Genomic DNA, 113,474 nt, shown 5'->3' with positions numbered 1-113,474 from the left:
TTTTCTAGGTAGGGTTACTGACATTTTATTTCTTTGTAATCAAAAGGATGTTAGGCAACAAGTTAAAAACCCCCTTTATTTCAAATATTTACACTGTGGGGGGAACATGGGACCTCTTGGCCTATGAAGTAATTAGCCTCCCTGTTGCTGGTACCAAGGCACTGGTGCATTCTGCAATGTGGATGTTCACTGTTAGATGCTGCTTCAGACCAAGTACCAGCCACAGCTATAAACGGCAAACAGCTCCCTAACACACCTCTGGTCCTTGGAATCATCTCAGCCACATCTTGACAAAGCCCTTGAGCTCGAAGCATTACTTTTCTTTATAAAAATACAAAAAATGACCAAAGGTAGGCAAAGGCCTCTATCCTGCCTCTTACTTTCCCTGTAGGAGCTGCACAGACAAAACCTTGCTCCTGAAACCTTATCTGCACAGGCGATGTTATTTACTCATCCCAGGGATCAGCTGGAGACGTTTTTCATTTCCTTGATGCTGTCATGTGACTTAAACGTCAGGAGGCTTCAGGGTACGGCGCTGCCAATTACGCCCTATTATAACCTTCCTGCCCTTCCTTGGCATTCAATAACGCAGCGAAACGAGCCCCATCCCAGCAGCCTGGCGGTTCCTTCCCTCCCCACACACACGTGACGCGCTGCCTTTGCTCTGACGTCACGGCCAAATGGCCGGGGCCGCGTGAGCGGGTACTGTGACAGGATTCCTCTGCCTGTGTGTGTACCGGCGCCACGCGGTCATTAAAGGAGCACGGTCAAAGCACAAGTATTTTAAAGAGCCCTAACGTTTAACAACTTCTTAGTAACATCTTATTAAAACAACAATACAATTTCAGAAATGTAATTGCCTTCTTTTTTTCCCCCCCTTAATGATGCTTAAAATAGCACAGTCGTCGTAATGTCCTGATCTGGGGCTGACAGGGTGATTTTGTGTCCAGCAAAGCAAGGGGGTATTAGGAAGAAAAAAAAGAGTCCTTTTAAACTAGGAGTGCTGAAAATCAGGCTCCTCATAATAGCTCTCATAAATCTTCCCCTTCTCTTCCTCCTCTGCAGAAAAAGAAAACAAACCCAAACCAAACCAATTTCAAAAGCTGTTGGTTGTTTGGGTTTTTTTTTAATCAGGAAATGAGTGAGGCAGGCTGCTGTGGCTTGGAGGGACAGCACTGACATTTAATACATGGCGTTGGCTGGCTTCAAAAGACATCTTCTTCAGTGGCAAAGGCAGTACTGAAGGTACAGGGTTCCTGACAAACCAAACAAACCAGAAAGATGCTGAGAATCTTTGTGGAAACAGGACAAGAGAGGAACTTGGTGTTTTTGCGCTCGGTGGACAGTTGCTATGGAGAATGAATTAACCTGAGGGACACAGAGAGCATCCAGGGGAAGCATCTGCGGTCTTTGTTCCTTTTGAAAATGGGTGATAAATTAAACGTTCCAATGTATTACTGAGAAGACCCAATTCCAGCATGGAATGTGACTCCCTGATGAGATTTTTCTCAGGAATTCTCTAAGACCAAGACAAACAGGACATCTCATAGGCCAGGCACGCTGCCTCTGCTGCAAAAGAGACTGCACTTTGTTCACCAAGATGATCTCTCCCTCCCTCGTCTGCTTGGCTGAGAGAGCCTGGAAGCGCCACTCTTGGTATCCTTTCCACTTGTTTGGACTTTACTCCAATCTAAAGCTGCCTTAGGTGTGGACAGCAAGAGACCTTTGCTCAAGATGATACCCCTGGACCTTAATGTGCATGACCTTAACGGGTGCCTGCAGGGATGTTTTTCGCTTTTCCTCAGAACTAGCACCTTGTCTGATTTAACCTTGAGCACAGAGCTGTGTGTGCTGGTAGCTGGTGCCCTTTAAACTCGTATGGTGGTACTGTGAGAAACACACAGCCACCCTGACACGCTTCCCCCTGCACAGCTGCTTTATGGGGGCCTCCCCAGGCCAAGTGACCCCTCCAACCCCAAAGCACATGCACTTGGTTTTTCTTCAGTGCTTTGTTTTGTTTGCAGGACACAAAGCCCTGCGGTGCCAGGTGAAGGCCCTCACCTTGCAAGTGCAGGTAGCTGAGGCTCAGCCTCTGTGGGTGCAGGTGACCCGAACAGGCGCTTAGGTGGCCCCGGGGACGATCATCTCCGCGGCTGTCCTTTCCCAGGGCTAACGGCGCAGCCATCGCCTTGTGTAACGGGTGTCCTGGCCGCCACGGCGGGCCAGCCCGGGCCCGGGCCCGGACGGCCCGAGGTCGCCGTGGCGACTACAAGTCCCGGCACCGCTGCGCCGGGCCCCGGCCCCGCCCCCTCGCGCACACCCCCGCCAGCTCACTGGCTGCGGCAGCGCACCAATCCGAAGGCGCCGCCGGGCCCGCCAGCCAATGGGATGGCTGTTGCTAACACGCCGCAGTTATTTTTAGCACAGCCGCCGCTCGCGCACCTTGCGGGTTCCTCGTTTCTTCCGCGGTGGGGCCGGCCCTCTGCTGAGGGCGGAGGTGCACAGACGTGCGTTACAAAGTAGTCCGTGGGTTGTACGCCACGGGGCGGGGAGCGCCGTGACGGTAGAGCTGGGACGCCCTTCCTGTCTGCAAGTGCTAGGGCGCGGGGCCGTACGGGCGGGTGCGCCTGCTCCTGCTCCTGCCCTTCCCGGGGCGGCACTGGCGGGTCTGGCTCGGCCTCGCTCCGTTGTCCCCTGCGGAGACGGACCGGCAGTTTCCGGACTCCCCGCCCGTGCCCGTGCCCCCGTTTCGCCCCGCGTCACACACAGGGCCGGGAAGGCCCGAGGGGTTCGAGCCTGCGTTGCCCGTTTTCCTCGCATCCTTCTGAGTGTCTCTCCCCCCACAGTCTCCCGTCCGCGCCGCCAGCGGGGTTGGGGGTCCGGCACAGGAGTTTTAGGAGACTTCGCTCGCGTTGTGCGGGGGCCGTGCCCCTCGGGAGCCCGAATTTCCCAGTCCCCCCTCCCCCTATTACTCCGGGGCCGGGCTCTGACAGCACCGGCCCCCCCGGCCTGTGGTGCCGGCCGCTTGTAAGCAGCCGTCATCCGTGGAGACGAGGCAAATTTCGGACGGCTCCTGGCCTCCCCGCTCCCGTTCCATCACCCCACTACTCCCCTCCCCCGTCCCGCCTCAGGCTAAGCCGCTTGGGGAAATCCTCAGGTCAATCCTCATCCCCGCTAAACTGCCCGTTCCCTCCCCTGATGCTCAGCGCCGGAGCGGCCCTCGGCGCCGCCCGGCTGGCAGCGTTCCCCGGCAGCGGCCGTGGGGCGACGGGCAGAAACGGGGACTTAAACCTCCCTGTGTCCCCGGGGCGCTGCGGGCGGGGAGGGGAGGGGGAAGTAGTTCCGGCCCGCCCTCCGTGCCTCATCACGCTGGGCGGCAGCGCGGATCCCTGCGCGGGGTTGCTAAGGGTGAAAGTTTGCCGTGAGTTGGCTCACTTAGGGCCAGGGCGCGGGCGGCTCCGGGCTGGCGGGGCGAGCGTAGCAGAGGCGGCGGCGACGACGACACGGGCACCCGCACACCCACCAGCCCCGCACCACTGCCTCCGCCGGGCCCGCCCCGCGGAAGAACCGCACCGCCGCGGATAAGGCGAGGGACACAAACGGGACGGGGCAGACTCGCACGCACCGCCCGAGCTCCACCGGCAGCGCCCACGGCCCCCGCCAGCCGCCGGCCCTGGAGCCGAGAACGAAGTAAGTGGGGCCGGGGTTCCTTTCCTCCCCACCCGCTTCTCGGGGCGGTCCCCCCCGCCTACATCCCCTTTGTCGCCTCGGCCTGAAGGGGCTCATGGTCTCCCTCATCACCCGGGGAAGGTAATTTATCCGGCCGTGGAGCAGCCGTGCGGCTGCCGGCGTCCCCGGGGGGGATTAATGGGGCTTTGAGGGAGGGGTGTGAAAGTCATTGGGTCGGCGACGCTTTGCAGTGCCCCAGTTCACCATTTTGTTCGGGTCCCGTTCCCCCCCCCCCCCCCCCCCCCCGCCCAAATCTGACGGGAAGACACGGGTCAGGGGTGCGGCTCAGCCCCAGCAGCCCCGACAAGGACAGGCTGGGCCCGAGGGCGGCGGCGGGCACCCTGCGATGCCGGGGGAGCGGGGTGTCGCCGGGCTGTCTCCCTTCCCGCACGGCGGATCCAGCGCCCCTGGGCTCCGGCGGGGGAGAAGCCCGGCGACAACAAAGAGGCTGCCGGGGCTGGGCTGGGCTGCACCCCCCGCCCCACCCGCCGGTCCTGCAGGCCTCGGGGGCCGCCGCGGTGCCCTGCCGAGCGTGTGGAGCCAGGAGCCTTCCCCGGAGCGGGGACAGTTTCCCCCTTCCGTCGAAGGGCTCTTTTAGGGACGTTGTTTGCGACCCCCGCGTACGCCAGCGGGGGGTGGGGGAGTGTGCGGGAGACACGGGGCTTGCGGCCTCCCGAGCTCCGTCCCGCAGCCTCGGGGGCGGGGGAAAGGGCTGCTGTGGGGTGGGGACGCGTCGTCTAGTCCGTGCCGAGAGGGAGGGGAAGGGAAAGGAAGAAAAGGGCGGCCGCGCGGCCGTCCCGAGCGCCGGGCCGCGGGGCGTGTTCCCCGCCGTGGGCAGCGCCGGGCGGGCGGTTCGCCAGGGCGCATGTGCCGTGGAAAATTTTGTGCCCTGCCCCGCGGAGCGAAGCGCCGGGCCGGGCGCGGGGCGCCGCGGGAGCCGTAGTCCGCGGGCCAAGTAGGTCGCGGGGCGGGGAGGGGGGGCGAGGACTACAGCTCCCAGAGTGTCCCGCGGCACCGGGGGTGCGGGGGCAGGAGGGCGGCCGGCCGGCGGGGTCACTAGAAACGGTGGCTGTCCTGGGCAGGGGGCGGCTGGCGGCCTGCTGGCCCGTCTGCACACCTCGGCTGCGTGCCCGCGGCGCCTCGATGGGTAGAACCCAGCGCCCGCGGGTGGGACGGGGGCTGACTGGAAACGGGAGCTCTTGCTCCGGGCGGGTGTGAGCCGCTGTGGGACCGCTATGGGCAGTGGCGGCGGGGCCCGGAGGCCGGAGCGCTGTCGGGAGCTTGGAGGGATACCGGCAAGGTCACCCGCCGTGTTTGCTTAGCGAGAAGGAGAGGGCAGCCTTCTCGTGTTTGCTCTCCTCTGATGCAAGCGGTTATTTGGCCTCTCTCTCCTTCAGCAGGCCGATGTGCTGATACCCGGGGGGGGGGGGGGGGCGACGGCTGAGGGGCTCCCGCGTTCCTGCCGCAGGGCAGAGGAGCCCTTTGTTCCCTCCCGCAGCCGAGGTGTTCTGCTCGTGGTACGGGAAGCCTTTAGTTTGGGCATGCTGGAAAGGTGGGCAAGCCTCTCTTTGCGGAAGGCTTGTCAGGATACCTTTTACAATTGGTATTTTGTTCTTTCTTGCCTTGGAAGTTGTACTGCTTCAGTCATACGGTTTGATGTTTGGTGTGGGGCTTTTTACTTGTTTTTTAATGACCATATTGCCATGTTTTGATGCAGTAGAAAGAGACTGAGGTCTCTTTGGAGCACACAGTACTGTGGCAATGACCTGAAGAGTCAGTGGTATCTGACTTTTTGTGACTTCTGCGGGTATCAGCTATGTCCAGCTAGATACCTTGGCAGCTCTTGGTATTATTGGGCTAATTAACTCATCTTTCTCATAGTCAAAGGACAGAGTAGTCCCCTTTTAGGAAGGGGAAGTGCTTCTTAAAGAAAAAAGGAGACAGTCATTTATATATGTACCTGCTCCCTGTCTTCAGCAGAAGGGTGATGAGGATGTGGGCTCCTCAAACTATATGCAGCATTTTGTGTTGCAAGTAGATTGGTAACAAATGTTGGCCTTTGCTCCTTTCCCAATCTGTAACTTCTGATTTCTTAATAGATTTTTTTGATCTGGCTTAGAAGTTACCGGGTGAGATTAAAAGATTTACAGACTGGCTGTTCTCTTCCTGTGTAATTTGCCGGGATCCCAAACTCTCTTCACCCTCAGTGCCTCAAAGCCAAAGGAGCAAGAGTGCTCCATGTAAATCCCCCCGTTCAGGTAGTATGGGCCATGGAAGCTCTCGTTAACATTTAAGTGGGCTCTCTCAGAGCTTTTCTTTGTGCTGTTTCCTCTGGAAAAGGCTCCATCTCTGTGCTGAGACTCTTGCCTGCTGAAAATGGCTTCTCCTTGCAAAACTGCTTGCTTGTTTCTTCGGTGCTCAGCTGTTCTTATTTGAACTTGGTCAGGTCTGAGTGACCTACCAGAAGCTGTTTCACCACGGTAATTCCTTCAAAGTGGATTTTAAGTGCGAGACTGCTCTTTTCTATCCTCTTGTTCCTGTCTCTTTGTTTCGTCTTCGTTGCTGAGTCAGGCCCAAAAGGGATTCCTTCCAGAGCTGACCACCTTTTTGCTGGACTTGAGGAGTGGGATCTGCTTCTGGTTCCCATCATCCTGAAGCCAAGCCTCTAGACCAAGCAAACGAGTCTGGTCAGTTTTTTCCTTCCTGCTGACCTAGGCCAGCGTGGGTACCTGGTTGTGCTGCTGGGATTCCCATCCATTTGTGCTCCATCCCTACCCCCAAATAACTGGCACAAATGGTAAACATTGGCTTGGGTGCTGCGTAGGAGCATCCCCGAAGCCCATTTTAGGAAGACGATGGAACACATCGTGTCTGTTTGAGCAAGGTGAGGGCAACTGAAGACAGAGCAGCCTCTGACTAAGCTGCCAATTAAAAACTGGATATTCTGCTTGCCCCTGGAGGGGTGTGGAGGCTGCTGGAAACGTGCTTCCTCTTCAGATATCTGTGGGATTCATTTTCTTTGGACGGGTGACAGCACGCGGTGCCGTCCTACCTGGGGTGGGGTTTTTTGTGCCCAGGCGAACATTGTTTGCAAATCTGTGTATAATGGAAGAGGCAAGTGTTGTGGTTTTTGCATTGTGGGTTCTCTCCATTTCAGAGACTTCCTCGGGAGGGAGGGAAGGAAGGAAAGAGGGAGGATGGCTTCGGTCTGTGGTGAGCAGTTTTTGTTGAGCAGGAGGTAGCTGATGCTGGCAGAGCCCATCTTCCCTCTATGTGGGGATGAGCGATGCGAGCTGCATTGGGCAGGCTGTTGGCACCCGTATGCTTTCTGACCCCGAACGTGTCTCCTGTCCTCCTCTCACCCCCAGCCAAATTAAACTGGGATTTTAGGCTGGCAGCTCGGGAGAGCCTCGACTGGGTACACTTGATAAGATATGTGCCTGCCAGTCAAGAGGATAGTAACCATGAGCTGGCAGCTGGTGCCTTGTCACCCTCCCTCTCTTCCCTCCTTGTCCCTTCACCCAGAGGGGAGGCTGGGGCCTCCACGTGAGCTGCCCGGCGAGTCAGAATGTGGTGAGTTTGACTCCTGGTGCAGGTGAGCCATGCTGGGAGCAGCTGAGTGCCGGGGCAGAGAGAGAGGGGCGTGTTAGCTGTGCTGAAATAGCTCTGCCAGAGCAGACAGTTGGCCTGCTGGGTTTCAGCATCGGCACTTGGCAGCGAGAGAAGTATAACGTACGTGCCTTGTGTGTGTGCCCATAGTAGCTACACCTTTTTTTTTCCTCTCTCTCCTGTAGAGGAGCAGGGAGGCTCCTCCCTACCAGCATCTCTCTGTTTTGAGGGCCAGCAGATTTAGGGTGAGCCTCCTAAGAAACATCCCTGCTTGTCAGTGTTTGCGCAAACTGCTCATTCCACTTTTGTCAACGAAAAAGAGCAGCTGTTCATCTCAACAGGTGGAGAATTGTGTTCTCTTGTCTTCATCTGTCCTTTTTTGTCTCTTTTCCCCAGGTCTGTTTGGAGCCAAATCTTGTCTATGTGCGTGTCGCCGTGTCTCTTTTAACACACTGCCCTGACTTGCTTGCCGCGAAGGGAGTATGCATCTGGAGATCAAAGTTGCTCTTAACTTCATCATCTCATACCTGTACAACAAGCTCCCTCGGAGGCGGGCAGACCTGTTTGGTGAGGAGCTAGAGCGCCTGCTGAAGAAGAAATATGAGGGTCACTGGTACCCGGAGAAGCCTCTGAAAGGTTCTGGCTACCGCTGCGTCCATATAGGGGAGACGGTGGACCCGGTGGTGGAGCTGGCGGCCAAGCGGAGCGGGCTGGCGGTGGAGGACGTGCGCGCCAACGTGCCCGAAGAGCTGAGCGTCTGGATCGATCCCTTCGAGGTTTCCTACCAGATCGGTGAGAAGGGCTCCGTTAAGGTCCTCTACCTGGACGACAGCGAGGGCTGCAGCGCCGCCGAGCTGGACAAAGAGATCAAGAGCAGCTTCAACCCTGATGCCCAGGTGTTCGTCCCCATCGGCAGCCAGGACAACTCGCTCTCCAACTCTCCGTCCCCCTCCTTCGGCCAGTCACCCAGCCCCACCTTCATCCCTCGCTCAGCCCAGCCCATCACCTTCACCACTGCCACCTTTGCTGCCACAAAATTTGGCTCTACCAAGATGAAGAAGGGCGGCGGAGCCGGCGGAGGGGGCGGCGGAGCAGGGGCCGTGCAGCAGCCGAGGATGGTCAGGTCTCCCACCACCAACCTGCTGAAGCACAAGGGCCTCTCCCTCTCTATGCACTCTCTGAACTTCGTCGGGAGCGCCGGGAGTCAGGCCCCGCAGTCGCAGCTCTCCCCCAACGCCAAGGAGTTCGTTTACAGCGGCGGCTCGCCGGGAGCCGGCAGCCTCTTCTTCGACGGCGTTGCCAGCGAGAGCCAGGCCGGCAGCGTCCCGCCGGCCTCGCAGTTCGGCGCCAGCTCGGCGGGTACCTTCGACGTGGCTCAGGTCTTTGGTGGCAGCACCAACAGCCTCTTCTTGGAGAAGTCTCCCTTTGTGGAAGGACTCAGCTACAACCTGAATGCCATGCAGTATCCCAGCCAGTCCTTCCAGCCCGTCGTCCTGGCCAACTGAACGTGAGGAAGGAGAGTATTTTGGGGTGGGGAGGGAGGGGAGGGGGAACCAAGAACAAAACAAAACAACGAGAGAAAAGCGAAATAGAAATACACAGAAAAATATTCAAATGTTATAAATATAGCTTCTTGAGAAAAGAGAGAGAGCCCGGTGTTGTTGCGCTGTGCTGGCAACGCTCCTGAAGCACTGACTTGTTTTTTAACTCAGTCCCTGTGCTTTTTTTTCCTACTCAACGTTTTTCTACTCCTTAAACGAGCCTCGGGATGTGTTCGGTTTGTCTTCCCCCAGCCCAGGACTGGACACAGCGTCCTTCCGCTTGGGTGTAGGGTTGTCTCCTCCGTACCACCTCGCCGGAGGAGGGCCGGGGCGAGGATGAGTCAGTGTTGGTGGAGCTGCAGGCGCTCTCGGTGTGTGCTAGCCAGCAGTGGGTGGGTGAGCTTGCATCTTGGGTTTTTTCCCCGTTAAGGCTCTGCCTGTAGATGGAGAGCATCTACTGCGCCCACGGGCGTAGACCGTTCTGCTGCTGTTGCTCCAGCCTGGGCTGACGTTGGCTCTTCTGTCTGTGTGCCCAAAAGCCCTGACTCTTCTCCTTGACCAGCTCCCAGCACGTAGCGGGAGGGCAGAGCATTACTGTGAAATGGCTTCTTCCACCTCCCTCCCTCATCTGTGCTCCCAGCTGCGGCAGGACAGCACTTGGAACTGAGTGACTCTGGTTATTGTCACCTTCCAGGCGGGAGAAAGGGACTCTTCTGTCAGTGATGGGAGCTTTTCTGTGCCCTCTTGGAGCTGGTGGCTTGCTCTGAATGATGACCCCTGGAGGGTACAAATCCTTTCTTGCCTAGCCCAGCGAATAGGGAAGGTGGTGCCCGGCCAAGCGGTCCGGCTTGGATCCTGCCCATGCTCCCAGGGCCTTCTCCTCTGGGCTGAGTTCTCATTCCTGCTGTGAATTCATCTTCTTTTCTCAGAAAGGGAATTCATCCTATTTTGGCTGGAGAGGGAGCACGACTTTTGAGAAAGGGAAAGGGCTGTGTTCACAAAGCTGTTCTCTTCAGTGGCAGCGTTAAAGGTTTGGTTTGTGCTTTCCGCCAGCTATGCACCTGCCTAAGTCCCCTCTGCTGCCCTTCTTGGAGGAGGAGATGGCTGCTCTGGTGTGGAAGGGAAGCTCCTGGCCACACTCATAGTTCCAGACTGATCACATCAAGGGGGTGGATGTGTGGTGCTGCAGAGCCAAGCTCTGGCAACGCCGCTGCAACCCTCCTGGGGATGAGGGGCTGCCGTGGCTTTTGAGCCAGGTCAGGAGCTCCATGCCCCACCTTCAGAGGAAGCTGAAGGAGGACTGCTGCTTGCCGAGACAGGGTAGAGGCTTTCTAGGTGGGAAGGAGGTCTCCTCGGAGGCTGCTGTGGGAGTATGGAAGTGTGCAAAGAGGAGGGAGATGGAGATGATGAGACTCCAGTCTTTGAAGTTCTCAGTTTAAAAAGAAATACAAGCTTTTTTGCTGCCTCCCAAACTTGAGGCTTGGTTTTCTTTTAATGATGTCTCTGGAGCACCTTCTGAAACCCACTTCTCCTGAAGCTCAGTGAGCTCTTCCAAAGCGTCCCAGTTTTGGGGGGAGATGGCCTTGAACTCGTGCTTTTCCCACTCCCTTCCCTTGAGCCGAGATGAAGGCGCTCCAGCCCCCTTGTAGTTGTGTTGCCAATGAGCCTTTGCAGAGGTAAGGAGATGTCCCAGGGAGACCCTCGCTGCCCACAGCAGCTTGACAAGAGTTCCCAGCACCCCTTTGCCCCCGCTGGGTCCGAGCCTCATGCCCAGCATGGTGTCCTGAGCAGGCTGCTCACTGTTGAGCCATGACCATCCCCGTGGCAGGTGGGTGAGGAGAGCAAAGACCCTGGGGAGCTTCCCCCAAAACCCTTGCCTGCAGCCTGCAGGTTTCCAGCCTGGGACAAGCTGCTGAGGAGCAGCTGATCTTGTTTGCCTTCCATTATGTTTTTCCCTCATGGTTTGAGCCACCCCCCCTCACAGTTACAGATGTTATCACTGCCACCCCGACCCTCTCCCATTGCCACGCTGGACCGTGAGGGGTGCTGTCGGCAGCACCCCATCCAGCTGTTCCCTCACACATCTGGCAAAGCCACCCATGCTCCCCTCTGGCACAGGGAGCAGGGGGTCAGGTGGGGCTGCCCCCTCCTCGGCCACCCGCTTTATCCGTGTGAAGCTTTGATGCCGCTTTGCCCTGCCACGCATGCCGCTTGGAGACCAGCGGCACGAGTGGAAGGAAGGGAGGAAAAAGAGGAGGGACCAACCTCTTTGTGTCTTCAAAGGCAAAAAAGCGTGCTTCAGAAGCGTTCCTCCAGCGCGAGGCAGCGATGGAAGCGAACGGCCTCTGCGGGGCTTGCCGAGGCTCGGCCGGAGGCCTTCGGCTGCAGTTCTATATTTTTAAATAAAAACCCTAAAAGAGAAAAAAAAAAAACCACAACAAAAAAAATACAAACCTGCACTAATTTACCTGGTTTCTTAGGAAGAGAAGAGAGGCAGACTTTTGTTTCCTTTTTTTTTTAACTTTTGTTTTGTATGGGTTCGTGTTCTTTTTGTTGACGTCTGTTTGTATTGAATAATTTGCTACGTTTGTAAAATGGAAGAAGTCTATATAATATATGTATATTTCTAACGGGGGGGGAGGGTGGAAAAAAGAGGAGAGGAAAAAAAGAGCAACCTGTAATTTTTTTTCTTTTCAAGATTTTTTCTTAACAAGAGGAGAGAAAAAAAAGAGAAAAAATATTTTTTCAGGAAAAAGAACTTTAAAAAACAAAAAAAGCAGTGAAGGTCCCTTTCTCCACGCTCAGCCTCCCTCCTGCCCCTCCACAGCCCACCCTCTCCTCTTCCTGGAGCCAGCCCACAGTTGCCTTGGAGGAGAGGAGGAGGAGTGAGGGGACAGAAGCCTCCCAGCGGAGGGATTCCGTGTGTGCTCTGCTTGGGTTTCTTTCTGAGAAGGGAGGGGGCTACTGAGAGAGGGAACCAGGGGGTTGCTGTCTTTATTTTTTTGGTCTTTTGTTTGTCTGTTTGGTCTTTTTTCTTCTTCTTTCTTTTTGTTTTCCTTTAGCGAAGGAGGAATACAATCAAGAGTTTTGTATTCAGAATGTTGTGCAATATTTTGGAATGGGACATTGGTGTGTCTAGAGATTTAGTTAAAAACAAAACAGAAAAAAAACCCACAAAAAGGTTGATCAAATCTGTACAGTTTCTATTGTTCCAGATTTTTTTAAGTTTGTATTAAAAGCATGATATAATAACTGAGTGTCCTGTGTGTGTTTGGGGGGCCTGGGTGCAGCCCACCCAGGCTTTGGTGGTTTTGGCTGAGAGGTTGGACTAGATGGTTGAGGGGGGGTTGAACTAGATGATCTCTAAAGGTCCCTTCCAACCCCTACCATTCTATGAAAGATTCTATGAAAGGCTATGATTGGGGGATGGTTTCTTCTCTCTCTGTGCACCCCCAGTTTGGGTTTATCGAGGGGGTGCTTGGGAAGCAAAGGAAGCCTCAAGGTGCTTGTGCAGGCCGTGGCCTCCCTGCTCTGAGTGTTGATGCAAGGTGGCTTCTCGGAGCAGGGTGGGCATGAGAACATGCAGTGATGATGAGCCTCTGGTTTTGTTTCTCTGTCTAACCTCCCGTTGCTCAGCTTTAATCAGGGTTTCTGGCAGAGGGAGCTGCTCCCTTTTACCCAAATGAGCCAGCCCCTCGGTGCTGGGGAGGTGCTGAAGTGTCCCACCTGCTGCTGTGTGTACCATGGGCCATGACCCAACCTCACCTGCCCCAGGGCGGCTGGCAGCTCCCCCTCCCCGTGCTGCTGCCTCACAGAGCTGTCACAGAGGTGTCAGAGGGAGCAGCGGCTCCCAGCATACTCCAGGAAAGCAAACACGGCGCCAGCACTGACCCCTGGCTCCCTGTAGTGTCCTTACCTGTGCCCCCTCAGCCCCTCTAGTCTGGATTTGTTCCTGGAAGAGCTGCGTTGCCCTTGGCTTTGCGAGCCCCGGCGCTGGGCTCTGCTCGTGCCCGCCACGTGACTGTCACACTCTGCTAAGCAACACAACTATTTTTTTCCCCTTTGTGTCTCAAAGCCCTTGTAATCATTTATCTAAAGCATGCACAAACTCTTGCCCTTAGACACGTTTCTGGAAATGGAAAATCGAGGGCGAGTGTGCGCCTTCCTGATCCTTACCCTGCATTTGCTGGGCTCTGACGCAGGAGGACACGGAGCCTTTCCCCTTTTGGGCACAGGTACGCTGAGTGGTAGGGCCTGGAGTCAGTTTACAGCTGATAGCTACACTGCCTGGGCAGGGAGTAGGGACAAGGCTTAGGACAACCTTGTTCCTGACTATGTATTTGTCCCTTTGCAGTCTCAGGGAGCCCAAAGGGTGTGGGGAGGTGAAACACCCATCTGGAAGCAGTGTGCAAGGTCAAGATCTGCCCTCTGCCAGCCTTCTGAGAGGCAAGGAGGTGCCGGAGCCCCGCGGTGTGGGGTGGCACGGGGTGGTGCCTGGGTGTGGGAGCATTTGCTGGTGTTGGGGCAGTGACAGTCGGTGCCCAGATAGGGTGCTCCAGCAAAGCACGGCAACAAGATGGGACTCGTCTCCCGAAACCTCCGAAGCGAGGGGCGTGGGGGTGGTGTTTAGACACTCGTCACTGGGGACTCCGTTATTAAGAAGGGAGCTTGCAACTTGAGTCACCGAGCAGGCGGGCTCCCACTTGGAAGGAGGAGACAGCTCGGGTGGAAAATGCCACACTTCAGCCTCGGGCTTTTCAGTCTGTGACAGCAGCAGTTTCTGACACGCATGGGGCTGTTCTGGGAGAGGGAGGGAGCTGGCTTGCCCTTATGCAAGCATGACAAGCCGTCTGTCAGGCAGCCGTGCCTTGGACTGTGTTTTAAATCAGGCCTAGCAAAGCAAAGCAGCCCGCGTTTGAGTGTCCACTGCTGCCCCAGAGCCTCCCGCAGACTTGTGGATTAACGGGGTGGAATAACACACAGCTCAGATGCCTCCGACAGCGGGTGCCTCCCCATACCTGGGCGCTTGCCGGCATGCCAGGGCCAGGAGGTGGACAACCGTGGCCGGCCGGTGTGGGGAGGCTGGGGCCCGGCAAGGCCCCGGTGTCCCTGGGAGGCGCGGGCCCACGCCACCTGCTCCCTGCTCACGCAGCCGGCGGGCGCCAGGGCCAGGGCTGAGGCCGAGGCTGTGGCTGGGGACGGACGGCTCTTCCCGGGCCGGAGCATGGGCACCAGCCACGAGCAAGCTGTGGCCAAGGTCAGCTGCCTCCCAAACCTCCTGCTTTTTCCTTGGGTTTCTGTGGCCGGGCTCCAATGCAAACAAGGCCAGGAACGCGCTCGCCCCGGCTCTTGCAGAGCTGTTCTTTCACTGCTGCCCCCCACTGCTGCGTTTGTTGATGACTCCAAAACCTGGTCTGTGTTTTACAAAGCTGCTTAAAGAAAAGCTGAAGCTTTCTCCTCCCACCCCAAGATGCCCCGTTGAAGGTTAAACTCAACTGGCACACATCGTACTGCTCAGGGAAGGGCCAGTTTGCCTGGTGGCCAATTTGCATGTGCCTGTTGCCAGCAGTAAAAGTGACTCCAGCATGTGCATGTGCTGGGGAGAGACATGTGATTTGGGTTTTTTTTCCCCCAAGAAGCCCTCAGAGGCACAGCAGCTGGTTGGGAACATTTCTGCCAAGAAGGTTCAGAGTCAAATTTTGCCACTTTGCCTTGAGGAGGGGCAGGGAACGGTGCAGGTGGAGGTGTGGGGGAGCTCATTCCCTCTGTGCTTAACACCGAGGAGGTGAGTGTGGTCCCTGCAGTCGCTGAGACTAAGTTGAGGGGCATTTTTCCTGCTTATTGTTGTTGGCACTGCCAGCACAGCCTGAGTGCTGAAGGAAGCAGATCCTGGGGAGGGAGCGTGTCCCTCCCACTCGGCAGGGTGTTTCCACCAAGGACAAAGTTTTCCTTCGAGTGAATAAGCCAGAAACTGCTTGCAGAAGGTGCAGCTGAGGTTTTCATAAGGAAAAAAAAACCCAAACCAAAACCAACCCCAAAATGACCCACACAAGGTGATGTGTAGGGAGGGCAATGACTGATGTTGCTGCATCAGGAAATGCTTCTTTCATGGGCCTCAGTTGCAGAGCTCAGCAAATTCATGCAGGGGCCAAGTGCAGCTTCCCTCAGCAACAGGCCCTTTTGCCTTTCCTGATCTTTGGGCGGTCAGGTTAGGTGTCAACATGTGCTGCTCCAGGCTCCTGCAGAGGCCTGAGTGGTGTTGCAGCAGGCCTCAGGCACCTTTCCAAAATCTCCTGAGGTTGCCTTCTGTCCATGCCTGTGCCCAGCATGGCTCTGCAGTGTCTGGCTTCACTAGGAGGATGTACCCTTGTCACCCATGGAGCCTGATGCTTGCGTGACGCTCAGGGTGAAAGGGGGGCTGTAGGCATGCAGGAGAACAAGGAGGCAACCTAGGAGAAGACCTCATCTGCCAGAGGAGCACTGGGGTTTGCATCCTTGGGGGACAGCCTGGCAGCACGGTGGAGAACACAGGGGAAAGGAGCAGCAGAGGTGTCTGGAAGACCATCAGCACAATCCAGAGAAGGCCTGAGGAGCAGAGGGAAGGAGGACAGCCCCCTGGGGACACCAGAGGTGTTACATGCTGATCCCTCCAGGAGCCGCTCCGAACGGGACAGGAGATGATGCAGAGATGAAGACACCCTGCAGGGAGGACAGTTTATCCCTCACAGCCACACCACCGCCAGCCATCCAGGGAGGAAGGAAGGGAAAGGGCTCGACACGCTCAGCCGAAAATAGGATCTGAGAAAATAAGGGTGCAGGTGGGCTGTGGTGCTCCGAGGCAGAGCTGAAGCTGCCCAGTGCTGCTGAGGAGAACAATCTCGCTGCATAAGCAGTCGCCGTTGGACACGGTGTCCAACGCTGTAACCTACAGCCTAAGTGCTAACACAGCAGCACAGGGAAGCTACAAATTGCTGGTTAGGTTTTTTTTCCTTAAGTAAAAGCAAATAAACTTTGCCATATTCCAGACTATAAATCACAGCACAGATCAAGGGTCTGAAAACAGGCAAGAGAGACTTCACTTGGTCCTTCAAGCTGGAAACCTGGCCACGGAGGCTAAGTAGTTGATGCAAAGACAGTTAAGAAGGATCGTTTCATGCTTGTAAGACTTTATCTTTCATCTCGGAGTTATTCCCTTCTCCAGAGGCACGGTGCTCTTGGAAAAAATTGTTCTTTTCCTCCATGGAGATACTCTGGGAACGTGTTGAGACCAAGCAGTGCACGTGAGTAAAAACCTTCCCAAAGTCAACAGTAACAGAGGTGGTAGTGAGGACCACAATAGCAAGTGGAGAAGAATACAGCCTCTAACCAGCACGCACTCCTTCAAAGCCATATTTACACCAGGATTCTCTGCTGAAGCCACTGACCACACCTCAGACAGATGTTCAGCACACAGACAACATCACAGCTGAGGAGATTTTCCTACTTCATATTTTTAAGAGAAAAACTTCAGGCTTCCCGATGTCCACCTAAAAATGCTACTAAAGGACCTGAGTCCATCCAGCTCTGGCCTCAGTGTTTTACACCATGGGATGGTGCCTGAGACTGAAGTTTTGACTCTTCTGAGAGCATGGAGTGGTTGCAAAGACCTGCTGCAGAGACCCGGGATGAGTCTTCCAGCCGCAGCTGACCGCTCCCTGCCCCCCATCACTGGACTCCACTGGAAAGCAGGACAAACTAGTCCAACGAGGTCTTCCAAAGATTGAAACAGTAACCTGCAAAGCATCCCTGGGAAGCAGAGGTCTGTGTTAGTAACCATGCTGACCCTTCCCTTGCCTGGCCAGTACAGCTTCATAATCCAGAACCGGCCAGGGCTTCCTTTAAACACGCCTGGAGCGTCCCACAAAGTTGCACAAGTGTCCTCCCTAGGGCTGCAAGAGCTGGTGGGGACTGCCTGTTACCATGGGGAAACCACAGAAGTGAGCCCACAGCTCTCCACTGGACAACACCAGCAAAGCTTCCCACGAATGGACAAAGGTGCCTTTTGGCTTCCACAGCCTGGGAGGGGAAAGTGGGGGTTGCTGTGTTTGCCTGGTTGAACAGCCCCACTGATTTTATGTTGACCTCGATGGAATTGGGCACAGGGAGCTGGCCATGATTTCGCCAAGAAAAAAAACCCATCCTTGCCAGGTATTTTTCTGTGACACAACTGTGTTGAGGAAGGTACAATTAGCAAAGGGCACCCCATAAACTTCATTGTCTTTAATTTTGCCCCCCTCTCCCTGCAAGGTCTGTAGCCAGGAAAGAGTCTCCATCGCAGGCTGGGCTCCTGTCCTGCCAGGCGAATGCACAGAGCTCTTCCTCTCCTCCTGTGCCTGGTGAGGCTGTTGGCCACCCTCTCCTTCACCAGAAGGTATTTGGCGGGGGGAATTAGTAACTCTTGCTCCCGGAGGTAATTGTCACTTGGCAGGATCTTACTCATCTTGTGGCGGTGGCAGTGGCTGGCTTTCCAGGCTGCAGGGCCGTGGCTCACCACCTCGCAGCCGCTCAAGAGCCTCCTGCCCAGGGCCACAGCTGGATTCACTCCTGCCTGGAGCCTGCCCTGCCAAAGTACGGGTGAATGCTGGCTTCTTCACACCTTGCCAAGCCAAGCAGCTTGGGCCTCAAGGAGCTGAAGGCTCTTGGCTGCACACTGGCACATGTCTGGGCAGTTGGCTGGCAGAGGCCTCCCAGTTCTGCTGGTGCTGCTGCAAGAGCCCAATTAGTAGCTCAGGTGTTGCCACAGCCTTTGGCTACGGCCCAGGAGCTAATGACAGAGCAGGTGGCAGATGGGAGGATTGCAGCAGCGTGGCTGGAGACGGGGTCGGCTGCTTCTAAACAGCTGGTCGAGACCGGTCGCTGCTGAGCCGCTGGGACCGTGGGTTTTGCAAGGTGGCTTCTTGCTTTGTGGAAGTCTCCAAAACACCCTTTAGCCTTTAAAGGATGCTGCAGCCATGTTTGGCTCCTCCACTCCTCCCAGGATGCCCAAAATTATCTTTGGGGTTACTGGAGTGACCATACCCATGACCACTGCTTTACAGCCAGGGCAAAGCTCATTAAACCCCGCAGGTGTTTAATCAGATGCAAAGCAGTGGTGGGGCATTGACACACCGTGCCTGTTGATGCAGCGTGATGACAGAAGGGCAGAAATGTCACTGTCTGATGAAAGATGGGTCCCTCTCACCAAATTCCTGCGCTGCCTGCCTACTGCAAACAGCCTGAGGCACTTGGGGACTTCTGCCACAAACAACCCGAGGCACTTGGGAACTCCTGACCCCAAAGCAGAGCTTGCAGAGGGAAGCTGGGAGGGAGGAGAGGAAGGGCTCTGGAAACTCGAAGTGGACGGGCAGTGAGGCAAAGAACGTGCGACTTGACACGCAGTGAGAGCTCGGGGAGATTTTTCCTAAGCAGGTTGAAGAACTGGTTAAAAAGAGGCTTAGAGCTACAACCAGAGAAGCTGTTGATGCAGTTTGACTCCTGCTGTGCTTACAGAAGCAGGAGTCCGTGTATTCTTTGTAGGCAAACAGGATTATGTCAAACTGCCGAACGCCATCATTCATTCCGCTTACTAATGGAAACGTTGAGCCCGGGCTAATTGCTCAAGCCCCGAGGGGAGGCAGGTTTTGGTGATCACCACGCTGCGTTATCTCTGGGTACAAACTGCCCCTGCAGTGCCTTGCATAGAGCAGGAGTACACACGCGGCTCTGCTTGTGTATGAGCACAGAGCAGTCGGGGTGCACAGACCCTCTGAGTCTTTTCCATCCCAAGCCCTGGTCCTTGCTGTCCTTCCCCAGGGCCTAATTCCACTTCTACTGCCTTCAGTGTCAGGGTTGACTTCAGTGTAGGTGTCAGCCGCTAAGTGAGCTTCAAAGAAAAGGGGTCGAAAGGTCTGCTCTTGGGTCTGTGTCCCCTATGTTGATGTGTTGGGTTTTTTTTTTCCCCTCCCAATGGGTGCCAAAAGCACCTTCAAGACCACGGATTGGTGGTGGAATACAGCCCCATCTTGAAAAGAAGCGTTTGACAGTGGGCGTCAGGGCAGCCATTTTGCACTAATAACCATAATTTTGTGCTAATACCGTGTGGTGGGGAGGGAAGGCAGAAATGACTAATTAAAATGTTGGGGAGATAGTCAAGTCATGAGAGCATTACTCAAGTGCAATTTAGCTGGGAAGCTGCAATTCGCAGCTCTGCTATTACAAAAATACCACAGGACTTAATTCACCAGACGCGGTCGTCAAGGTGTCAGGTTGTCATCCCACCTGAGAGCAGCTCCAGGCGACCCACTGCCCAGCCTGGCCATGGCTTCAGAGCCACCCCCAGAGCACGGCCCTGGCTCCCAAGGGGCTGCTGCCCTTTCTAGCAGCTGTCCTATTCTCTGGCTGGATGGATTCCAGGCAGGCCCGTCATGCCCTCAGCTTGCAAAGAGGCTCACAGCTCAGCGTTGCATTGCTCGAGACCAGAGTAATGCTGTCGTCAATGCGAACCAGAATCCCATAGCCCTTTTACTCCTCGTGGAAAGAGACAGGGAACCTCTAGGGAGAGCCCAGAGCAGGGCTACCAAGATGATCAGGGGACTGGAACATCTTTCTTATGGGGAAAGGCTGTGGGAACTGGGGCTGTTTAGTCTAGAAAAGAGATGGCTGGGGGGAGACTTAAGTACAACTCAACACTTAACAAGTATTTAAAGGGTGGGTGTCAGGAGCATGGGGCAACACTTTTTTCTGTCATGTCCAGTAACAAGACACAGGGTAATGGACAAAAGCTGGAACACAAAAAGTTGCGCTCTAACATGAGGAGAAACTTCTCTGCTGTTCAGGCGAGGGAGCCCTGGCCCAGGCTGCCCAGGGAGGGTGTGGAGTCTCCTGCTCTGGAGGTTTCCAAACCCACCCAGACACATTCTTGTGTGACCTGATCAAGGTGAATCTGCTTTATCAGAGGACTGGACTGCATGATCTCTAGAGCTCCCTTCCAACCCCTGCCATTCTGTGATTCTGTGATTCTAAATACTTCTCCGTGCCCTATATAATTTTGCAACTGTTGCCTTCCATCCTCAGCCCTCTCCTGATTCTCTAATGAATAAGATGATGAAGAAACTGATTCATAGTGAAGGGGGAGACCCAAGAGAACAGCCTGGTGCTTTTTAGCTGGGAGTCAGGCTGGGCTCAAAATGGTCTATGCATGGCCCTTGAGTGTGTCCTATCACTGCGGTGAAGATCCCAAGATCCCAAGGCACATGGACTTCAGGCAGTGAAGACAGGCAATAAACATCAGCCCCTGTGGGCTTGATGTACATTAGCTGGAGAGCTGGTGCACAAAGCACATGTTTTAGCAGCTACAATCCCTCCCCTGCTGTGTGAGTCCCTGCTTTTACAGCTGTAGCAACAAGTAGCGGAGGTCTAGTCTAGTGGAGCTGTGTAGGAGGAGGGCTTAGCTGGGAGAAGTGTGAGCTGCAGATGGGCTTGGAGCCCACGGTCTCCGAGAGAAATGGTGTTTGAGGCTGCAATAAGGTTTGTAAGAGTTGGAGGGCTCTTCTATTGACAACTGCGGCACTGCTTTGGCTAGAGGCCACCACTGACCGGTTAATGAAGGGAGGAGAGAGATGGGGCAGTGAGGGGGCAGGGGAAGTGGCAAGGAAGAGAACAGAGTGGAAGAAAAATGAAGATCAAAGCCTAGCCAAGAGAAAAATTAAGCATAGAAAGCAAAGGAGATGGAAGGAGGGGAAATCAAGGAGTAACACAAAGGGAGAGATGGAAGAGCCAGCAACCCTCCCAACAGGCCAGAAGAGGAAAGCAGGCAGGAGCTGGGCGTGGAGAGAATGACAGATCCCATACCTGGCATGTTTCTCTCCTGCTGTTGCTGCCTTGGAAAAGATGAGCCTGGCTTTCTCTGGAAATGCTTAATGAGCAATTAGCAACGCAAATACCTTCCCTGATACCTTTTGTGATGCGCTGAAGATAAAAGACATATAGTACAAGAGAGAAAAGCAATGTTGTGAGGGCTCAAGGAGACATGGCATCCCTGTGAAAAGCCCCTCTCAGCTTGGTGCCAGTGACAGCAGCCCTGTGCTCTCACTGTCCCACATCGGGAGATCACAGGCACCTCCCCTGCTCTGGACCAAAGAAAATCACTTTTGCAAGGAGACACAGCTGAGATCTTCTGTCTGGTTGGTCCACATGTGGTCCCAAAGCAAAACTCTGCTCTCCCAGCCCCACGCCGCCGTGGACGTCACCTCCTCCGTGATGCCGCCTTTTCCATACCCCAGAAACACCCAGTCTCGCCTCAGCTTGGCCCGCAGCAGTCCCTCACACCTCCTGCCAGGCCATGAGGCAAAGGGCTGGCGGTTGTCACTCTTCAGCGGGGCAGGACGAGGCTCATCCTAAGCACGGCGTGTGCCCAGGACCTCGGCGGGTGCCAGCGGGAGGAGGAGCTCCCCTGAGCCTGGGCTCATTCACAGGCCTCGCAGCAGGTCTGGCTGAGTGATGCAGAGCCAGAGGAGGATGTATGCTGGGACTTACTCACTGCTCTGGGATGTCAGTCCTAATGGAAAACAGCAGGGAATGGTTAGAATGTGCCATAAATATTTACTAGCTAAGACATCCGTTTCCCCAGCGGTTATTAGAGGTCTGTAGCTGCCTGAAGTTTCAGGGTTGGACTCTGGCTCCTGCTCCAGCAGCAGGAAAGCTCAAAGATCGTTGAAGCACCAGATTTGAGACATAGGATCGTAGAATGGTAGGGGTTGGAAGGGAGATCTAGAGATCATCCAGTCCAACCCCCCAACTAAAGCAGCTTTCCTTTGACCAGGTCACTCAAAAATGCATCCAGGCATTTTGGAAACCAGAGCAGGAGACTCCACACCATCCCTGGGCAGCCCGTGCCAGGACTCCCTCACCTGAACACTAAATAAGTTTTTCCTTGTGTTTAAGTAGAATATTTATGTGTTCCAGCTTATGTCCATTACCCCTTGTCCTGCCACTGGAGCAAGTAGAAAAAAAAATGCAGCCCCCAGCCTCTTGACATCCACCTTTCAAATGCTTCTAAGCATTAGTGAGGTCCCCCCTCAGTCTTCTCTTTTCTAGGCTGAACAGCCCCAGGTTCCTCAGCCTTTGCTAAGGGTCATGCCCTCCCGTGCAGTGGGTGGCTTCCAAGCAGCCCCGGGCTTGCCGAGCCCCCAGGGTGACAACACAGCTTCGGGTGCTTTGTGGTTACGGAAATAGCTCGGCATTGTTTGAGACCAGGATGAGCTGCATCATTCTTCCCACCGAGGGAAACCCTGAGGTTTGCCTTTGCTCCAGGAGAAGCCCAGGGGGCCTCAGGCTGGGTTTTGGCGGGTGTCCCTCTCTCCCTTCCTCCTTGGGCGTGCGCGCTCAGGGGCTGGCCGGCGCGCTGCTGCGCGGCGCAGGCACGTGGCTCGTGCTCCGAGGACACGCTTTAAATAACCGCAGCGCGGTGACTCATGCCGTAGCCGAGGCTGCCTGGCTGCTGCTGGCGGATGAAGCGTGAAAGCCGGCGATCTTTGGAAGGAGAGAGGATCCTACAGCGAGCAGACATATGGCTCAGTTCCTGGCCAGAAGGCGGGAGGGGCGGGAGCGCTTCTAGACGAGGGAGGCTGTGAGGCTGAGGCTCCCAGGTACGGAGTGGCGGCCTCCCTGCTGTTGCCCAGCTCTGCCCTCCTGACCTGTCGCTGCACTCGAGGCCCCTCGCCTCTGGAATTTCCCCACGTCAGCAGCTTTTGGAGGCTCAGGGAGGTAGGGGAGAGGTCTGTGGGAGCAGCGTCCAAGCCCAGCATGGCTGACGTGGGTGGACACGGAGAGCTCTTTGGCCCTTTGCAGCATTTGGCCCGTAGCACCGGGGAGGCAGGCGAGGACAGTCAGTCCTCATGGCTCTGATGGACCTTCACCGTTCCCTCAGGCACCTGAATCACCTCTCCATTCCCCCAGCTCATGCTGCCTTCTTCTCAAAACTCTCCCCATCCAGTCAGCCCCCTCCTCACATCAGCTCCCATCAGCACTGTCCCTCCCTGCACCACCTGTCCTTCTCCTCCCTGAGAGGCATCCTCCCACATCTCCCACTCTCCCTTTCCTTGTTTCTAATCCTCCTGGACAGACACTCCTCAACTCCTGTCCTCCATTTCCCTGTGCTGTCTGTATCCCTTCTCTTCCACAGCCTGCAGCCACATCTTCCTTACAGTGGCCCCTCAGGACCTACTGTGGCATTTCCCCACAGCCCACAGTCCTTTTCCATTGCCATTTTCCCCAGCAGCACCACAGGACCTCAGCAGCTCCTGTCTGTTTTCAGCCAGCAAATCACGCGGAAGCCTTCACCTTCAGGCTGCACCCTCCTCCCCAGCCCGTGGCTGCAGCTGGGTTGCCCCTGCCAGCCATGTGAGCTGCTTTCCCCAGCCCAGAGGCTGTTTCCAGGGCCCAGGGAGCTGCTCATCGGCCTTGGCAGAGCACCGTAAATGTCATGTCCCTGCCTGTTGCCGGCCCGAAGCGATGCCCGCCTGTCTCCCATTATGTAAGGCGCAGTGTGTACAGGAGCTGGGAGGCCTCGGGCTCACTTACGCACTGTGAATGACAGCTGCAAAAATGACACAGGGACTATTTTTAAATCTCTCCCCTCCCTCCTTCTCCAGCTCTTCCCCACAGCCTCAGTCAGGCTGTGTGGATGTCCAGGACCCTACTCTGTGGGGTTAACCGGTAGGGCTGGGCTGTACCAAAGCAGTCCTGAGCAGTGCTTCGTACTGCTGTATAGCACCTCGGCACTGGGGCTGGTGGTATGTGGAGGGTGCATCCTCTTCCAGCCCTCCTTGCCCACCTCATCCCCTGACATCCTCTCCTTCACCTCTCATGCCCTCCTCGCTGGCAGACCCGCGGTGCCCTTTTCCTTCCCCTAGCCTCTCCCTGTAATTCTAGAAAGGTCGTTCCCTCCTCCTTGAGCCATGGAGTTATCAAAATTCCTCAGAGCAGAGCGGAAGGGATCTCGAGGATGGAAAAAACCCCCCTACCTTCTCACATGGAAATGTGATAGCCCAGCACCACTCTGTCCCTCAGAGTGAGGGCAAGAGATGGAGCAGGGGACTGCGTAACATCTCATGTTCCCCCAAATGCTGCCGGCACAGAGACTGGTGGGGAAGATGCAAAAGGTGAGGAGCTGGCAGAGAGGTGGGTGACATTGGTCATAGAGAAAGGAGAGTCTTCAAATCGGCGGCATTTTGCCCCAGAGTGCTGTAAGACGGGCACTCCTCAAGCCAGAACAATAGAAGGGGACAGGCAGTGGGTGAACGCTACTTTGGATCCAAAGAAAGATGCTCAGTTTAAGACACATCCTCAAAGAATTGTCTGGAGAGACCGACAAGTGCGAGGTATCACATCACCTGGCATTGTGGATACTGCTCGAGACATCTCAGGAGGGATGGAGCTGACCTGAAGCAGATACAGAGCAGGCTTGGAAGGAGCCATCATTGGGTGTGCAGTTTGCTTCATCTAAAATAAGATCTAAACGAGGAGGGGGGCACAGGATCATCATAAACACATGCTAAGGCACAAGTCTAAGTTGTTCTCCCAGAAGCTCATCTGGATAGCAAATATATTTAGGCTTAAAATTAGAAAGAAGTTCCTAGCCAGCCATGGTACAAACTTCTGCAAGAGCCTGTCAGGCTGGAAGGTGGGCAGAAGAAGCCTAATTTGGTAAGGGATCCAGTTGGCTGGTAGTCAGTCACTACATGGCAGGAGAGGAGGCAGCCCAGAGTGAGCCATAGGCACGTCTGAAATCAAGCTTGCAATCATGTCCCCAGGCCAGTCGCCCAAGGGATGGAGCTGAAACGTCAGTGTGTTGCATCCTCATTAAGTTACACATTATTAATCTTCTGCTTCAGGGTCCTTCTGGACATCTGAAGAGGCAAGAAAGAGGTCAACCTCTTTTCCTGCTGGGTTCTCAGTAAATTCAGTTTCCTTGGCTCTCTAACCTCTCTGGACAGGGCTGTAGTGAGGCAGGGAGGAGGAACGGGGCCATCCCTGCAGCCCCAGTCACGCTTTGGATGTGTTGGTTGCTTGATCAAGCCCAAGCCAGCTCTAGGGTCAGGAAGGTATCTTGGGCTTGGTGCGCTGGGGCAACCTGGGGAGCCTGAGCTGCTGTTCCCTGCGGTAGGCAGTGCCCTTCTGGAACTCCCGGGGTGCATTGTCCCTGTTACAGGAGCTCGGGGATACTAGACACACACATTCTCTCTCCCTCTTGCTCCCCCTGCAGTGACGGTGTCTTTGGGCTTTTGCGGAGCTTCCCTGTGGCCGTGAGAGCGGCTGCTGGCCGAGGGGGCCGGGTCGTTCCCCTGCTGTCCCTGGGTGTCCCGACTCCAGCACTGCCTCACAGCGTGTGCGGGTCAGAGGGCACAAGTCAAAAGCCCCAGGCCTACGTTTCAGCGTGGCACGCAGCCCGGATTACCACGGTACCACAGCAAGATCCCCAGCCTTGTGACCAGCTATTTTTGCCTGCTCCAAGCCCTCCTCGGTGCCAGGGGCAGCTGGGCAGAGCTCCAGGCTGAGTCCGTGCTTAAGCAGGAACCTCGGCCAGAGGGCTGCGGTGGGGGCAGGCCGGGGGGCCGCCAAGAGCTGCCCCGCCTGCCTCCCAAACCGCACTCCTGTGGGGTGCCGGCCCCGGGGCTGCTGAGGGGCGGGGGAGGGGTGGCAGCCCCGGGAGGGCGATGGGGGCCGGGGCAGAGGTAGCTCCCCGGGGGCCCCTCAGGCCGGCGGCGCAGGACGCTGGCGCTGCCGGGCCGGGTGAGGGCAAGGCGCTGCCGCAGCGCCACCTCGCGCCGGCTGGGGGAAAGGCGCGGCGGGCGCCATGGAGCCCGGCGGCTGGCGGGGCGGCGAGCGGCGCTCGGTGGCTGCTCGCCACCAGCTCCCCAGCTTGCCCCGGCACACCAGAAAGCCCCAGGTGGCTGTGAGGCCACCGCGCTTTTGTTCACAAGTGGGTGCAGACGCTGAGGTGAGGACTTAGTGAGGAGATCTTCCCGCTCCGATGCCTCAGGGTGAGCAATGCGACCGTTCCCTGGTGCCTCGCGGTGGGGCAATGCTGGGTGAGGAGCGAGATGTCGCGCCAGGAGCTGCAGCACGCACCTGCACAACCCTGACGTGGCTGTGAGGACAGGAGAAGCCCTTCACAGCTCCCACTTTTCTCCCAGCCTGAGTCAGTGTTAGCCCCCAAGGCTCAAAGTCAGCATAAACAAAAGCAGGTGCCCTGTGGGCACTTTACAGAGCCCTCCTCTCCCAGGCACCAGCACCCAGGGGCTGACCCCAGGCCTAGTCTCTGATGGAGACTTCTTCCTGCCCCACTATGGTCTGCCTCTCCCCACAAACGGTGGCACACCACAACAAGGTGATGTTCATCCCTTCTCAAGAGCCATTTCGAGTCAGCACGCCCAGGTAGTGCAAAGAGTTGCGATACCTTGTGGTGAAGCTACTCGCAGGTCCTTTCTCCTCAGCTCTGCAAACGTCCCTGATCTCAGAGATTCTAGTAGGCCTTGTGCTGCACAAGGCACTGAGCACACATGACAGCTTCTAGCTGCAGAGAAGGGATGTGCAGCAAGTCCCTAAACCTTGTGTTTCTTTGTGTTGAAATCAACTTTACCTTCACAATGAGGAGGATTTGGAAATGGGCTGCAGCAGTGTCCCAAGCAGGAGCAAGTCACTGGAACACCCATTGCTTGCTGGATTGAGAAAGTACTTGAATCCAAGAGAATGTGAAGGAGCTACTTCTCAAATTATGCATTTTACATTTACAGATGGCATAATAAAGCCTTAGGAGCAAACAAGCAGCAAGCAGGATAAAATTAATGCTTTGGCTGTGTGATGACAATGCCTGAGGCTGGTAGAAGCAGCTGCAGTTTGGGAGCCACAGGCAACCTTCCAAGCACGAGTGGGTTGAGCAGCACTGCAGCAAGGGGTGCATCCCAGCACGAAGTCTGGAGGAGGTCAGTGCAAGCCCTATTGCCACCACAGAACACATGCAGAGAGATCTGGCTCAAAGGCTAGCTGCTCCAGGGCTCAACCAGAGCTGGGGCAGTGGACACACTTTAGGATTAAAGTATTCAAGAGACAGTTTTGACCATGAACTTGCAATCAAGCATAAGAGGGAAAAGGTACCTGAACTCACCTCTTGCCACATCTGGAATACTGCCAGTACCTTTCCTCTCTATTCTGCCTGGCTACCTCCCAACCCTGTCTCTTCTGCCTCCTCCCCTTTCAGTGGGAAGGCTGGTCCCATGTTGCCCTTTTGCAATGACCTAAACCACCAGCTTCTGGCTAGACTTCCTCACGGTCAGGTTGCTCCTAGTTTCCTTTTACTGCTCTCTCATTCCTCAGAAGCCTGTTTAGATCTCACAGGGGACACTGATCTCCCTATCTCCCCTCCCAGCATCATAGGCTAGACATCTGGGGCAGGTAAGAAGACACTCTCTTACTCCAAGGCCTCAAACACAATTGTACCTCTAACCTTTTTGTGTCTGTTCCCCTCCCATCCTTTTCCAGGGCAGGAGAGGGGCTGCAGTGTCATGCTGCAGGCAGAGGCTACGCTGGTCACCCACATTTGTGAGCTGAGGATCCCAGCCTGCTGCAGGTCTTGCTGCTTCCCCAGGCACAGAGTAGGCTTGCCTCCCAGTTTTGCACGTCAGAAGATGTTAGCCTGCTTTCAAGTCGCCTCCATTCCTTCTTGCTTGACCAGTCACACGGGGCCAAGATGCCACAGAATACCTGAAGGGGAATTCAGAGGCAAGTGGAAATTGAAACCACTTTTGCAACCTGCTCACCCCACAGATTCAGCCTCTCAAAGCCCAACAGCCTCCCCAGCTCTAAGAGAATCATATAATTTGAAAGGCATGAGACACTTATTTTCTTAATGGCCAAGACTTGCCAACAACCACAACTAACAACAGGCAAAAACACACAAGAGCTTGGTGGATGCAGCTCTTGCATGTTTCTCAACAAAGGCATCTCAGCTGCCACTAAAGAGCACCGCAAATCAGACAGAAGCCATATCCTTTCCTCACTCCTTTGCAGATCTGGTATAGCCAGGAGGAAAAAACTTGAGTACAAATGCACTTAAGTCCTGAAGTCAGCAGATCCCAACACACAACAGGAAGGAAGTTGAGTAAGAAGTTGTCTTTTTTTCTTTCCCATTGCCATCTTTCAGATCATTAATGGCTGCAAAGAGGAGAATTTCCTGAAGGGCACTACCAACACAATGTGCAGAGTTAGCATTATAAACTCGTTCCCCACCCACCCAAGAGAATACGCAATCTCCCTGAAAAGAAGGCACTGTATCACAAACATCTGTGCTGCTGCCAGCTGCCAGCATGACAGGGAAAAGATACCAAGTATCCTCCACTGACTCTTTGTTAACACCAGAAGGATATATCCAACAACGCCCTTGTATCCACTCAGTTCCTACCACAATCCCTTGTTTCGGACACCTCTCCCGCTAAACGGGTTGGCTTTTATCTTTCATACACAAATTGCCACATTGTGGCACATTGACACATAGTGTCTTTCACACACTACTCATGCCATGGCTCTGGATGACAGTCAATCGTCTGTTTTTCTCTGGCTAATTGACTGACAACTAATTTCTTCCTTCTGCAAAGCCACAAGAATTTCTTTCCTAACCCACTAGGGTAGGTTGCAGGTAGCCATCTTCACACTTGTGTTGCACAATTATACTGCTGAATGACCACATGAGATGTCAGCTCAGTCTTCCTAGACCTTTTAACACCTGGACTAGAAATTTCTTCCTTAAATGTCAGGAAATCATCATTGAGTGTCTGTGTAGATGAAAGCTCTGCCTGGACACAGTTGGATCAAAACCAAAAGAATCCTTTCTCCTGTTCAGAATTTTATTCCCTTCCTACTATTCCCACTACTAATGATACATTTTACAAAAGCAAAGAATTAACAAACTGTACCTTAGAACAGTTTCCAGGTATGCCAAAATATTCCAGTTAAACTAAAGTACCCATAATCTCATTTTCCTTGAGGGCATGCATCGCTGGTAGAAACACCATCAACTACGAGACACCAAGGAAAGCAAACACATCCTTTCCTGGAAGCTGATCTTTCTGGTTAGAAGCAGTCAATGTACAGAACACAAATATTTTTTACCAGGTGGATTTTCACCTTGCAGCCCTTGGAAAACAAACAAACAAGCAAACAAAAATCAAACCCTTCACCACAAAACGCCCCAACAAAATCCAAAACATCACAACAAAAAACACCCCAAATCGAACAATCACGGTTTAAGTCAACAAATAGAAAGGAATGGAGAAAGTTGTCCCCTGGACAAAACTTATTTAATGTAGTCTCTGCTTCTTCCCATTAAAGAAAAAAAGAATAGATTCTGATTATTTTGTGGTGGCTGTCAGGCCCAGAGTAACAGACAAAGCCAGGTCTGAGCTGTCTGTGGCTGACTACTACTTCTCAGGATTTCTCCCCTTACCTGAAAAATCTCAACCCAGAGTCACTACAGGACAAATGCAAACCCTTGGCAAGTTACTTAAAAATCAATTAAACCAGAAAGTACAAGTGGGGACTCGTACACCTGTTCCCAGCACCTAACAGTTAACACATAGGATATGCACAGAAAGAACTTAATCCTAAAAGGCGATCAGCTGATCAATCTTCAAACTTCAACGAACTTCAACGCAAACTGCAGGTGTAATGCTGGCAGTTGAGCTGTTACAGCTCATGGCATGCTACCTAGAGAACAAAATTACTGGATCTCAGCATAGTGGAATATACATTTTATTTCTTAAAAATGGAGGGTACTAACAGAATTTAATACAGTCAAAATTTTACATTTTAAACAAAAGCTTTTCTTTTTCTTAAAAACCAGTTACGAGCAGAGAGGTGAGAGGATTTAAACTACTCACAAAATCCAAGCTGAAGACTTTGAGAATTCAAATCTGTAGTTTATACATTTTAAAAAGTGTAATAAATGGAAATATAAAATAATACCAACTCTGCAACAGTGAAATGCCCTTTCCTCATTAGATTGCTGTATAAGCACCTTTATTTTTCACCCATCAGCTGCCAGGAGTGTGTAGGTTTATGTACAAAATAAGCAGTTTGGGACAAAAGATTAATATATAAATTAAAACCATTTATGGCAATACAGTTTTACCCAGCTCTTTAATCTTTATTATTTCTTTTCATTTCTATAGAATCTTTCAGTCAGGATGATCTCAAATGCACTTGATGGACTGCCTCAAAAAGCAGTTACATTTACAGGAATTATATAGACAACCTCAAGGAGTAGATATCCCAGAGATTAAACAACTTAACACACAGTAAAACTAACATCAGAATTATATCTTATATAAATACTGTGCAGATTTATCATCCATCCCACCGAGTGAACGGGACAGATCAGTGTCACATCTGAAGCCAAAAAAACCCCACTTTTATCCAAGAGGCAACAGAACTTCAGGTCAAATGTAGCAGATAGGAGTTTCCTCAAACTATTTAGTTACGAATCGTATGTGTCTGAAAAAGCTTTACAGGAACAGAGTTTTCTGAGTCACTTGCACATATACTTTGCTGTTTCATAGCTATTTTACAGCCCAGAGACACTGAGAGGGGAGGAAAAAAAAGAAGAAGAAAAGAGATGCCACCATCTCTGCCCATTACAAAAGATGCTGTGACACTGTAATTTATGGAACACTGCAGACACAGCTGTTACCAGAGAGGAAACTGCTCCAGTACAGCATGAAAGACAAAGAAGTTACCTCATGGCTGGAGAAAGTGTCATCACAAGCTAATCTCTTTAGATGAAGGCTGATGGATTCATCTCCTCTCCTCAAAACCCAAGAGTTTCTGTTTCCTAGCAGACTGCTCATGACTCTCACTCCACTGTTTTATATTTTCCTTTTGACATGAGATAGAAAAGGTCATGAAAGCTGATCAAAGTTCCAGCTGTGCAGCACCCAATGAACATACACTCAGCAAAACCTCAAGTCATTAACCACTTTCTCTCCTCCCCACAATGGGATACCTGTGTCATCTATGCACCTAAGAGAATAGAGATGTAGACTATCTAGGTTACCAATGAGCTCTGGTAACAGTCACTCACTGTTTCATGGCAACTTGCTGCAGTCTGGCTGGAGGGTAGAGAACGGTCTGTTTGAGCTAAAAAGAGAGAACAGTTTAAAAAAAACCAAACCAATAACCCAAACCTGAAAACTTTAGTTTCCCTCAAACACTAAGCTTCATGAAGAATTTAATATCGTCACTTTCCAAACGCTACTTGCAAACCACAAATCAACTGTCCAGCTAATGGGATGGGAAGAGTTACGAATGGAACTGGTGACTGTCATTAAAGAAAGACTGGAAGAGAATCGATTCCCTCAAATTCTCAGTTTCTCTGCTTAAGTAGCTCGTTATTATTTTTAAAACATCTTTGTTGATAGAAAGCATCACAACTAGACTAGAATTCCACAACATCAATCTTTGTTTTGATTTCTGTAGTTCTCTAGGAAAAAATAACCCCAAATCAAGCTACATGAAGCATTAACAATATTCAGATATTACAATGGAAGCACTTATTTATTACTTCATAGAACAGATTAGTTTTAAAAGTGTATTTACACGTTCTAAGTTATACAAAATACAGTATTCCAATAGTCATGTTAATCACCATATTTCAGACAACTTCAGGCAAAAGTGCAGAGGACGCGTCCACCCACGATCCCGGCCCGTAGCAAGCGGTCGGTCACCCGCGGCGGGACGGACGACAGCTGCTACTGTGCCCCCTCAGGAAAACAAATCCCACCAGACCTTCTCACCGAGACATAGCTGCAGATCTAAGAAAACATTCAGGCAGGTAGGTACACGAGCAAAGTTTGTTGAGACCCACAGACCAAAAATCACATGCCTTAATTTACTAGACGTATGTCAAGTACTTTTTTTTTTCTTTTTTTACTATTTTTTTTTTCTTAATTACAGATGTTGTACAGCAAAGGGCTTCTGCTCATGCCTTAGTTGTCAAAAAGAAGTAACGAGGGTTTTGGCTATGTAACAGGCACCCAAATTACACTTGATATCAACAGCCTTGTAACTACAACCGATGGTGCGTTAAGGACGCAATTCTGCAGCTGACTGCCTGGGCAGAGCTTCACGTTCAAGTAGAGATCCTGTGAAGCCCACGTGGCTGTCTATGGATACAGGGCTCACCCCACGCAGAAATGACGGCAGAATTGAGGCCTTCAAATATTGGGGCCTCAGATAGTAAATTCCTCATGATGGAGCACCATCAGCAAGTCAGGTTCCAAGCACACTTAAGTTAAAGAAACTGCTATTTTGTCATGCGCCTTCCTGCAGTAACTCTCCTCCCTTATCTATATGTTCCTTTCAGTTTCCTCTGGACTGTGGAAATGAGATCAAGGAGATTCCCAAAACCTAAATGACTATATTACCTTCCATATGATGCTATACTGTGGGGATCCAAATTGGCCTGAAATTGTAAACAGTGAGGCTTGAGTTTTAGCAATCTCGCTCAAGTCAGACTATCATGTTACTCTTCTGTTCCTGCTTTCCTTGTCCAGTATCTACATCTATCTACACATGTGACTTCCTCAAAGGATTCCCCCTCCCTTGTAGCTGTTTAAACTTTAGGAAGGTTACATTCCAAAAGTGACTTGCTAGGGGACAGCGTTCTATCAGACTAATAAATTACACCCCATATGACAAATCTGAATTATCAAGAATTAAATCACTGCAATTTCTCAATTAGCATTATGTTAGCACCTCCACAGAACTTTAGTTAAGCCTATTCTTTCTACCTTTCCCCCAGTCTTTCATTGTGAGTTTATCTATCTTCACCGTGCCACAGTGGCAGACAGACAGACCAGAGTAATGCTCTGAACATCTAGAAAGCCAGCTAGTGTCTTGTAGCGCTGCTCGGGCAAAACAATAGTATTAACAAATGTTATTTGCTGTTTATAGATTTCAATGTAGGTTGCCAAAACCAGGAGATTTATGCATTAAGATAAATGTGCATTTCTTATCTTGTGCTTAGCAGCTAAAAGCCTAAGAGTGAACAAAAGCCTATGTGGATTTTGCAAAGGTCTGAGATACCTCGACTCTTGCTAAAATGGAAGGCATCTGATCACAAGGAACAGGGCCCTCTCACGCTGAGGAGGCTTACAAGGCTGAAGCAGCAGTATATTCTTCTGTGCAAGTCCACTGTTTCTGCTGTCTACACAAAAAACATTTCTCCACACAAGTGGTTTTATTACAGTATTCCCAAAGCTGCTGGCTTTCCACTGCACCTCCCAACTTGAAATGAATTAGGTGCAAGTACTAGCAGTCCTGCAGATAACGCTGAAAGCAATTTCTACAGCTAGGATGCCTTGGGCTTTCAAACAGCGCAGCAGAGATACGAAGACTTGTCAGGAAAGATATAAAACGTTACTAGAAGAACTGCAAAAAGCCACATTCACCTTTTTAAAAACAAAAAATCCAAAACAACACCACATTTCTTCTCCCAGCACAAGTTTAGAGTACACTATCTTGTTCACCCTGTCCATGCAGGGCAGGGGATAAAAAAAAAAGAAAGCAGAATTCATCTTAGTTGAATAGCAAAACTACCACTAACTGTGTAAATGAAGAAGTGATAGGACCAGTCTACCAATATTGCACCTGCAATCTGAGATACACCCACCTGATCCCAGCATAGAATGCTCCAGAGTAAAGCAAAGATAACCGTGTCCCCAGTGCTTGCTCAAACTTTACCATAACCATGTGACAGTAAAGACTTTTTCCTGTGGGAGTTAATGAGATCTTTGTTCCTGGCTTCAGTGGGAGCAGATCTTGGCAACAGGTGAAAGATTAAGCTTCTAGGGAATTTTAAAATACAAACCCATATTATCGTTAAGGAGATAGAACTATGTGTAGATTAAAAGGCCATGTATTAAAGCAATGCTGTGTGAAATGTTTCACCTCATTTATTCAGAGTGTTTCCTCTGTAGAATAAGACAACACTTGTTGCCCATAGATCTCACCAACAGTTTATATATGTTCGAAGTTAGTACTGTGAAATGGCCGTTTAGTTTCAATCCACTTTCTAACGAATGTACAGCTGTGTCAAAACCAGCTCCCTTTACTGGCAATTCCCACAGCGATGCCAAAGATGTGAGCTCCCTTTATTTTCTCCCCATGGAGATGGTCCCTTTATGGCTGGAATGGGGTATGTTGGCATCAGGCACACTTATGGCCTCTACAGAGCCCGTTCCAATGGTAGAGAACTTCTGACTCCAACAGTGTCAATTCGGCATATTCAAATTGAGCCAACAGAATATTGGCTGCCTTAGGACTGCTATGAAAACGTACCCAAGTTGTCACTCATGGACAAGATTGTCATCCTAATAAACAAGAGCATACAGTTAATCGTTCTGAGAGGAGCAGAGAGCTCCAAAGCAAGGAGCTTAACTTCCTGAGACTGCAAAAACTGAGAAAGGAACTTGACATTGCACACGATTATTTTTTGCCTGGCAATACCTACATGCCTTTAAATAGCTACTATCTTATCTTTAAAGATGTTGCTCCTTGATAAAAAAGAAGAAAGAAATCTCTCCAACTATAAAAGCAAAGCTGCACTAACCCTAAAGTGCAATTTTCCAGTTTTGCAACCTGTAGACACATGAATCACAGAGTGTGCAAATTTGCACTGTCCTACAGGGAAGCACAAGAGTTTGCTAACAGTCTTCTCTGAAAGAAAGATCTAATGAACATTCACTCTTACGTTTGCACTGTGTAAGCTTTTAATACAACAGAAAGAGTCAATAAAATTGCAGATACTGATCTCACTCGCTGAATATTTTGCTGTTAAAATAGAGTAACATACTGCAAGATCAAATCCTGTATACAACACCTAAGTATCTAAAAGATATTCCTAAAGCAGTAAGACAGAAACACTCCAACGAAGGACTCCTTCCTCAGAGCTAATACCCTTTAGCTTTGTGGTTTAAACAGAACTCTCAAGAATAGCCATTCACAGCTAACTGAAAATTAAGAAGTGATAAATGCAAAGATTTGCTGCATTTACATGCTCTCGGGGTTGTTTGTTTTGTTGTTGTTTTTTGGTTTTAAAAAAATAATAAATCCATGGTTTGGCCTTTATCACTCAAATAAAACAATAAGACACAGCACATACCAGAAGGATCAGTCCAAATCAGCAATACTTGATAGAGATATATGCTGACATTTCAGCAACGTGGAGCTATTAATCTCTTTAAAGAGAATACCTCAAGATTATCTCAGAGCTTTAGAACCTCAAATTACAATAATAGATTAGTGAGTATACTGTTCTCACCAGCAAAAGTTCAAAGCTTTTCCTTGACATCAGAAGACTAAAAATGGTAAGTCAATAACTGCACTTAATGCATGTGCTCTTTACAAAGGTTATGCCTTCAAAAAAACAGTTTAGTTTTGAGATTTTTATCACGTTTTTAAATGAAGTTTACAACATTAGCTGCTTCTTTGCACCTTTTTTTTGGTCTTTCTGCTCAAATTTAGGGTGGAATCTCTTGGGTAAATGCCAAGTCAAAATAAAACACTTGTTCAATACGATAGGGTTGAGCTTTGCTGGTGACTAGCTATGCCTCAGTTTCAGCACTTGTGCTTCTGAAAGCTTGCAAGATTCTTTTTCTTGAGGTGTATTCTGTTTATCAACATCTAGGCATGAATACACTCCTGTTTTACAAGCTCCATTTTGGCTACAAGCATGGCCCTGTACTACTTTTCCAGAAATTTAGTACTCTTCTCCTCCCCACGCAAACCCAGCTCTTAAGCTTCCTTAATATAAAAGCAGATTCCGATTCTTGTTATGCTGATGAAACTCCTACAAAAGAACTTCCACCTACTTCCTCCCTCTTCTACACAAAATAAACATCCCTGCAATCTGTCCAAGCTTTCCTCTGCTCTCCCACACCAGCACATGGGTCTCAATATTTAAGCTGCACGTTGTGGGAAACCATTGGCTGTTTGAGTTTTATAAGACAGATGAACAAAGCAACCTTTTGCACCACCACAGCTCTCACGTAGGCAAAGAGACACAAAACTGTAATATGGCAGCTAATAGCCACTGTTTTGCTGGAGCTAATATTGTTCATTTGGTCGTTTGAGACTGATAAAAGACATGAGGGTCAGCAGCTCAGACTAGCACCTTTTCCACAACTGCTAAATTGTTAAGAGAAGAACAGATCTTGTTTCAGCAAGATACCGTAAAAGGAAGCAAGCCTCATAAAAGAAACAGAAGAAAAAGGCAGGTTACAGCAGTGCAGCTGTGAGGCAGGAAAGCAAAGTGTTTTACATGGGTCGTTTGCTACTGCTCTTTGTATGGCACACTGTGGTGCTCTCTGAATTGTTTCACTACATCTGCTCTATTCTCCTGCGCTGGAAGTCTCACACATCAGACTGCTGTTTTCCTGGTGTCTTTAATTCTGCACTCACAGTACTCCACAAGATGCTACACTGTTCCAGAAGTGAGCTGCAGTATTAAATAAAATTCATTCTACTGCAGTGAACAGCCTTAAAATACAGCAGTTCTTAATATACACACACACACACACACACACATACACACTTTCATTTAAAGCTCCCTATTTTCTCCACTCGAGTGCCAAAACAGTCACTATTCACACAGGCTGTCAACAGACTTTGAGACACAAACTTTGAGTGTCTTGACAAAACCCCAATAAGTAAGCTTATTGTAGTTCATAGTTACAGTGAGAAAGACAGATAAGAAAGCCATATACAGAATTAAGGAGACTTTGCACTTTTCATCATGCCCAGCCCTGGGTAGTTCAGATGGGGTACTTGCAGGCAAGCAGGCAGGCAGGGTCATCGTCAGTTGTTTGTGTTGGGACACCTCATAGATTTCACTGCTCACTCTGAAGACTGGCGATTCATGTGTGCTTTTTAGTTTCTTTGTTTTTAAAAGTCTTTAAAGTTGCATCACTCGGAATCAGATAAGTCACTTTAAACAAAGCAAAGTGTTAAGTGTGACAATTTATTTGTAACATAACTTCCCACCATCACCACCACACACCACCCTGTGAAAGAAAAACCCCTGCTGAAAGGGTGACAGTTTGAAAGAAGCTAGACCAACACTGCATCCAGAACCACTTTAGTCAAATTAAGAGTGTAACAGAGGGAGGAGGGGGGATAGTTTAAAGCACACAATTCCTTTAAGCGTTCTGGACTAGCCTGCTTATCTACTTTCCCTAGGAAGTCAGCACACAAGTGGTCTAAACTCACAGCAATTTCCACTTTAAGTTTAAAAGATAAGCTAGGCAAGAAGTCTTTAGTATAGAAAAGAAATCCCTGTGCTTTTTTTTTTTAATATACTTTTCAGATTTCAATAGAGGGGCTGGAAACTAGCCTAAGCATCTTCTATCCCACATTTAGTCCCTAACATAAATATTAGCCCAGGAAGTGTAGCCTAAGAGTTCTGACACAGCCACTATCTTAAGAGAGCTTCTCTTACGTTAAGAGGACTTCTAGATGTATACTTCTGTTTAAAGCTTCTGGTTTCTTGCAGCTGTAAGTCGTGTAGAAGGTCCCAATATCACACACAACACAATTTTTCTCTTAACACCACATACTGTTGAAGCAGTGCTTGGTGCTGAGAATGGATAATTTCCAAGAGGGCAAGCCTTGTGTGCTAATTTTGTAACAGGAAACATGCTGGAGAGAGAACCAGCAGGCATGGAGAGACCAGATACGCTGCTACACAGGAGACAGTGAGGTAAACTGTTCGTGTTTAAAGTGGGTGTAGCTTGTTCCATAGAGCGTTCACGAGGCAAAGGACCAAAGCTCTTTCTCAAGCTCTTGTACAAGAGGTAAGGTGCAGTAAAGCAACAGTGGCTTGTTTACTTCTTGAAAAAACCACAACAAAAAAAAAAACCCTTCTTCCAAAGCGTAAGGTACTGGAAATTCCTTAACTGGACTCAAGGTTCAGCCTCACCTCTTTTCCTAAATCTCCTTTAATTCTCAGTTAAGTGTAACATGCTGCTTTATCAGCAGTTCAAGAGGGAAGTCCTGCTAAGGAAAGAAAAGGAAGGGTGGTGTCTAAACACACAGCAAGTTATTTCATCCACACCTGTAAAAGGAGAGATCCCCTACTATTCCCTCTCCTTGGTTTCTGAAAGTTACCCAGGATTAGAACCTACCAAGACGTTTGAGCAGTATTTTAATCAACACTGCGCTGACTCTGGTCTGCGTAACACTCGTGCATTAACCTCGAGACACCTTAGTTTTTATAAGAGACTGAATATTTTCCTGCCTTCCTGTTCTAAATGCTCCCCTATTCCTCTTCAACAGGAACAGAGTTCTATACAACAGGTACTTTCTAGTGCCCCTGAATGGGAAAGGAAACAATTTCATGATGCTGCCCAGCAACATCTAAATGTTTCTTAAAACTATGTTGCAAAAGTTGACTGCTGGGGGTGGGCAGGATGGTCAGCGAGAAAAAGAGCAGGAGTTTCAACAGGGGGAAAAAATTAAAAGCATGGAGAGTCTCCTAGGCTCTTTCTCTACTTAAAATACAGATTAGAACAGACAGCAAAAGCCCCGTCCAGTCAGGAGAGATCCACATCTATTCCTCTGGACGGGTAAATCTGTTCTATTGCATGATATCAGAAAATGCTCTATCAGTGTTAAAAACAAAGTTGTAAATACAGACACTAAGATTCTGGGCAACATAATGATCAGGAAAGAGCCCAAACAAGTTGTGTCAACAGAAACAGGGTTGGGTTGTTTGGTTGGGTTTTTTTTTTTTGTAGATGCAAAATGGCAAAGCCTCCACAAACTTTCCTTCCTGTGAGTCTCTACAGAAGGTAGAGAAGTCTAAGAGGCTAAAACAAGGAGCCCTAACAAGGAAAAGGGGTGTGCTTACAAGGGTCCGTATCTGGTCTCGTATTTAGAAACTATGTTCTTGCATCGTCCCACTTCCTTGCGCAGCTCTGCGACCTCCGTCCTCAGGGCTGTGTTCTCTTTCTCAAGAAAGGCTGCCCGGATGGTGATCTGGTTCTCCTTTAGCCGCCGAGCATCACGGGAGCGCTTGGCTGCCACGTTGTTCTTCTTTCGCCTTGTCCAGTACTTTTCATCCTGTAGCAAAAAGGAAAAGAAAAGAAAACCCCAAACAAAAGATGCCAACTTGACAACTGGATCAAACAGACCCCTCTTTGTTCTATAACAACGTTCTCGCTGACTGCTATATTGAAGAATTTCTCTCATTGGTTTGCAAGGCCCCGACACCAAAAGGCAGGCAACACAGTAATGTAACACTGCATCCCTACACAAGCCTTTAGGACAAACCAAGCGCACTGATAGAAATAGGGAGATTAAGAGACTTTGCTACTATGAAGCAGCATGACCATAATGCTACCTTTACTTAGTTTCAATTTGGGAATGAACTTCCACAGAAAACTACCTTTTCCCCTTGTTTTGGCTACTTAAAGCCCGATCCCACACAATGCTGCGCAAATCAGAAACAATGTTGTCAGCAGGAGCAGGGAGGTGACCATTCCCCTGTGCTTGGTTTTGGTGAGGTCTTAAATACTGTGTCCAGTTTTGGGCCTCTCTCTACATGAAGGACATTGAGGTGCTGGAGAGGTTACAGAAGCAGGCTACCAAGCTAGCAAAGGATTTGGAGCCCGTCTCATATGAGGAACAGCTGAGGGATGTGGGGCTGTTTAGCCTGGAGAAAAGGCAGCTCAGGGGAGACCTTCTCGCTCTCTACAACTACTTGAAAGGGAGCTGTAGTGAGGTGGAGGTTGATCTGTTCTCCCTAGTAACAAGCAATAGAACAAGAGGAAACAGCCTCAAGTTGTGCCAGGGGAGGTTCAGGCTGGATATGAGAAGAAATTTATTTACTGCAAGGGTTGTCAGGCTTTGGAACGGGCTGCCCAGGGAGGTGGTAGAGTCACCATCCCTGGAGGTGTCTAAGCAACAGGTGGATGTTACACTTAGGGAAATGGTCTGGTGGCTGATAGGGCTGGGACAAAGGCTGGACTTGATGATCTCAAAGGTCTCTTCCAGCCAAAATGATTCTATGATTCTAAATATATACAATGGCCATGAAGAGAGGAGTTGATGTGGGTGTGACTTGATAGTTCTTCTAATTTCTGTGTACAGTATCTTAAGTTGCTCCTGCCCAGTAATTATCTCATGACACCAAACCAGCAAAATAGCAAGAACAGCAGTTGACTTGACAGTTCTATTCCTGGTAGTGCTTCTGCCCAACCACATAGGTATAAGCACATTATAGGTCAAAATGTTTGGACAGAGTCAGAAACTTTGATCAAGGCCTAGAGAAGTTTTCAGCAATAAATCTGTTACCTTTTGCTCATCTGGGACAAAAACCTTCTTGGCTTTTTTAATCATTGGCTGTGGTTTCAGGTCCTCTTCAGTAAACTTGTGTTTGCGAGGATTGAAGAGCTCACCACCAGGCACACTGGACAGCACTAAATCAGCAGGGTCAGGGTTAAAATTCACCTCAACTTCTACGCAGTCAGGATCAATGGGGCTGGGAGTATTTCTCTCATTTTGTGGTGGGGACTCTGGCAACAACAGGAGAAGTTACAATACATTCAGCAGGACGAAGAGAATTAACTAAGAAGCCAACTTGGGTACATCTATTTGGGTAGAGCCAACCTTAGGCATCTCTTTCACAGTTCTGCCCACTGTGAGTGGGATCAATAGCAGTATTTGGTATTTCCCTAAGGTGCTTGGTTCTGCACAGCTGCTGGTACAGAGAGAAGCTACATGGCCCAGTTCGTAATACAAACTGGGAACATATGTCAGGCTAATGGACATGAGTAGAGAGAGGTGAGACAAAAGCTAATACTTCCTCAGCAAAACTTACACGCTTTGTGCACTTAAGAAGCACCTTCCACAGCAGTAAGACGTGAGAAACTTGTGCCAGTCTGAACTTTGTACCATGAAGAGCCTTATGGAAACAAGCCTGCCCTAAGACCCTGGTTCCTGGGCCCTTCAATAGTCTGACAATTTTATTTCCTAACAAAAGGAAATAAAGGTGGGTTTGTTACAAATGCAACAGCACTCTATTTCTTTGCCACATGGAAACAAATGCCCCTACAGTCTGATGCTACAGGAACTTTGCCATGTTTACCTACTGCTTACAAACTTCATACACACGAATTACAAACAACAGTGCAAATTGAAGTAGTGATCAATGAATAACTTTTTCATATACTGCCTAGAAAAAAGCCACCCCCTATGTCTTATCAAAGGAGTTCCACATTTTGCCATTCTCTCACAGACTCCCTGAAGAGGCCCTCAACAAAATGCTATGTGTAAAGCCTGCTCACAAACTAGTACTGTGAAGGTTTAGTGGCTATCATATTTAAACTCCAAATATAGGGCAAGCCAAGCTGATTAATCCTCTAATAGAGAGGATCTCTATACTACAAATGAAGAGCAGAAGTTTCCTGGTACCATTTAAGCACAGTTTTGTTTCTTTCTTCCTCCATTCCCACTTCAAAGTAATACAGAACTTCAAACTGCATCATTAACACGCCTTTTCCAAGTGTCTGTTCTCACATTTCACAGGCTGGCATGAAAATGCTGCTTCATTGTTTTTCTATTAAGCACTGTTATTTGAGGTACGTTAAGTTAGCATAAGCCAACTCAAGCAGACCAAGCCATCAAGGTGGCATAAATCACTTGTCATAAACCATCAACTCTGTTGTAAAATAACCTCAGAAACTATTTCCTCAGGATGTTCAGCTTCTCACTAAATTGGCAACACCAAGAAACCAAATACTTTATCTTGGTGTGTCAAGCTTCTCTAATTTCAAAAAAGAAACAGACTGCACACTGTGAGACACTCATTTTTTTCCAGGATGGGGAAAAGAGGAAGAAGAGGAGGGGCAGCATCTTCCTGAATTGACACATGGGCTAAGGCTCTAACATTGAATATGTTTGTGCTACTTAACCTGCCACAGCTAACCCTGACAGGTTAGCTAACATCTCCTCTTTGATATAAAGAGGCACCTTTCAATATGAGAACAGAAATCCCTCAGAGTCCCACATTATTGCATCTACCTGTGCTGGAAGCTGCTTCAGATTGCTGGTAAACAGCAGTGGAAGAAGACGATGCAGGAGAACCAGTAGAAGCACTGGCAGACTCCTTTCCTTCCAACTCAGCTACAGGCAAGAGTGGATTCTGGTTCAAATCCAGGTGAGTAGGGCTGGAAGGAATTCCATTCTCCAGCAGGAACTCATCCAGATCCATGTACTCCAGGTGGAAAGACTCGCCATCGTAAGGAATAGTTTTGTCCCAAATGGGTGGCATGAGGGAGGCCGAGACTGCCATAGTGCTGGCAGCTGCTGTCTCATCTTCCTCAAGCTTTATCTTCTCCTTCTCTTTATCTGAAAGATACAAGTAGGTCACTGTACAAGCTGCAATACAGGAAAGACTCGAGGTTTGAGAGTCTAACAAAATCCCCATGAAAGGAAATTCAGTGAGCTATAGCTCTGCCTCACAACATGATCTGAAAAACCAGACGTTGAAAGGCAATGTTCATTGTAACTCAGCATGGAACGCTCCAGCTCCCTGTGATGAACGGACCAGAGACATTTGAGTAGCCCTGAAGACCAGCATCTTTGCTGGGAAAACTTACCAGTGTGTGATACAATACTGCATCCAGCTTATTGTTAACTAGTCACTGCAAAATAGCCTGGCTTTCACAGGCTCATCTTGGAAGACAGAGAAAGAGAGTTCCCCATGAGTAGGGCTGCACGTGAAGCCATTAAGAAAACTCTAAGGAAGGAGAATAGATTACTCCATGCACAAAGAAAGACGACACAGAAGAAAACTAATCTAAATACAAACAAGAAAGGAATGTGGGTTTCCAGACTACGTTTGAAAATTAGTCCACAGGATGCCAGAGACCTGGATGTACCTACTTTAGAAGCACTTCTTTCTGAAATGACTCAGCATGTCCACAGTAAGCAATGGCTCCAAATGCTGTTCACTATAGATAGCTCAGAGTACCTGCATACAATTTTCACACTTTGAGGAGAAAATCTAATAAGGCACACTCCCACATTCCACCCCTAACACACAAAAGACTGATGACATTTTCTCCATGTAGTGTGCTATAGTGCACATATTACAGAAAAAAAATGGCTGTTCCTATCTTCCTCATAGCTACCAAATGTTAACAATCGTCTAGGACAGAATCCAAGCGGAAAACTCAAGCTATGGAATAATTACATAATTTAAAAGATAAAAATAAGCTGTCGGGGGGGGAAAAAAAGAGAGAGAGAAGAAAATCCAAGTCATTTTCCTGATCCAGTTCTGCATGTAGACATGCAGCTCTACCAGCACTGAAGGAGGCATTGCAGAAGCACTGTTAGCATTGCCAGTATTGTGCCAGCACTGCTGGCAAAAATAACCATTGCCAATCATACCCTAACCAGCTGCAAACTGGGTCTTACCAAGGAAGCTGAGAAATATTCCCTCCCATGGAACAAGGACTCGAGGGACAGACACACTGGACCAGTTTGGATCTCAAGTATTCACCCAGGTTAGCTGGACAAAACGTACTAATCTTTGGTATTAGGGTTTTCTAGACTGGCTACAAAATATGCTAAAGGAGCATTTTTCTGTATCGGGGGTGGGAGTGGGAGTGAAACTTGCTTCTAAATCAGAAAAGCCTATTTATATAAAACCTAATCTGATAGAACTGGCACTCCTTCCGCTGTTGCCTTAGCTGGTGTGGAACTGGGACTGAAAGAGCTTTTTATGGCTTAAAGAACAGAGCTGCCATATAAAGTAAATTATCATTTTAATCTACCATGCTCTGAACATCTTATACAAAAGGAGACACCTATTTTAAACTCAACAGCTGAGAAAACACTTCCCAGTCGAAGATTTAGCTCTGACAGCAAGTACCTAAAGAACATGGTAAATCCAGACCAGTGGGTTTGGGATCTGAGCTTTATTAACACAAGCTTGTAGTTCTGGCCTTCTCCCTTGCCACTTCACGCTGCTGCCTCTGAACCGCCATCTCCAAACTGCTATCCCTGCCATCAACTCCTTTTTGCAGAGTGTTTTGCAACTTTCCTACCCTTTGCTTGGGCAAAGCAACCATGTAGGTTAACAGTCAAACTGCAAATAAACTGTGTGCTTCTAAACAGCTCCTGCTTGAAGCTAGTAAAATAAAAAAGGCATCTACTCAGTTTTACATGAGGATGATTTCACTTACTATTGAAGCACACTCCTCCAGAATGGGGACCCCCGATTCACCAGTTGAATGTTTTCCCACAAGGTTTACACAGTGCTCAGCACAACTGAACTCAGATTTGCAATGGGGATCCAAGTAAAGACATCACCAAAACAAATGCAAGCGACGATAACAAATTCTTTGTAAATCACTTCATTTTTATAACCAACGTGATACAAAAAAAATTCCCCTTGTGACTATCAAGTCAAATATGAGGAGTGGAAAAAAAAAAAAGAGTATCTATTCTTGAAAACAGCTGCATTCCATTGTAAGTTTTACCAGTTTTAATGCAGGCCAGCAATGCCTTTGATTTGCAACACCTAATACAACAGCTCCAACAGAATAGAAAAGAAAACTTAAGTGACTAGTAGACCAAATAAGGCTTAAAAATATTTTTCAGGAGGTAGATGCCAAAAAGACTATACTGTTGGAGTATGTGGCTCTTCTCAGGCCTTTTAATGCCTTTCAGATGTGCACCATCACCCTGCTGTACTTCAGTAACCCAAAAAGTCTGTGGTCCCTCCAACTTCCTCTTGCTATCATCCCTGGCTCACACCAGCTTAGATCCTTCTTTACATGAAAAGACCATCTGATTTTTTTTGTCCTTTTGCTACGTGTTGGCAACTGGACAAGCACTGCATCTCCAGTGATGTCTTTGTTTAGCTATGCTGTCTCTTTCCCTTCACTTCTAACAGCAATACCTGAAACAAATCAAAATAGCAGAAGTTAACACACGTTTAAAGCACATGGGCACCCAGCAGGTAACGCAGAAAAAGAGAAAACCTTTGTGTGATCATTTTTGCATTGACATTTTCCCACTGGCTTCCTTTCAATTCATTTAATCTTTATTTCTACTGCCCAGCATCCTGCTGGGCACACAATAGCTAATGAAGCACTAATTAACTTCTTGAATCTTGAAGGGAAAGTTTCCACCTGCCCCAGCACAAGGACCCGAAACATTAATTCTCTTAAGATATTTACAGTGTAAACAGGTATTACCTGACAGCAGAGCTGCAGTATCCTAAGAGGCTCCATTTGCAGTGATTCAAGGTCACCCTGATAAATCTGGACTGTACTTCTGCAGCTGATAGCTCGTGTCTGATTTAGCCCACTCATGCTGCTGCTGTGACCTACTAACTAGGCTGTACATCTGCTGTTAACAGAGAGGTCACTAGTTTATGCTAAGTAATTTGGGCAGAGCGTTCCAGTTCCATAACTGTTGGAAATACTGCTGGTTTAGCCAGAAGCAGCTGCCTGGAAAGAGCTTTATCCCACATCCTGGTATTTCCTCAAAAAAAAAAAAAAAAAAACAAAACCCCAACCCAACGAAACAAACCCAACAAACCAGCCAAACCCAGACTAAAAGCCATTTACACCACAACTGTCAAGTTCTATCCCAGTCACAAACAGAACACTTCTTTGACAAAGTTCCCCTCGTTCATGAAAAAAATTATACTGAGAACACCATGCAGACCAAGGTGGATTGCTCCACAAATCTCTGGTTCCACTTGTGACAGCGAAAGAAGACAGGTTACAGGGTTCTGTATTCATGATGCCCATTACCGAGATGTTTGTTGAGGCATTCCTCCCACCACAGCAGCACAACTGGTGATTAAAGCATCCTTTGGAGAGTATGCAGTAGTACGTTATTAATGAGAGACACCTACACTCCTGCTCCAGAAAATTAATCCTCTTCCTTTACCCCACAGGAAGGCCAATGGCATTCCAGGGTGCATCAAGAAGAGTGTGTCCAGCAGGTCAAGGAAGGTTCTGCTCTCTCTCTACTCTGCCCTAGTGAGGCCTCATCTGGAGTCCTGTGTCCAGTTCTGGGCTCCTCAGCTCAAGAGGGACAGGGAACTGCTGGAGAGAGCCCAGCGCAGGGCCACCAAGATGATCAGGGGACCGGAGCATCTTTCTTATGAGGAGAGGCTGCGGGAACTGGGGCTGTTCAGCCTGGAGAAGAGGAGACTGAGGGGGAATCTCATTAATATTTACATGTATCTAAATGGTGGATGTCAGGAGGTTGGGGCATCACTTTTTTTCTGTTGTGACAGGACAAGGGATGATGGAAAGAAGCTGGAACACAAAAAGTTCTGCTTAAACATAAAGAAGAAGTGTTTCACTGTTCAGGTGAGGGAGCCCTGGCACAGGCTGCCCAGGGAGGGTGTGGAGTCTCCTGCTCTGGAGGTCTTCAAGAGCTGCCTGGACACGTTCCTGTGTGACCTGATCGAGGGGAACCTGCTTTAGCAGAGGCCTGGACTGGATGATCTCTAAAGGTCTCTTCCAAACCCTGCCATTCTGTGATGATTCTTTTTATTTATTTAGTCCCTACCAACATCAGTGACAACAACTTACAGCAAGGTCAGTCAGATATACTTGCTACACATTAGGGTGTTCAAGATGATGGCATTTGGTTGGAACTGGATGTCCTCTGTGACTCAGAAGGATTAGAAAGCCTGCTTGCATACTGGGTAGTCAAATTACCTACAGCAGTTGGACACCCCACAGGTAGCTCATGAAGACTATAAATGGACGTTACAGCTAGTTGACATCATTTCTCCCACAGGACTGGATTTTTGTCAACGGGTATTCCAGACAGAAAGGCAGAGGGTCTTATCTCAGAAAGCTTGCTGAAAACACACCACTATATTAAGTAAATTAGTAACTATTTAACATTTTGGCTGTGTCATTATACTGTAAAGGAAGAGAAAAACAAGTATCCTCTGAAGTCAGCTGAGTCACAATTCCACTGACAAGTCTTTTGCCAAATTAAGAGTAACCACTTGCTAACACAGGTTCCTTCTTTTGTCTCCAGAACATGCAAACAAGAAAAGCACCAGAGATCAAAATAAATGGAAAGCACCAAGTTTCACAAAGCTTGAAGTGAAACAGCACAAGGCGGACTACAGAAATCTATGGAGGAATTTTAAGGATGACAACCACTTGAACTTCATCACAGCATGGACAGAGAAGGGTAACCGAGATGCAACAGACCCACTGGCAAGCTTTGAAGAATCAAGCTGACCACCTTGTCAACCTGGCATGAGGTCATCTAGGAAAAGTCTCTAATGTTTCTAATTTTAGAAAAACGCACTACTGGAAAAAACACATGAAAATTTTACATCTCCATAGGGCAGATCACATGACTGTGGACACAAGGAAAAAAATCACTCCTAAGACCAAGTTGCCATAGCCCAGTCAGCTGCCATCATATTTTCCACGCACAAACTTCAATTGGCGCTATCGCCTTTAAAAAATATTGGGTGCAGAAACATCTTCAAGGATCCCACAACGCTGTAGATGCGAGACTCTCTGTACTGCAGCATCCTGCACCATAGCAACATAACCAAAGCCTTTATCAGAGGCTGACATCTTTATTTTTTTAAGAGAAAGGAGACAAAAACATTTGCCAGAATCACGAGATGGATAGATTGACACAGTACCATGCAATGTTTGGCAAAGTAAATACATCTTAGCTAGGACTCACTGGGAACAATCCTGCCAACCTTGTTTGTGCTGTGGTCTACTCTGGATATCATCTGATATTCCAAAACTGATTCTCAACCTCAAAACTCCTCAATGTAAAGACTTATTTTATTATGCACCAGTACACCGGGCATTACAGCCTCAAGCCTTCCTCAAAAGCAAACTGGTACTCCGAAAGGTGAAAATACGGACAGGTGAAGGGAAAAACAAAAGCAAAGGCTATAAGCACCAGCACTGCTATTTACACAGCTGCTGCCTGCATAAATCGGTGGGAAAAAGGCAGCTCCAGCCTACACGGGGCTGCGTGTGCAGGCAGGCACTCACACCCTTAGGGATTATGACCGAACCCAACCTGGGAGAGATTTGCCGGTTATGCGTGGGATTTGCTGGTCACGCGTGCCACCCTGTAACTTTTCGGCAACTAAGGTCAAGGGAGCCTAGAAACCTTCCCACTGCTGCTCCTGACTACGTGTGTGAAGGCAGGGGAGGCTTCAGGTAGCTGAGGGAATAAAACCAGCGTGCCACGTCCTGGCTTCAACCCCCACCTCGTAGCCGAAGCATTTTATTTCGCCGTCTGGCGCAGGCACCTAAATACACCCGAAAGGACGGCGGTGGCAGCTCTATCTTCCAGTCGCACCGGCTCTCCGGGGAGCTGCGACCACCACCGCCGTGCGCCGGAGGAGGGGAGCCGGCGGGCCCGGCGGCGGCCGCCCCGAGAGGCCGGGCGCTTCCTGCCGAGCCGGGCAGGCTGCGGTCCCGTGCTCGGCAGGGCCGGCCGAGGGCGGAGGAAAGGGGCGGAGAGAAGGGCCGTACCGGGGGGAGGGCGCCAGGCTCGGGCGTGCGGCCCCGCTGCCAGCGCACCCCCCCGCGCACACCGCAGCCAGGCCCGCCGTGACCCGCCCTCCGAGGCACGGGGCGAGAAGGCGGCTGGAGGAGAACTAGGGGCAAGGGGGGGGGAAGGGGAAAGAGCTGGAGGGTGCCGCGCGTTCCCGCCGTCGCCGTGCGCGCCCCCGCGCTCACCCAGGCGCGCCTCCCGCGGCGGGTTCTCCATCAGCTTCTTCAGCACCAGCGGGAAGGAGCCCGCCAGGCCCCGCTGCTCCTGCTGCGCGGCGGCCCCCGCGCTGCCCCCGGCTGCAGTGGGCTCTGGTCCTCCCGCCGCCGCCGCCGCCGCCGCCTCCTGGTGCGCGGCGCGGCCGGGCATGCTCCCCGCGGGCTGGCGGGCGGGCTGTCAGCGGTAGCCAGCGGCCGCCGTGCCCGGTGCCAGGCTGCGGCAGCTCCCCGGGACCCCCTGGGCGATAAACGACGAGCGCGGAGCCGACGGAGCGGCGAGAGGCCGACGGCGCATGCGCGGCCGCCTAACGCCTGGCGCGTGCTTCGGTATTCATGAGCGCCGGGGCCGGGCCCGCGCTGGCGGCCGCCGCCCGCCCCGCCCTCCCCGCGCCGCCCATTGGCCCGCGCCGCTCCGGGGGCGGCGCCGCGAGGCCGGGCCCCGCCCTCCCCGCCCCGCCGCGGCCGGCGCGGGCACGCGCCCTCCGCCCGCCGGGGCACGTGCAGGGGCGTGGCCGCGCGGCTCGTTAGCATGCGGCGCCCCGCCCCGCGCCGCCGCGTCACCGCCGCCGGGGGAGCGCGGGGGCGGGGGAGCGGCAGCGGCTGTGCCTGCCGCGGGGCGCGCGCCCGCCCGAGCGCGGCGTGCGGGGCGAAGGAAGCGGGGTCGCGCCGGCGCTCGGCTCCGCGCAGTTCGCCGCCGTGCGAGCCCTTCCTCCGCCGCAGGCTGCTCCGTGCGGCACCGGGACCCAACTGGGGAGCCCCGGCGCGGACGGCGCGTCAACGCGGCGAGCATCGCGGGAGCCGGCAGCCGCCGCTCCCGAACCGCTCCTTGAAGAACCCTCGTTTAGCATCCCCAGATCCCTTCCCCGCCAAGAGCCGGACGTGCCCTCCATAAGGCTGGCGGTGCGCAGGGCTCCGCTGCGGCTGGCGGCGGGGCCCGCAGGCCGATGCGCTCCAAGGTTTCACGGTCAGAAGCGATTCCTGCCCCTGCCCCCCCCCCGCAACCCATTCCAGCAACAGCAGAGGTGCCATGCTGGGATTTAAGCTGCTGAACGCACAAAGGGAGAAAACGCTGCCAAGCTGATCCCCAAGAGCACAGGAGACACCGAGGAGCATCTCCTGCAGAATGAATAAGCTCGCGGGAGTGACAGGCGCTACAGCCACCGGCTTCCCCCGGCAGCAGCCACTGCCTCTTGCTGCAGAAGGGCTGGCCACAGCAGAACTACTGCAGAGTGCTGTGAGGGGGGAAGGAAAGGGGAAAGGAAAGGGAGAAGGAAAGGAAAGGAAAGGAAAGGAAAGGAAAGGAAAGGAAAGGAAAGGAAAGGGAAGGAAAGGGAGAAGGAAAGGGAAGGAAAGGGAAGGAAAGGGAGAAGGAAAGGAAAGGAAAGGAAAGGAAAGGAAAGGAAAGGAAAGGAAAGGAAAGGAAAGGAAAGGAAAGGAAAGGAAAGGAAAGGAAAGGAAAGGAAAGGAAAGGGAGAAGGAAAGGAAAGGAAAGGAAAGGAAAGGAAAGGAAAGGAAAGGAAAGGAAAGGAAAGGGGAAAGGAAAGGAAAATGGAAAGAGAGAAAGGAAAAGGGAAAGGACACAACTTCCCTGGGATGGCCCTGTCCCCACCTGACAGAACCACAGGTGCCCCAGCAGAGAGGTGCTCCCTCAAGTGCCAGCAAAAACGGGACCTCTTCCTCCTAGGCAGATACACTCAGGCATCTTCTTGGTTCGGCCCCTCCACCAACTTCAGACATTTCATTTCGGTCATCAAGGCACAATTTGACCTGATCCTTGCTAATAAACCCTGACAGTCTTTGTGACACATAATCAGGTCTGAAGATTGGAAGTTGCATGGGGTAGGTGCTTTCCCCCTTTGCCTTACTGCAATGCAGACCAGGGAGTGTCTCCATCCAAGCTGGGCAGGCAGGGAGCTGCCATGCCTGCCAGCCACCCCTCTCACGCAGGCTGGGACAGGGGTGGGACTCCTGATGCAACTTTTGTGCATGTGCTGCCCAGTGGGAAGCTTGGAAAGGGCCACCTTGTTCATACAGGCTAGGACAGCATGGGTTAATGCATCGTTTATCGAGGCTGATAAATCCAGCTGCAGGAAGGATGCAGAACGGGTCATATTCCACTGCCTAGTGTGCTCCAGGGCTGCTGCTTGCCTTCCTCAGACTCCCTCTGCCTTGCCAAGCTGAGCTTAGTAGAAGGAAAAAAAGCACATGCCTGAAAAGGGAGATGCCACTTCAACGCAGGGCAATGAAACACAGATGTCAGACCACACATGGCAGAGGCGGCACACACAGCTTGGCAAGGGGCAGCAGGCTCTCAGCGATGCTTCTGCCTGGAAAATGGCTCGTGGTAGGTGGTAGGCAGAAAACACAACCCAGTGAGGTCAGGAAGGAGCAGCTTCTAGGAACAGGAGAGGTGGGGAGGTAGCCAACCAAAGCTGGACAGGCCATAGGCTTCCCCTTCAGTTAAGGCTCTTGGGGCCACTTTGTTCCATTGTTCTTGATGCTGGAGGCCCCAGGGGATGACACTGTGTCTCAGTACAGTTCTCCTTCAAGGAACTGGCTCTGCACATCCCCCCCGCGGATCTCAATGGCAGCTGCTTTGCTGGGTAACATTCACATGAATGGAGGTTATTAAAACCACTCAGCAGCCTTTACTCCAGGGCTTTTCACTTTGGATCGACAACATTCTTCCTCCAGCACATTTCCACCCACACTTCACTGCGCTAAGGTTTGTTCTGCACCACCACTGGGCTGAGACTTTGCTCCGAGAGGGCTTAGCCTGTGCAGCATTAGCTGCTCAGCCCAAAGGCAGAGGAGGGAGAGAGGGAGTTTCTGGGGAACATTCCTGTGGGTTCCTTCTCACATCACCCCGCTCGAGCATCAGCTCTGCCCTGCCAGCTAGGAGGGAGGCTGCTCTGAGAGCTTTTCCTCATTGCCTCTGGGGATTAGGGGCTCAGGCCACCGCCTGCAGGAAGTTGGGCACTGCACCATCAGCTGTACCTTCTTGGTTAAGCTGGGGTCTGCCTGGATGTTTACAATTTTGTTTTGCAGATGAGAAGGAAGAGAGGAGGACAATGAGACACGAGGAGAGGAATGCAGTGGCCTTGGCTGTTGCTGCTGGGAGTCTTGTCAGGGCCAGATGATGCAGAACAGCCCAGCTCTGATGCAGCAGGGAGGCAAACAAGAAGCAGCCCGGTGCTGGGCACAGGGAGGGGGAAACACATACAGCAAGCCCCACTGGGAAGTTTGAATAGTTGAACACATTTCAGACACAGGCCTGAGACACAGAAAACCCAGAGGAGTGGTGTGTAGGGATGGAGGCCCAGGAGGAGAGAACTGAGCTCTGTGGGAAGCAGGGTCGTGATGGGAACGCTGGCCTTGGGGTGGGAGACAGCACAATGAGGACATTTCTAAGGGTTATGGGAGGTGACGCTGAGAGGCAGGGTGGTTCTGGCGGTGGGGAAGAAAGCTGCCACAAAATAGCTGCCAAATAAGCCACACTGAGTCAAGACTACATTATTCCCCCTGCGAATCATTGATCTTCCCTCTACCCGCTCCCCCCACTCCAACTCTAGCCAAACAGAGAGATCTTGCCAGCACTCCTCCCTTGGATTAATTCAATCCACTTGGCTGTGGAGACCAGAGATCCCAGGGAGGCAGCCAAACTTCAGCTTAGCCACAGCAAGGTTCTGCACCACATTCCCACCTGCTCCCAGCCAGGGCTGCTTTCCACCTGGGTATCAGTCAGCTCAGGGAACATGCCCCGGTCCCCACACACAGCTTCATACTGCGTGACAGACAAACACACCTGCTAATGGGCACTGTCTCAGCAAAGGAGAGAGAGCCAGCTCACAGGAGGGACGTGACAAAATGAGCCCCTTTGCGGGTAATGGCAGCTCCCCTTGCCCTTTTAACCCTTTCCCCACAGGGAGCTGTATGGGTGCCACAGGGCTCGCAGCGGTAAGCAGCTGCCTTTCCAACCACAAATGTTTAACTGCTGCGGCATCAGCCTTTTCTCCCGTTGACCCTGAAGCAAGAGCAGGATCCTGCTCCACACAGTGCCTCCGGCTTTTCTGCTCCCACCTCCTAAATCATGCCAACCCGTCACGACTGCAGAGCCATCTGCTTGGCCCAGCAGCAGCTCCCTACACAAGAGCAAGCTCCGGTGCATGTTTGTGAGTTCAACTCGCTCATGCCTAGACATGAGCCCGTTGAGCTGAGGTGTTCCCACACACCTCCCCGCACTTGGCAGTGAACATTGACACACAGCAACCAAAAATCAGCTTGCCAAGGGCATGTGGCATCCTATCCAAAACCAGGGAGTCCCCCGAGTTGTGTGGTGGGCATTTTGAGGGACAGAGAAGTGATCAGTCTAGTAACAGTAAAGAGTTCAGCCCAGCAGAAGCCCAGGCTGAACAATCTCCTGGGTCCTTTCCATTTGTTTTCTAGGATGCTGAATAGAGATGGGGAAAGCTGAGGAGCAGAGAAGTGCTCACGAAAAGAAAACACAACACTTGCTGTGTTCCCTACCCCAGCTTTCCCCTCATAAACAACTGCAGAATCACACACAAAGTTTGCACAAAGTCGGCAAAGACAGTCAGCAGCTGGGAAGAGACAATATCTGAAAGGCTCAGCAGTTACTAACTGTGGGACAACCTGGAGGGCAATCCTGGAAGCTGTTCCTACGTGAGCACGGAGATTTGTGCCCAAGCCTTCTCTGTGCATAAAGCTTTGAGGGTTTCCGAGAAGTAGCTGAGCATGGAGATTTAAAAGGATCAAGAGCTCAGCACTCTTTGACTAATCTGTTGCTGCTGTTTTTCCTCCTCGCTGCACAACACACTCGGTGCCAGAACTACCCATCTGACTTGGATACTTGGGGAAAACACACCCTTGAAAGGGCTCACAGCAAACAAGATCTTCTACACCCCTTCTCACAACATAAGGAGGGGAAGGAGAAATCAATCCCGAGCCCCCAGCACGCATTACTTCAATCTTACCTGTCATCTTGTTGGTCCAGGGTAAGGAATACTCCAGCAGGGACTTGAGGACTTCTGGAAAGTCCAGGGCAGCGGGGCCCCTGGGGCTGTTGCAGCTTGACATGTCCTGTCCTGGGCCTGGGCTAGCGCTGAGGCAGGGCCGGGTGCCTGGCTGCCAACGCTGCACCCCGCTTGCCCGGGCTGCGCGAGGAGGGCTCGGAGGCACCCGGGGGAGCTTGCCAGGCCGCTCCGGCTCAGAAGAAAAAGGAGGAGGAAAGGAAGCAGCCTGGCGGAGATGCAGTTTTTTGCCCGGCTGTCTTCACCTCCCCCCCTCTCCCACTCTGAAGTGGCCAATTGTGGAAAGAGCTCGCTGCCTCGCAGGGTTGGGCTGGGCCGGGCCGGGCGGATGGCCAGCGAGGTTTTACAGGGCCTCTCGCAGCCAATCCGGCAGCAAAGAACTGGGCTGGTTATCTAACTTTGGAAAGGCAGCACCCTTTTCCTTCACAAGGTGTTATAACCAATGCAACAGGCTGGGGAGGGGGAGCCGAAGCAAGCATGCGCTGCCGGGAGCACGCCAGCAAAGCGATCCCCTGAAAGGCTCTGAGCAGCTCCGAGCTGCACACGCTGCCCCCGCGAACTCTTCGGCTCTCTCTCAGATGCAGACAGTGACAATGTTTGTGTCTGATGCAACGCTTCCTGCGTGTCTCTCCTAAGTCAATATTGGTAACAGCGTGAGGCATCTTTCTTATCAGGCGTGCATCATCCTCAAAGCACAGAGTTTCTCTTCCTAAGTGGCACAGAGTTTTATCAGAAAGCCAACAGCTCCTTCTCAAAACAGCCACAAAAGGCAAGAGATTTTGTGTACCCTGCAAATGCTCTGGTAACAGCTGGTTAAGTAAGATCTTGAGCATGCAAAGCCCCTCCTCTCCTGTTAGGTTGTTTTTTTTCACATGAAGGAGTGGATTGGAGACAGGAGGATAAAGGACTGATCTTCTTTATCAGGATCTGGTGTGGGAAGGAGCATCTTACACATGCTGGGGTCTTCTTTTTTGCTGGGTGTGACAATTAGAACAGAAGTGCCTTTATTTCTCAGCTTGCTGCTGTTCATTTTGCCAGGCTCAGCCTCACAGTGCCACTCATTAGGAACCAGGTGTTCCTACAAGCAACCTGTGAGCCCCAGCTCTTCGGGTCAGCCCAGCAAACCTGTGCGCCGCTCTAAGCCTGGGAGTGGCCTCAGTGAAGCCATTAGGACTTCTCTTGTGCCTGAAGGGAAGCATTTCACTGGCCCAGCATCTGGATAGCACAGTGTTTGGTCCCATAAAGAAGTGCATTTGATTTAACCTGATGGAAACAAAGAAACAAATAAAGAATGGCCTGGCCAGGCTCGCTGGTTTGGGAATTTCAGATTAGTTGGGGAAGTTTCATGATCTTGATCCCAACCTTCTCAGGCTCAGAATTCACACAGCAGATGCTTTGGTAGAATTCTTAATGGTGATGTAACTACATTACAACCTCTTGGGATTCTCCTCGTGCTTTGCTCCCCCCATTCCCCAGAGACAATGTAAGAAAACAGTGATAAGCATCGGAGGAGAAGCCGTTGAGGGAGAACAGCACCCTGCTAACCCTTGGCCCTTACGGTGTGCTCCAGGGCAGACAGACCATACAGCCAGTCAGGGCACTCTGACTGAGAAATGATTGCCTCTCTCCCTCCCAGAGCACAGCCTGCCAGCCAGGAGCTCCACGGGCTTTCCTAAAACCTAGCAGTTCATGTTGGAGAGGGAGTGAGGTCGCTCGGTCCTGCCAGGCATCACTAACATTCGGGAGAGCTACCGTCATCCGCTCCCAGGTCTGCTTCTCATCAAGTGATGGCAAGGTAAGAGTGACTGGGAACGTGGTAGCTGCCCAATGCCAGGGGCAGCCGGACCTTCTGGTTTTGCCTCAGGCTCAAACTTGTCCTGAAAGCTGGACAAACATCTGACCACGTGTCTGGAGGGACCCAGGGACTTTACAGCAGCTGGTGCAGCAGTTGACTGACATTTATGGCTTCAGGAAATGAAGAAGTGCATTGAGAGGAAATTCACAGAGTGGTTTGGGTTGGAAGGGACCTTAAGGATTATCTAAGTTGTCACTTCACGTTTTGAATTATTAGCCTGCAATGGACATCTACAAGTTTTTGTCTAGGGATCTGAGAGTATCCCATCTTGTGCTTGCTGTGTCCACAAAGTCTTCTGCCAGCACCCTCTGTCTATCTCGATTCATAGTCTGTGAAAAATGAGCACCTGCCCAGGAGAAGCGCTTGGGTAACATTGCTGGCAGCATGTACCAACACTGCCCTGACTTCCAGCCCCAGAGAAGAGTCATTGCAGTGGGGAGTGTGCATCTGCCCTCGTGTCCCCACCACAGAGTGCACTGGAGCTGCTTGAGGGAGTGAAGTATTTGCTCTGGAAAGCTGCAGGCACGGCCACAGATTGCATCATCCGTGCTGGCTGCACTGTTATCAGATCAGATCATTATTTATGATTATTGTAATCCTGTGTAAGTGGAGGTCTCAGCTGCTCTGCTCCATCACTCAGGAGCCCAGTCAGCCCTTAACAGGACATTTTCTCACAGACTCAGCCAGCCGTAGTCAACTTATGCTGGCCCTAAGTGGGTGACACACAGAAGGAGGCACCGAACCTGTCAGAGAGGGCCGCACTCCAGGGACACCAATTTAAAATGGCAGAGGCCAGGGCTCTGGTCTGGTGAAAAGACACCTCCAGTATGCCTTGTCTGTAGGTCTCCCACTGCAGTTGTCCACACTGGGCTCCTCCTTGCATGTTTGCCCCAGGAGGGTGTTCAGCAGTGATGTGCACAGTCCCATGGGGAGGAGGTGGGGGGGTCCTTCAACATTTACCTGGGTCCACGCTCCCTCTCTTTGTGGATTTGCATTCCAAAGAGTTGTGGGTATTTTTAAGCACAACCAAATCCTTATTCCTTGCTTCCCCACCCCAACCCCTTCACCCCATTGCAGTGCTCTTGGTACCAGCACATGTAAACACCTCTTTTAAAACCCCTAATTCTACCCTTGTCTTTAGAAGGATCTCTCTACCAAGATCTGCCGTCAGGCCCAAAGCACAGCAGGAACTGCTAGGCACTGCTGTTCAGATGTGAACAGTAGGTACAGCCTTCCAGGCAGTTTGAAACCCCAAAGAATCATCTTGGACATTTGGACCTCTGATACAATCCTGTTCATTACAAGGAGCTGGGTGAGGGGACTCTTTGTGCATGTCTCTGAGTTGCCTTAGCCCCGGGAATGCTCCCTCAACCCCTTCACAGGGCCACATCCACAGTGCTTCTGAAGCAGCCTTTCTGCTGTCTCCCCTCCTGCCACTGTCTTTGCAGCCACTCTTAGCCCCAAAACAAGAGACACCTGGGTGCCTCCTCAGTTAGAAACTCCTGCAGATTGTTGCTGTGGGCCTTGGACTTGGTGGTGGTACCTGGCTGCACGGCAGTTTCTGAGGCCACCATTACAGAAGGGAGCTTACTTGTTTCTTATGTCTTATATCTTACTATATTCTTATGTGCTCAGCTTGTGGGGAGCCTGCCACCAGCAGTGGCATTTCACCAAAGAAAGGCATTACAGGTCATTATTACTAACTGCTGTCATCTCAGCCTCCTCAAAGGAGATGAAGGCTTGGCTTGGTAATCTAACGGAAAGTATCCTCTTAGAAAATCTAAACCTTTTTTGACTGCTTTTCTAAGGACACAAAGCTCACACAACAGTATTATCTATCCCTCCACAGAACATGCTACTCACCTTGGCAAAGGGATAAATATCACAGAATAACAGAATTATAGAATGGGGGCTTAGAAGGGACCTCTAGAGATCATCCAGTGCAACCTCCTGCTAAAGCAGATCCACCTTGATCAGGTCACACAGGAACACGTCAAGGTGGGTTTGGAAACCTCCAGAGCAGGAGACTCCACACCCTCCCTGGGCAGCCTGTACCAGGGCTCCCTCACCTCAACAGTGAAATATATAAATGTAAACATATTTAAGTATCTTTGAAAGATAAGCTGAGAAGAAGAGAGCCAAACTAATGCCTCCTCTGAGAGAAAGGCTGCTATTTACTGTGTTTGGTCTGGGGCACGTGCTTTGGCAGTGACACCCCAAACCACGTGTTGCCCCCAGCAGGCAGTAGTGAGGGGACAGGCAGAAGCCAGCGCTGCTGAGGGGATTTTGTGGTGACAGGCAAGGTAGGTTACTGCCCTGAATTGTATCTGGAAATAAGGACAAAAATCCATAGACATCTCTCAAAGTTTTACAAATCCTGCTGCTCTTGAGGCAGCTTGCTTTCTTGCAGTCACCCAAGACCACTCACCTGGGCAGCACAGCCGTTGTTTGGGACATACCTCCAGCAGTCTTCTGCTGCAGGTCTCACCAATCAAGCCTACTCCTCAGAGCCCGTGTGCAGGCTCCAGGCCCACCAATGGTGTTTGTTTCTTGCACCAAACCCAGCTTGGTAAGTGGTTTCCTCTTTTTATCCAGGCAAACCCTTTGCCAGAGACCAGTTGCTGCCTCTTTGCAGGCATCTGTAATTGCTTTTTGTTCTTGTATGAGCTCCTGGGACAAATGCACGCTCCACTGACATCTTGCAAATTTAACTTTGTTGAGCATTGGGCTTGATAGGGATTTTCCCATTGGCAGGGGCTGGCAGGCTGAGTTTCACCACGGCCTTTCTGAAAGGAGGCTTGCCCCATGTCCCAGCACCTTCTCTTCTACAAGGTCGAGATGCTGCTGCCGTGGACATCTACAGAGCTGCAAGGACCCCCGGGGTTGCAGCAGCAGGGAAGGCTGTGGCCAGATCAGGGCTGTCTGCATCCACAGCAGATTACTTTGAAAGAAGAGGGAGTGTGAGGAAGAGCGATGAAGCCACTGAGGAGTGGAGAGCTGAGGGGGGCAAAAGTGGGACTGGGGCTCTGCGTTGGCCAAAGACTCCGCCTGGCACCTGAAACATGGGCATATGACCCTTGATGGCATTGCCATGGGGCACGGAGGTGCAGGCTTGATAATGCCTTGCATTGAGCCCACTTCCCAACTCCAAAAGGGCTGCCCCTTCCCCAGGCAAGGTACTGCATCCATACACGTTCATGTGAGCTTCCTTGCCCCCTCCCCTCCTCCACAGAGCAGCAGCGCCGGGATCCCCGAGCAAACGGTGCAGTCCAGTGGAGTCACAGAATCATAGAATCATTGTGGTTGGAAAAGACCTTTAAGACCATCGAGTCCAACCGCTGCCCTCACACTGCCAAGCCCATCACTAAACCATGTCCCTCAGCACCTCAGCTATGTGTCTTTTAAATATCTCCAGGGATGGGGACTCCACCACCTCCCTGGGCAGCCTGGGCCAGGGTCTGACAACCTTCTCAGTGAAAAAGTTCTTCCTAATCTCCAATCCAAACCTCCCCTGGAGCAACTTGAGCCCATTTCCTCTTGTCCTGTCATTTATTACTGAGGAGAAGAGACCAACCCTCACCTCACTGCAACTCCCTTTCAGGAAGCTGTAAAAAGTGATCAAGAAAGGAACCACCTGCACCTCTCACCTGAGGCAAAAAGATTTCTAAAAAGCAATTCTCACCAAATCAGTGCCAAAAAGCTAATGAGCTTTGCTTCCCCATCCTCCCCACCCGAGACATCTCCCCCTTCTCGGGGTGCTGACGTGGCAGCAGGGCTCACCACAGCTCTGCTCCTCCGCACGTGGCTTTCCCTTGTGAGGTGCCGCTTGCCAGAAAACTAGGTGCTAGGCAGCAAGAAAACGTGAGGAAAGCTCTTGGGATTATCAGAAGTTGTGCTGCCCTGGGCAAGAAAGACACCTAGACCTGCCTTTGAGCACTCCCCTGTTTAGAAACCCCTCAGGAGGCTGGGCAGAGCCGGCTTTGGGAGCTCTCAGCACAAGCCTTGGCAGGAGGCAGAGCCCAGGATGTGCCAAGAGCAGCAACAGACCCAGGCGTTCCAAGCAGGATGGGGCAATGCGAGGACAGCAGTTGCTGGGCCTCTGCCAGGCGTCGGTGGGAGCCCGTTGGGTGGGACAGCACAGAGGACCCCTGCTCCTCCTGCTGCTTCCTCCTCAAAGTGGAGAGGCAGGCTGGCTGGCAGCACCTCAGCCGCCCCTCAGCCATCCCCTTCCCTCCACAGGCCCACTCGCCTCTCCTGGCAACAACACGGCCCACGGTAGCAACACAGATCCTGCAGCATCACGGCCCAAGAGGCCTGAGCCCGATGGATGGGTACAGGAGTGAGCTGAAAGACACCCACCGCTCCCCTGAGAGGCCCTGGCAGTCTGGCTGCTGCCAAGCCCCAAAGCCATGGCGTGAGTGGTCTCAACTAGACGAAGATCCAGTCTGCCAAGAGCTCCTTTTGAAACTTCTCCTTCTGAGAAGTTTCTCGCCACCACCGCTCCCAGGGCCAGCATCCAGCTGCGTTGCAGTTATCCTCCAGCCATGCAGCTGAGGAAAACTGAGGCCATCTCCCTCTCGTGGAAGCAGGATTTTCCCTCTCTGCCTACGAGCTCTGCTGGGGTACAGACAGGGGAGTGTGCTTTGCTATTCAATTAGGGAAACTATGCAGCTCCTCACCCTTCCCCACCATCTGCCTGGAGGGCCCCAGCATGACTGAGAGCCGGCAGCTGAGGCAGATAGAGGAAATCCACGGAGAACAAGGGAAATACACCACAGAGCACCTCCAGCGCTCAGTATTTTTTCCAGTTCTAAGCGAGCCAAATCTACTCTGGCATCTGGGTTTAGAGATTTCTATCCCAGCCCTGAGTAAATGTCGTTTCTGAGAGGATTAATTCAGCTGGTAACAAATAACAGTATTTCCTGGGACTCTTTGCCATGTCTGTGCTCTCAGGAGAATGTAGATGTTTTCTGGGGTGCTGCCATTCCAGAGAAGGGCAGCCCTGAAAGGGGCAGGCACAGGAGCTACCAGGGCCAGGACCATTGCAGTGGGGAAGGAGTAAGCCAGAGCTGTCACTCCTCTGATCCCTGCTCTCCTCCTTGGCACACATGGATCTGCTCTCAGGTGAGACCACCCCTGCCCTGGGGGCACCAGGATCTGCTGCTCCTGCAAAGTGGGAGATGCCAACCCAGCTGCAGAGGGAATAGATGGGACCCATCCCCCCCCATCCTGGGGAAAAGGGGTGAGGTGGGATGAGATGTGGCACAGAGCAGTGCCCGTGGCTTTCCAGGAAGCCCCAGGAGCTGGCTGTCCACAGGACCTCATCCCAGAGCCACCCCACAGACACCCATTGAGCCTGTTTAGCACCTTCCTCTGCACCACACCAAATGGCTGGCTACTCCTGCAGCCTTTCCTCCTCAGCTTCCCTCCCACCAGTCACTCCCATCCAGCTCTCTTTTACCCTTTATTTAGCACATTGCTTTCTGCCCAATGTCTTTTCCCTGCAAGTGTTCCCTCCTCTGTGCCCTTCACCCCAGACAGTGCTGAGGACACCTCTCAGCTCACAGCTCCTCCAGGGCAGGAACTCTCTGCTGCTCCCTGTTCATGGGACACAACGCAACATGGCCCTGCTCTTGGTTGCAATGGCTGCGGCAAACACAGCTGATGACAGCATTTGCATTACCTGCTGTCACTGCCCAGAAATGCTTCCCCATAGTGTGGGCTGACAGTCACAGAATGGCTCAGGAATCCCATCTGCAGCTTGCACGCTTGGCAAGGCAAACTCCCTCTGCCAGGCTGCTGTGTCATGGCATTAAGGGTCCTTAGTGTGCAGCCTTCTTCTCACCTCTCACGGGTCTCTACCCCTGCTCCTCTCAGTCCTTCATTGCACCTGGATCCTTTCAGGCTGACCTAGGGCTCAAAGTCTGCTGAAGTTCCTAGGAGGATGGGAATACTGGAGTGACTACTCCTTTCCCTGCCTCTCCAGAACACAAGTTTATTTTCTCCAGTGAAGAAACACCAGTGGGGAGGGGTTTACAACTGTGGGCTCAAACCTGTAAGGTCAGTTTTTCCCCTCCCCTTTGTCTGCCTCGCACTTTGACACTTTTGGTTCCCATTGACCAGGAAAAGCTACCCTCACTCTTGGCAGCATGGCCTCAATAATCTGTGGAGGGTGAAACTGATGTCTCTCATGTTGTACATACTCAACAGATGCACCTTTGAAGCGCACCTCATTCCCTCTGTCCTACACCTTATACTCAGCAGAAGGACAAGAGTTGTGTTTGTATCCAGGCACACTGGGGAGAGGCATAAGAAGCCTCCTCCCCTTACATCTTGCTGGGGATCACCTTCTGGTCACTCCCAAGTGTTTAAACAGCAGTAGCAGGGTGTCTCCCTGGGGGTCTCTTTGCTGCATCTCAAGGTTTGGCTTCATCAAGAATCACAGATTAATTTGCATCATGATGAATTTGAAAAAACAAACCAGTTTTATTAATGAATGTCTTCCCATTGCCCTCTTCCTCCAGGGGTGATCCTCACCACCCAGCATCCTTTCCAGGGGGAAACTGCACAGAAGCTGCTCATGGCCCAAAGCTGCACATGACTCAGTGAGAAGGGCAAAGGGCATTTTCGCCATCAGTAAAAATAAATGGCTGCCCCTGTTGAACAGAGCAGCCTGCATAGTGGAACAGCCCCTAGATGAAGGTGACTACAAGACCCAGTTGCTATGAGTTTCAAAACACGGGTTACCCAAACAGCTGGAACAACGTGTTAATGCAGAGCCTGTTGCTCCTTGGTGCTCGAGGGAAAGAAAGCAAATAGGTTAAAAAGATCTTAACCACAGCTGAAGTTCACCAGAGCTGGGTGTCTGGGGAAGAACTGCAGGGTCTGTAAGCACCCAGGTAACGCTGCACTCAGCAAGAGGAATGGCAGATTATACTGAAAGATGGGAGAAAGTGAAAACGATGTGGGGCCAGAAGCGCTCCCTCTGCTCCCCTCCCCACTGCAGGGAAACCCCAACCCGAGCTAAAGAAGCCTCTGTGGGCTGTTTGCAAAACGCAGACACACGCTGGATCAGGAGAGGGTTTAAAGTGCACACTTTTATTTTCTATTACAAAGGCTAAAAGAAGCAAGTTTGGTTTGTCGTCCGTTTCTTTTTTATTATCATTATTATTTAAGAACAGAAACAAAAATGTTGTTAAAACATCTACATTATTATCCTGATACTAGACCTTATGAAAGATACTAAGTTCTTTGTTTTTTTAATAGTAAAGCGTGGTATTCTTAAATTATATTAATACAAAGACATATTAAAGGACTCATAATCATAACTACCCAGCTCAGAACTGCAGCATCCCCTTTGCTACCTTTTCCTTTCACTTGCTAAAACCCATCCGGTTTTGACATACGGTTTCACACAAGCTAAGTAGGGTATTTTTTGGTCTTTTTACTTCCCCCTGTAAAAGGTCAGGTTAACTCCAACACCAGCGCCACTTAAATCCCTGTCCCTACACCGAAGGATTTAGAAAGGAGTATTTTCACTAAGCCCTTCAGCATTTAACAAGTTGATGTCAATAACGGCCTCTGCTCTGGGTGGTGATTGCACAGGATACAAGGTTTGCTTCTAAGGTTACAAAACACTTTTCAATGACAACCCTGTGCTGCAAATTTTTCTTCCCCTCCTCTCCCATATGAACAAAGAGTTACCAGAAGGTCTTGTGGGTGCCCCACTGAGGCAGCCCCACACTTCACGGTTTATCTGTCGCTGAGCGCTTCTGCTCAAAGGACGTGGAAACGTGCTGAAGGGAAAAATCCCTCTTGGCTTGATAAAGCAAGCCTGGCAAGTCAAGTGTGAAGCTTCCTGCCTCTTTAATCTCTTTAAATAATATAAGCAAAGCCTCACCATTAAAACTTTACTCGCTAATTAGCAGTATAATACTCTTTCGCCAAGATGGGACTGCAAGGACATCCTAGGGGGTTTCAAAAACGTGAACAGAGAAGCCTGTCCTGCCTCAAAGTTTATACCTATCTATATAAAACCCTCCCCTCTTTGTTTTTTTTTTCCCTTTCCTTAACCCAAATAAAAGTCTTCATATTTAATGTGGAGATACTGCGTTTCCTGGCCCGAGTCCTTTTCCTTTACCCTCATTTAAAAGATTCCTTCGATACCACACACATATAATATTATATAGAGCGATATATTTAATACCTGTGTATATATGCTTCATGGGAGGGGTCACATATATACACACTAAAACAAGTCTGGTGACAAAGTACTGCAACACCACAGACCAGGTTATCATATCAGGGAAAACAAAAAGAGATCCTCGCCGCCACCCCCCCGTGACCGTGGGCCTCCCTCACCTCACGCACGCTCACCTCCTCCCCACCTCGGCCCCAGTCCCAGCCTCTGAAGCTCATCCCAGAGACGGGGAGAGGGGACAGCGACCTGCTCCATAACCCAAACATGCTCCTGGGTGAGAAATCCCAGCGCAAGCGAATGCTACAGTCACGCCAGAGATGGAGGTTGGTTGGAAAAACGAAACCCGCATTCCAATGTTCCCCGATGCAGATGGATCACTCGGCATCTCTGCCCAGAGGGAGCAGAAGATAAGTCAGGAGCTCACGCCTACCTCCTCCCCCTTTTTATTATAAAGTTAACCAGTTGAGCACAAGGAGAACCAGGATAAGGTACCATGTGGACAGGTACAGCTGAGGGCAGAGGAGACTGTACAGCTCAATAACTGCCACCCGCGATACCGCCTTGGTCACTCTCTTCCCCCACAGCGCTACGGATCCTTCCTCATCTCGTCCTTCTCCCCACGTGTGGGCAGAGATGGAAATGACACCTCCTTCCTCTCTCCTCCCAGTGCTTACCTGTATATCATCAGGTGTTACAGCCCTGGCCCCTTCCAGGCCACATCTCAAGCTGCTGTACCAGCCAGGAAGGGATGCTCATACCAAACCAGTGACCGCATTTTAAAAGAGTGGAAGCAAGCTCAGGGGCACATTCAGCTCTGAGCTTGCTGTCCTGGGAGACTCGCCTGAAAGAGGCATCCCTTAGGATGGGGGGCTGGGAGGGAGCTGTGTTTGTGTTTGAGTGGATGGTGCCATCTGTGCACGCAAACCTGCAGAGCACAGCTTGGCTGCAGAAGAGAGAAGTGGGAAGCTGGGGACAGGACAAAAGCTCGGTGCCTGCAGGATGAGATCGCCAGCAAGGGCACAGCTGGCACAGAGCACAGAACTGCCTCTTTCCTCTACTGCTACAGAAGCCCAAGGCCCTGGCCCAGAGCTTGGGCTCGCTGGCAGCTACGGTGCTGGGGCTGGCACCGTGGAGGAGGGGCTGAGCCACGGTGCTGGGGAGCGCCCTTCCTTCCTTCTGGCCATGGTCCCAGTGGCACAGCATCGCTCCTGCTGCTCCCCACCGCTCCAGCATTGCCCCTGCTACTCCCCACCGTGCCAGCATTGCCCCTGCTACTCACCACTGCTCCAGCATTACCCCTGTTGCCCCCAACTGCTCCTTCTGGTGCTGCAGTGACAAACACAGCGCTGGATACCCAGCAGCACACACCACTTAAAAGAGCAAGAGGGGAACCCCAGTACCTCCCTCCCTGTCTTAAGGACACAAGGCAACATAGAAGCACAGGCTCCTTCTGGCTCCAGCCTTCCCCCTGACTGATACTGCCCAACTGCAGTGACACAGTGTGTTGCAGTCACCACTGACACCTTTCCAGATGGCAGAATCACAGAATGGCAGGGGTTGGAAGGGACCTCTAAAGATCATCCCGTGCAACCCCCTACTAAAGCAGGTTCACCTCTATCAGGTCACACAGGAACGTGTCCATGTGGGTTTGGAAACTTCCAGAGCAGGAGACTTCACACCCTCTCTGGGCAGCCTGTGCCAGGGCTCCTTCACCTGAGCAGCAAAGGAGTTTTTCCTTAAGTTGAACTTTTTGCGTTCCAGCTTTTGTCCATTGCCCCTGGTCTTATCACTGGACACTACAGAAAAAAAGTGTTGCCACATCCTCTTGACATCCACCTTTTAAATACTTGGAAGTATTAATGAGATACCCTCTCAGTCTCCTCCAGGCTGAACAGTCCCAGATCCTGCTGCCTTTCCTCATAAGAAAGACGCTCCAAAGGTGCTTCAGTCTTACTTGCACCAGTCACACCAGCCGAAAAAATACCAAACCAAAGCTACGCACCCTGACTACCTGTTGCACGCTGAGAAAGACATCTAATGAGGAGTTTGCTTTCTGAGTACAGTCTGCTGAAACAGTCTGAACTCACCAATAATCCAGCTTCTGCTGCTGCAAGCAGTTTGATTACTTTGCTGCTTTTAGCTACACTCTTTATACCAGATGGCTGATGCTCTCCTCAGCAACAGTTGATGCCTCAGGGCAATACAGACAGCAGGAGCTTAAGCCTAGCTGTTTAAAGCCAGATCTAGAGGTTTTCCTTCTTTTACACCTCAATTTCGAATTGTTCTGGTACTGAACTCCCAGGAGAGCAAGCTGTAACTGGGGCTTGCTCTGCAGCACTGAGAAAAGGAGCACATGAACTTCACGGTCACCTTTTCACCAGGTGTCTGTCCCTTTTCCTTCAGCTTCATCCTCCAGACCTCTGCAGTCACACTCCAAACACAACAAGAGGAGGAATTCTCCGATTCTCAGCCCGATACAGGCTGGATTAATTCCTTTGAATGGAGGACAGTGAAAACAAAGAGATGGAGAGGAAGGAGAATTTGGGGGAAGGAAGAGAGAGAGAAGACGGATCCCAAACTCGGTGAGCGTAGCGTTCGCTGGCCAAGAAGAATCAAATTCATGATTTCATTCCCCACTACTAAATCATCGTCTCATCATCTTAAAAAGGAAAGCAAATGAAGAGTTGTCTTTGGGAGACACGGGCGCCGCTGTCCCGCTGCCGCCCCTCTCGGGAAACCCGCCCCGCGCCCCTCCAGCCGCCAGGCTCCCCCCGCGGGGCCCTCGCTCACTATACGCCGTCCCGCAATAGGAAGTTGTATTTCCCAAAGTCGTCGTCCCTGGGGCAGAGCAGCATGTCCTTGCGGGCCTTGGCCAGTTTCTGCTTCAGCACCTCCCTCCGGTCTAACCACTCGTTGAGCTCGTCCTGGCCGTGGGCGCAGCGGCACTCCTCCCCGTCGGGACAGGCCTTGCTCTTCTGGAACCTGCAGCGCAAGGGGCACGATCAGAAGGGCACTCGGGGCAGGGCTTGGGGCTCCCTGACCAGGGAAACTCGGTGGAGGCCCAGCCAGGCATCCCACCAGCTCTCCTTCCTGAGGGCAAAGCCATTCTCCTACAAAGCCACGCGCAGCTGGGCAGGGAAACAGAGCAATGGCTTCCAGGGGCCAGTTTAGTTTAGCTGGAACTAGACCAGTGGGGATGAGGAGAAAGCACTCCATGAGAGGAAATGCCAGGTAACAGCCACGAGAGACAGAACCTTCTCTCTAACCAAAAAGTCCTTTCTAACCATCACAAGCCTTCTGTAGACACCTCAAGGTGCTGACTCGGAGGGTGTCATGCACTCAAACCGTGTAACAAAGCCCCTGGGGCCAGGCAGACTGTTAGGGGCCTGAGGGCTGAGGGCATCCCAGCTCTCCTCTTCTGACTCGCTCTCCTCTTCTGACACTGTGTGCTCACCACTGCGTCTCTGCCACTCAGCAGCGTGGCTGGGCCCTACAGCGGCCTCACCATCACCCAGACCTGTCAGCTCGTCCTACTCCTCCTCCGAGCACAAATCCCTGGGAACTCTCTGAGAGGAGGAGGAGAAGGAGGAGGAGGAGGGATGACGGAGGCCCTTGGCCTGTTGCCCCATCCCTGCAGCAGCAGTGCAGGAGGGAGAGGAGACAACGGTACCTTTCGCAGAGCCGGAATTCACCCATGGGGAAGCGGTAGCTCCAGCAGCTGGAGTCACTGTCCGAGGTGAAGACCTTCTCCTTGTGCTTCTCCGACTGGATGTGCTGCTGCCACTGCTTCTTGCTGTTGCTGTTCTTCCCGCAGAGCCAGCAGTGGTAGCCCATCTGACCAATGAAGACAGGGGAAAGGGCCAGTTAGTGCATTAACATTCAGGGCCACTGACTTTCTCCTTCCTCTTTCCCTCTTCTTGCAGAACATTCTGGAAGCTCCACTCACTCTACGACCTCCCACACTTCCCTGCCATGTCAGAGGAGATGTTTTGTTGAGGTCTGGAGCTGATAGGAGCTCAGAGACTTGGGCAGCTCAGTTCACTGACACGGTCTCCCTGCCCACAGCCCAGGTGGGGTCTGGCTGCAAGGTCCCCAGGCACACAGGCAATGCAGGACTCTTCAGGAGCCACCACCCCTGGGTTACATCTGCTTCTAGCTCTCCCAAACCTCTGTGATCGCAACCCAGCTCTTCTCCAAGCCTCTCCCTCTTTTCTGACAGGTTGGCAGTAGCTTTGCCAGCTTTCCCAGGAACCCTGGGGAGAGGCTGAGCCCACGCAAAAGGGTTTAAGGGTTAGGTTTAAGGTAGACTCCTTCTGACATGAGGATTAATAGAAAAGCCAGTGCAGAGCATCGCTGACCCCAGGTCAATCTCTTCCCACCTCATCTGTGCTGCTCCAAGCTGTCCATTTAACCTCCATTAGCGTGGGCTCTTTCCCACAAGCACAATGCAGTCCCTGGTAGCTCACACCTGGAGCACAGGGGAGTGGCTGGCTGTCAGCACAGGAGGAGGAGGAGGAGGAGGAGGAGGGGGAGAGATGAAGGACAAGAGATCAGCTGATTACCATGATGTCAGCGTAGTCAGTGGGCATCTGGATCTGTTTCTCTCCTTCTCGTGAGGTGAGCGGTGTCCCCTCTCCAGGCTTCCCAGGATTGTGTTTCTTCAGCCACATGTCATAGGTCTGCTGCATATCTAGTACTGCACAAGGAGACCAGTGAGGTCACTTAGACAACTGCCCACACTGTGCACAAACTTGGGGAAACAGGAGGGACACCGGGGCAGCCCTTCCTTCCAGCGCAGCAGCAGCTGCTGTCAGACTGAAGGCCTATGCCTGGAAGGTCTGATGTCACCTGCCCAGATGAGAGCCCTGGGGAGAGGAACCAAATTCACATCACACCACCTGATGTGGTGGAAAGATTGTATTCTGTCAGTTGAGGGGCAACCATGACAAGGTAGGAGGGAAAGTGCCCCAAATTCTCCATGGAGTTCACCCCACAAGGTGATTCTCCACCAGGCCTAATTCTGCTTGACCTCAGCAGACATCTCACCCTGGCCAGGGAGCTAAGGCAGGGGCTGGACTCAGATCCATCCCTTCCCTCTAAGCCTAAGCTCCATCCTCAGCACTGAGAGGGAGGAGAGCCCTTAAGCCAGCTGGCCACAGGAGGCTGGTGGAGGGGAGGAAGACCTAAGGACAACCCACCCCAAGTTCAAGACCTGCCCAGAGGTGTGCAGTCGATGTCTCTCGGTGTTTTTGGTTTAAAACCCACTCAGCATACTAGTGGGCAGGGGAATTTTGGGTGGAAGCTTTGACTGCACGTCTGCCTGTCCGAGACCAGCTCCTGAGAGAGGCTGTGGGAGCATAATGTTTGCAGACACAGTTGCAACGCTGTAAGTGCGAGGCCTTGGTGAGTTACTCCTCACTACACGGGTAATTGAGCAACTCAGGACAGCTGGGGATAATGAATGTAAATTCCCCCAAACCTGAAACAACACTGTCATTTGAGGATTCACCTTCGTGCCTGGGCAAACACACCCTGATGTGCTCTAGAGGCCTCGGCAACAAAATGGACTGCAACAAATAACACCGTGCAGAAAGACCCTCCATCCAAGCATAAAGACTGAACAAACTCAGGGCAGGCCTGAGACCCTTCAGTCTCTCCAGCATCTCCCAACAGAGCTAGGTGAGCACCTGGACAACTGGGCCTAGCAAAGAGAATGGCTTTTTTTTTCCCCAGCTTGCTGTTAGTCTGAATAAACAAGGATGGCTGCCAGAGAGCTGGCCGTGACGACCATGGGCAACCTCTCAGCTGTACCCCAAAAGCTACATTTGGAGGAGTCTGCGTGATTAGTTTCAGACAAGTTCCTCCACAAAGGCACCACCCAACCACATTGTCATTCAGGATCTCAAACCCACTCCTTTCAACACAATGCCATGAGCAGGGAGTGCCACAGCCCAGGCATTTGAGCAGAAATGTGCAAGAAAGCCAAGGCAGATACAAGACAAGAAAGGTAGAGGAGGAGCTACAGGTCATGACCAGTGCTTTGGCAGAGCTCCATATGGAACCAGGCCCGGGACAGTGCAGGAGAATGGAGGGACAGCACAGGGTGCATCCAAAGAGCTCTAGAAGCAGAGGGGAGCAATGGAGCAATGCAAGACACGGGACCAACATACATCAGTCCCAGAGTGAGGGACTTGAGATACATATGTACATTTAAGGAAAGAGCAGCTCTAAATTACTGTAGACAGACCTGCCCCATAATCCCACCTAAGATCGCGGTCCCAGCTCTGTCCAGCTCCATTTCTGTTGTCAAGGGTTATGTCTTAACAGACCCTGCATTCCACTGCCCAAATGTTCTCTTCCCTCTCCCCAGACCCTCTGGCCCGTGTTTCGCCCGCTCACTTTTGTTTTCCTTCATGAAGGTCCACATGTCTCTCTCCTCAGGGCTGTGGGCGAAGGAGCAGTTGCCCACGTACTGGCATTTCCTGCCATTTTGTGCATGGATACACAGCTGTTAAAAGACAAAGAGAGCAACATTCAGCATCTTCACAAACACTCCTTGTTAGAGGGGTAAGTGAGTTCAAAAAAAACAGCATTGAAGTGCACACGGGGCAGGTCAAAACCACCACATTTCATACGTCATTAACTCGTGCTGCTGTTCCTCGAGCTCCTGATGATGCAAAGGGGAGGTTTTCCCTACAAACACGCAGGCAGATCACTTCAGCACCTGGCCTCTCTCTTGTTGCCATTTCCATGGCCCAGGCTTAGCGTTGGCCCTGGGTGAGACAGCAGGGAGCAACGTGGACTGACCAAACAGTGTCTCCTGCTGGTCACCTTGTTGATCCCCAAAGGTGACCCATTGCCCAGTCCAAGGGGGTGAAGAGTGGCCTTACAGGTCACTTAGACCGCACTAGTACACGCACAGCTTTACCTCACAGCTACCAACAGCATCATTGCCAGAGAAAACAAGCAGCTTTCCAAGCATCGTATTTGCTGGCTGCCCTTTCTCCCCCAGTTCTGCCACCAAAGGAGGACAGTGGTGTGGAGAGCAGCTAGCCAATGTGAACTGGGGGGAAGAGACAACCCAGTTCCTCTCTGGCTGGGGCTGGGTGGGAGCTCAGGCAAAACACACACTCGTGTGGCAAACTGCTTTGCTGCACGATCTGCCACTCACCTCCTGGCCTCCCCTCTTACTGCAGCTGCTGTTAATAATTCTTGCTCCTCCACACCAGCTTCTGGCAACTGGCCTGCAGACAGAGAGCACGCAAGGCCCCACGCCTGGCCTCGTGCCTGCCTGTGGGCTGAGGGGCAGCACATCCCATAGGGCACGGGAGAGGAGCTTTCTCCATTCAGGGAGAAAGGAGAGGGAGAGAGACTATCCATTGCCACATTCAGGGCTGGAGTTGGAAGTTGGGTATGTGCAGTTTTCCTCACAGCATGTGGCTTTTTAGCCAAGTTCTTAGTTTTGCTTTCGAAACACATTTCGAGGACGTTTCACCCTCCACAGCAGCACAGGCAGAGCTGCAGCCCAGGCAGGGACAGGCTTCTCTCCAGCGCTCCATCTCACCTCTCACCCACATTGAGAAACCCTGACCTCAGGGGAGACTTCAGCCTCATTCCCAAACCCCGTGCCAGCCACTTTTTGAGATGGTGACTGCATCAACAGCAACGTCAGAACTCCGCACATGTGTGCAGAGCAGTTTAAGCAGCTGCTGCTCCTTGTTCTTCTCCACCCTTTGGCTGGATGTGTTTGAGATCTTGCTGCCATCAGTCTGTCCTTGCCTGCCACCTCAGCCAACAACAAGCAGGTCCAGCCCTCAAAGGACTGCAGGGTGGTGGGAGGGAAGGGATGCCTGGCTGTGCCAGGCATGAGGCTTACTTACGTCATATTGCTGTGGGAAGTTGCGAATGGAAGGCAGTGGTCGGACAGACACCCACTTCTTCTTTGCTTTGGACATCACCAGCAGGACACGACGTTCCTTTGTCCAACTGAAGAAGAGAGAATAAATCAAGAGAGGCAAAAGGAAGAGCAGAATAAGGTTTTGTTTTCCTCAGAGACCTTTAAATATTGAGGGATGATTAGATCTTCCTGTCCAGCTTGTCCCTGCGCTGCTCCTAGACACACACATCCGTGACAGAGAAGCCACAAGAAGGGTGTTTTAGGAGGATTTCTCCTGGTACTTATCGTATATTTCCTGGGGTATCTCTTCTTATAAGGCCACACAAGTCTCCCTCAAGTCTCACATGACATCACCAGGGATTACTAAACAGCTGCATTCCATCTTTCAACAGAGCCAATTCTTGGGCAATCTGACCCAGGAAAAACATTTGGGAATATTTTCAGCTTGAAAGGTGCAGTAGAAATGCAAGTCACTACAAGCACTGCCTTGTGAACAGGTGCCAGGAAGTACTAATTGTCCTGCAGCTCCAGCAAGCCATCACCAGGAGATACCCTGGGCAAAGCCCCCAGCTCTATTCAGCCCCTGCAAAAAGAGGTGCTACCTTTCCTGTTCCAGGAATCGATCTTCACCTGCTTGCTTCCTCGAGCAACTGCTGCTTCTGTCCCTAATTGCAGGGGATGGTGCACTAGATGACCTTTAAGGGTACCTTCCAACCCAAACTGTTCTATGATCCTATCACAGTGAACATTCTCAGGGGCCCCAAGGATCCAAAACAGACAAAACTTGTATCAGAGAAAAGCAACGAAAAAGCCAAGGAAACTAATTTAAAAGGAAGGAGGATTCTTTGAATCTTTGCTAATAGCGACCTGACAGACATCTGCAAACAACTGGGAGCATAAGCAAGCACAGATGAGAATTGTATTGGTGACCTTGCTAAGAAGAAATGATAGCAACTGGGGAAAAAAGGGAATTGTGGGAGCTGGGCTGCACACACCAGGAGTATGAGTCTGCACAATGCTGGCAGCAAATGCAAACAGTAAAGAGGAGAGCTGGAAACTGGAAAGCAGCTATCTGCAATACCTACTACAGTGACAAACACCCCGAGCAGCAAGAGGCTGCTAGGAAACCTTACAGCCTCTGCCAAAGAGGCCAAAGGAAGCCCTGGAGAAGGCAAGAAGAGAAATTCCTGCCTTTGAGGAGGAGTGGGAGAAAGGGGAGGCCACATCGCTCACCAGTGTCGGGCTTTGGCACTACAATACTTGAGGTCTTTGTCTGGCTCCACCAGCTGCCCGTTCCTCCAGCACTGGCCACACACGAATTTCATCTGGAGATCAAAGGCGCTTGACGTGGGAGCCCGGGGAGAAGCCTGAGGAAGAGAACCACAGCCTCAGATAAGCAGAGCCAAAATGCAACCCCCAAACTGGCATAGAGATGCTGGCGGCTCCCCGCACGCCCGTGTGCCAGAGACAAGCCAGATTAAATCACAGACAGCCCAGTTCTGCTTTGCCAGCATCAGCTGGTGGCCTCCTGAGATACCAGACAGGAGCAAAACCACTGCTTGCTTCAGCATCATTTCCTGGGCTTTGACGTCCAGCCAAAAGCAGACAGCCTGGCAGCTTCAAGCAGTGACCAGGCCTGGCTGTGAGAGCCCTGAAGTGTATCTCCCTGTACAGACAAGCTCTGTGAGAGGCCTGGCCCTGTGCTTAATCCTCATTTCCCCGTGGGGAGGGCAATCCACATCCCGCTCACTCCCCATGGAGGGAGAGAGCTCAGTCGTGCAGCCGTGTGTGCCCCTTTGGGAGGAAGGAAGGCTGTGCCACAGCACAGCCCCTCACTCCTGCTTTTGGACCAAGAGGCTCATGTCACGTCTACAATTTGACACACTGAAGTCAGAGCTGGGTCCTCTTGTTGGTACCCTGCCAAGCCATTTCTGGGCAGGTTTCCATCTCTCCCAGTTCCTTTGCACAGGGTTTCACAGGCAGTTAATCACAACCTCTGGACAAAGGTCTATATCCTCTCAGCCACTTTACTTGATTTCGATTTCCTTTCTACCTATCCCCATGAGAAGGCTGGTTTGGGATTCTGACTAACAGATGGTGGAGGAAAAAAACAAAGGAGCCAGTCCTGTATCAGCACTGCTTTGTGTTTCCTGCACAGATCTCTGGAACACCATTTGCATTCTGTATCACCTCTGGAAGGCTCTGCAGCATCCAGACCCAGTCTTTTGAAGACATATAAAAGCTCCTCCATCACTGAAAAGCTGACTAGAGAGCTGTCCTTTGCCTGTGCTGACTGCAAGAGTCCCTGACAAGGCCATCACTGCTTTGGATGCACCAGAAAAAGAACACTTCCAGAGAACCCTCATCCCTCTTGAAAAACATTGACAACTGAGGCCTACTCGCCCGCAGCACAGTGGCATCTGGCACACGGTTCATCTGTCAGCTTTCACCACTGCTGGTGACCTCCAACAACATGACCAAGCATCTGGCTGCAGGATGTGCAGGGCTGAGGCATGGGATATCACAGAAGGCAGTAAGGTGCCTCCCTCTCAGGTGTGTTGGCCTCCAAGAGTAGCTTTCATCTCCACTTGGTCTCCAAAGGAACTGCCACTACAGCTCGTCACTGATAGCCAGAAAGCTTGGCTCAAACCTACTGACCCAACAAAGAAAAATCGAGTGGCTCCCGAAGGTACAACAGATCAGAGATAAAGAAAATGTTCCTCAGGTAGTTCTGGTAGTCTGGGCTGCTTTTCCCACAAATTCTTAGCCAGAAGAAGCCTCGTGCATTTCTTCATCGGTCAGCCCAGTGGGCCTTTACGTTCCCAGGGGATTAGGAGACAAGTGAAATATCAAAGCTGCTGCTGTTGCTGCTGCATGACTCTATTTGTAAAGGTAAGGCAAGCTGCTGATAACCCACAGTAGAGAAAGTAGTATCACATGAGGTTCTAGTAGAGGAAGGCAGGCAAAAGTGCCTCAGGCTCTCTTACTAAGGAAGCCAGACAATACAGTGTTAGCTAGGCACCATGGTAACCAAATAAAGACAAGTCTTTGGCACACAGCTCTCCAGGCTTTGCAGAAAGCAACAGCCCCAGCACGGCCACTTGTGTCTGCCAACTTTAGGAACTCCTCTCAGCGATACTGAAATGTTCTCTGGAAGAGCCACGTGCTATGAAGGAGCCCAAGTTACTCAGCCACCTGACCGAGCTGCACTTAGGTGTAAAGACCCTTACTAGAGACTTCCCTCTCCATGCTTAAATTGCTAACTCTTGAGGCCATTTTTTTGTGGGGATTCTGCAGCTGGATAGTGGAGTAAAAACAGAATAGCCCTCAAAAGCCAGAAATAACAAGGGCCAAAACCTCTCAATTCCCAGGGGTACAATGGGAGTCAATGTTACCCAGCTACCTACAGTAGCCTCTTTAATCTGCAGCTACGGGGTTTACTCCTACAGCAGCCTCTATGGGGCCAAATTCATGGGGCTGAGTGCAAGATCCCTGGCAGGTGTTTAGCAAGCAGTGTATCATCACCTTTCTCTTCTTGGTAAGCCTCCTGGCCTGCAATGTCACAGCAGCTGAGTCCCTGCGTGCTGCCTGCCTCTTTTCTCCACAACTGGATAGCCCCAGCCTCTAACTGAGTCCAACTGGCAAGCTGTGACAAAACTGCAGCAACATTGCTGGGAGTGACTTTGCCTCCACTGACCAGAGAGCACCGGGGTGAGCATGGATCACACGGGATGGTGGGAAGGAGGGGTTCTGCTTTTACAGCGCTCTTGGGAAGTTGTCTTTGCCAGGCAGCCAACTCCGAAAGCTGGAAGGATGCTGAGAAAACTCTGAGTCATGTTAGCCTGCTTGGATGGGAGAAAATAATGGCAAAAGTAAACATCTCTCACCAGACAGTTAGTCCTGCCCCCGGGGTCTCCAGCAGTGAGCCGTGTCTCATCCCAAAGCACAGCCCTCTGCCTGAGGACGTGCTGATGCCACAGCCGTGGTTTGCTACTGCAAACACATGCGTCTGGCTGACTTGACTCTGTCTCCCTGCACGGTGCCAGTGCCAGGCTGCCAGTCCCTACAGACAACCAATGCTGCAGCTGATGGGAACTTTCTGACTGTACCAATGAGGCTGCTGTGTCACCTCCACACAAACTGATGCCCTGGAAGGGTGGGGAGTGCAGTCCAGCTCTGTGACAGGCATTTGTGGGGTACAACCAGACTTTGCCATTTGCTATCAGCCCCGTAACTGCCCACAGGGCCCAGAAACTGTAGTGCTCTGCCCATCCCAACAGCTGATGTTTGACACTGGCATTCTTCTCCTGATCCTCTGCCCCCTGCAAGCCCCAACAACCAGAAACAAAACACTCGCCCAGCACCTGGATCCCACATGCTTCAGAGGACATGCTCAGACCATGCCCGCTGAAGAACCTGTTCTTCCAACAGCAGCACCTCCAAGACAAAGGTGAATTTGAAGCTGCAGAGTTTACAGGGCAAGGGCTGTCCATCTATCTGCTTCCTTTTTTTATCCCCAGATTATGCACAGAGAATGGCAAGGCAGAACTTTCTAGAAAATGCAGGTAGATCCACAACAGGCAGGATGGAACCATTAACTACACCTCACTCTCCATGGGGCAGGGATTGCTGATATAAATCCAACCGCTGTCACAAACTGCTGCAAATTCACACTCAGTTTCCTCACCTATGGCCAATGCCTCTGTCCCCATGCCAGGCAGAATGAGGTCATAGCCAGCTCTGTCTGCAGGGACTGTGCAGATCACTCAGGCTGACTTCTCATATAATACTCGTCCTTCTGACTTCCTGAGAGGCTAGAACATATTCCTTAAGCAAGCCAGATATCTTTGGGAACTAGAGACCTTGGTTACTCTGGACTGCTGCTTCCCATTCCTCTCCCCTACAAGAGCAGGATGGGCTATGCAGGTGTGCTGCTGAGCATCTCCTCAAAGATGACTCTATCTCATGCAGCAGAGCCAGTACACAGATGGACACAGAGCCCACTGCAAGCATCACTGCAGTCACCTCCTTCTTTCCTGTTAGGCTAACCCCTGACCATCAGACCTGCTTTTGCACAGCATCAGTGCCCTGCAGCCATCAGAACACTTCTGCTGGCCCCTAACCCAGACAAAAGAACGCTGCTGCCCACCACACGAGTGACTCAGATCCCTTTCCTATAAAGCACCTCCTCCCCAGGGTGCTCACTGGCTGCACTCTGCAGAGGGAGTCCTGGGTGAGAGGTCTCAGACAAGGGAAGCACCACAGCTCTGATACTGAGGCACAGGCCAAGGGATGGCGAGCTTAGCGCTTCACAAGAGGAAAGAACACTGTCAAGTGGGAACAAAAAGGATTCACAACGCTTTCCCCATCATTTTGCAGGGGACAGAGTTTCTCTTAGGCCTGAGAGCCTGCTAGAAGGCATGAAGTTTCTCATCTCATCAGACATATCTTCTGAAAGTAATTAAAGAACAAAAACCTCCCTGTTCTAATGGCAAAACTCCGTTAGCTCAACCTCAGGGCTGGGCTGGAAATCATCCTCATTGGGTGAGCTCTGCTCCTGAACCACAGAACACCCCCCTGGGATAAAAAGGATAAAGCAGCACCACCCACAGCCAACGGGTGGGAAGAAAGCAAAGCTTTGCCTATAACACACCTCTCTAGAGAAGTCTCTTGGCAGTGCTGGAGGGCACAGTCAAAGGCACCTTCTCCCACACTGAACGACCAGAGGCACAAAGAGAGGCAAAGCTCCAGCCTCAACAGCATCTGAGCTTCCAGTGCCACCAGCTCCTGAGTTAGAGCAGTCCTATGGGGTATGACTCATGTCTCACAGTCCTTCAAACTGCCATGTCAACCCTCAGCCACTAAAGGGCAGCAGGACACCTTTGGTCTCCACTCCATAAGGCCACAGTCCCCCAAGTCTCCCCATTTCACTGGCAAGGGGTCCCAGGAAGAACTGTTTCTCTGTGTTGCCCCTCCCTGCTCTGGAGGCTTCACCCCACCAGTGAAAAAAGCAGGTGACAGCACTGCAAAACAAGGCACAAAGTTCAGCACTGCTCATCACTAGCACTGCAGCCAAGAAAGCCCTCAGCTGTCCTCCTCCCCCTCCTCCTCAGTGGCCAGCCTTTGCCTAGGACCTGCCCCTTATAGCAGTGGGAGGAAAAGGGGGGAAAGTGCTGGAAATAGTTGGGAGCAGAACCAAGCTGCAAGGCCTAGAGGCACCTTACTTACCATGCTGTTGGCTGGTTTGCTGGCATGTGCCTCCATCTGCTGCCAGTACTTCTTAGATTCCTGCACGATATCTTCGTGGGTCATTCCTGGGAACAAAAGGAGACAGGGCTGAGCTTTTGATCAGGGGAAGAGAGGGAGAGAGGGATTGCAAGACTTCCTATTTCGGGGTTTAGTAACCCCTGTGTGGCTGACAGCTCTCAACAGTCCCACTGGTAATGTCAGGACATGGGTTGTGAGGGGATTCACTAGAGAATGTGTTTAAGCACAGGCTAAGGAAGCTTCTCTCTCCACACAAGCCTAGTGAAAGGGGAAGAGTTTGGTCTCCTAGGCTCATGTGGACTCAATGGTCTGGTCAGGCCATCTGCAAAGGACCCAGATTCTGCCTTCAAGATGATGATTCTTGACTAGGGGTCAAGACCTTGCCCAAGGCTGTCCCCCAACACCATATCAACAGATCCTACAGCCCAAGGCCCTGAAGACAATCCTTTCTTACTGTTGGATCTACTGTATAATGGAGTTTTTGTCAGTAGCTTGAAAGATCACAGATACCCCACCAAGACATCTAGCATCTCCAAGACCCCAGAAGTCTCACCTAATCCTTCTGTCTGTTACACATTTCAGCTCATGGGGGCTGCCCATCAATCCATAGGTGAAGAGGGAAGTTGAAATTCAACACAGACACTAAGTACAACCAAGGAAGGACAAGCAGTGCAAAACCAATTGAGGGAGTGCTGCTGCTATGTAACTAGGAATGAGAAATGCAACATCAGACAAGAAGAAGATGGGTAGGTCAGACCTTATCTCAGGAATTAGCTCCTGACCAACTCAAGTGGTGAGGGAACAGATCCAGTCAACATCAGCCGGCTACATGGGAACTACAGTCCTCACAGCAGTAAACAACAAGAGACAAGTAAATGTAGAAAGTGTCTGGTCAATATGAAGACTCTGTTACAAAAAGCCATGTCTACAAAGACAGGAGACACACGCCAAAACAAACTGAAGCAAATATCTTACAACAACCAGATGAATGCAGCAAGTGGGGTGCTGAAGATGGCCTTGATGAAGCACCCCCAGCATAGAAAGGCTGCAAAACTGCTTGCTTTCCTTTTGCCTACAGCTTTTATTACTGAAGTGAGGTGTTCCCCAGGCATGCCACAAGGACACAGTCTTTGATCTGGGAGCCATCATGTTCCAGAAATTAAGGACCAGCAAACACAAGTTTTCATCTCAGCCTTAGGCTGTAACTTGGGTAAGTCAAAGCATTCCTGAACTCAGTTTCCCCATCTGAGATTTCAGCTCTCCAGATCCCTGTCAGGCAACAATACTGCTGTTTGTACAGGACTTGGACAGGAGGAAAAGCATTCAGGGAACTTTGGCATTCTTCAAGAACGTTTGCTCAGGCCTCCAAAATGGTAGCTGCTGCATAGCTGGTACTAGTCCCAGAACAGAGCTGTTTGTTGATTTTCCCCTTCTTAAGCATTAATCCCAGAAGAAACTGTGTAGAGTTAGGTGAACCGCAACTCTCTCTTCCATGTCCAAGTAATCCAACGCTGATCTGTACTTTGAGGACCAGAACTACAAAGCTGGGTAAACTGCAGCAAAAAGTTAATGTGCTGCACACACATGTGCTGAAGCAGCTCCCATCTTCTCCCTTCTGTACATCTGCACTGTGATCCTCAGGGAGGATTTTCTCCTATCAGAAGACTGAATTTCACAGGAAGCTCTTAGCAAGTGACTGTCTTCTTCCAGTCCCAGAAAACTGAACTCAACAATATGGTCTAGAAATGTGGTGGTTAGGTAAAATAAAACTCCCTCCCAAATATGAAAGGATATTTTCCAATACACCAGTTCTGCAAAGCATGAACTGTCCCAAAGAGATGATGTGGGAACCAAAAGGCCCATGTGTTGACTACTTACAATACTGCTGCATCTTTTGCAACATCATTATTGAGGACAAAGACTCTGTGATTTCCACTGATGGAAGAAGACAGGAAGATATGTCTGTGAAAAGCCAGAGTAAACAAAAAACCAGTCCTGCCCAGACATTTTCAGGTCTTGGGAATCTTTGCTCCACTAACACAATCCTTTAGCCCCATGAACAATGCCACAAGCTCTGTAAAAGCTTGAATGGCTGTGAAATGCAACAGCCCACTGGTTTCAAATGCAACCTGATATGAATGATGTCCCTTTCCTGTTCTTGATGAGCCAACAGTGCCCAAATAAAACTCCCTGCTCCAAAGCTAAAGCATTCCCAGGGAATGGCAACAACTACCTTTAAATACACTTAAAATAGGTAATAAACTACTACTCCAGGAAGGGAAACTCACATGGAAAGCAGGCTGCCCTGCAGCAGAAAACATAAAGATAATGGAATTGTTGGGAAAAAATGGGAATAAAAACAAGGCTTACTGACCACCTCTGCAGATAAAATGGCTTGTTTCATCTCCTCAACTTCCCCTTTGGAAATCAATTCTTCAAGTAAAGAAGGCAAGAAGTACAAAATAAATCTAACCATTTGCTCTACAGGCTAAAGAGGAAGGAATAGGGAAGGAAGGGACAAAGAATTTTTTTCTTAAAAAACACCAACAAAAATAAACCAACCATGGGGCAGGGAAAAGAGTAGAGTGCTTGAATCTTAAGAGTGTTCAGAGTACTACAGGCAGTATGATAAGCATGTAGGGCAGCAATGGTGAGTTATCTCTGACCTGGGTCCTGCACCAAACAAGAGCCTGTGGAGACAAAATACGTAGGTAGTATTGTGGGTGGACCACCATCTACTCGGTTAACCAAAGAGTAGCAAGAGAGGCCCTCCAACATGTCAAAGACAGAGAAAGGGCTGAAAGTGCCAGACGTGGCAGTGTCATTATTTGAGTGATCTGAATATCATTTCTGCAATAGCCTCTTCAGAGGCGTATCATCAAAGCCTTTTTGGGAAGCACCAAGTATCTTGTCATTTCCCACTGCTGGTGGATTTGTTTAAGAGGGGCTCGAGATGCTCAACCTTCCTTTACTTAACTGCTCTGTCACCTATGCGTGCTGCCGCTCTCACTGCACCACACACTCATGTAGGGGCCCAACTGCTGCTTAGGGTCTTGCACAGCATTTAAGCACCAAAGTACCTTTGGGGATTCAGCACTATCTAATAGTCATTTCAACCCAGGTAGCTGCTCTCAAGGGAAAAGCTTTGTGGTCTGTCTCGGTAGTAGTACAGGTAAATCATGTGAGAGCCAAATCATCACAGAATCACAGAATGGGGGGTTGGAAGGGACCTCTAGAGATCATCCAGTGCAACCCCCTGCTAAAGCAGGTTCACCTTGATCAGGTCACACAAGAACGCATCCAGATGGGTCTGGAAACCTCCAGAGCAGGAGACGCCACACCCTCCCTGGGCAGCCTGTGCCAGGGCTCCCTCACCTGAACACCAAATAAGTTTTACTTTGTGTTCCAGTAGAACTTCCCGTGTTCCAGCTTGTGCCTGTTACCCTTTGTCCTGTCGTTAGGAACTTCAGAAAGAAGACTCCCCTCATCCTCTCGACACCCACCCTTTAGGTATTTATAAGCATTGGTAAGGTCCTCCCTCAGTCTTCTCCAGGCTAAACAGCTCCAGTTCTCACAGCCTTTCCTTACATGATATATGTTTCAGTCCCCTAAACATCTTTTTAGCTCTTCACTGGACTTTCTCCAGAAATTCTCTATCACTCTTGCACTGTGGAGCTCAGAACTGAACATGATACTCCAGATGTAGCCTTACTAGGGCAGAGTATAGGGTGAGGAGAACCTCCCTTGACCTGCTGATCACAGCCGCCTTCTTCTTGATGCACCCCAGAATGCCACTGTTCACCTTGGCCAAATCATCTCACTGTTCACCCTGACCTCCTTTTCTGTGCCCCTGAGGAGACAAGGTAAAGTCTACATACAAGCAACAACTTCTGGGTACTCCCAGAGCACCCTCTTCCTCTCTCAACCATCCCCAGGGACATGCTGGAGGAACAACTTGAGTGTTGCAGCCCAGCAGCCCTGCAGCACGTGCCACTCACCTGAATACTGCTGGAGCAGCCAGACCTTGAGCTCGATGAAGCTGTGTGCGAAGTGGCAGCTGTCCTCGCGCAGGCAGCCGTAGCGCACCTCGTGGCGGCACACGTCGAACTGGAAGTGCTCCTGGAACTGACGGATCTTGGAGTACTTCAGCGAGGTGGAACGCACAATGTGGACCAGACACCTGCAGCCAGGTCAGAGAAAACGGGAAGCACCAGAGGATCAAGGCTTCACCCCTTACATGTGACTTTCAGACTGTTGACACGCAAAGAGTGCAGAAAATGAGCTCTGGGAGAGGCAGACTCCCACTGGGAGAACCAAAGCCCTGCCCTCCCACTCTCCCAACCCTAGGTAGGTATTTTCAGACTCCTAAGCCCATGGGTGATGCTCTGCTTAAGTTCAGAGATCAGACACACTTTGAAATATGCAGCAAAGATATCGACTCCTCTGGCTCAGCAAGTCCCCATGTCTCAGGTTGCCAGGAACCAGAAGGGGTTATATTACTGTGTACTTGACAAGGTTTTTTTATACTTGTTTTCCTAAACATTCATTACCAGCCAGCCAGAGGCAGGATCCCAAGCTAGAGGATCTTTGGCTTGACCTTTATGCAAAGGGCAAACCGAAAGGCAAAATTAAGTCACTGGAAAACTCAGGCTGACTCCAAAGGGTTTTGCTGCTGCCCAAAATCCCTCAGCACCAGGGGCAAACACACAGGGTGAAGCACACAGTGCTATTTATCATGCTTTGAGCTACCCTATGATTGGAACCCATGGGGAGGAAAGAAAGGCAGCAGGGCCCTGGAGTTAAACTGGCTGGACTTGTGAGAGACTGCTCCCATCAGCACAAAAACAACCGTTCACTCACTTGTTGTCATGGAAACTGTGTTTGGCAGAAAGGTTGGAGCAGACAGATGGTGTGTCCTTGGTCCCTTTGCTGATAATCCGGGGTTTGCTGTCAAAGCAAATCTGAAAAGAGAAGAATTAGCATGCTGGGAAAATCTTAGAGAGCAGTGAACCAGAGCCACTTCACTTGGAAGGTGAAGGAGAACTAGAGCCAGCCTATTCTAACGTTCAAAGTTAGAAGAAGCCTGGTGAAAACTTTGTGGTAGGGTTTTAAAACAAAGCAAAAGAATATTTGGAAAAGCTTCTGGACAGCATTTTTTGTCTTGTTCTCAACAGGATTTTCCACTGTGGTTGGAAAAATTTTGGTCAGAGCCACATATTCTTTCCTAGTTAGCCAAAAGAGCAACAATAAGGGAGGAACGATGGGGAGAAACAAGAGAACAGCCAGTCCACAGCAAAGAACACGTCCCTTTACATGTGCCACCACCAGTGTGGGGAACTCTCTGCTGCAGCACATCAAGATGATTTTGAGCCAATCCTTAACTGACAGACTCAGTGTCTCACAGCACAGACATTAAGTGGGGATTTGTTTTATTACCAGGCTCTGATTTTTAAAGTAGCAGGGTCTACATTACAATTAAAAGCAACCTCTCAAGACAGAGAAAGAGATGGTTAATCCCTTAAGGGTGTGTGTACCTCGTTCAGCTGCAGAGCTCAGGAGGAAAACTACCTTTCCTTTCTCCTATACAGCTGCATCTGCTGCTCACTGCCTTTTTGGGAGCAGAGCACTGGCTGGGACATACAGAATCACAGAATCATTTAGGTTGGAAAAGACTTTTTAAGACCATCAAGTCCAACCACTAACCCAGCACTGCCACCTCCGCCACTAAACCATATCCCCAAGTGCCTCATCTACACATCTTTTAAATATCTCCATGGATGGTGACTCCATCATCTCCTTGGGCAGCCTGTGCCGGTGTCTAACAACCCTTTCTGAGAAGAAATTTTTACTTGAAATTTTTCCCTTCCTCCAACTTGACGATGTTTCCTCTTGTCCTATCACTTATTACGTGGGAGAAGAGACTGATTCTCCCACCTCACAACCTCCTTTCAGGTAGTTGTAGAGAGTGATCATGTCTCCTCTCAGCCTCCTCTTCTCCAGGCTAAACAGGCCAAGTTCTCTCAGCCACGTCTCATCAGACTTGTGCTCCAGACTCTTCATCAGCTTCGTTGCCCATCTCTGGACATGCTCCAGTACTTCAGTATCCTTCTTATAGTGAGGGGCCCAAAACTGAACACAGTATTCAAAGTGTGGTCTCAGCAGTGCTGAGTACCACACTCCCTTGGCACTGCTGGCCACACTATTTCTGATCCAAGCCAAGATGCCTTTGGCCTTCTTGGCCACATTGATGACTCACATTTGACCAACATCTGTTGACCAACATCTCTAGGTCCTTTTTCTCCAAACAGCTCTCCAGCCACACAACCCAAGCCTGTAGCATTGCATGGGGTTGTTGTGACCTCAGTGCAGGACCCGACACTTGGTCTTGTTGAACCTCATACAGTTGGCCTCAGCCCACTGATCCAGCCTGGCCAGGTCCCTCTGAGGAGCCTTCCTGCCCTCAAGCAGATCAACACTCCCAACCAACTTGGTGTCATCTGCAAACTCACTGAGTGCACTTGATCCCCTCCTCTGGGTCATTGATAAAGACACTAAACAGAACAGGCCCCAGCATTGAGCCCTGGGGCACACCACTGGTGACCGGCCAACAACTGGATTTAACTCCATTCCTCACCACTCTCTGGGCCCAGCCATGCAGACAAATTTTACCCAGTGAAGAGTAAACCTGTCCAAGCCGTGGGCAGACACTTTCTCCAGGAGAACACTGGGGAAAATGGTGTCAAAGGCTCTGCTAAAGTCCAGGTAGAAAACCCTCAGCCTTTCCCTCATGCGCTACGTGGGTCACCTTATCGCAGGAGGTCTGGGCAGTCACACAGGCCCTGCCTTTCACAGACCTTGCTGACCGGGCCTGATCATTGGTTGTCCTGTACATGCCATGTGGTGGCAATCAAGATCATCTGCTCCATAACGTTCCCCAGCACCAAGGTCAAGCTGAGAGCTCTGTAGTTCCCAGCTCCTCCCTCCAGCTCTTGTTGTAGATGGGTGACACTTTTGTTAACCTCCAGTCCACTGGCACCTCCCCAGCCAGCCAGGACTGCTGGTAAATGATGGAAAGTCACTTGGGGAGCACTTCTGCCCGTTCCCTCAGTACCCTCGAGCGGATCCCATCCAACCCCACAGACCTGCATGTCTTAAGTGGTGAAGCAGCCCACTAACCCTTTCCCCTTGAATTATGGGGGCTTCATTCTGATCCCTGGCCCTACAACTATGGTTTTCCCCTACACATTCCAGGAACCTCCAAGACTGTTTCCTCTCTGCTCTACCATATTTCCATCAGATATCTGATAAGCTGAAGCCCCCCACAAGCACAGGGACTAGTGACCAGGAGACTTCTCCCAGCTTCTTATAGAATATGTCATCCTGGTTGGGTGGTCTATAACAGACTCCTACTATGACATCTGCATTGCTGCCCTTCCCCCAACTCACTTCTATCGTCACCATCATTAAGCTCTAGACAATCAAATCACTCCTTAACAGGCAGGGCTGCCCCACTGGCACTCCTTCCTTGCCCATCCCTTCTGAAGAGCTTATGGCCATGAAGTGCAGCATTCCAGTTGTGCCAGTCATCCCAACATGTTTCCATCACGGCAATATCAACATATCAACGGTATAGATACATACTGAGGAAAGGATGAATGGTGCCTGCTCCCTCCCGCCAGCTCTGTACCTCACAGAGGAAGGTGAAGATGCCCTGATGTTCCTTGAGGAGCTTGGCAATGGTGAGGCTGCTCTGCTTGATCCCACCTAGCGGGTCAAAGAGGAGGTCACGGTTGAGGGTCCCCTTCCTCTCCTCCGTCCACACGTCGATCTCTTCCTGGTGGTACGCGAAGGTGCAGTTATCCCCGTACTTACAGTCCTGCTTGTTAAGCATATCTACAAAGCAACAGACAGCACACACCACCACACAGGGAGGGCGGCCCAGTCAGAAACTAAACTCTCTCTCGTCTCCTCCCACTGCCCACACCTCTCAAGGAGCTGAAAGCAACAAAACATAAGAGTTAAAGACAAAAAAAGGAGACGTGTCCCCCCTCCCAAGTTTGCCTATACCAAGACGTTCAGGAATGTCGGTGCAAAATACTAAATGGTGACATTTCAAGTAATGCCATCTGCTATGGAAACCATCTCAAAATGGAGGCCTGCTTTAATTTGGTGCCTGGCCACAATTTAACCAACCCTTTTTAAAACCAACCCAGATTACAGTTCTCCTAGCAGTCCAGCACTAGGAGCCGGGTTATCTCGGCTCTTGCAAGCCGGGTTATCTCGGCTCCTGCAATCTCCCCACCTTATTAGGAATGTTGTAGTGACACTGCCTCAGGGACCGGTCTGGTCACATTGCCTGCACTTACAGAGAGTTGGGCTGGAGGAAAGGGGCAGGCAGAGAGAGCTTTTCCCTAGGCAGAGCCACAACCCTGCCTGGGGCTGCTGAGTGGAACGACACTAATGCAGGCACGTGTACAGGAGGCAGGTTCTCAGCAGACTCTGTCAACAGGGCAGCTCTGGCCTGGCTGTGCACAGCACCTCACTGTGTCTTTGCAACTCTTCTGCTCCACCACTTTATGGTGCTCATGAGAGCTCACTGCCTTTCACTGTACTGAGCCTCCCGGCCATGGACTACTGATGGAACAAGAAGACCCCAAAGACAGCAAGCGACACCAACTGAATATCACCTCCCAACCTCCCTTGGCACACACCGAACAGCCCCTTTCCCAGTGCCCAACAGCCCTGTCCCCTCAGGATCACCTTTGCACAGGTAATAGGATCCTACAAAGTTGGTTTTGGTTGGGCGAGGACGGATCCTCTTCCAGGTCTTGTCTTCGGAGTTCTTCAGCCTGCCCAGTAGGATGTCCCGCTTGCACTTGTGTTCCAGGCCTTCCCGATAGGTGTAATCACCAGCCTTGGGCCCTGCAGGAGAGAAAAACCCCGTCAGCCCAGGGAAAGGCAAATGCCAGCCCGGGCCAGCGCTCTGAGTGGCAGTGCAAACGCATCACCTGTTTTGGGGTAGCAGATATGACAGGCTTGTTTGAAGACGTGAGTAGATGCCAGGGGGTTCTTCACCAGCAGGGCTGTGTTGGGCATCACTGGTTCCGGCTGGGACACGAGGTGCTCAGTGCCCTTGGGCACAGTTGGGTGATTCACTCCTCCAAGGCCCACCTGAGCAAAAACACACAGACCTCTCTTTTCAACTCTGCACCCATATGGCTAAGAAACTTCCCTAACCCCCCTGCCCCATTCCAGCTTCTCAAAACCCTTTCTCATTTTCTCATTCATCAAAATGTTCCCATTTGAAATGACATTTCCAAAAGAGCTGCATGCAACTTTTTCAAAGATAACAGTGTTTACATCAAAGACAGGCTTCTTTCTCTCTTGGTAAGGGGCCTCAGTTTTCTATCGTGACCCAGCTGACAGAAAATGCCACCAGACAGAACAAAATGCCCCCCTCACTCCTTCCCAATTCTTCCATCACAATCAACTCTGCATTGAAAGACTCTCAAATCGACCCCATCCCAACCTGACAAAAAAACCAAACCACTTGTCAGCGACTCTTCAGCAAGCAAATTAATTTGTGGATGAGATGAATTTCTACAAGGAAAAGCTGCGGGACCTGGGGTGTTTAGTTTGGAGAAGAGGAAATTGAGGGGTGATCTTATTAACATTTATAAATATCTAAAGGGTGGGTATCGGGAGGTTTTTTCTATCCCTTTTTTCTATAGTAGCTAATAACAGGACAAGGGGTAATGGGATGAAGCTGGAACACAAAAAGTTCCACTTAAATATAAGAAAAAAACTATTTCACTGTTCAGGTGAGGGAGCCCTGGCACAGGCTGCCCAGAGGGGTTGTGGAGTCTCCTTCCTTGGAGGTCTTCAAGACCTGCCTGGACATGTTCCTATGCAACCTGATCTAGGTGAACCTGGTTCTGCAGGGCGGTTGGACTGGATGATCTCTAAAGGTCTCTCCCAACCCCTACCATTCTGTGATTCTATGAGACTTCGTTCCACATTGATCTCAGGAACCTAAGAATAATTCTTGTTCCAAGCTTGCTGACCCTCTCACCCTTCTCCAAGACTGGAGACACAGGAGAGGGGCAGGGTGATGTTATCTAGAAAAGCCTCCTGACAGATGCAGAGAGGAGCAAAGAACCTCATTAGTCTGATGGGGTTTACTCTGCCCCATCCTTCAGTGTTACGTGGCTGCCAGATGCGGTGGGACACTGCCCTTACAACCTAGGTCACACCATGTTTATCTTGGCAAGATGCAGAGTTCCAGATAAAAATGAAGATGGAACAAACATCTTCCTACTGACTCTGGGAAAATTTTCACCTGCCTTGCCACAACATGGGAAGCAACACTCAGTGGGGCAGGTTAAAGAAGAGGGGCCCAAATTACCTACATCACCCAAGTCACTACTACCTTGGCTCCAGAGCACCTTGGGACATCAGCACGGGGGAGCGGCTCACTCACCACGGGGGATGGCTTTTGGCTGCCAGGTGGGTGTCGCAGTTCCTGAGGGCTAGTTTCTTCTGGGCAAAAGAAGAGGAAAAAGAGCCCCACAAAACAAAAACAATCATTTCAGTTTCAGAGGCTGTTCTGCTCACAAAAAGACAAACAAGTGCTTGTTAAATCCATTTGCTCTATTTATTTCATAACACTGTAACACTTTTTGCCCCAAACCACCTGTTTAAGTCTAGGAAAAACTCCAGGAAAGACCTTCTTGTGCTCCAGTCCCTACTGGACTCAACTCTACAGTGCTGAGTGCTGGAGTTAACAAGGTGGTAACTCCAAGGTAGCCCAAAGTTGAGGTCAGTCTGAGCATCGAAGTGCTGACAGGCCAATCTCTGCTCTTCCCAAAGTACTTTTGCTGGCAACATATAGCAATACTGGGGACAAGTTAGTCAAGAAGATGCCTGCCTTCCCTCCTGAGATAGGAGAGGACTTTTTTTTTGCCCATCATCCTCCACAGCTTTGCTGCTCATGACAGTGCCCCACACAACAGGACACTCATTGCCCCGAATCCAGAGATAGGAGAGATTCCACTTGGCCTCTCCCATTCTGCCCAGTGCAACAAGGTCCTATATCATCTAAAACAGTCACTAAGATTTTTCTCATTTGGCCCAAAATGTCAGAGTCATTGGGTAGGGTGGAGGAATCACATTATAGTCTAGCAGATTGTGCCAAGGGAGGTGTCCTGGACACAAAGCCAGGTTTAAATCTCATCACTCGTAATACACCTTTGTGTCCTTTTGTGTTACACACCTTAGTGTTCCTTTCTCCTCTTTAGATTTCACACCATGCACATACTGGTTATCTGGGATTACACACCTATAGGCTTTCTCATTACTCCTGAGCTACACCTATTCAGTTGCTCTGCCCAAGACAACTCTCTGCTCTCTCCTACATTCATACCCCTGTTCTGCAGCACTGGCAGCCACAGCTATATGACAGATGTCCTCAGCACTGAAGAAAACAAATTTGGCATGCATTCACAGCTAAAGCAGCAGAAAACCCCATCAGCCCCACACCTACCAATGGCAAAGGAATCCAAGGCATCCAGCGACCCTCTGCTTGTCCCAAAGGAGTCCAGGGTATCGAGCCGGGAGTCTGTGTATGGAAGCAGATCCAGGGAATCCAGGGAATCCAAGGTGGAGCCGCCACTTCCTCCTGGCGGGGCCTCAAAGGCATCCAGGACAGAGGAGGAGGAGAGCTGCTTGGTGGGATCCATCACCAGGCCGAAGGAGGCAGGTGGCAGCGGGGTGGAGACGGGGATGCTGGCTGTCACGACTGGGGGCAGCAGCGGAGTTCCCCCTGGAAACACCGGGATCAGCTGGGGCATCTCCGTCGGCAGATTGGTAGGAATGGTGCCCTGGACCAGAGACTTTGGGGAATCGGGAAGGGGGAGGATAAAGAGAACATTAGGAACAAGGAGCAGAGACTGAGTGAACACAGAGAGCAACATGCTCTTGTTCAAATGTGTGCTCTGTTATCTGAAGCAGAAGGATACCCAGCAGCTCTATCTGCCTGCAGACCTCCCACAGACCTTCCAATCTATCTACACTGCACACGCTCTGGACTGAGGTCCCTGGGGAAGTGCTGGGCCACCTGAGCTCATTGGTCTGCAAGACACAGAGCCCTGTGCTGGGCACGTAAACCAGCTCAGGGCAAGAAACAGTGTGGTTGAGTACATGCAGCACCAAGGTTGTGATAGCAACAATTACTCCTGGCACCTCTCACCAGAGGTTTTTTGCTTGAGAAGCATCCTGCATATGATTATGTTGCTTCCAAATCCAAGCTGGCTTGCATAACATCAGCAACACTTGGCACCTAAAATCCAACAGAAGTGTGAATACAGATTGTCTCTACAGCTCCCAGACCTGTCCGAAGAGCTTAGGCTGAATGCAGCCTGCACAAAAGACAAGTCGTTTAGAGCATGCCCACTGTATAAAATACATCCATCATTCCTGCCTCAGCACACTGACTTCTACCCTCAGGCCTACTTCAACTCCATGAACACCAGAGGCCAGGGGAAGGCTGTCTTGGGTACCTTTTGAGGGGCAGCTCCATGAGGTGGCACCTAGCAAAGCAGGCTTGGAAGTGGGCTCTTTAGATACTCACAAGCCAGTTGCAGAAATAAAGGAAGGAATTAATGAGTTTTGCCAGAGGAAGAGCTAGGAGAAAAGAGTGATAGAAAGAGAGAGAGAGGCAGCAGGCATATCCACATTCTCCGAGGATCTATTTGGAACAAGAAGCACGGGACCCATGTAGCGCCCACTCTTACTAGAGGGTATGGTGACCCTTCAGCAAGGGAGTCCAGGAGGGAATCCAGTTCTTCCCCAATGATGTCCCCATCTGTGAAGTCCTCCACGCTCTCAGGTGCTGGCAGGGACACGCAGTCTGGAGACGGGAGCAAGCTGGCAGCAGGGAGCGAGGTAGGCAAGCCCTTCGCATCTGAGTCGGAAGGCAAAGGGGCCAGGCCCTCACTCACGGGGATGGAGGTGGCCACAGGAGCCGGGAGGCACTGCAGGTCCATAGAGCAGTCTGTGATGAGGGAGAAACAGAGCCAGTCACCCAGGACAGCCTCTTGCAGGGGGCAAGCAAAGCACAGCCCGGCAAAAACAATATTGTACAACTCCACCAAACCACAAAAAGCAAGTATGCCGGTTTTCTGAGAGCAGGGGCTCTGGTCTGAAGAGTTCTTGCCCTTTCCTTTTTGTTCCCAGTCTCCAAAGGCTCACCGATAGTTGAAATTCAGTCTAAGGGCAGGTGTCCAGACTGACTATCAGGATTTGTCAGGCCCGTACAGTAACTAGGAACGACCCAAAACCTGTGGCTGAGTAGTTACTGAATTCACTGTAGCCAGGACTGAAGTCCAGGGGTACATAATCTGACTTCTCTATAGCCCACTGCTTGGTGTTTTCTTTAATGGTGCTCACTAATGCGTTTGGCAGACATCACTGCCCTCTCTGTTCCCTGGAGTTTCAATATCCCAGCTGAAAGCTTGCTTACTTGCACACCCTCTCTAAAACCTCAGGCATCATAATGTCAGAAGATAAAAAACACAAGGTCCTGCTGGGAAGCCAGAGATGAGCGCTCAGACCAGGTTGTTCTAACAATGTGTCCCCAACAGAACCCATCAGACTCATCTAGCTACCTTTACCCAAGTAAATCCTTGCTCTTGAGTGCTCCCTAATGACCTGCTGCTGGGAGTTTGCTGCCCCAACTCCTCAACACCTCAGCAGCACACATCTCCTTGGAAACTTGTGTGGCCAGGGACAGGGCAGAAGAGAGGCAGCGATATCCCCTAAGGCTTCCTTGCCTCTCTGGTACATTACGGAAATGGTAAGATGTTCCCATCATGCAACATAAACCTCTGTTAAGTGAAGTTAAGGTTACAAGCACATAGTCTTCACAGAAGAGCATTTTATTCTCAAAAAAAATCAAAGGTTAAAAAAAAAAAAAAGTTCAAATGTTAGATATTTGGAAAACTCAGCATTACATTTGCAGTTCTCAAACCAAGCACCAAAACTACCTTAATTCTGCCCCTGTGTAGGTGTCCTGGAATAAAAGAAAACAGGTAAGACAAAGGTGCTACTTTTTCTACCCAGATGGTCTAAGGCAAAGTTTGGAAGGAGAGACAACAGCTTTTATTAAAAGACTGGGAAAGAAACTAGACAAGCTTCTGAGACACAAGACTTGATCCAGTGAGAAATGCTGCATCTTGTGTGTACAAGCTCTGCTCACCCAGGCCCCGTAAGAACTCGCCCATCCCCTTCTAACTGGGACTGGTCAAGTGAGTCATGTTGCTACTCTCTATACCGTGTGCTCACTGGCCAAGGGCAGTGTTGGTGCCCTTCTTAGATACCTCAGAAAATCAGCAGTTCCTGCAGACTCCCTAGTCCTGAACAGAACAGCAGCAGAGATGACAAATGCACAAAGGCTCCTTTATCTCTAACCCTAGCAGGAGCATACACCAGCCCCCCCTGCATCCTTTCCTCCTGCATTTGTTGTGAGTGGCCCACGCTGATGGACCACAGCTGAGGTTGCTGTGCAAGGCACCGAAGGCCAAGCCGTGCCAAAAGGCAGGGAAAGCAGAGAGAAGTGGCAAGGGACAGACACAGGCCCCTCTCCACAGCCTCATGCATGAGATTGAAGGAAAACAGCTCAAAGGAAGGCTGTAAATATCCCCAATTTTGCATCTGCCCCTCAGAGCAGGCTCGGCTCCAACCACATGCTCGCTTTGTGATGGCTTCTCTCGGGTTGTCTCCCTTTGGCACAGGTCCTACAGCCACACCCCTTGGGCACTGGCCTCATTGCTGTTGGCTCGGCCAGATCTCCCTCAGTACAAAGCAACAGCTTCTGCCTTCCTGTTTTTCAGATGTTTAAATGTGGAGTACTGTCAAGATTCCTCCAGGGACCAACAGAAGTTCAGGACATGCTGGAAGGATCAAGGACACATGAAAGGAGGCACGGAAGGGTTCACAATGACAGGGCCCCAAAGGATCCAGAAGTTCAGACTTTCTCTGAGAAATGAATGAGGCCCTCTGGTTCCCACTCAGACTGGGAAGCAGAGGGAAGAGGCCCTCACATACCCTAAGAGGCACAAAACCTGAAAAGCTGAATGCATGACCAAAAGCCAGAGAACAATATGGGACACCTCCACAGCTCAGTGCACGTGAAGGGTAAGAAGAGCAGGGATAACAGGTTCCACTGCTCGCAAGAGGCAGACAGGAGGTGTCTGCTTCTCTCTCCTCAACCACCCAAACCCTGTTATTCCTTCACCCACTTCCTCACCTTCCCCTCTGTCCAATCTTTTCCCCTACCCCTCCTTCCTCAATCCTACTTTCCTTGGGACATCCCGTCTGCTGACCTCGTTCACCAGCTACCATGCCCACAACTCGTACTCCCCTTCCAGAGAGCTCATGCACCTCCTGCATTCACCTAATGTTTGCTCCATCTTAAAAAAATAAACCAGACTTCTTTGATGAATAAATACACAGGCAAAGACCCACCTCCCTCTAATTTCTGCCACTACCGTGACACTAAGCCCCACATTTTATTGTTATAAGCTCAATGAGGGTCTTGTCCACCCGCTCCCATGAACCAAGTCTCTCATACCGTGTCCCCCGCTAGGTAGCCTCTCGTTACACTCCTGCCTGTCCCAGAGGAGCAAGTATGGTTCTTTTAAAGGCTCTGTTTCTATCTCTGCTTCCCAAAACAGCGTGGTTCCCTAGTGCATTAGCTGGCCAAAGGTCAGCCTGAGACAGATCTGAGCCCTGATCTGTGCAGGGCAGGGCTGAGTTAATCAGATGACATCAAGCAAGGCATGGGGGAGGGGGCTTGAGGAGTTTGCATCTTCAAACCAAACCAACAACAAAACATCAATCTTACTGAAAAAGATTTGACTCTCAAACTCTCAAGTTACCCAGCACCCACAGCCTTCCTGGTGGCACGCTACTCCCAGGGCAATGGGATAACCTGTCATTTCAGTGCTTGTGCAAAGGCTTCCTAACAGTAAAGCTTTTCTTTGCTTGAACAGCAGCACAGGTGGCTTGCTGCTCTTAGACCAAATCCTAATTAGATAAAGAGCTTACTGGATGCAGACACTCTTTACTCTGCAGTAGCAGTCCAGTTCAATTTAGCACAGCAAGATAACGTGAAAGACTCTTCTTAATTCACAGAACTGGGTCTCATGATTGCATGTAGCATTCAGTTACTGAGCTGGCATTCAACAGCAAACTAACATGTTTCCAAAGCATCCTTATAATGAAATTAGTTTCCCTCTATAAAAAGAGCAATTGCTACTTGCAGTGGTAAACCTTCACATTTACCTTCACACACGCAGTTACCTTTCAAAGAAACAGAGATTAATGTGCTCGGAGGCACGAGTTCAATGCTCCAGTACACAACCAAAGGCAAAGCGTGTGACAACCCTTTCTACAGGGGCAGAGTTAAGGTCACTTGTTTCCCAGCATGAGAAGAGCAACCCTGCAGCCCTTCTTCTGTTCCTCTTGGGTCCTCAACCCTGAACACAGCTCTCCCTGTGTCCTTCCCTGCTTCCTTTGTTTTCACTTCCTCCACCTCAAAGTCTTGGAGGACCATTTGCACTCAGAGCACAAACAGTCACTTACAACCTTAACTTCACTTTATCTGGACTCTTTTGGCTGGGAGCAGTCTCAGAAGGTTTGCCAAGCCCAGCTTTAAGAAAGCACAACTGGAGAGAGCTGGGCTGGACAAAAAGCTTTTCTGCAGGACAAAAAAAATCCTGCTTCCCATTACCTTTTCCTCTTCCTGGTTACCAAAGTCAGGAGTATGTGGAAGAGACACAAATGAAGTCGTTGAATCTCTCAGGCCAGTTAGCCTGGTCAGATACCTCACCAAAGCCACCAAAATCAGAGAAGAGGGATGTCTTTACCTGTTTCAATGTCATCTATTGAACCCAGTCCATTGGAAGTGGTCTGCAAAGAGGGTATAGGAAAGGGGAGAGAAAAATATCACCAGAAATTAATCTCTAAAAAGATATTCACACTTCTCATATGAGACTTTTTACAACTCCTAAAATGCATCTGTCCCTGTCTTTTCTTTCAGTGCAAGAGCAGCAACATCAGCAACCTTTAAGAGGCTCTTAATCCAAACAGCCTATCCATTGTTACCTCCAGCAGAGGACAAACCCTGTTGTTGCAAAGGAATACCAATCCTGAACAATATCCAACCATGTGAGCAAATCTGTACATAGAATAGGGTTTTTCATGTGTGGACGAGAACACCGTGTCCCAAGTCCCAGGACACATCAATTGGTCAGCCTCATGCAGTGTGAGATCTGATTAGCCTGATCTTACACAACGCGCCTGTTCTTAGTTCATATATTTTGCAATCTAACAGCCACAAACCTTTGCAGCAAACTCAAAACAGGAAAAGGTTCCCATCAAAACAACCACTGACTTGGAGCCCCAGGCAAGGAATAAAAGGAGCCCGTATTTTACAGAAACATAGAGGTAAATACATGTGCCTTCAGGTTAAACTGAAAAGGCACAAGTAAAGCATCACTCTTGAGATACTGCATCTATTGCAATAGCTTTTGCAACTTCTAGTTTGTGCACTATTTTCTTTTCTTGCAAAAGTAAAGATTCTCCAGTGAAAAAAAACAGATGCACTATTAAAGAAAGCTGCCTGGCTTTCCTAGAAGATGTGAAGGGAAGTCACTGAGCAGTGGGAGGTAAACTCATTCTTTAGTATCCCACCTAGTTGTACCAAACAAAAAATCTGACAGTTTTATAGTTTGTTTGCTTTAAGGAATGGTGTGAAGTACTAAATAGCCTGTAAAACAGCAAGTGTTTGGGTTGTTGTTTTTTTTTTTACAGTGGTGGAACTAGAAAAACAATCTAACTAGAAAAGCAAATCTCTTATATTTTAGCTTAATATTTTACAGTGCCCTGCCCAAGCTGGATCTCCCAGGTGTGAAGACAATACAAAGAATACATTAACTGTGTATGCACTTTGCTCAGTATATTGTCTGACTTAATCTTCTGTGTTTCTTTGTCAGTTGCACTTTTTGATTTTCAGTTAACATTGCACTAATAATGTAAAAACCTGAAAACTAAAACTTGTTTAAAATGCAAGAGAAAGCAAACATTCACAATAGCCAAGAAAAAAGCAACCATCTTCTGTGATCTGTTTACTGATGTTAAAAATACTGTCACTAGAAATATTTTCAAAGAAACTCATTTCCTTGGCAATATTCCTTAACAGTGGAAAACACTAATTAATACATTTAAATCCTAAAAGACAGACATAAGTTTGCATGTAAATTAAACTGTGAAGCATTCTAATAGCACCACCCACTAACAGTACCAACCACACTCTACCTGGTTTGACAAACTGACCGATGTGCCGTTACTGAGTAGCGAGAAGGTTTCCAATTCCTGCTGCAAGGAAGAGAGAGCCCTTAGAACAGAGACAGTCCACAAATGCTCCTAAACTAGGTAAAGCTGGGTTACATACACACACAGTTTCCTCCCAGGCACTGCCCACAAATAGCAGCCACCCCAAAACCACTGTGACACAAGGGTATCGTTTTATGACTGCTGAAAGGACTGTGTATTTGTTCTGGAAACTTCACTGCAAAAAAAACACCCCACCAACATCCAACACACAATCAGGATGCAAAAAAACTTCCCCGGGGAATGGAAGGTTTTGTCTTTTCATTAAGAAATTCCTTCTTTGGGAAGGCATTACAGCACTGGAACGAAAGCTGGGAGTCAGCACAAGAGACAGCAAGGTGTTATCAAAATACCAATCTCTACATTTCAAACAATAAAAAGCATTTTGAAACTTCTCTAAAGCGCAGGTGGTTTAAACCCATCACTGAGTAACAGGACAGCACCAAAAAGGTGGCAAGGCCAGAACAGTGAGCAGCTACAAAAAGCATTTCTGCATAAAACTTCCTCTTCTTTAAGATGGAATAATTTCACAATATTCAGAGCTACATCAAAGGGGTTTTTACATTTCACATTAGGTTAATTGTCAGGTTGAGGTTGTTTAGGAAGAGGAATAAGCCGATTTGCCTCAAAAGCTCTCTGCAGAGGGGATACTCACCAATCACTTCACCACATACGGCAAAGGTGCCCCTCTGGAGACAGGACATGGTGTCTGTTTAACACACCACTGCCAGGCCGAGGCTGTGAAAGCCTCGACTACTACCTAATGTTCCCTATGGAAAATGCACCCTGGGACTTTCAGGGAGCAGGGCAGCATTCTCCAGGAGTGTCAGCAGTGGCCTAACGCCCTCTAGCTCCATCCCAGGGTACACCTTTAAACACCAACAGCGCTCCAGTTACCTCAGCACTTTCTTGTAGAGCCACGTTAGGGATACAGCCATGGGCAGCAATTAACTGGGCCTATGACTTGCCTTTTGCTGTCCTTGCTGTTCCTCTCCTTGAGTGCAGGCCTTTCCCCCACCACAAGGAAGGTGTAGGCCTAGGTGTGGGGCAGGAACCCTTCATGACACATCACACTACAAAACCAGCCATGCCTTCAACACACTGGAGGATCCCACCCTTCTAATCCCATAACAGGGAAAGGAGTGTAATGCAAAACCTCCTTTGGGATCAGGCCACATGTGTCTCTCCTCAAGAAAACCTACAGGCTCCCCATGCATTGGAAGTCTCTCCTGCAGCACCAGCCCACCTCTGCCTGGCTTAGCTGGGGACTCTCAGGCAGGACATACTGGCAGTAGACACAGCAGCAATGGGGTTAGAAATGCATCAAGGCAAAGCGACTCAGAGGGTCAGGACAAGGAGGGCAGAGAGCAGACCACCACAGGGACTGCATGGGTGTCTAAAACTGCAGAGCAGCACGTCCCACTTTTGCAAAAGTACACCTGAAAGTGGCAAAGGATAGACTCTAAGAAAAAAAAAGTCATACCTGAGGTCTTTTGTATGCTTTTCGAACCCTCAGTCCCAGCTTCTGGGCAAGCTCCTGACCCAGTTGTGTTACGCTTTCATCCTGAGGACAAAACCATTGGCAGCACACTTTCAGTTTTGCCTTTGTGGCACACACAATGAAATAAGCAGGAGTGCAGTTACCTACCATGGGCTATGCCCAGAAGCCTCACCAGTAGACCAGAGCAGGTGGACAATTGACAGAGCAGCCCTAGGAGAGTCCATGCTGACCTGAGGGCTCTTGTCATTTACTCATGCTAAGCTTGCACTAGGATCTCTCTACACTCTTTTGATGCTGTGGAAAATCACAATCAAAAGTCTGCTTCCAAGAAAGCACCCACTCTCCCAAAGCATTGTTCATGAGTCCTACTGGCAAGAAGGCTGGAGGGGCTGTCAAGGCTGGCTGCCGGGGAGCAATACAGCTTCCACAAGGTCCCCATGCCTGGGAAGGAGCCTACATGCCTTCCCTCTCTGTCAGTCACAAAGTTAATAACCAGTTTTTACACACAGACTGCATTCACTAGCCTGTTTTACTTGCTTGCTTGTTTTTAAAGCTGAAATCGGGTCTCAGTCTTCAACTTCCTAGCTACAAGACATTTTCACCATCTCCGGCTCCAGTTATACTGCTTCAGCTTAGTCAAGCAGATCCTTCTGCTTTCCTCACTGCATGGCATTTAACCATCCTCCCTGCTCACTGCCCGTGCCCACTCACACACCACTGTGGGCTTCAGGCAAAGTTCTGTACCACAGTCCACTCCCCTGCTCTTCAGTTCTGCCTGGACTAACAACTCTTATCACCAGCAACTCTTTCCTCTGCTTTCCTCTCTCTCCCTTTGCAAAAATGTTGTGGTATTTTAACTCTTTCTTCAAAGAAGAAGAAGAAAAAAAGTCTGCCCAACCTATTGTGATATCCTTCCTTAATATCCCAACATCTCCCTCATCTCTAAACTTGAAGCTTGTTGTCTTCTCTCTACTTGATAAGCTGGTCTTTCTAACCTCCTCTCCCTGCAGGTGCAGCCTTTCCCTTTCAACTTTTCACTGTCCTCTGGTTCTTCCAGAGCTCACAGTATCAGTAACTTTTCCCTTCAATTTGGAGTGACCGTTTTTGGCTGTACTTGCTCCTCCACATGCCAAGCACTGGTCTTGTCATCTCCTTCTCTGAACTCAGTAAAGATGGTTTCTTTTCTCTCTCCATCTAATGCCCCTTCAGGATGTACCATCTTTCCTGGAACCATCCTCACACCACCCAGAGACATCTTCTTGGTCAAATCTTATGGTCACTTCTCCTTCCTCACTCTTTTCCACCTCTCATATCTTTTTAACATCAATCACACTTTCTTTGTTCTGTTTGCCTCTGGTAATTCTGCCTTCCCAAACATTCTCTCAAGTGTCTTCTGAAGTCTGTCATTCTCTTGCTCCCTGTGGAAAACTCACCCAAAAGACCTCTGACATAATTTCCTTTAACTGACCTCATACCTACTGGGTTTACCCTATCCAAACCCATATGCCAACATAAGTCTGAGATGTATTCTCAGATTATGGGACAAGATCAAGAATATATTTCTCTCTAGACTGCCTTCACTTCCCTTCCCAACAAGACATTGTTAATGATTGCCCTTTTCGTCAGCAGGCCTGACGTTTAGGGGTGGGAAGTTATTTGCTCTTTGCCACCCCCAAGATCTTCTTTTAGCTTTCCCTTCCATCAGCCAAATGCCACCCACAGGCATTTACTACTTCCCACCTAAATGAGGGGATGCTTAACAAAGGGCATGCGATATGCTCTCTTCCAACACCCCAAAAACCCACACCAAAAAAAAAGCAACACCACAGATAAGTGTTGACTTCACCACGCTGGGAAACTGCAAACTAGCAGCACTGAGTATCTGCACCCAAAACCAGGTTAACTCTGCTAGACAGTGAGTCAACTGAGTGGCAGATCCTTCATCACTGCAAGTTTTAATACATGCTCTGCTTTGACTGCCACAAAGTTCTCAGCTGTTACAGCAATGCAAGTTGGAAGTACTTGTGTGCTCCAGAGGTGTAATGGAAACAAGAGGGAGATGATGGAGAGCGTGACCTGCCTTTGATGCAGAGAAGGCTTATGATTTCTGTTAATCAGGTAATAAGGCAACAGGGTATGTTAACTTACAAGACTGACTTGTTTAGATTTGAGAATGCAGCTCACTTGATTCAGAATTTATAAGGCTGAACTTTCCTGCCACAGAGAAGTTTGACATAATGTTTGTAGACCGTAATGACTGCAATGATAATAACGGGAGAAGTGTAAACGTAAGTACATGGTTAAAAAATAAACTCAACCAAGTGGCTCAACTGCAGTGTGAAATGCAGCCAGACAGGGCTCTACGTGAACACATGTATTAGATGGTTTTGTTTATGAAATGGTTTGTTTAAAAACCAATTAATTAGAACTCTCCTAATGTGATACCTTTAATATGTTTTGGCAATCCTGCTCCACCAAGACAAAGAAAAATGGAACTTACAAGCTACGTAAAAAGAATAACTAACTGCTAACAAGGCTTTCGAAGATTCCTTCTGTGACACTAATAATAAAGGGAAGTTAACTTCTCCTAATGAAGTAGATGCATTTTTCTTGTAGTAGCATCACTGTGATGGATCAGAACCAAATTTAGCAAACATAATCAGTGCTTGCTAGAATCCATCTAATCAGAGTCTGGTTTCCTGTTCAGTATTTGGCCTATAATGACACTCAACAAAAGCACTGTCAGGAAAATATCTAGGGCCTGGTGTATGCAGATAGCTCCCTCTGAATGCAAAAATTTACACACCTGTGAACATAAAAATAACTATGAAACATGATGTCATAGATGACATAAAGATGATCAGGGGACTGGAACATCTTTCATATGAGAAAAGCTGTGGGAACTGGGGCTGTTTAGTCTGGAGAAGAGGAGACTGAGGGGGGATCTTATTAACATTTACAAATATCTAAATGGTGGGTGCCAGGTGGTTGGGACATCCCTTTTTTTCTATTGTAGCTAGCAACAGGACAAGGGGTAATGGGATGAAGCTGAAACACAAGAAAATCCATTTAAACATAAGGAAAAACTATTTTACTGGGAGGGTCAGAGCCCTGGCACGGGCTGCCCAGGAAGGACATGGAGTCTCCTTCCTTGGAGGTCTTCAAGACCCACCTGGATATGTTCCTCTGTGACCTGATCTAGGTGAACCTGCTTCTGCAGGGGGGTTGGACTGGATGATCTCTAAAGGTCCCTTCCAAACCCTATCATTCTATGATTCTATGATTCTATGTCAAAGACATCTTTGCATGTCCCTCAAGAAATAAAAAGCTTTATCAGTTTGTCTTACCAATCAGTAAGTAAAATGTCAAACATTTTTATCTAAAACAGGAAAAGCAGATATGTTTTCCTTCCAGCGCTCCAGTTCCCATTTGTCCCATGCTCCTAGTCACTCCCACTAGACATATCAAACCAGCTAATTAAAATAATTTCATGGCCTTGGCACATTATGTTAGGGTAGGGTTTTGCTATTCACAAGTAGGCCACCAAACCTGCCATCACCAACCAATGTCTCTGGCTGGCACTATCTGCAGAGGGTGACTTGGACCGAAGAAACACAAGAGGCCACACATCTTTGAGCCAGAAAAATTCCTGTGGGTATGTGTGCTCCCAGGAACAGCCAAGTTTACTCTTCTACTACCCTCTGGCCTCACACTAAGTATGTTATGGAGGAGCAAGCTGGTGAGACCCAGAAATCAAGACGAATTGTAGGTCAAAAGCTTACATGTGGGAGGGAGAGCAAGCACCGGCTATTGCACTCATATGCTTCTTTGTGTCTTCCGAGTTCATTTAAGGAGCGGGCTTTCCGGAAGAGCGCTCGGATGTTCTCCTTGTCAAGACTTAAAGCCTTCTCGCTGTCTTCCAGTGCTTTCTCATACAACCCCTGCATGGAAAGACACCATCTCCAGTCAGCTGAGAAGATTAACCCCTCCTTCTGTGTGAATGCCAACGTTTTCTCTCTCAGCAGAAAACAGGAATGTAAAACACATTTATTACCTCACACACAGACCAGTGTACAAACACGCAAAACTACAGTAACGGAACATTTTGTTAAGCCTTGCAAAACTCAAAACAATTCAAAGTCAGTAAATGCCAGAATTAAGGCTGCTTGAGCAACCTTGTCTACCCCTCAACCTTGGGCACATTACAGTTGACAATCATGTAATTATGTGACTGCTTGATGATCTTTTTCATGGGACTCGGTCTCATTAAGAACAGGATGGACCTGCTCTGGAGTTGTGCCATAAAGGAAAGCTGTCAGATTCCTTTGTAAAATGGAAGCACACAGCCTTTTGGAGCCTAAGCATTTCAGAATCCTTTTCTATGTGTGTGCAGAAAGCTGCATCAAGACCCAAAGCTTCCTCACTGTCTTCCAGTACCTCACTTCAGGAGGCAGGAGCCTCCAGAGCAATAGCATTCCAGAGAAATATTCAGTCAGTACTAGAGGGCATTGGGTCTTTCAGATCTCCAGACTGTACTAATTCCACACCAACATGGACCGGAACTGCATTCTCAGTACTTTAGGCCTGGCCCTCTCTCCTTCACATCTTTCCTCTGGTTTCACAAGACACAGTGCAATGGTGGGGAGATATCAGGCATTTCTGTGTGTTATCGCCTCCTCCAGTGTTGGAGGAGGGAGCAGACAAAATCAATTGCAATCCCTCTTGGTATCTTTCCCAATTGCATGGCACTGCAACCGTGATGTCCTCTCTGGCTCCTGAGGATGTCTTGGGAAGGCACTCACCATGGCAAAGTAGCAGGCAGCTCGGTTGACATGTAGCTTGCACAGGAGCTCCTTTGGGATGGTCACCTCATCGGAGGCTGCGTAATCTGCCACGTTCAGTCCTTCTACATACTGCACCAGCGAAAGCTTGAAATCCTTCTCTCGAAACAAATCATTGCCCTCTGCAAACAGGTTTCTCACCAGCTTCTGCAAAAAGGCCTGGGCAGCAGAGAGAGTAAAATAGACTGAAGTAGCTATTCAGAGACAGGAGATGTTTCCCAGTTTCCCGTTCCTTTCATACATTTCAGCAAGCTTCCTGACCACTGAGATTCTCCTGCCTCCTCACCTTCCTGTAAAACATCAGTCTTTTGGTAGAGGAGAATAATTCAGTTAAATCTCCTTCCTTCTTGAACACTCAAAAGCATTCTCCTTTTCCTGAAAGTTGCCACAACCTTACAGCTTTAAGTCATAGACAAATTGTGACAGAACATCCCACAATCTCCAGTTTCGGTATATAAACTAATGGCTGTGCAATAGAAAAAAATCTTGCTAAATAGAGTTCCCAGTTTCAGAAACCAAATTCTTCATTACCTCATAATCTTCTTGGCTTAGGGGTAATGTGGACCTGAAAAAAAAAAAAGGAAGAGAAAATTCTCATGAAACAGGCATCCATACAAACACAGGCTTTTGTCTGATGAAGATGCCATCCTTGTGCTCCTGTGTTGATGATCTCAGTGAGCTGCTGAACAATTTATCACTTTAAAGGCAGCTGGGACAATGAGAACACAATTAAGGAGCACTGTGCTCACTGAGGGTCCCAGTGATGTCAAGAGACAGTCAGGTCCCAAAGAGATTTGAGACTAGAGGAATCTTATTCTCAGCTATTTTCTGCACACATATAATCTTCTGTAATGTGCTTTCAGACTGCCAACTAAAAAAATAACATATTTAAGGGAGTCCCATGAGAGATTGTCATGGAGAATGCAACATATTTTAAGAGCATTTGGATCTAATGAGAAGCACCAGACTGGCATTCCAAGACCTCCTCCAGTCCTCTGTGCAACCAAACACATGCACTAATAAATGTAATCACTTTCCTCTGCGCTAACTTAGCCACGTGCCTTTAGGCCTACACCACAAAAGATAAGAAGAAGAAAATGCAGGTTCAGGAGGCCATTTGACTCCAGCTGTCTCAGCCAAGGCTGCCAGGCTATGCCACAAAACTGGCAGTGCTTGCTTAGATAACACCTACCCCACAACACTAAGACTTAGTTTAAAGGTTCCATCCTTCAAATCAAACCGCTCAGGTCATCCAGGTATAGTCCATGTGTATTCATCTCTCCTCTTCAATGAGAAAACAACATGGTCTATAGAAATTCTTAGTGCTTTTCATGGCTTTCTTCACCTTTGAAATACAACATCATATGCAGCATCTTACTGGTCAGAGAATGAACTTTTTTTTGGATTTCACTTAATGTAATCATCATCTGCTTCTTAGAATTAACTACAGGAAATGCCTTGACTCTGTAAGAATCATTCACACTGCTAATGACATTGGACTAAGCCCTCTTTCACATCGAAAACAAGCCAACAGATGATACTGTCCTGGGTTTGGAGTTTAAGGTATGCTCCAGAAGCACAAACAACACTCCTTATTTCTAAGTTATTTTCTCTCCGATAAATAAACCTCACAATTGTTTCTCTGAAACTGGGTTATCAACCCCATTTAGTCTCAGTCTGTGGTAACAGTATCATTGCCATGCCACAGGATTTTAATATGTAACATGGAAGATTTGGCTTTTTTTCCCCTATTGTAGATGCAGAGATTTCAGCCCGATAAATGCAGGACTCAAAGTAGACCTTAAAAAAAAACACAATATAATCTGATTATAATCTTGCTGCTTCCTTACTCACCATGGAACCTGGACCTGACTCTCAGGCTAAACCAAGCACTGGAGGGGAAAATCTGGTACTTCATTTTATAAGGAAGCACTTGGGACTTGTAGCTACCGTATGAGCAACCACCCCAAGCTCTAGAAGGCTACATGACATTGACAAAAGAGTGACCTAAGACACATATCAGGTTGGCAACAGGTTGTCTGTTTCTGCTGTAAGCACTATACGGGGCACCTGGCAAGTCATTTACCCTGCTTTCCTCACATACAGAATAGAAACACTGTCTCCCTTCCTAAGAAAATTAGGGTAACCTTGTTGTGAAAGCACTTGGAGATCTTCATTCTGTAGAAAGTCCAAGTACTATTTGTATTATGCTGACTACAAAGATCATCCTGAAACTGCAGTGGAGGGCAAAATCCAAGGATATGAAAATTATAAAATCTCAAGTTTAGGGAGATAGTAGGACAAGAAGCAACCTGAAGAACAAGAATCACAGTGAAAATTCTCAGGATCAATATATGTTTCACCCACAGCAGCGTCGAAGTGGTGACTAGTAAGAACTCAGTTCCTGCAATCCTTGATGTGAAGACAACCGCCTCCAAAGCCATGGTAAACAATGAGATTTTCCACTTACTGAATGAACTGAAGTCCTTTCTCTATTTCTTGTTTTCTCTTCTGTCTCTCCATTATAGTTGCTGCAGAGGAAGACGAAAGAAAAACAACAGAACATGAGTCATTATAGGTCTCGCTGGCAATTAAGCAGCACAGTATTTTGTGTGTGTGCTTGAATTTACTACTAACAAAATGTTCCAGACCAGATGCCCCTGAACACCAAAGTCGAGGATTTATCCACACTGCAGATACAGAACAGCAGGCATCTCACTACCAAGTATCTGTTTTTTTCTCACATGCCACCGCCAGGATACATGGGCAAAGAGGAATTACTTCAATTTGAGGCCTCTACTTGGGCTGCCAGCAAATAAAGCATTGGGAACCAACAGTTATAATGACTGCCTTCTAGGAAAGGAAAAAAATCCAAACTAGAAACATTTCCCCCGCACCAGCAGTCATTTCAGGAATTTGTGCTGGGCCTCTCTCATGATAACCAATTCTCACTGTTTACCTGGGCTGGATTTAAACTGATTTACCACATGACATATGAAACAAGTAACCTACGTAAGGTTTATGGAAGCACACCACAAAGAGAAGTGCAAAGGAAGAAGTGCTGCTCCTGCCTGCTAATTTTCAGCACAAAATTCCCATTGCATGGATTCATCGCTGTCTGTGGACCACAGACTTGAGGATGATCCTCTGGAGAGGGAACAGGGCTCCACTCTGAAATGGTTTAAATTGGGGTGGAGCGTGCCTGAGGAAGGCTCAAGAGAGTTAGCCCCACAGGGACACAAATGGACAGAGTAGCTTGTCTGGGTTTGACCAAATCCAGTCTGTGTCTCTGTGAGCACAGACAAATAAGCAGTGTGGTGGAGCCATTCTGAAGTAATGTTCCTTTTCTCAACTAAAATGCGCTTGAATCACACCACATGAGCTTCATCCCTTGCAGTATGGATGCAAATCTTGGAATAGTTCCTCCTCTCTGACCCCTCCCCAAGGTGTACAGGTCTGCAAACAATGCTTGGCATTTGAGGAATGGTAACTTAGGGGACAAAGGCAGCAAGCACAGAAGCACTGAGATGACATGGAGCTGAAGACACTGTGTCCTCGCAGCCTGGGATCACCTCAGTAAAACAAAACAAAACATTAACACCATCCCTATCATTCTTAGGTATTTTACAGTATCTATGGCACACAGGGTAGAGGGACCTTTAAGGTAGGTGAAAATCAATCCTGACAACTCAGCAAGCTCTTATTGATTGTGCTCTTCATCATGCAAAATGTAGAAGAATTTATACTTGCCCTTTACCAAGGAGGAGAGTAGACGGAAGGGGAAAGGCAGGAGAAAGACTAGAAAAGAAGTGGTAGCAGAAGGAAGCGAGGGCTTGAAAGTGACAATGTTTGTAAGTCATCAGACATTAAATCTGAGAGCAATCTGGTCAGAGCAGCAGGTAAAAGATTTGCACCTTCATTTGGAATGGGATGGGCAGCGCAGCAAGAATGGTAAAGCCAACAGACATGGCGAGTAACGACCAGCATCTCTATAAAGGCTTCTAACAGAAGCGATGGAGAAGAGCAAGTAGACTTCAGTACAACACCAACAGAAGGCCTGGAATGATTTATAAATAGCCTGGATAATGAGCAATCAGGAAGAAAGAAGGAGACTGTGAGGTTAATATGATCACTAACACTACAGGCAGACCTGCTTGAGGGGCTGAAAAAGAGACAGAGGCAATTAATTTGGTATTTATCCTTGCATGAAATTCCGTGAAGTCGGGATAAGTAAGAGAGAACAGACAAGGTGAAGAGAGAAGCAGTAGGAACCATTTCCATATAGACAGTGGTGCAAGCTGTGAAAGAGGACAGACCAACCCCAGAACAGTACAGGAAAAACTGTAAAGGCCACCAGAGACAAGAGAGAGGAAAGAGTCACCACAGGAAATGATAACAGACAAATTGGGGTAGAAAGAGGATTACAAGGTCAAGGGGACCCTCACAGAGGCTGATGGAGGAAAAGACTGGGAGGAAAGAGGAATTTCTAGCTGTCTGGGCCCTGAGTGCACTAACAGGGCTTAAATGCCCCAAACGGCGTTATCGTAGACCTCCTCCTACATGTCCTCTGCCCATGGTCTAGGAGTTTCATTTAAGCTCAAGTCCAGACATGCTGCTTCATCTGAGCTGCACTGTAGGTATACAAGTCCTCAGTTCTATCTCCTGGACAAACCTTGGACCTACACTGTAGGCAGCTTGTCTCCAGTCCTGCCTCTGGCACCCTCTCCTACCATTGGACTCGCTGGATGGACCTCAGACCTCATCATCTTTGGGACTGTTGATGGAGCCCTGCCACCAACATCTTGCTCTTTCTACGCTGTTCAGATATAGTGGGACTGCACCCTAGTTAGGGAGGGCACTGCTGGTAGCTGTCATCACTTTCAGCTCCTAGCTTGTCCTCTCTGGAGGAGCAACCCTGCTCTTGCCACTCCCTGACCTGAGCCACACTGGAGGGAACAAAAGTCAGGGCAGTGAAGCAGCAGTTCAGGGATCTGATGAGAAGGGAGATAATTGGTGACTATAGGCAGAATAGTTGAACACTGGCTGGTCAATGGCTGCACTCCAAAAATGTTGTGGGACACCTTCACAATTGTATATATTCACAAAACAGATCATCACCTTGAAAAGCTTCTGATACTCACAGCCTACTTCAATCTCAAGTTCTGAGCTCAGTTGTCAGAATAGTACTGCAAGGAGCAAAGAAGAGATCAGTACCTGTTCACATGGCTACCCTGACCTCACCACTAAAACATCCTACACAGCAGGATGTGGGTATGTGTTACAATGAGAACTGGTTACTGTTGCATGCCCACAGAGAAGGGCATTCAACATTACTGCAGAAAAGCCAGAGTGGAGCCAAAAGACTACAGGGAAAGGCTCCAGAATGTCTGCTTCCTAGAGCTACCCAAGGCTTCAAGCATCCAGGAGCTCCCCTCCTGGATTTTTTCCTCTTCACCACCATTGCCACCATATCCAACACGTGCATCTCCATCCTTGCTTCATACAGACGGCTGACCAACCTACTGCACCTCTGCAAGTCCCACAACACCAAACCACACTTTTGACCTTTGCTACAAAACTTTCATTAACAAAAAACCACTTTGTGCCCTACATGCCATTTACTCACTGCGGTCCTACCCTCATCTTGCCCAGTGAACATTCACCAACCCAAGCCCCTGCATTGCCTTCTCTAGACATAAACCACAGGCTTGATCTTCCCTCCAGACTGTTGCTCTCTGATGCTGCCTCACATTCTTCCCTGGCAAGTGGGTGACCAGCTTCCTCTGCTAAAGCTCTGTCACGCCTGCAGGCTTATGTCACGACTTTATACGTAAAACTCATCTCCTCAGGGCAACACCCTCAAAATGCACACCACATGCTGCTGCTCTAACAACTTATTTCACATCTTTCAGAAACAACCACCTTTCCCTTTTAATCTGACCCCACACCAGCACCCTTCTCCATACACGGGCAGACCTCTCCTCTGTCCTGCCTGCCCCACCACTGCTGCAAGCTATTCAGACTTGTACTTTTGCTTCTCACACCTCCTCCCTGCTACCTTCCTGACAAACTCAGTCACTTCTGTCTCCTCTCATTATTTCAGTCCCTTTGCCATGTCTCATTCGACCCTTGGACCAAACCACATATTACACCAGCAAACCCAATACACAGTAAGCCACCATACATGGAACACCACACCACAGCTGATGCATAATTAATTTTAAGCGCAGAGCCTGTTCGGCTTTTGTTTTCTCAGTCTTTTAAATATTTTTAGAAACACAGTGGAAAACATTTCATGAAGCAGTGTGCCTAAGCATCCTTCTACCACATCCCCCCAGATCTGTCTGTCCAGACTTGTCTGCTCAAATCACCAGCAGAATTCGAATCCAGTGTATTTATATCCCCACTACAAAGCTCTTATCCTTTCAATCCAGAGATGTTTATCCTCTCTAGTCCAGCATCTAGAGAGGACTTTATTCATAGTTTGTCAATGAATTACAAACTATTTGCCAGACAGAAATAAAATGCTGCAGGCAGGCAAAATAGTTTTCTTGCCCTCAGAAGGAAGCATGAGCCAATAAACAGGGTGACTGAATCACAAACTGGGTAGATACACTCTATGAGGCACCATGAGATGAACAGAAATACTTGAATTTACTTTATCGAGGACCCAGGTGTTATTCCTAACCCTGCCAGAGCTGAATCTGGACAAAGTTTTTCATAATAAATTTCTGGGATGGCGATGAGTTCACACTTGACCAGCTTCTAGGCTTTGACTGTAACATTTCAGCCAGTGCACCAAGATGCAAGTGGCAGGTTGCAAAGCTAAGACATGAGTTGAGCCCCAGACTGTGTGCACTCTCCTCCAGGCAAAAGACTCTGGGATGCGCTAGTCTGCAACATGGAGTCTTTCACTGGCTGCGGTTTGGCCACTTCAGTGGTGCAGTAGAACGGGTAACTGGACTCACATCAAGCAGAGGACAAGCCATGTAGCCCACTATGACCATGGGTTGTTTTCTGCCATGCCCCACTCACTGGGTTTGAACACTCCTCATAGTCGAAGCCTCTGGAGAGTCCTCACCACTGTGATGTGCCCACTGGGTCTGACAACCTTGTCCCTCTGTGCACTGGCCACCCCAAGGTACTTCTGTGGCTCCCCTCCCACACGCCAGCACCCCACTAGTTCCACTGCTGGCCTGCAGCACCATTGCAGCAGCTGTCACTGGGGTGCCACTGGCTTCACTGGGAGATACCTCCAGTGAATGCAGGGAGTTGTCACCCCCTCACCCCTTGCTCAATAAAAGCAGTGAACCATAAGTTTCTCTGTGAGGGGAGTGGAGGGGTCAGGGTCCACATCACTCCATTGTCTGCTCCCTCCGCCTTGTGCTACACACATAACACCCCGTGTACCGCAGACTACCCCATGTGTAACACCTCCATGTACTGCAGGCCCTCCTTCCTGCTGCCCAAGGGGCACCGCAGTGCAGCCAAGGAGTGAGGAGGGGGTGGTGGGGTGAGGTTGCCTGTTCCTCGGCCACTTGCTCTTGGTTTCCTGTTTACCCAGCTCGCCCTGCCTCATTTTAAAAATTAAATCCCAGGGCTGGTTCCCACATGGGTGTAAGCAAAAGCCTTCGCTCACTTCCTTCCCCCACCCCCAGCACTAGGCCGCCGATCCCCGGGCTTGCCTAGTGGCCGCCGCGGACAAATACACCACCTCGGCCGGCCGGGACGGAGGGGGACCGCCGGCGCCTCTCGTACAGCCGGGCTCAGCCAGGAGCCGGAACCTCGGCATCCTCACCACGCCGGTCCTGATGGCAGGGGTCTCCCACTAAATGAAAAACCTAAGCGTCCTCAGAAAAAGAAAACAAACCAAAACATACTATTCCTCCTTCCCCACCCCCCATCCGTTTAAATAAAAATCGCACATCTCCAGGAGTCCGTGAGGTAGCTTTAAGATTTTAAAAAAACAAAAGAGAAGAAAAGATAACCTCCCCTGCCACCCGGAAATTGTCTAAAACGTTAAAGCATTTGAAAAAATATTTTTTTTTTAAAAATCACACGACCTTCTTATTTGATAAACTTTACATGCTTCTACGAAGGTGCATCTGAAAAGCAGCTTCTCTGCTGCTTCATGGGGTTTATACCAAACAAGAGGGGGGAAACTGCAGCCTAAAAACCGACCTGAACACAGGTCTCAAATATGTAAACCGCAAACAGGCACAAACGCGATTAATACTAAGTTTTTCATATAAACCCAGGGGCTTTTCCCCTAGCTAACTACTTTTAGACTACTACCACATTTTTTTCCGGGGGGTGGGATTAGGATCTCTGACAATTATTTTTTTTGCAAACCCCACATTTTTGGCGGAAGAGGGGGTTAGCTTCAAAATCTAATCCGTATTATTTTTCACTCTTTTTTAAAAAAATTGCAATTACACAACGTTTCATCCATGCAGTTACTATCTGAAACCTTTACTTTCTAAGGAAGCAATATCCAGACCTTGTTTCTTAAGTCCATCCTTTTCTACATACACAATCACACACACACACACACACACACACACACACACGCAAACACACGGAGGATTCGTTTAAGACAAAAATAATCCCCCCCAAAATAATAATAAAGGACTCACCTCTCCTCGGGTTTTCCCCCCCACACTACGTATAAACTTTCCTTGATAAATGGTATTGTATTACTAGAGATATTATTAATGTATTATTACTAGAAGTAATAATAATAGTAAGTGCTATTTAATTATAGAAGGCAGCATTCTGCTTCTGGATCGGCTGCCCCTGCAGCTCCCTCCATGTGCCTCCTGATCTCTTTACTTTCATTTCCAGGTCTCGCTCGCTCGCTCGCTCGCTCTCAGCCGCACCAGCAAGAGAAAATGCCTCCCTGCATATCCTCTGGGCCCTAGAGGCTACCGCTTTCCACTACAAAAATTCACAGATCTTTTTCCCTTGTGGCTGGTTTTCAGATTCTTTAAGGTGAAATAGGCTTTAAAAAAACCCAAGGAAAAAAAGCGCTTAGGCAGTCGTGGCTCCGTTCTTATTTTAATGCAACATTTCTCTTCTTTTTGGTTGTCTTTGCTTTGGTTTATAAAATATACTCCGTAAGAAAGGAAAGCTGCCTCTGCAGAGTGATTGCATGCCTGTGAAGCGTGGCAATGAGCTGAATTACGAGACACCTCCCTCCCCCCGTGGGATTATTACCTACGTGAAGCGGCGACCCTTTTGCCCACCCATATATGTTTGCTGGAAGGGGGCCAGAGCCATTGCTTACAGCAGAGCGATTATCTGTTCCAGACAGATCTTACTTACTCCACCCTGCGCTGCTGAGGGCCTTCCTTGTAAATAACATCTCCTGAAAAAAACAAATCTTTGGGTGGAAAGGAATATGCAGTGTGTAGATATATAAATATCACATGATTGTTATATTAGATGCAATTGGGTATTATACAAGTGCATTAATTTTTATTTATACACACATGTATGTGTATCTACATATTGATATCTATACATAGGAGTTTAGGCACATTTTTGGAACTATATTTTTGGCTTGTTCTCATCTCAGATCCCTCCATATTTCCAGAAAGTGGACAGAATCTCCACGGCAGCCCACGCCGGCAGAGCCCCAGGAACAATGTAGCCGGTGGGAAGCGTGGGCCCAGCGGTTGCCCTTCTTCTGTTGTGGGAAGTGGTTGTGAAGACACAGATACACCGACAGCTTTAGGCAGCGAGGGGTTCATCCACCCCTGCCCAGCTGCACTACCATTAACTTCAAATAACCCCCTGAAATGAGTTTTATGCTCAGCTCCCAGTCCAGCCTCCCTGGTAGGACAGGTTTCCCTCTGCCTGAAGGATTCTGTCTACCATCAGGTAATCATTTCCAGACTGACACTGGTTTAAATGATCACCTTTTTTCCCTAGTGTAATCAGTGACACATTCATTCCTCAGTGTCTCACTTCTTTTTATTTATAGCATCCCAAAAGAGTGTCACTTCGTGCTTTCCAGCTAAGCAACTCTGGCAAGATCCAGAGGGAGGTAGAAGGTATCATCTGAAGCGTACTCTACTTGTTTCATATTTAAAACATGTTGATCAGGAAAGGAAATAATTCTATTGAGTAGGATTGGCTTCTGGCAGCTCTGTCAACACAATAAACTGATTATTTATGAACCATAGGCTGTCAATAGTATAATTTGCCATATGACACTGGAGAACACTGTCTTAGGCTCTTCACAATATTTAATCACAATGCACTTTTTTTTTTAGCTATTCATTATGATCCAAAGATTGCTGCTGTTCATGGATAAGACAGTGGTTATTTTTATTGTTTCCTCAGCAGAATTGTTACCTCTTATTTTGAGGAAATGGCACTGTGGCAATGAGTAGAGACTAAGCTGGGCCTTTTCCTGTAGGCTAAATTTGTGTTAAATGACAACGCCCGTTGAAGGGATGGCTTTGGGCAGAAGAAAGGTGGAGCAAGCCTGGCGGAGGGAAGAACTGACATGCCAGAACACACTGGGAGGGCAGCATCATGGAGCCATTGAGCATCATAAATGAGTCATAGAGCCCAGGATGCTTCCTACCCTGCCACATCTCTGAAAGGCATGAGAAGAAGATGGGCTTAAGGAAGAGCTGAGGAGAAAGAGGAACAAA

The 113,474-nt window shown here is 49.8% G+C and overlaps 3 protein-coding genes and 1 long non-coding RNA gene across 19 annotated transcripts; 1 reads left to right on the top strand and 3 right to left on the bottom strand.

Annotated features, from left to right (window-relative positions):
* Nucleotides 1-767: 767 nt before the first annotated feature.
* LOC133627524 (uncharacterized) lies at nt 768-2,288 on the bottom strand. Its single transcript, XR_009820259.1, has 2 exons — nt 2,062-2,288; nt 768-1,256 (listed from the first exon to the last, which is right to left on the bottom strand). It is a non-coding gene; the product is annotated as an uncharacterized LOC133627524 (long non-coding RNA).
* Nucleotides 2,289-3,302: 1,014 nt separating this feature from the next.
* On the top strand, nt 3,303-12,131 carry TOB2 (transducer of ERBB2, 2). Of its 3 annotated transcripts, none has more exons than XM_062013223.1 (2): nt 3,303-3,690; nt 7,735-12,131. In XM_062013223.1, the coding sequence occupies exon 2, from the start codon at nt 7,821-7,823 to the stop codon at nt 8,841-8,843; it is 1,023 nt and encodes a 340-aa protein (XP_061869207.1). In that variant the 5' UTR covers nt 3,303-3,690; nt 7,735-7,820; the 3' UTR covers nt 8,844-12,131. The 3 variants fall into 3 exon arrangements, with proteins under 3 accessions (XP_061869207.1, XP_061869222.1, XP_061869215.1); XM_062013238.1 differs by lacking the exon at nt 3,303-3,690 and adding an exon at nt 3,708-3,810; XM_062013231.1 differs by lacking the exon at nt 3,303-3,690 and adding an exon at nt 4,618-4,684.
* Nucleotides 12,132-29,686: 17,555 nt separating this feature from the next.
* On the bottom strand, nt 29,687-54,039 carry TEF (TEF transcription factor, PAR bZIP family member). 2 transcript variants are annotated; one of them, XM_062013216.1, is made up of 5 exons: nt 53,743-54,039; nt 42,027-42,353; nt 40,299-40,519; nt 38,854-39,065; nt 29,687-36,933 (listed from the first exon to the last, which is right to left on the bottom strand). In XM_062013216.1, the coding sequence occupies exons 1-5, from the start codon at nt 53,843-53,845 to the stop codon at nt 36,912-36,914; spliced, it is 885 nt and encodes a 294-aa protein (XP_061869200.1). In that variant the 5' UTR covers nt 53,846-54,039; the 3' UTR covers nt 29,687-36,911. The 2 variants fall into 2 exon arrangements, with proteins under 2 accessions (XP_061869200.1, XP_061869193.1); XM_062013209.1 differs by lacking the exon at nt 53,743-54,039 and adding an exon at nt 48,719-49,035.
* An 8,686-nt stretch (nt 54,040-62,725) lies between these two features.
* Nucleotides 62,726-112,155, bottom strand: ZC3H7B (zinc finger CCCH-type containing 7B). Of its 13 annotated transcripts, none has more exons than XM_062013114.1 (23): nt 112,135-112,155; nt 105,281-105,341; nt 103,342-103,375; nt 102,772-102,969; nt 101,752-101,910; nt 97,952-98,032; nt 96,394-96,453; nt 94,944-94,986; nt 90,810-91,069; nt 89,561-89,909; nt 88,445-88,557; nt 87,027-87,189; nt 86,779-86,940; nt 85,706-85,911; nt 82,879-82,979; nt 82,017-82,198; nt 77,980-78,065; nt 72,985-73,118; nt 71,735-71,840; nt 70,254-70,362; nt 68,417-68,550; nt 67,525-67,688; nt 62,726-66,836 (listed from the first exon to the last, which is right to left on the bottom strand). In XM_062013114.1, exons 2-23 carry the CDS (start codon nt 105,331-105,333, stop codon nt 66,644-66,646), a joined length of 3,090 nt encoding a protein of 1,029 aa, XP_061869098.1. In that variant the 5' UTR covers nt 105,334-105,341; nt 112,135-112,155; the 3' UTR covers nt 62,726-66,643. The 13 variants fall into 13 exon arrangements, with proteins under 13 accessions (XP_061869098.1, XP_061869110.1, XP_061869167.1 ...); XM_062013126.1 differs by having other exon boundaries at nt 88,448-88,557; XM_062013183.1 differs by having other exon boundaries at nt 88,499-88,557.
* Between the last annotated feature and the right edge of the window lie 1,319 nt (nt 112,156-113,474).

Source organism: Colius striatus, chromosome 1, assembly GCF_028858725.1.
Source record: "Colius striatus isolate bColStr4 chromosome 1, bColStr4.1.hap1, whole genome shotgun sequence".
Lineage (NCBI taxonomy): Eukaryota > Metazoa > Chordata > Aves > Coliiformes > Coliidae > Colius > Colius striatus.
Note: the sequence above shows the minus strand (reverse complement) of the source record. Positions and strands in the feature narration are given on the sequence as shown.

Bases quoted from the DNA above. Each gene is read 5' to 3' on its own strand.
- TEF (XM_062013209.1), bottom strand. From the start codon at position 48,899: ATGCCCGGCCGCGCCGCGCACCAGGAGGCGGCGGCGGCGGCGGCGGCG. The intron at 40,520-42,026 runs GTAGATGCAATA...TGTTGTTGCCAG, and splicing joins TGAAGCAGCTTCCAGCACAG to AGTCCCCACCACAAAATGAG. The intron at 36,934-38,853 runs GTAAGCACACCC...CTTTGTTTAAAG, and splicing joins GAGACCAGATACGGACCCTT to TGACTTATCTGATTCCGAGT.
- ZC3H7B (XM_062013114.1), bottom strand. From the start codon at position 105,333: ATGGAGAGACAGAAGAGAAAACAAGAAATAGAGAAAGGACTTCAGTTC. The intron at 101,911-102,771 runs GTGAGTGCCTTC...CTTTCCATGCAG, and splicing joins CTGCCTGCTACTTTGCCATG to GGGTTGTATGAGAAAGCACT. The intron at 82,199-82,878 runs GTGAGTGAACGG...ACCTGGCTGCAG, and splicing joins CACAGTTTCCATGACAACAA to GTGTCTGGTCCACATTGTGC.
- TOB2 (XM_062013223.1), top strand. From the start codon at position 7,821: ATGCATCTGGAGATCAAAGTTGCTCTTAACTTCATCATCTCATACCTG.